This window comes from Brachyhypopomus gauderio, chromosome 4, assembly GCF_052324685.1.
Source record: "Brachyhypopomus gauderio isolate BG-103 chromosome 4, BGAUD_0.2, whole genome shotgun sequence".
NCBI lineage: Eukaryota > Metazoa > Chordata > Actinopteri > Gymnotiformes > Hypopomidae > Brachyhypopomus > Brachyhypopomus gauderio.
Genome location: NC_135214.1, coordinates 3,829,357 through 3,973,535, shown reverse-complemented (window position 1 = coordinate 3,973,535; position 144,179 = coordinate 3,829,357). Strand labels below are relative to the sequence as shown.

Here is a 144,179-nt window from a genome sequence, read left to right as displayed (position 1 = left end):
ATATGTGCATTATCTGAGTTCCCCCTCCATGTACAGTGGGGAAAACAAGTATTTAGTCAGTCACCAATTGTGCAAGTTCTCCCACTTAAAAAGATGAGAGAGGCCTGTAATTGACATCATAGGTAGACCTCAACTATGAGAGACAAAATGTGAAAAAAAATTGAGAAAATCATTTTGTCTGACTTTTAAAGAATTTATTTGCAAATAATGGTGGAAAATAAGTATTTGGTCACCTACAAACAAGCAAGATTTCTGGCTGTCACAGACCTGTAACTTCTTTTTTAAGAGGCTCCTCTTTCCCCCACTCATTACCTGTATTAATGGCTCCTGTTTGAAGTCGTTAACAGTATAAAAGACACCTGCCCACAACCTCAAACAGTCACACTCCAAACTTCACTATGGTGAAGACGAAAGAGCTGTCTGAGGACACTAGAAACCGAATTGTAGACCTGCACCAGGCTGGGAAGACTGAATCTGCAATAGGCAAGCAGCTTGGTGTGAAGAAATCTACTGTGGGAGCAATAATCAGAAAATGGAAGACCTACAAGACCACTACTAATCTCCCTCGATCTGGGGCTCCACGCAAGATCTCAGCCCGTGGGGTCAAAATGATCACAAGAACGGTGAGGAAAAATCCCAGAACCACAAGGGGGGATCTAGTGAATGACCTGCAGAAAGCTGGGACCAACGTTACAAAGGCTACCATCAGCAACACACTACGACGCCAGGGACTCGGATCTTGCAGTGCCAGACATGTCCCCCTGCTTAAGCCAGTCCATATCCAGGCACGTCTGAAGTTTGCTAGAGAGCATTTGGATGTTCCAGAAGAGTATTGGGAGAATGTCATATGGTCAGATGAAACCAAAGTAGAACTATTTGGTAAAAACACAACTCCTCGTGTTTGGAGGACAGTGAATGCTGAGTTGCATCCAAAGAACACCATACCAACTGTGAAGCACGGGGGTGGCAACATCATGCTTTGGGGCTGTTTCTCTGCAAAGGGACCAGGACGACTGGTCTGTGTACATGAAAGAATGAATGGGGCCATGTATTGTGAGATTTTGGGTGCAAACCTCCTTCCATCAGCAAGGGCAATGAAGATGAAACGTGGCTGGGTCTTTCAGCATGACAATGATCCCAAGCACACTGCCAGGGCAACAAAGAAGTGGCTTCATAAGAAACCACCCATCGAAAACCTTTGGAGGGAGTTAAAAGTCCGTGTTGCCCGCCGACAGCCCCAAAACATCACTGCTCTAGAGGAGATCTGCATGGAGGAATGGGCCAACATACCAGCAACAGTGTGTGCCAACCTTGTGAAGACTTACAGAAAACATTTGACCTCTGTCATTGCCAACAGAGGATATACAACAAAGTATTGAGATGAACTTTTGTTATTGACCAAATTCTTATTTTTCACCATTATTTGCAAATAAATTCTTTAAAAGTCAGACAAAATGATTTTCTCAAATTTTTTTCACATTTTGTCTCTCATAGAGGTCTACCTATGATGTCAATTACCGGCCTCTCTCATCTTTTTAAGTGGGAGAACTTGCACAATTGGTGACTGACTAAATACTTATTTTCCCCACTGTATGTGTAATGTTGACGTCTTCATGATCTCCCCGTGTTTCATGTGCAAGCTAAGCTATTTGCAGGCTTCGAGTTTGATCTGATTGTACCTGTGTGTGCCAATTTTCTTGCAAAGTTTCCAGGTACTTAAATACCCTGATCAGTAGGGGTGTGTTTAAAAAAATCGATCTTTCGATTCAAATCGATCTTCATTTGAATGATTCGATATCGATTTATGAAACCTGAGATCGATCTTTAGAATTAGCCAATTTTCCCTGCATATGCGTACCGTTTTAACGTCTCGCGTTTTATCTCGCGAGATCATCCTTTTTTTTCTCGAGCACCGCCACTTGGCTGAGTTAAGCATGGCTGCAGCAAGAGTAAAAAAATGTACCTCTGATCCACATCTATGATTCAATGAGTTACTAGTTTGCTCTGGCGCCAACCACTGGCGAGCGATCGATCGCGATATAATACTTAATTTGTGTCCATGTACACCTGCAGATGTATGGTTACATTTTGGATTCAGAAACCATGATGGTAGGGAAGAGTTGGATAAAAGCACAGCCGTGTGTAAACTGTGCAACATGGAGGTGAAATATTGTGGGAATACCACAAATCTGAGAAATCATTTAACGCGACACCATCCTGATATTCAAAAAACTCCAGAACCCAAACAAACTCCACTAGAGAAGGCATTTGCGATTAAACTATCTACAAGTTCTCCCCGTGCCAAAAAAATAACTGAAGAGCTTGAATGCCACCTTTTAAAGGTGTATGAACCCTGAAACATGACTTTGTTTATTGTGCTGAAGCGTGGCGCGCGCTTAGTTACAAAATATGAGAGGTGCACGAGCTCGTGAAGCGACAGTGCACGAGCGGAGCCACCGCAATTACGTCGTTTTCGGCGCACGGACCCTCACGCTGGTTGCGCGCGTCAAGTATAAAGCTGTGAAGTTTTCTCAACAGTTGGCAATATTGTTACTGCAAAAAGGAGCTGTCTCACTCCTCAACATGTTGATCAGCTCCTTTTCTTGCAGAAAAATTTGACAATCTGTCAAAAAGCAGTTATGAATAAATCTTAGTTTTTGGACCTTAATGTTTACAATATTCAGAACTATGTTCATAAATGTTTTTGTTACATGTAAAAAAAAACAAACTTAATTTGCACTTTAAAAGGCTGTTCAAAACCGCTTTCAATGCCTTTTCTGGTAAAGGAGCTATGTGGAAGAGTGTGCATTAATTGATATTTAAAAAAGAATGTAACTGTTGTTCACAGTATAAACACTAATATCTTAATACATTTTAATAAATGTATTTTTGAGTGTTCCTTGTATCATTACAACATTTCACATTCAAACTACACTTTTTATTGTAACTGAAATGTCCCTACAAGGATTGATATTGAATCAGATCGAATCGAATCGAAAATCGAATTGAATCGGGACCTTGTGAATCGAAATCGAATCGAAATGGGAAACCAGTGGTGACTGGGGGGCTAGTGGGGGTGACTGGGTGGTGAGTGCTGCAGGAGGGGAGGGGGAGGAGGCAGCAGGAGCAGGACAGTCAAACCTGTTGTAGAAGTAGTTGAACTGGTTTGCTCTGTCCACACCTCCATCCACTGAGTTGCTGCTTTTGTTTTTGCACCCTGTGATAGCTCTCATCGCACCCCAGACCTCCCTCATGTTGTTGTCCTGCAGCCTTCTCTCCACTTCACTCCTATAGGACTCTTTGGCCTCTTTCAGACGTCCTTTGAGATCCCTCTGTACGCGCTTCAGCTCCACCGAGTTTCCATCTTTGAACGCCCTCTTCTTCTGATTGAGGAGGTCCTTGACGTCACTGGTGATCCAGGGTTTATTATTTGGGAAGCAGCGTACAGTCCTTGTGGGAACAGCTACATCCATACAGAAGTTCACATAGTCCGTAACGCAGTGTGTCACTCCCTCAATGTCCTCACCGTGTGGATGCAGCAGCACGCTCCAATCAGTGGTCTCGAAGCAGTCCATGAGGGCTTCTTCTGCTTCAGGAGACCAAACTCTGAATGAGCGAGAGGTAGAAGGCTGCCTCAGTACCAGTGGTTTGTACTGAGGCTGTAGGAAAACCAGATTGTGATCTGATTTCCCCAGTGGTGGTAGTGGGGTGGCCCTGTATGCGTCCCTCACATTAGCATACAGCAGGTCAATAGTCCTGTTTTTCCTGGTGGGACAGTCCACAAACTGGAAAAAGGCAGGCAGGGTAGTGTCCAGTGTGACATGGTTAAAGTCACCAGAGATCAGACAGAAGGCGTCAGGGTGCTGTGTCTGTAGCGCTGCGACGGTGGAGTGGATGACGTCACACGCTGCCTGCACGTCCGCCCGGGGTGGAATGTAAACACACGCAAAGATGGCGTGTGAGAGCTCCCGCGGCATGTAATATGGTCTGAGGCTCACCGCTAACAGTTCTATGTCCCGACAGCAGATAACCTCCTTCACGTTTACATGACCGGGGTTGCACCACCTGGTGTTGATAAAAAGCGCAAGCCCCCCACCTTTGCGTTTCCCGCTGAGTTTCGGGTCCCTGTCCGCTCGCACCGTAGAGAATCCAGGTAGCTCCACGTTAGCGTCCGGGGTGTCGGGGGTGAGCCAGGTCTCAGTGAAACACAGCACACTGCATTCCCTGTAGAGATTCTGGGTCTTCACCAGACTAGCCAGCTCATCGGTTTTGTTGGTCAGCGAGTTGAAATTCCCCATAACCACCGACGGGACCGAGGGTTTGAATCTCCGCTGCTTCTCCGTCTTCTTAGCCTTTAGCTTAGCCTTTAGCTTAGCACCGGCTCTGCAGCCCCGATACTTCCGCCTCAGCTCCCCCGGGATTGTTAGGACAATGCCCCCGCGTCCCATGGGACGGAGGCTCAGCAGTTGTTCCCGGGAATAGAATCGAAACTCTACGCTGCACTCCATACCACTCTGAAAATGTATTATAATATCCTTAGGATATAAATAAGATGCACTATGGTCATGCGTAAAAGCCTAAGTCAATAAATAAAGTTTAAAGAAAAACTCGAGAAAAAAAAAAAAAAAAAAAAGAAAAACAACAAAGCACACAAAGACGGAGTTACTAGAAAAGGCAGCCACTCGCGGCGGCGCCGGAAGCAAACAGGATCCTTGCAAGCACACTGAGATCCGAGTCTTGTAGTCTTCCCCATTCTCAGACACACCACATTAATTTTTAGTTATTAAGCCAGTACCCTTTGTTCTGACCACGTTGGAATAAACCAGCTGAGCTCATTAACATACAGTCGCGCTGCTCTACTGTTTAAAGTAGGCACCATTTTAGTTGCTTTGTTCTCCATAGGAGAACTGAAACTACAACCCCGCCTCCTCACACGCACACAAGCACGTCCACACATTACTCTCCTCCCCTTTTACACACACACACACACACACACACTAGATGCTGAGTCGTCACTGTAAATATACTGATCCTTGTTGATGCTGTTTGTTTTAGAATAGTTGGTTTTAAATAAATGTATCATTTATTTATCATCAATTGTCTGTGTTGATGTCATTCAAAAGTGGTTGTTGCCAAAACCTCCAAAGAATTCATAGTTAAATCCTTCAGATACCAAACCATTAATTACCTTTAGTTGATAACTAAACTTGTGGTTCTGGTATAATTAGAATATGAGACTGATTCTAAATTAATGAGACTGATTAATAATTAAGGTAAAGCAAATCATATCTACTTTAGGATTAGTAGGTGAAACCCCTACAGTTGTTTCACCTGGCCTACCTCCTGTTCCCGTGCGAGGCCCAGTGGCAGTTAGCTCTAGATTTTTTTTCTCAGCGCAGTGGAGCCAGCCGAGCTGAGGAGACACGTCCGCCTGTTCATCCCGACCTCCCTCGACGCTGCCGTGGACGACGCCGTCAGGGCGGAGCAAATCTTCACCGGTGATGGCTGTGACAGGATGCCCCGACAGACTCACTCACACAACCGCCAAGCAAGCAACCGACTGGTCTGCTGGAATTGCGGGGTTCGTGGCCACAAAGCCGGCCAGTGCGACGGCTCGGGAAAAGCTCTACAGCAGGGGTCGGCAACCTATGGCACGCGGGCCACCGTTGGCACGCCGAGGCATAATCAGTGGCACGCGACACGCTGGACCAGCATCAGCAAAAAATTAATAATACAAAATAGAGCACGATCCTCCAATCGAAATCGCTCCTCAACGCTCTGCTCGGCGGAGGCGCTTATACTTGGCGATCGATCGCGATATAATACTTAATTTGTGTCCATTTACACCTCCCCTCCGCTAACAATTTACACTCGCCACATATATATATGATGTAAATGATGCAATACGTGCAATAAAGGAAAAAAAAAAACATTAAAGTGCCGTTCCAGAATAACAAGTGAGAAGTATTTTAAACATTTATTTAAAAATGTCTAAAGTCATAGCTCTTCTAATGTTTTTATTCAGCTACTTTTGTGCAAGAATTGCATATACTTCTGTTTAAATAGCTTCTCCGTGCAGTTTCCGCCTTCTTTTGGCAAATCTGTTAAGATTGGCTGCAGTAAAAAATGATTGACAGCTAACTCTGGCTGATAATTGGCTTAATAAAAATTGATTGACAACGAAAGTGTAGTATCTGATTGGCTGCATTCGAAAATGATTGACACATGCTCCGCCCTTTACCCACGCCCACCGGGGCTCCGGGCTGCAGCATTACATATATGGGCTACGGGCGTGAACACTGACGTGAAAGTCGAGTGCTAGGCAGCGCAGATGTTCAGAACTGCGGCGTTCAAGATGGCAGCACATACCGATAGAGGTATACCTCTAAGTGCGGTAAGATATTAACGTAGCTTATAACTTATGAACTGACCTAGGGATACATGTGGGCATTTACACTGACCTCGCGTGAAGGAAACCACGCATGTCGTTTTAGTTGATGGGTTTTACGACACTGTTGGAAATGCTTTCATCTTTCCAAAAGGATTACTTAAAAACTCACGTAGCCTACGCTGTCACGAATGTAGGCGCTTTATCCGTAGTTATTACCGAGGTTCATTAGTTACTTGGCTAGATAATTAGGACAAATGCCAGATAGGATAACTCTGGAAGACTTTGTTTTTTATATATAATAAATATAATATGAATCTCTTGTTGACTTGATGCGAAACAACTCTCAGTTTCGTTTCATCATTAACGCTGCTGTCCTGTCACTTTCATCAGCATAGCTAATTAACGTCTTAAACATTTGCTGCGTAGTTCTTAAAGGAATTTGGATTTTTTTGCGTTGTTTGTTCTGTTGACTTACTGGGTGCGAAACTTGGTGTCGTTTAACGTTGAAAATTGCTGTCGTGTGGTCACTTGGTTAATTTGACTGTCTTAAAGTGTCTTTAAAGATAGCTAAATGAACATTTGGAGTGTCTGTCTTGTTTGCCTTTCAGATTCATGTCATCAGTATGTAAGTGCCTAACACAAGGAGTAAGCCATCCAAATGTGTAAGGGTTGGCTGTAGTGATGGACAAATGACACCGAAGCTTCGGAGCGCGTGTAACTTTTTCTGAAGCGGAGTGATTCGAAATACCTGTGTGCCGTGACCGATGACATTCGAAGCTTCGAAGGTCATCGCTGTTTCGCTTTTCGCTTCATTTGTTGAAAATGTTGCGAAGCTTTTCGTTGGCTCATTGTCTTTCAGTGTGTGGCATTGGCTCACGGCGTTTCAATGCGTTCTGAGCAAATGACAGCTTGACAGGTTTGAGAGATTTGAGTGATTTGGTGCCATACCAGCTAATTAAGATGTATCACACATCACCCTTAACATCTGCAGGAGAGCATCTGCATATTTTATTGTAATGACACTATAATCATTATTTGGTATAAATGAACAAAACACTTGAATGACCACTCAGACTTTTCTGAACGTTTATTGCTGTCATAGGATTGAAACGGTGCCATTGCTTCAGTGATGCTCTTTAGAGCAGGGGTTTCAAAGTGCCGGTGTTACACCGAATTCTGCGACCGTCGAATTTTGTGACCGCAGAGGGCGCTATTTCGCAGTTTCAGTTAGTTTCAGTTCACAGGCACGAGCGCTTTACGAATGCTGCGTAAGCTACGCCGACGCGCTTTCTTTTCTCGTTTTGCTGCTGTCCACGAGCCAAAATATGAGAGATGCGTGTATTTACATTTTATGTCGTCTGTTAACAAGAATGTTTCATTACAACATTTTTACACGTGACGACAGGAGTAAAGTCAGCCAATACATACGCCTGACAATAGCAAACTTTTCATAAGTAAGTTATGTAAGCTGCTGTCATTTGGACCTCATTCCGAATGGTAATTATACACTTCTGAATAAAATGTTTAAATATAGTCTACTAAAACGTTTTTGCTATCACTGTTTTCTGTTATTGTGGAGTCACAGTGGGTGATGTGTTTCCATGGTAGATGTGACAGATGTACCTTGGCATGGGGTCACCAGTTCTTAATATGTGACCCCACTGAATTTCCACCTATAATCATTTTGAAAACAGCCATGTCTTTCCTGGTGACCTACCATCCCTTCACCTTATTAGACAGAAAAAAAATTATGAATGGAATGGACAAGTGCACTTTGGAATAGGGGTCACCGATTCTGACGGCTGCTGTCTAAATATGTGACTGCTGTCCATCTCCATACAAACTAGTTAAAACCCAACCAAATGTTTTCAGGTGACTTACCATCCCTACACCTGTTAGCCAAAGAAAAACATTCATGAATGGAGTGGACAGACTGACCGTGGCATAGGAGTCACCCATTCTGACAGCTGCCAACTGGATCTGTGACTTTAATGTATCGATCTTTAAAAGATCGTTTTAAAAACGTTTTAGTAGACTATATGTAAACATTTTATTCAGAAGTGTATAATTACCATTCGGAATGAGGTCCAAATGACAGCAGCTTACATAACGTACTTATGAAAAGTTTGCTATTGTCAGGCGTATGTATTGGCTGACTTTACTCCTGTCGTCACGTGTAAAAATGTTGTAATGAAACATTCTTGTTAACAGACGACATAAAATGTAAATACACGCATCTCTCATATTTTGGCTCGTGGACAGCAGCAAAACGAGAAAAGAAAGCGCGTCGGCGTAGCTTACGCAGCATTCGTAAAGCGCTCGTGCCTGTGAACTGAAACTAACTGAAACTGCGAAATAGCGCCCTCTGCGGTCACAAAATTCGACGGTCGCAGAATTCGGTGTAACACCGGTGTTACACCAGATTCTGTGACCGTCGAGTTTTGTGACCACAGGGGGCGCTATTTCACAGTTTCTGTTCACAGGCACGAGTGCTTTACGAACGCTACGTAAACTACGCTGATGCGCTTTCTTTTCTCGTTTTGTTGGTGTCCGCGAGCCAAAAGACGACAGATATTTTTGTATTTACATTTTATCGTCTCTTAATTACATAAATGTACTTAAACAAGAACGTTTTGATCATTTTACACGAAAATAGCAAGCTTCATCGTAAGCAAGCGCTGTAAGATTCTGTAATTTCGAATGGTAATTCTGCCCCTTTGGATAAAATGTTTAAATATAGAGTAATAAAAAGTTAGAGTTAATTTTTATTGGTTTTCTGTTATTGTTGAGTCACGGTGGGGTTTCCATGGTAAATGATGAAACTGTGCTAGGTCTTTAAACCATAGTTATTCACAAGAGTCATAGTTTAACACAGCTGCCATCAGAATGTGTGACCCCACTGAATGTCCAGATACTATTGATAATAAAACAACCACATATTTCCAGGAGTCTTACCATCCTCTCACCATTGCAGCCAACTTTAAATTTCATGAATGGGATGGGGAGGTGAGCCTTTTAACTGGGGTCACATATTCTGACGGCCGCCATCAGAATATGTGACCCCACTGAATGTCCAGATACTATTGATAATAAAACAAACACACATTTCCATGAGTCTTACCATCCTCTCACTATTGCAGCCAACAATAAAAATTATGACTGGGATGGAGAAGTGAGCCTTTTAACTGGGGTCACGTATTCTGATAGCCGCCATCAGAATATGTGACCCCACTGTAACTGACCTGATAATTCAGTATTTTCATATTGCAAGTTGGTTCATAAGCTTTTATTATTTTGTTGCAGCGCTATGCTTTTATTTTGAAAGAAAGAAACGAAGAAGAGAAAAATAAACGCGCTATCAGTGTGTGAGTTCCGAGGCGTAGTTAGCAAGTGCACTCCACGGTCAAGGTTGAAAGAACAGTGTAAAACGAGATTACTAAATAATTATTCATAACTTTAACGGATCTTTAGCACCTGGTTGATGAGGGAACAAGCTCTTACGACGTGTTTATGACTAAGGCATAATAATAAAATGTTATGTTGTGAACCATCCGTTCGAGAGACCACTTTTTCAACCGGGATGCTACAGTAAGAGCTTGCCCCAGGCTGAGAAGAGCTTAACCCGCACTCAGCGCTGAGGTCTTCTTAGATCAGATGGTTAATTGTGTCGTACTTAAGCATGGACGCTTCTGGAAAGGAAACCGAACACACGGAAGACCCGGAGGTCAACGAGGAGGAGGAGCCTCTACATTCCGTTCGTCTAAGGAAACCTACAGAAAAAATGCAGGTATATCAGGAGGAGGAGGCCTGTAAAAAGGAACGACGACTCCGCAAAGTCTACGATCAATGGAAAAAGCAAATTCGTACTTCACGAGAGCTATTAAAGAGAGACATAACAAACAGCGAAATTGCCTCGCTCATCGACGCATTAGAGAAAGATCGAGACAATGTCATAAAGTTGTATGCTGAGATTAGAGAAAGCATTACCCCGTCTAGTCCAAACGTACAAAAGTTAAATATGGGATCCCGCAAGGCTCCATTCTAGGACCACTATTATTTACATTATATATGCTACCATTGGGCACAGTTATAAACAAACATGGTGTCAATTTTCACTGCTATGCAGATGACACTCAACTTTACATATCAGCCAAACCTGATGACAAACTCAGTTTAAGAAAAATTGAGGCCTGTGTAAAAGATATTAAATGCTGGATGTCTCTAAACTTCCTCCAACTTAATGAGGACAAAACAGAAGTTCTCCTTCTGGGCCCTAAGGCCTCAAAACAGAAAATTCCAGATCTAATGCTTAATCTCGCAGGCTACCCCATTACACCTGGCACAGTAGCCAAAAACCTAGGTGTCATACTCGACTCTGACCTATCATTTGATAAATACATAGATAATACTACTAGGATAGCTTTTCTACATCTCCGTAACATTGCTAAATTAAGAAATGCATTATCACAGGATGATGCGGAAAAATTGGTGCACGCCTTTGTTAGCTCTAGATTAGACTACTGCAATGCACTACTGTCAGGATGTTCAAATAGGAATCTAAATAAACTTCAAATAGTTCAAAATGCCACAGCCAGGGTTCTGACCAGAACTAGAAAATTTCAGCATATCAGTCCAGTCCTATCAGCCCTGCATTGGCTCCCAGTTAAATTCCGTATTGATTTTAAAATTCTTTTATTAACTTATAAAGCATTGCACGGGCTTGCTCCTGAGTACCTTCAGGAACTTATTTCCTATTACGAACCCCCACGCCCACTAAGATCACAGGGTGCTGGTCTTTTATTAGTTCCAAAAATTAATAAGGTAACAGCAGGGGGAAGAGCCTTTTCTTGTAAGGCCCCCCAGCTTTGGAATAATCTTCCTAAATGCGTCCGGGACTCCGACACAGTCACAATCTTTAAGTCTAGGTTGAAAACCCACTTATTTCGTTTAGCGTTTGATAATTAATATCCCCCCTTAGATAAAAGTACAGATCCAGGGGTTCATAGACGAAGGGTTTTATGGTAGACTGGGGCGCTGGTGCTGTCGTCCTGTCACTGCTCGTGGTCACTCAAGTTTGTTGACAGTGCAGTGGACGGATGCCATTGTCTCAGAATGCCCCCAAGCCTATGTTACCTTCTGGTTCTGCCTTTTTAGCTAGGCTGTAATAATTTAACTAAATGCCGGAGTTGCTGCCACACTCCGGAAATGTTTATAATTTTACCTGTCCTGTATATGTCCTCATACAGAGCTAATTTTCCCTGTTTCATTTCTCCACATGGCTGCCCGCCTGCTTGAGGAATAATGAGATGAGGAGACCAGCGATCCATCCTGAGCCAGCCACCTCCTGCCTAAACGGATGCATACATCATGATGGACATTATTACATATTTTTCCTTTTCTTTCTCTTCTTTCTGTCTAAATTGTTGTTGTTGTTGTCATGGTGACCGGTGTCGGCCAGAGGAGGATGGGTTCCCCCCCTGAGTCTTTGTTCCTCTCAAGGTTTCTTCCTCATGCAAAAAAACTAGGGAGTTTTTCCTTGCCACTGTCGCCTTTGGCTTGCTCACTGGGGGCTAGGACTCGGCACTTGTAAAGCTGCTTTGTGACAACAACTGTTGTAAAAAGCGCTATATAAATAAAATTTGATTGATTGATTGATTGATCTAGTGATACAAGGCGACTTACAGATGCATGTGAAGCGGTCACAAAAGACTTTATTAAGGTTGCACTTGAAAGACTCTCAGGCATCGATGACTATGACGGAGACAAAGTTAAGACACGCCTACGTGAGCTTCTCGAACCGGACTATGCTCGGTCCATCTATAGCTCATCGGTCACACATAAAAGTAAACATTCATTTGTTAGTAAATCAAGCTCTGCAAGGTCAGTAGTTGCTGAGAAGAGAGCGGAGGCTGCGGCTGAATTAGCCGCCAACCCAGATAGCTGACTACAAGATGTGGGCCATATCTGGAACAGATCTGCACCAGACTCATTTCAGACAATAAAACTATTCTGGAAGCACAAAATGAATGCAAACACTGGAATTAGTGCAAAAGAATTTAATTTATTTAACACTCAAAACAACCTCCTCCTCCTCCTTCAATTTCACTGTCCAGTACAAAAACATTGGATTGATTCACATAACAGTATTTGACAGCATTCAAAACTTCTCTCCTGCTTGTTCTGTTCATTATATACAAAAAAGGAGATTGTTTAGTAAAGCAAGTGTTATAGAAGCTTATCACCATTTCTAATCAAATTGGAAACATGATACTCAAAAATGCACTACTGAGCTCAAAATGTATACTTAAATCTACTTATTTAAATTAGCTGTTGCCTTTTATCCTTTTAAAAATGAAAAATGCTAACCATGCAAGATTAACCTATTCACACTCATGCTGAAGTTACACACTTCCTTTATTACAGCTGACACAAACATTTAATGTGAGAAATGAAATAATAGAATGCAAGTCAATAACCATTCTAAATAAAATTCTAAGTGTTTTAAAATATTACTGGTGTGATGGCTTAGATAAACGTTTTTATGGCAAAGTTGCATTTTCAAACAAATGCTCACATTAAAAAGCAGAAAGCATACCAATTACTACATTAGATGTGCGTTATGAAGCCCCATCTTTCCGTTTATGCCCCTCCAGCCAGAGTTGATCATTGTACATCTTGTGACTCTCCAGACAGACAGTGTCTTTCACATCCAAACCTTCCTGAAGTCCTAATGTAGTGATCTATAAATAAAAACAGAGTTAGATAAATAATAAGAAGAAAATCAAGCACAAGTAAATGACATGTTAACAACTGCTGGCAAAAATAAAGGAATCATTACACAAGGCTTTTCAACATTTTGGCTTTGTGAAGACATGACATTAAGCATCAGGATAGAAAACAATAACAAAAAACCTTAAAAATTTAAAATATAAACCAAAAATTATGAGAATTACTACATAGAGAATAATTTGTGTTTGCTTACCTTGTTATTTCTTCAAGAAACTGCAGAGTTGAGGTCCATCAATGGAAGTAGTCCCTCATCGAGGATTTGACCAGGGAAAGGAGAACAGGGAACATAATGTTGATGATAGCTCAACACACATTTGCAGACTAGTATTTTCTTTTAACATTTAAGCAACTGGTCATAAATTAAAAGAAAACAATGGTAACACCTATTTAAAATCAAATATCAAATTAAAAGAGATGACACTGTGTTTGGTAATAGCAGAATAAGCTTGCTGGCATAATAATACAGCTTAGCTAGATCAAGATTTATATTCATTATATGAATTAGCTACATTAGCTAGCTAAACCCCTTTGTGTCCTTTTGTTCTCACCCCCAGCAGCTCTTCCCTCTTGTAAATAAAACTTGTCTTTAAAGTGGCCACGATAACAGACTCCATGTCCATAGGACACGCTAAGTTATCACTAAACCAGCGATAAAAACAAACAAAGAGAGAAAAAGTAAAGAAAAGGGGCTAAAAACAGTACACAAAGGCTACTGGAGTAGGCTACCGCACGGCGCAGGAAGAGAAAGTTAGCTAGTTAGCTAGCCGTTAGCAAGCTAGTCTACGCTAGAGAACATAAAAATAATGACGCATAGAAAATGCATACAGACAAATTTAGCGAACGTAGCACTATTTTAAAGTACAGTTAACCAGTTGTAAAACTTAGCAAGCCTCCTTGTCAATGTTCTTTTGGGCATGGAGAGAAACTTAAGTCTTACCTTGTGCATGCACAAAATGTGTGTGTCGCCATTTTCCGTGTGGGCGGAAGTGCAGGTAGAGTGTTGGGTGATTGTCCTCTAGACATTCAGTGCGAACTTCAGCTAATCGACTCTCACCGCAGCATGTGCTGCCTTAATGTTTTGTCACGAGTACAGCAAATAAAACTAAAAGGTAAAGTCTGTGAACAAACTAAATTTAATTTAATTAAGTTGGCTTGACAAAGCATATGTGGTACCTTTAATTACCATAGTCTTTTTAAATCAAATATATTTGTATAGCACTTTTCAAAACACAAGTTGTCACAAAGCGCTTTACAGGATTTACAAGTTTTTTTTTTTGAGTTTTTTTATAATGTATTACGGCCCAGATCAGTACTGAGGCATGTGGGCCAAATAACAGTTTGCAACATATGGGCCACTTTTGGCTCACATGCAGTTTGCCAGTGCCAGTGAGCCGGTCATGCCACATTGTTGCCAGAAGTGGCCCACATCTGTTTTGGAACTTGTGGGCCTTATGATTTTTTTTGTATGTGGGCCACTTTTGGCTCACATGTAGGTAACACTGCCATATCTGTGCCAGAAGTGGGCCACATCTGTTTTGCAACTTGTGGGCCAGATGTGTGTTTTCAATATGTGGGCCACCTCTGGCTCACATGCGGTTTGCGAGTCCCGACAGTGAGCCACCAGTGCCATATCTCAGCCGGGAGTGGCCCACATCCGTCTGCTATCTGGGAAGGAAGCAGAGTACGAAGTGCTATTAGAAGAAGAAAAACAAATGGAAAAGATCCAACTTCTGACACGTGAGTTACACAGATTAAAGGCTGAAAAGGAGTTAAAGGCCGCAAGAGCTAGGCTCATAACTTATTATCAGGAGATAAAAAGTGAGAGCAGCTTTCATGTTGACTGTGGCAGAGCCGTCCAGAGGGCTTCCCCAGTTTCCGCTCCCATTCAAGTCTCCGACAGTAACATAGCGTCTAAGTCGCTTCCACAATCAGACATTCTTTACTTAGCTCAAGCGTTACAGGACAGCGTTGCCATGAATAGACTGCCAATACCAGAGCCCTCCATGTTCACCGGTGACCCAATACAGTTCATTGAGCGGAAAGCTTCATTTACAGTACTTGTTGATAAAAGGAATATTTCAGACAAGCGCAGACAAGCTCCACTACTTGAAGAAATATGTAGGAGGTTCAGCTCGACGAATGCTTGATGGCATCTTCTACAGAAATGACAGTGCCGCATATGATGATGCTTGGGACCGCCTCAACCAAAGGTATGGTCACCCATTTGTTGTACAGAAAGCCTTCAGAGAGAAACTTTCAAAATGGCCAAAAATACAAACAAATGACTCTACAGAATTCAGAGCATTTGCTGATCTAATTCAAACATGTCATGAAGCTATGCCCCACATATAAGGCTTAAACATTCTCAACGATTGTGAAGAAAATCAAAAACTCGTTAAAAAATTACCAACTTGGGCAGCAGCGAGGTGGAATCGTCAAGCTACTCAGAGCATGAAAGAAAAGGGAAAGTTTCCAGATCTACAAGACTTTGCTGAGTTTCTGTCCTCTGAAGCAGAGATCTTGTGCAATCCAATCACATCATTTCAGGCTCTCCAATCTACCGACTCCACCAAAACCACTAGTAAAAGTCACCAAAAGGAAAAAAGGCTCACATCCAGTGTTCTCCAAACGCAGGTAGTAACAGAGACAGAAACCATTAAACCAAGGTCACGCGTTACACTGCCATGCTCGCTCTGTCAAGACAGCGGACACAAACTTCACAGTTGTCCCCAGTTCAAAGACAAACCTCTTGTAGAAAGAAGGAAATACATAAAAGACAGCAGGCTTTGTTACGGCTGCCTCAAACCCGTCAGATAGACGCAGAACAGGCTGCAACTACCCTGTCTCTCAACGCAGAAACCAGTGAACAATGTGCAAACACGTCCATGATCGTACCTGTATGGGTTTCTTCAGAAAAACAACCAGGTAAAGAAAGGCTTGTTTATGCACTCTTAGACACCCAAAGTGACACAGTATTTGTCGACCAAGATGTGTCTAACAATCTTAAGGCTAAGTCTACTCCAATAAAGTTAAGACTCACTACAATGCTGGGTAAGGATACTGTTATGTCAAGTGAACGTGTATCAGGTCTTAAGGTGAGAGGCTACAACTTCTCAGAAACGATTGAACTCCCTCCTGCTTACACTAAAGACTGTATACCTGTTAATCGCGCCCACATTCCTTCCTGTGAAACGGCAAGGCGATGGAATCACCTTAGAGCAATAGTGAATGAGATTCCTCCACAGCTAGAGTGTGAAGTTGGGCTTTTAATTGGGTACAATTGCTCCAAGGCATTAGCTCCACAACAAGTAATTTTAGGAGGAGAGAACGAACCCTATGCAGTCCGCACAGCGCTGGGCTGGAGCATTGTAGGTCCCACATCATCCCACAATGACGCCTTTAGCATGTCTGCTGTGTGTCACAGAGTCACGACCAAGGAGCTCCCTTTAATGACTCCAGCTGACGCGATCAAGGTTCTCGAGCATGACTTTAAGAATGACAACAAGGATAACATATCAGTCTCCCAAGATGACATTCTCTTTCTGAATACACTTAAAGAAGGCATTTACAAAAACAATGAAGGACATTATGAAATGCCACTTCCATTTAAAGAGAGACCCTCCTTACCAGATAATAAGCAAATGGCAACTGTACGACTTCAAAGCCTCAAAAACAAACTGTTGAAAACCCAAAAGTACAAGGAGCAATATGTCAAGTTCATGAGTGAAGTCATAGAGAAGGGTGAGGCTGAGGAAGTGCACAGTGAAGGAAAGGAAGGAGAAAGATGGTACATTCCCCACTACGGGATATATCATCCTCAAAAGCCAGACAAACTCAGAGTGGTTTTCGACGCCTCAGCAAAATACAAAGGCAACAGTCTCAATGATCATTTGCTGTCAGGGCCCGATTTGTTGAACAATCTGAATGGCGTTCTACTCAGATTCAGAAGGCATCAAGTTGCTTTGTTATGTGACATTGAAAAAATGTTCCACCAATTTTATGTGTATGAAGCTGATAGAGACTATTTAAGATTCTTATGGTGGAAGGATGGCAACCTGAATACTGAGCCTCAGGAGTTTCGAATGAAGGTTCACCTGTTCGGCACAACATCCTCACCAGCGTGTGCAAATTATGGATTAAAGCATCTGGCGAAAGAAAATGAGCTACAGTTTCCCCTTGCATCCCAGTTCATAATGAAAGATTTCTATGTGGACGATGGTGTAACAAGCACTGCAAGCATCGAGGAAGCTATTCAGCTCGCTCAGGAGGCCCAGGCTCTCTGTGCATTAGGTGGCCTCAGACTGCACAAGTTTGTAAGTAATAACAAAACAGTGTTAGAAAGCATTCCACAATCAGAACGCGCCTCTCCACAGCAATCATGCGACCTAGCACTTAATGACTCAAAGTTTGAAAGAGCACTAGGCATTCGCTGGCACATAGACTCAGACACACTTAGGTTTGGCTTTCTCCCCAATGACCAACCTGCTACAAGAAGGGGCATCCAATCAATGGTTGCATCTCTCTATGACCCATTAGGATTCATCTCCCCCTTTTACTCACAGGTAAACGAGTGCTTCAAGAGACATGCAAACATGGCACAAGTTGGGATGATCCTCTTCCCAGTGAACTACGGCCAGCATGGGAAAAATGGAAAGAAGATTTTAAAAACTTGGAGAAAATCACAATACCACGCTGTTATGTACCTAAAGACTTTGGCAAAATAGTGAAAACAGAATTGCATAATTTTTCTGATGCAAGCTTGTACGGTTATGGTCAATGTTCTTATTTAAGACATATAAGCAAAGATGAGCAAGTGCATTGTACTTTAGTTACAGCTAAAGCCAGAGTTGCTCCTATCAAGGTAGTAACAATACCTAGACTCGAACTGACAGCTGCTGCTGTCTCCATCACTGTAAGCCTCATGTTAAAGGATGAATTAGGATTGACGGAGATAGACGAGTACTTTTGGACAGACTCTAAGGTGGTTTTAGGCTACATTAATAACGAAGCACGTCGTTTTCACACATTTATTTCCAATAGAGTTCAGAAGATAAGGCTCAACAGCTCCCCCCAGCAGTGGAGATATGTTTCCTCTGAGCAAAATCCAGCGGATATGGCCTCCAGAGGTTTAAGTGCAAGTGAACTTATGACATCAAACTGGTTCCAAGGGCCACAGTTTTTATGGAACAAAGAAATTCCCACAGCTACAGAGATTGACATGGATGTGCCACTTGGAGATCCAGAGGTTAAAAAGGTACATGCACTAAACTCACTTAAAACGGAGCAGAAAGGTTTGTCAGACAAGTTGACAAAATTTTCCTCATGGTACAAGGCCACTCAAGCCATAGCTCGACTGATCCGCCGTGTTAAGGGAGATAAAACAACATAGCATATCACAAGAAAGACAAAATGCACAATGTGTTGTTATAAAGGACGTACAAGCAAATGAATATGCAGAGGAGATAAGACTGCTTAAACAGGGAAAGGCACTTCCTATCAAAAGTAAACTGCTTCAAATGGACACGTTTCTTGATAGTGATGGACTCCTTAAGGTGGGAGGAAGGCTCCGAAATGCTTCATTCTCCTCCACACTGAAGCATCCAGTATTAGTTCCCAAGGACCATCACATTACTCAACTAATTGTCGCTCACCGTCACAGCAAGGTACAACACCAAGGGAGAGGACTGACAATTAATGAGATTAGGTCAAACGGAATTTGGATTCCATGCATCAACAAAGCCGTGGCAAAATTTATACACCAATGTGTAAAATGTCGCAGGCTCAGAAGAGACACAGAGAAACAAAAAATGTCGGATCTCCCAAAACAGCGCCTAGATCCATCTCCACCGTTAACCTTTTGTGGAATGGACTGTTTTGGTCCTTTTACAACCAAACAAGGTCGCAAAGTACATAAACGTTATGGACTTCTGTTTACTTGCCTTTGTTGCAGGGCAATTCATATAGAAATGTTGGATGACATGACTACGGATGCCTTTATCAACGCTCTCCGCTGTTTTATAGCCATAAGAGGAGCAGTCAGTGAAATAAAGTGCGATCAAGGAAGCAACTTCGTCGGAGCTAAAAACGAACTGCAGGAAGCTTTGAAACAAGTGGACACTAACCGCATTACCAGGTTTCTGGCTGAGAAACAGTGTGACTTCCAAATGCACACTCCTCATTCAAGCCATACAGGAGGTGTATGGGAAAGACAAATCAGGACGGTTCGAAACATTCTGCGTTCTACAGCTTCACTTTCATCAGACAGAATGGATGATGCATCATTAAGAACATTCTTTTATGAAGCGATGGCAATTGTGAACAGCAGGCCTCTCACAGTAGACAACCTCAGTGACCCGAACAGCCTCGAGCCATTGACACCGAACCACCTACTTACTATGAAGTCAAAGGCAGCCTTGCCCCCTCCAGGGAACTTCATTAAGGAGGACATTTATGCATGAAAAAGATGGCGGCAAGTGCAGTACCTAGCAGAACAATTTTGGTCCCGTTGGAAAAGGGAATATCTGTCTAACATTGCAACAAGGCAGAAATGGCACACTCCAAGAAGAAATTTGAAGGTAGGAGATGTCGTCATGGAAAAGATGGATGATTTACCTCGCAATGAATGGAGATTAGCTCGTGTAGTGGACACAGTGACCGACAAAGATGGACTTGTAAGGAAAGTAAAGATTCGCTTTGCAGAAAAGAAGTTGGAGAAAGGACAATGTTCTAGTAAACCTTCAATAGTGGAACACCCAGTGCAGAAACTGGTTTTGTTATTAGAGACTGTTTAATTGCATTCCACAGTTAAAGTTCATTCTTTATTACAAACTGTGTTTATTGAGTTAAGGCTACAGGTCATTTCTTCGTTAGGAAATCATTATTACTCTATTTGTTTGCCAGTTAAGCTATAATGATTTGGTGGGAGTGTAACTGACCTGATAATTCAGTATTTTCATATTGCAAGTTGGTTCATAAGCTTTTATTATTTTGTTGCAGCGCTATGCTTTTATTTTGAAAGAAAGAAACGAAGAGGAGAAAAATAAACGCTCTATCAGTGTGTGAGTTCCGAGGCGTAGTTAGCAGGTACACTCCACGGTCAAGGTTGAAAAAACAGTGTAAAACGAGATTACTAAATAATTATTCATAACTTTAACGGATCTTTAGCACCTGGTTGATGAGGGAACAAGCTCTTACGATGTGTTTATGACTAAGGCATAATAATAAAATGTTATGTTGTGAACCATCCGTTCGAGAGACCACTTTTTCAACCGGGACGCTACACCCACTGAATGTCCAGATACTATTGATAATAAAACAAACACACATTTCCATGAGTCTTACCATCCTCTCACTATTGCAGCCAACTTTAAATTTCATGAATGGGATGGAGAGGTGAGCCTTTTAACTGGGGTCACATATTCTGACGGCCGCCATCAGAATATGTGACCCCACTGAATGTCCAGATACTATTGATAATAAAACAAACACATACTTCCAGGAGTCTTACCATCCTCTCACTATTGCAGCCAACTTTAAATTTCATGAATGGGACATTTACTCTCAACTGGGGTCACCAGTTCTGATGGTTGCCATTAGAATACGTGACCCCACTGGTACTATTCTTTAAATAAACCCACATCTTTCCTGGTGACCTACTATCCCTTCACAGCACGCCTTTCGCTCTTGGCCACGCCTCTTTCCCGGCCCCCACACAGAGGGTAAAACCGGAGCAAAGAAAAGAGAGAAGCGCAAAAAAAAATTATGAACGTAAAATGCGAGACTCAAAGAAAAGCAGTGACGTGCAAACAAAAGAAAGAAACGCAAAAGGGAGAAAGTATTGCAAAAAAAAGCAGCAACATAAAATGTGAAATGCAAAGAAAAGAAAGAAATGCAAAAGAGGGAAAGTATTGCAGAAACAAATTAGGAACGTAAAATGCAAAATGCTAATCTTATATTTGCGATATTATTTTTTCGTCACCATTAAAGACCCTAATTTGACTCCATACAGCCACAAAGTCGCCAGGTTTGCTTCATGAAAAATTCATTTTTAGGAACGTAAAGTGTTACCTGAGCGGAGCTCGGAGCGGTCGTTTTATGCATGGTCCTAGCGCTAGATTCGTTGCTATTTAGATATTTCTTTTTAACTATTAAAACTGCAGAGGACCAAAACTGACTTTTGAAAATTACGTCTGTGAGGTTAAATGTACTAAATATTGGCTTACATTTCAAATATCATGTTTAGCTGAATAAACATGTTATCAACCCCTTTTAATGTACAGTATGTAGGCTTACAAATTCATGTTTAATTGAATAAACCGTTGAACACGAGTAGCCTACATTTTATTGAGCATGTTTTTTTTCTTCAAGTATCAAAGTAGAACAGCTTCCTCAAGCAGTCATTGATGCATTTTGGAAACAGGAGATGAGCCCCTGGTCTAATTCACCCTCTGTATTAAGAAACCCTATCTCAAAAACTGACTTTTAATCATTACTTGGGTAGCACGCATATGAGCCATTTTAATATAGATTAATCTAGATTAATTTCAAGATTTTACTGAGATTAATCTAGATTAAAAAAATTAATCTATGCCCACCCCTAGTTTTAATATATTAAAATAGTTGTTTTTCCCTTTCCCCACTGCTGTTTGTCATGATCCTTTAATCTGGCCCCTCATCGAAAACACAGCCTGGTTAGTGGCCCCCAGGTAATTTGAGTTTGAGACCCCTGCTTTAGATGTTGCTATGGCTTCAGTTGTCCACCAGCTGTCACCGTCACTGAAGCCTTGAAGCTTTGAAGCTTTTTCGGCACAGTTGTTAGGAAAGCCTCGGTGCTTCATGAGGCTTCACTTGCCCATCACTAGTTGGCTAGCAAGCTGCTGGCTCATTTTACTTTGCTAGTAGTATCTAGCAGTGTTACAGGAGTTGGGAGTTTTTAACTATACAAGTAGCAGAAGCCCGTGGGTCTGAATACACTACATGCATTGTGAAAAATACATTTCTCATATCTCATACATTTTACATATCCGTCTTCTTTGCTCTATTGCATTGGGCATCTTGTCCGTTTGGTCTGTGGCCTTTTTATGTTGGAGAAATCAAGGAGAGTGCATCAGCCACTACTATCACCAGACACGTCTGGTGGTGGTGGTACAGTTTGGACAGATGTGTGTAGTCAATACAGAACTGCCCTACACTTTGACCAACCCATACTACTCGAATGGCATCATTATCCAGTCATTGTGCCACTGCATGAACAACACAGGCCAAATTTCAGACAATTTATTTATAATAAGTCGACTTGTGAACAGTCTGAGATGATGTTGTCAAGTTGTAATTGATGCTCAAGGGCAAATGACAAGTTATTGAGATAATGACATTTTTTGTTGGTGTTAACCCACCACCTGTTGGGTTATGTTTCAGTAAATTGTTTGAGATGAGGAAATCTAAGTGTCTAATAAAGTCTATAAATAATAAAGTATATAAAGTCTAATCCTTTATGGTAGCCAGGTTTTTATTATTTGGGCATGGTAATCAAAATGTAAAATTTAAATTTCAGTGTGGGTTTGAGTAATTTGCATACTCTGTGCATGAATGTATTCGGTCTGCCTTTTTAAAAGAAGGACATTCCTTTAAAGGCTGTGACATTGTTACAGATTTTATATAGTGATAATTATTGCAATTGAGCAATATAGGAAAATATATTGCAATAACATTTTTGGTCATATTGCCCAGCTCTGTGTTAAAGTATTTTTCCTAATGCTACTGATCTTCTCCCCTTGAAGCTTAATCCAATCTACCTGCATTCAAACTCCACCAGCCATACTTGGCCCTTCAGTGCTATTGCTGGGCTGATTGGTGAGTCACTGCTAATTCTACTTGTTCTGCTGATTACATGGCTTTATTTATATGATACTGCATTGCTACACTAATACTGACCTACATAGTGAACATTATGAAATATTAATTAGCTTTTTTAGATATTGCTACTTTGCCAATATTCTAAAGCTTATATAAGCTATACAGCATCACATCTAGCTAAGGTCTTGCAGTTGAAATCAGTCGAAATGTGAAATACCGTATTTTCCAGACTATAAGCCGCTACTTTTTTCCCCACGATTTGAACGATGCGGCTTTTCTGTAGATTTTTCACCTGTCGGGACTGAGCAGAAAGTGAATCAGGTGGTAGGTCAAAGTTGTAAAGAAGAAAGTGCTCAATTTCATTTAGCACATGGAAGCAGTAGGTACGACAGAGAAATTTTTTCAAACCAACATGTGTTGTACCAAATTCTGAGTCCCCTCGTTTGCACACGCATAAAGACGCTACAGATGATATTCGGGAGTTACAATGATTATAACTTAGTTCATTGAGCACTCTAGTTTTGTTCTAACTAGATTTTTAGATATAATACTGCTGTAATACTGCGAAGTCGTGGTCAGAGGTGAACTTCTGCATAGCCAGTGTGTATTTTATTTAATATAATTAACACCCTTGAGCCAGTGTGGCTTTGGACATAGATAATGCCGTGTCGTTTGCTGTGATGGATAATTAAAGTCTAGCTCTTATTTATTCATAGAAACGTAAACCGACAATATAATCTATAGCGTTTTTATGCGCGGATAAACGAGGGGAGTCGGAATTTGACACAACACCGGCTGAAAGCTAAAATGCTACACATGAAATGCTACAGGCTACCGTTCAAAAACTGATAAGTTCAGTTAAATGTACAGTGAGTCCCCACTTAACGACGGGGTTAGAGACTGAAAAGTCCATCTTAAAGCATTTTTCGTCATTACGCGTGTCCGTAGATTTAGATACACTTTGATACAGTATAGAAATGTCATAAATACAGTATAGAAAAAACGAACAATGTTCTCGTGCGTACGTACAGCGTGAGAAAGAGCGATCGCGATGCCGTGATGGGCTGCGGTGGAGGCTGCGCTACCTCAGCTTATCGTACACAACACTCCACTGTGCTGCCACTGCTCCTCTGTGCATCGTGCGAAATTTTAAAAAGTCGGTCGTAACTCCGGTCCGTCGTTAACCAGACCCGTCATTAGGCGGGGACTCACTGTATTCAGTTCAGTAGATATATGTGGCTTATAGCCCGGTGCGGCTATGGATGTGGCATTTCCAGTATTGTCCCTGACATCCTAAGACTCTAGTTTAACGGTATTCTTATGCTCAGGCCTTGTAGGCCATCGTAAGGATTTCTTCAGTGGAGACAGCTGAGCACTATTTTAAGTCACTCTGGATAAGAACATTTTAAATTGCTGTAAAAATAAATGTAATGTAAAAGTTTGTGTTTTCTATGCTTGGTACCTGCAGCAATGCTAAAGGTCACATTTAATATGGTTTACTCAATGTGCATGTGTCACATGTTCAAACGGCTCTGTTCAGCCAGTGCTAGCCCCAAGTAGTGAAGTTACCATGGCAACATAAGCTTGGCCCATCCTAATTTAAATGGCACTTTAGCCTTGGAACAGGTATGTATATGTGAATACGAGTCCAGAGAAGGGAGGACACAGTCTTTATGTAGTAAATGGGAACAATGACCTTTCACCTCTGCTGAACTCTTGGTCAACAATGATCAATTATGTAGGCTTTGATCAGCTTGCCTCAACAGAATAGTGTGCTGTGAGTGATTTATTCTCCCCCCAGAACAGGGTAGTAGTTGTGCCTTGGCATGGATTGTAACTGGTTACTGCAGCACCAGATGCAGTACTATGCATGTGTGCTGCACTATGTGCACTAAATCTAAGATGACTACAAAGCTGTTGGCACTTCATATTCAGCTCCCTGCCACTATTTTTGAAGATTTTACCACCATATACCATTTAGGTATATGACTAAATGTTTACCAGTTTCAGGAAGAAGAAGTTTCATTAAGCATGTAAACTGCATCTTCAGAATATGCAGGATATATTTTGGGCCAAGGTCGTCATTTCACATATGTGTTTTATAGCTGCTTTTGATCTCAAACACTCCAGGAATATCATCAAGCATGAAGCTTTGCTGTGTCACATTGGATAATATGAGAAGTGCTTTGCTGTTTCTGTCCTCAGACAATGCTTATGATCCAGATGTCAATGCCAAGCAGTTCTGGATTGATAAAACAGTGATCAAAGGCCATGACTGCCTCACCTTCATGGATAATGGAGCAGGCATGGATTATGACAAGATGTACAAAATGCTCAGGTAGGGGACTTGTCAGTGATCTAGTTAGTCTGACGCTCCATTTTATTCATGTTTTGCTAACCAGACTTTATGTATGGCAGCATTATAAAATGAACGCTGATATAAAATTTGCGATAATTTGTGTGTCTTAGTGCCTTTTAACAAGCCATTTATTCAGACATTTTAAAAACCTTGTGTTCTCCTTTCAGTTCCTCACTAATTTCTGCCTGCTTTCAACATCTCTCCTACATTGGTCCTCTGTAATGCCTTCTTGTCTAATGATCCTAAGACTCTTATCAACCGAGGCTCTTTCACTGTCTTTCACTCAGTTTTGGCTTCAGCAATAAGCCGACGGTGAACGGCCACGTCCCTGTGGGCATGTATGGTAACGGTTTTAAGTCTGGCTCCATGCGTCTGGGGAAGGATGCCATCGTGTTCTCGAAGAAAGCAGACACTATGTGTGTAGGACTACTGTCGCAGACGTACCTGAAGCAGATAAATGCGCAGCACATTGCAGTGCCTATAGCCATGTTCAGATGCACTGGGCAGACCAATATCCTTATCGAAATGGAGTGAGATCCATGGAGTGTGTGGGTGAGCAGAACTAAAGAGAACAGGAAATCAGTAGAACAGGGATCTGAGGCAGTGTAGTCCAAATGTATTCCAATAGCCCTTTTCCACCAATGAGAAACCTGATTTGGAACACTGTTCACATTTCCACCAAAACAAATCCCGAAGCCCTAAAATTTTGTTCCCAACTGGAACTGAATAATAATAGGTTCTTCAGCGAGAATCCACAATGACATGCAGAGGCGTATCAAGCTATAGAGAGTTACTGCACAGTGTTGTGCTTGATGACGTGCTGGGTAGTGCTGAATTCAGTTACAGCAATGCTGCATATCTGTCCACACTGGCCAGTGATGTTAGGTTAATTACATTAAACTTGGCCTACTTCTTCGAACTTTAGCAAAGAAAATTGATTTGATCAGGTGGTCTCTCAATGCAATTGGCATTATTTTTTCCACGTGGAGTCATGGTGTGGGAGAACCCACATGTCTGGACGGACCGTCCTCATCTGGATATGTGTTTGGCTCAGGGGGGATGTGGCGTAGTTTGTGTCTTGCGCCTCTCTCCCTAGAAGATGTTGGGGACGTGTTCTTCTTATTTGGAACTTTGATCACTGGGGTTCTGCTGATTGGATCTGCTGATAGGCACCATGCCCTGGTGTATCAGGAAATTAAAAGAGTGTGGTCAGTTATCGAACGCCCACGAAAATTGCCCAATTTGATTGACGTGGTGGGTAGAGCTGTTGGAACTGTTGGAACACAGACTGTGACTTTTAAAAAGCTGGATTTGATCATGGATGGAATCAATGCTCTACGCATGAAGTTGGATCTGTTGGGAGACCGCTGCCTTAAAAAGGAGTTAGTGTGCTCAAATTCCCAAGGACGAGCTCCTTGCTAAATTCTTCATTCTTCTTATCTGCATTGGCGCCCAAACAAATTTCTCCCAGAAGGTCGTCGTCTTGGTTACCTGCTCCTACCCCCACACAGAGACTGTCAGAGATGGCTCTCGCCTTCCACCGCAAACTTTGACAAAAAAACTCTGTGCCAGGCCTCTACCCCCCCCCCCCCCCCCCGGGGACTTTTTGCATGCACACAGACTGTTGTCCTGTTCGCGAGAATAATCTGTGGTCATATTTTTTTTGTCTCCTCCTAATGTTTATCTCTCTATGTTTCTCCCTAATCTGTACGGCAGCTCCCGAAGTGTGGCCACTCTAGGTTCTTGGTGCTTTACACTGGGGTCCTGGGGAAACTGAATTTCCCATTTGTGGGATCAACAAAGGTTATCAATACGTCACCGCCATGTAAAATAAGTTCCTGTACTCGCAGAAGATAGTTCTTGTCAATTCAGCTCAGCATGGAGCGTGTATTTACTTCATCCCTGTCGTCACTGCCGAGACTGAATTTTGAAGATGTTTCCAGGATTGTTGGAGAACATTCAACAATGAAGGGTTCCAAGTTGAGTAGAGGCTACAAATTGTTTGTTGAAGAATTCATTCACTCATACCAGGGTAAGGTGACACCAGCTAGCATTAGCTAGGTAACTAACTATTATTTAATGTATAGCTAGTTCCATTAGTCATCCTACAGAGTGGTAAAACAGTCTATATTATTATGATATATTATAATTAGAGGTGTGCCAAAAAATCGATTCATATATCAAAAATCGATTCTCATTTACTACGATTCAGAATCGATTTTAAATGTCCCAAAATCGATTCTAAGTCGCGTTACGTAATTACAAAATTACGCGAGACTTTACCAGCAGGTTCTGGGACACACTCGTGTGCGGAAAGGTTTCAAAACAGATGGAGGAAAGAGATATTCAACCTGTTCCGTCTTCATTTAAGGCAAAAATATGGGTTCATTTTGGTATTTACGAATGCCAGGGAAGACCGAACTTGACACAATGTAGCTCTTGTGCAAGGCGTGTGTAACGCGGTGAGCACGGGAACGTACACACAGCGTGAAATAATATAGAGAAGGGAGGACACGAGTGCCAGCTCGCAAAAAGCAATACATTTGACACTCGTCACATGTATTAGTGAGAGGGAAACGCGCACAGCGACCCAGAACTAACAAACAAAACAACACGGGAGACTCGACGCGCAAGAGAATAGAAACCAAAACCGTGAGGGCATGGAGCAAATAGAAACAAAAAACAACGCGCAAAATACAACGCGGGAAAAATAACAGTTAACCGTAGTGAGACGGGAGAAAGAAACAAAACAACAGTAACTAAAAAACAGCGTGGATAAATGCAACGCGAAAACGAAACCAAGGACGCAAGAAGAAGTAATTGGCAAAAAACGCGGCAGCAAAATAAAACCCTTCCCAAAAATAAAGGCAAAACGGATAGGAAGAAATGCAGGATTGGGAAAACTTGAGATGAGTCAGGAAGCGACGCAGGAGATAGATACTCGAATAAGTAAAGAGAAAGCATAACAGAGAGGTGGCGAGACACCATTAAACGATAAGCAATCACAGAGAAAGCGGAGACTGGCTGAGAACGTACGGTTACGCCAGTATAGTCTGGGACTGACTCTGGTGTCCCTAGCCACGGCTGGGGGAACAGCATCCGAGCCAGCCCTGACAGCTTGTAAAATGAAGCTCAAGAATTTTGGTAACAACAAAAAGCATTTTATTTTACCAAAGCACATTATTTTTGTTAATTAAATGTGAAAGACACTTTATTTTCTGTATTTGTCATTCTGTCTTGCAAAGCAGACTGTAGTAGATCATGCAGATTTTATAGACTTAAGCAGAAATTTTTATAAATCAAATCGTTTTTTGAATCGAAAATCGTTTTGAATCGAAAATCGATTTTGAATTGAATTGTGGCCCCCAAAATCGTAATCGAATCGAATCGTGAGATAGTAAACAATTCCCACCCCTAATTATAATCTTACGAATGATATTGACAGCTTTAATTAACAATATCTAGCTAGCTTAGCAAGCCGAGTAACATCAGCTATTGATTGTTTGGTTTACATCAGTATCAGTCAAGTTCATGACACACACCAAGTTATTCCTCGCTATGGGAATGTGAGAAGTATTATTGTTTATTCAGTGTCCAATATAGTCAACAGCAAAGTGATAGTCAGAGCTAAAGGAGGTGCTGCGTAGTCATGGTCCTTAGCGCAAATGCTCAAATCTTCCACTACCTCCGACTCTGGTGGACGAACATCTACTCCCAGCCGAGAGCTTGCTCTTTCAAATGCCTTTAAGCGGAAACATGGTAACTGTTCCACTGAAACCGGCTGGGAACAGCACCAACTTTTAGTCGCGAGCTTCCTACTATGTAGTCTGCAGCAGTGAAATGCTGGCTACACACAAAGGTACTTCCCCTCCGTATCACAAAGTTTTCCCCTTCATCTCTCCTAATTGCACAAACCCAATTTCTTTTCTGCTCATCGTCATCCAGAAAACCATGGAAACTGAGATAAGGCTGTTTCAAGTTGCTTCAAGTTGAAACACCCTGGTACACTGCAAAAGCTCTTGTTCTTGGACTCTGCCATTGTTTAATGTTTAACGGAAGTAACTTTACCCTGCAACGAGAGCTTCCGGAAGAAAAAATGCGGAAGTGTGAAAAGGGCTTATAGGTCCCACAGATGAACTAAGCGTCAGAGGTGAGATATACGGCCAGACCCTGCTCACGCGCATAGGTGGAGCCACCGCGATTGCGTCATTTTTGCCGCGTGGACCCTTGCGCCAGTCATGACGCATCAAGTGAACCTAGATTACGAAGCTCAAGTGTTGATTGAAGGCAGCAACAGAGGCGGGACGTGACCGGAGCATGCACGTTTTCTCATGAGACAGCGCCAGCTAACGTGTTTATAATTGTAACATGTAACTATGTAGCACGTCAAAAAGGTAGTTGTTAAAAATTCGGCCTTCAGGAATCAGATTCAGGTGTCAGGAGACTGGACGGCTTCAGTGTTGACAAGTTTATTGACACACAGAGCATGTAACAAAGTGGATTACGACCAGTTCTTCTGTGGTCTGTTTGGGAGGACCTTATATACATTGTGGAATGTGGGAGGAGGAAGATGAGGAGTTTAAGGGGGGTAAGTGAGGGATGAAGGTGAGGAAGAAGAGGAATTTAATGAGGGGTCACTGTGGGATGAAGGTGAGGGCACTTGCGCAATCAACATTGGGTTGGGTAGTTGATAGTCGTCACTCGAGGGTTAAGACTTCAAAGGATATACAAACAAAGGACATAGGTGTTGGGCATGCAAAGGTGGGCAACCATCAACACTTCTCAGGGATTTGATGGTTGCCGCATCAGCTTGTTGATTGTATATAGACAGACAGCAGACAAAGAATAATCTCCATAGAGACAAAGGGGTGAGATCTGAAAGAAGCATATTTTCTCTCAGAGTAAAAGTATTAAACTAATGGAAAATATGTAGTGAAGTAAAAGTGGAAGTAAGAGAAAAATAATAATACTCCAGTAAAGTACAGATACAGCATTTTAGTACTTAAGTACAGTAGTGAAGTAGTTCTACTTCTTTACTATACATCTCTGTGATCCATACATGCCTTTTGGATATAAACAAATATCTGAAACAAATGGCCAAAATGCTTGCAGGTAATCTGTGCGCTCTGCCGTCTGGGTGCTACTTTTTAATTCTGTTGTGCACTGTGCCACTTCCTCTGTTAATGACACATCCCTAGTTCCAACAAATATTGGTCCAAAAACAGCCATTTCTTTGATGGCATCAAGGTTCTCAGAACCAGAGACTAGAATGAAACCCAATCCTTGTTGGTTGAGAAGGGCTTTAAGATTTTAGTTCCCTTATTATGTTTATCACCTCTGAATGACCTTTTGGCCCTTGACCTGGCTCACTCTCCTGCCCTGTGTCGGAGCATGCTGCAAGTCTGGAAGATATCCTTCACTACTCGCTGTTTAACACGAAAGAGGAGCTGCTGTGTGAACTCAACGCCATCAAAGGTCCGTTATCAACAAACTCCGCCGGGACCCGGATCATCATCTGGAACCTCCGCAAGTGAGTATTTTCCCAGAGAAGAGATGTAAAAGAAAGATAGATATGAGAAAGTATATCAGTGAATAAGTGAAAGAAAGAGTTATTAAACTGGTTATTAAAATTCTGTCCAAAAATATGATAACTCTCGCAGGTTGTAATAGAATGTTGACATTGTACGAAACTTTACTCCACTACAGGAGTTCATCAGGACAAGTGGATTTTGACTACTCGACCGATCGCTATGACATCAGAATCCTGCCAGACGGGAAGCAGTACAAAAAGCAAGAGCACGTAATGCAGTCGGGTCAGGAGAGCGACTTCTCACTGCGGGTGAGCTTCCAGCCATTATGCTGACTGGTATAGTTGTTAGTAGGAGAGGTTCACCTACCTAACCCAGTGCAATGTGTATGTGTGTTCATGAAAATTCCTGGATTAGGCATACTGCAGTGTTCTCTACCTGAAACCCAAAATGCAGATTATCATTCGAGGGCAGAAGGTAAGAACTGAGCTCATCTCCAAAAGTCTAGCATGCAGCTTCAAGGACAAATACAAACCACAAATCCCAAACATTGTATCCTTCTACCAAGTAATGGAGAGAGTGAATGAATAGCACATTGAGGACGTCCAGTGGATAACTGCTAATGAACGTGTGAGATCTAATTATCAAAATATTTTTATATGCTTTGACTGTTTTCGGTCCTTAAGTTGTTGTTGTTAGGAACCCATTACAATCACATTTGGTTTCAACACCAAGAGCAAAGAGCAATATGGTATTATGATGTACCACAAAAACCGCCTCATCAAAGCCTACGAGAGAGTCACCTGCCAGCTGAAGGTAAGTTTCTCACCGACGTGGCACTATATGTGCACTCAACCAAAGTATATCAACCATATTTATTTAGTGTGCAGGATACAGCACATGTCTATTGAGGAGGCTTTTAAGACGAGTGTTACTCTGCTATAAAATCTTTCACTGAAGAGGCATGTCGCAGAGGTACAGAAGGTACAGGTCTATACACTGGAGAAGATTCTACTCACTTGTAGTGAATCGGGCAGGTAGCAGAGGGATAATTGACAATAAACCAGCAACCGAGGTTATACCGCTTATTCTGTGAATATAATAAGAAGGTAACAGCCACACAGTCCCACAGCAGAGATGTCCGAGCTAATTCAGGTAAGCAGGAGAATGATGCCACCTGTTTGGTTGATCTCGGTCTTCAGATCAGTAAGTCATCTCTCAAATGCAGAATAAGTAAATGTAAACAATGTCAATAATGAAACCTGAAATTGTAGTTTTTGTGTTCTGTAACCAGGCAAACAAAATTGGAGTGGGAGTCATTGGTGTGTTAGAGTGCAACTTTCTCACACCAACTCACAACAAACAGGACTTCGACTACACAGACGAATACAGGTCTGTTTTACAGAGATTAATGGGCATGTGATCTTCACTTAAAGCTTTCTAATGAACAGCACAATTAAGAATGTTATTTTCTGTCTGTGCAGGAAAACCATGTGCAGTCTAAATAACAAGCTTGAAGAATATTGGAAAGAGGTCAATCATAGATTCGGGAAAAATGCAGACATTGCTTTAACTATAGAGGATATTCCGTGAGTTAAACGCATTTTATTCACCTTATCTTGTATGCTTTTTCATTAGGGCTTAGATGCTGGCTCCAAAGTAAATAATTTAAAAAGGCACACAAATTTTCTGATTGGAGTTAAACGTTCACTTTGTGCATTTAAAGCTAAGAGTGTCTAACAAAACAACAAAAAGCAAAAAGTGTGTTGTTGTTGCTGGCTCCTTGAGATGTGTGTGCATGTCTGTGCATTGTAGGAAGTATCCGGACCAAAACTGGGTGCGGTGTGCTGATTGTCAGAAGTGGCGGAAACTTCCAGATGGCATAGATACTAATGAACTCCCTTCCGATTGGTCCTGCCGCAGGAACGTTGATCCACAGTTCAGGTGTGTTTTTGTGTGTGTTTGGTGTGTGTTTGTGTATATTCCTGTGCTTACATGATTACCTGCCCTGTTTAGGAGCTGTGAAGTTCCAGAGGAGCCTGAAGATTCTGACGATGAACAAGTATATCAGAAAACCCACAAACAGCAGTGAGTCAAGAAACGTGCTGTAGGAACCAATCAATAATATATTATATAACGTATGGTGCGTGTGTGCTAGCATGTGCTCATGAGTTTTTACTTTTTTTTTTTGGTCCAGTGAGCGAGAGGAGAAGATGAAACAGACACAGCGTGTAAGGTCCTCTGTGTGTGAAGTTTCATGTGGTTAATGAGGAAACCCACTTGGCAAACCCAGTGAAATGTCCATGGTGTTCTCTATAGATGGGAGTTTGATTCTCAGCTGAGCCATGTGACCTTTAGTCTCCAATCAGTGTATTTGTCCTCTCAGTGGAGTGAAGCATTAGTTTACTGTTTTTATTTTCTGTCAATATAGGGCCTGCTGTCACTGTTGATTTGAGAAATGAGTTTGTCTCTGTTTTAGATGGAGCAGGAGCAGAAAAACGCGGAGCAGCAGAGGATGAAGAGGTTGACCAGGCAGAACAAAGATCTGAAGAGGAAACTGAAACAGGAAAAGCTGGAAAGCTGCATAGTGAAGCTGGTGCGACAAGCTGATGAGCAAAGCAATTGTGAGGACTCAAAAAACACCATTTGTTATGCTGTCAAATCACATGATCGAGAAACGGGGATGAAATTCCAGGACCTGATTCGGGATCGTCCGGATGGGGAGCGTGACGACCTGGTGGAGATCAACGAGGCAACCCAGATGAAAGAGCTTGAGAGGAGCCCCCAGGACCAGCTGGAGAAGACGTTGAGGAGTGCAGAGGAACAGGACTACAAGGTGCTGTACCTGCAGACGCAGGGAGAGATGGAGCAGCTAAGACGTGAGCTGGATGATCTGAAGAAGGAGAAGGCCCAGGCGTGGGTGGAGAAGAAGGCGGAGAGCCAGGACAGTAGCACAGGAGCAGGAGAATGGAGTGAGCTAGGTACATCTTCATTTGTAGAAGTGGATGATGAACTGGCATGTCGGGTGGAGGAAATGGACCAAAGAACCGAACAGGAGGAAGAGCTACAGAACAGGGTGAGGGTCTATGTCAATGTGATGAAAAGTGAATGAATCATTTTGAGTCAGTGTGTGTTTGTATAAATATGTAAATATTTACCACAGCTTGAAAGTGCTTGAATTTGACCTTGGAAGACTTCTATGAACCTTGAATAAAGTATGAGCTTAAATTAGACCTTATTGTCATGTCACTGTGGTCTTACATAGCCCTTCTTTCCTTTTGTTCCCATCTATGATACCATCACACACAGCTGAAACATCTAGAGGAGGAGAAAAGTGTTTTGTTGACTCGCTGTAAAAACCTACAGAAGGATTTAGAAGTGAAAAGAGAATGTGATAATGTGAAATTAAGCATAGATGATAAAGGGTCCCAGACAGACTGTCCTCATCCCAACCGAGATGAGGGTGGAATTGCTACAGGAGGACCATCTGTCCCAGGAAGTGTCCCTCAGGATGGGACACGGAGAGGACCAGAGAGTGAAAGTGGACAAGGAGACAGCGCCACACAGGTGTACCGGTAAATATGGAGCTCACCACCAATAGATATAGTCCGAGATGGCAAATGAAATTGTAATTTCCTGACCTGAACTCATGTAGGTACAGTATCGAATGTAAAGTGACCTTTTGTTTTTGCTTTTTTACTCTCTCTAGCCTCATGTTACAGGAACTCAGGCACAATGTTGGACGTCTCCTGGTGAACTATGTGCCTGCACTGGACCTTGAGCAAGTGAACTTTGATTGTGATGTCATTGACGAGCTTCTCATGCAGGTTTTAGAAATTGCCTCTTCTCCTCTGGCAACAGAGCACAACTCCTAAATCTTGGGTGCTTTAGACGATTATTGTCAATGTATCACATGTTGGCACAGGTTCAAGTTCTTATGTTATAGTTCAGTCTTTACACGGCCATAAAGATTGATCTCATAAGTTTTTATTGTTATATTGTTTACTGGTTGCACATGGGTTATTTAGGCATGATATGCCATTCATAGTAATAAGCATTTAATTTGAACAAAGTAAGGCTAAAGTAAGATAGGAAAAAAATACTTTAATGAAGAACCAACATTGTCTGGTATTGAGTTCACTCATATGCCATATTTAACTGTCTTAATTTTTATTTCCTTTTTTTAAAGAATGTTTTTTTTTATTACCACTGTATGTTTCATATGTTACGGAGGGATGAGGCAGGCACAACGAGCGGGTAATGTCAACATATAACGTTTTATTTAGTGAACAGTTAACAGAGTGCGGCGCGGATTGCGCAAGCACTCGCACAGGCACACTCACACGACACAAGCTTTAGACAAAGACGAGCACGAGACATTGTGCGAACGCACATTAAATAGGTGATTAACTCATTCCCCAGTGATCACGAGACAAGGCACAGGTGATACTACGAACACGCTCACTAAAAAACCCCACACCCACGGAACTACAAACATGGACATAACTGCACGCAGACGACATAATGACACGCCCACAGGGAAGGGTCCAGAGCTGTGACCGTGACATCATACATGATCCTTAAATACCAAGATGTTTTAAGTGTTGTTATTCTTTTTCATTCCTTGGGAATCTTGATAGAAAATGTCAAGCAATATCAGCAATGGTTTTTCCCAGTTTCCAAATGTTATTTATCTTTTGTTCTTAATAGCCAATCAAGCCTTGTGGATCCCATACCATTGTAAAGCTGCTTTGTGACAACGTGTGTTGTGAAAAGCGCTATATAAATAAATTTGACTTGACTTGACTTGACTTGACTTGACCTTGTAATTGATCGTAAAACCTAAATATGGGATGAGGAAACTATTCATTATGTTCAAGATTACATATTAAATTCCAAATAGAGTGAAACTTAATAGAAGCTAAAGAGTATTGGGATGCTTGCATTAACTCAGGTATTTTACATATTGAAAGTGTGTAATTATGTGTGCAGGGTGCAGGGTTATATTGACATTTGCAAAGTGTTGTTCTATGTTGATGTGTTAACTGTAGCTCTTATCCTTGCCAAGTATGACTATTGTCTTTTGTAATGCACTTTAAGGTACACTTCAAACTCTACCTAAAACAGATTAATTAAGAGAGAGTTTTTATTTGAATATATTTTAGTATTGTAGCAAATGTAGGGATTAAAAAGCAGTAGTTGCATCAAAATAACAAATTTATGTCTAGATTTTGGCTTTACAGTGAAATATAGAGGTGTTTAGCAAATGATCTACTGTGACGTTCGGTGCGGCATGAAGGAGGAGACACAGATCCTTCTGTGGCGACGGACGTCACTTTTATTTAAGTCACAGATAGCGCATAAAGCGCACGTAGAACATGAAACGTAAACGCCAACGTGTAGACTTTAGACAACGACGAGCACAGGACACTGCGCGAGCGCACATTAAATAGACAAACCACATAAGCCCCGCGTGATTACGAGATGAGCCACAGGTGAGACGGATTATCACAAGACACAACCACACCCACGGAGATCCACAGACGCAGACGAGTAGACGTAGACGACGTAGACACATGCCCAAAAGGGAGGGGCCGGGTCCTCAACGTGACATCTACATGTTAAATATATTTTTCCAAGATTTTCTAAAACAACTGAATATACTTATAATAAAGGTTATAAATTCAATTGCTGTCCATATTTGAGGTTCCACATGTATTGTTGTATTGTACTTGTGTTTTGTTTAGGAATTCCTGTTTATTAAAGTTTTTAGTGAGGGGGAAATGTCTTGTTTTGGTTCTATTGCTTTCTTATAGGTTTATAAAATGTCTTTGCATCGATTGCTACTTTGATCTCACATCCATGTCAACTTTATGCAGTATAGCAGATTTTATAGCCGGTCTTGAAAATATAATTTACTGCATGTTATTATTATGTCTGTTGACAAATTACATATTTGCATATGGTGCCCCCTGCTACTTTGTATATTTCATAATGAAGAACTGACACACAACATGAGTTTAAATATGACTGTAAAAGAAAAACTCTATATGATATGAAAATAATATATTGTTCCAGTACCTGTACAACAGTTATATTAATAATATAACCGCAAATGGCAATTCTGGGTTCATGCAGGCATAGGCCCTATAGGACTAAGCAGACCACGAGGCCCAATAGATTGTTTTGAGCGAATGCATTGATATGAATGCTTGAACTGTTTTCAGATGAGAAACTAAAGGCCCAAAAGATCAAAATGTATTAGGTGACAAAATATATTGGCAACATTATTCAGATCATAGATATAAATCACATCCTGAAATTAGCTGTGTATGGAGTTTTCATGTAAGCAATACTTTCAGTCAGTTCCAGTATTTAGCCAGTAGATTGAGCCCAAGTACTTTCATACTGATATTACAGTGATGAAATAAGACATTTTGGGGACTTAAAATGTTCATTTCTGGTCAGCCAGTGTACTTTTTTTTATATCACAATTTTGTTGATAATGAGATGAGATAATTAGATAATGATAATGAGATGTAAACCAAGGACTAGTAGGTTTTGCATATTATGCAAATTAGCAAAACATCTAAGCTGGTGGAGTTTAGGGGTACAAGAGGCTTTTTTGTTTGGCTTGAGCCAATGAATACACCAGAAGTGCAATTTGTTTCTAGGACCTATGGTGTGGTAGATATGGACCAAAACACAAAATGCTGCGCTAAAGCGCCACCATCAGGCCAATGTGGGTGTATGTACTTGAGTGTGGTACTGCAAAAGTTTGGTATTTCTGGGCCTTACAACCTTTCAGGAAACATTAGCATTACATATAATACAACCTACTCGCCAACAATAGTGTTAAATAATGTTTCAAATGTTAACAAACCATATAAATACTATTTGCATATAATTCAAGTAACATGCAGAGTGACTGTTATTTGGCTATCATAATAATAATAATTATTATTTATTTATATAGCACCTTTCACAAACCCAAGGTCGCTTTACATGAACATGGAAGTATATAAGAGGGGAGAGTTGGGGAGTATCAGCGAGAGTGGAAATAATAAGAGAACAGAAAGGTCTTTAAAAAATGTAAATGTGCCATATTTTGTCAATTGTGATTTTTACACCCCAATCAAAATGTGTCCTCCGCTTTTAACCCATATGTGCAGTCAGAACACACACACACACTAGTGATTACTAGGGGTCTGTGGATCACACGTGCCCAGAGCGGTGGGCAGCCCTAGCCCAGCACCCAGGGAGCAGTTGGGGTTAGGTGCCTTGCTCAAGGGCACCTCACTCATGGCCTTAGGTCTGGGAATCGAACCCACGACCTTCCGGTCACAAGACCAGTTCCCTAACCACCAGGCCATGACTGCCCCTCCTTTAGCTGAGCTTTGAAAAAAGGAAGAGAGGTAGAAGAGCAAACAGAGGAAGGTAGAGAGTTCCAGAGAGTGGGGTCAGCAACACTGAAAGATCTGCCACACATAGTGGAAAGTCTGTATGTTGGGATGGTTAATAGACTGAGTTAGAGGACCTGAGCTGACGCGATGGAACATGGGGGGTGCAACAGGTTGGAGAGGTAAACAGGTGCAAGGCCATGCAGGGCTTTAAAAGTCATTAAAAGGATTTTGTAGCGGATGCGTTCTGAAACCGGGAGCCAGTGTAGTTTATGGAGGATTGGAGGGATATGTTCACATTTTTTTGCTGACATAAGGACTCTGGCTGCAGAATTTTGAATGTACTGAAGAGGGCGAAGTGTTTTCACTGGTAGACCATAGAGCAGTGAGTTCCAATAATTCAATCTAGAAGTGATGAAAGCATGGACCAGGGTTTCAGCAGCTGTAGGTGAGAGTATGGGCCAAAGCCGAGCAATGTTTCATAGATGGAGAAAGGCAGACTTATAGACAGAATTGATGTGTGGTACAAACATGAGACAGGAGTCAAACAGAACACCTAAATTATGTACAGTAGGTGACTGGCTAACTGTCATCAACAAGTAGACTGCATCCAGAAAAGGCAGAGATGGCTGACTTGGTGCCGATAACCATGAATTCAGAGAGACCAATACTGGAAAGACGTGAGAGGAGTATTTTATGGTTAACAGTGTCGAAAGCGGCAGTTAGATCAAGGAGCAGAAGGACAGATGTATGGCCAGAGTCAGAGGAAAGGAGCAGATTATTTAGTATGCTGAGGAGAGCTCTCTCAGTGCTGTGAAGGGAGCGGAAACCTGGTAATCATGAGGTTATCAAGAGTGTAGCTGGGTGTAACATTATCTCTCTTTCTGTAGCTCGTTCACTATTTTGTGCTCACTTACTCCCTCTTTTCTCTGTTTCTTCCACCCAGTCTTCCCTTCCTGTGCAGACGGATGCTGAGCATGCTGGTATAGAACTGAGGCATGATGGATCCTGAGGAGGCCAAGCTTCAGAATGGCTACCGTTACCGTAGTTACGCTGCTGTCATCAAGAAGGCGCTACGTAACTTTGAGTCTTCCAGCAAGTGGGCTGACCTAATTTCTTCTCTTGGAAAGCTCAATAAGCTATTTGAGGGTTGGAGGTCAAAGGTCCTGAGTCAGCGTGAAGCAGTGGAAACCATGGACTTGCAACCTCTCAGTAACCTGGCGTGTAACCAGGGATATTGCTCATAATTTTTGTGAGGTCCATTATAGAAATGTGTCACACTCAAATAGTGATTACAAGACACCACTAAATATGTGTTTTCACTTCTTCACTAGTTCTTTGTTTCTTTCCTATCTGACTGTTTGATCCTTCACTTTTCTAACACAGTCCAGAGTAGGGATAACATGTAGCCATGAATAGATCATCTTCTCTAACAATGATCAGATATGCTGTGTCATTCAGATATTCTGCCGTGGCCCTAATGCACTGCTGACCCCTATCCAGATGGATTCACAGAGTCGTGTTTCTTTTGATGAATTCTGATCAGCTTCTCTATCAGCATGACAAATGGCATTTGTCTGACCAGGCAGCTGTATTTGCACTCCAGGATGGGTCCAGTTTGGAGGCTCTTGCACACACGTTGACAATTCATCTCAGTATCACAGCATGGACAATTGTTATAATAGACACTAATGCATATCTGTCATCAACATTTCCATCCATCCACCCATCCATCCATCCATCCATCCATTCATCCATCCCTTTGTACATCTCTTTCAGGACTAAGCGAGGAGGTCAGGGGAAGAATGGTGTGTTGTCTTTTCCCCAGACAGAGCTGGACATGTATCTATCAGCCAGCAAGTTCCTGGACGCTGCAGTGTCCTTCCCTCCGGATCACATGCCCCTCTTCCAGATGTGAGGGACTGCACATCCATAACCTACATTTACTGTATGTTTTGGTGTCATGCTATAGCTAATATAGATTGCATGGGGTTGTGCACGCGTGTTTGCATGCGTGCATGCATGCATTTTGTGTGTGTGTGTGTATGCATGTTTGAACATGTTCTATAGGTATCGCTGGGCATTTGTGCCTGAAGTGGATGTGGAAAAGTATGATGGACCAGGCACCACTGTCTTAGAGGGAGAGCAGGAATGTAAGCTGCATGTGGTCAGAATCCTGGAAGGACTTCACTAACGCTATGGGGTAAACAGGTTTATGTCATTATAAAGTTTTTTGCACATACATAAACATTGTAAGGTGCACATGAGTGACCGATGGTAAATATCTTAAACAATAAATGTCTGCTGTTTATTTTTGCATATACATACAGAATGCTAAAATGCGCTTTAGGAAATGTGCATGTGGTCAAGCCTGTGCATCGATCCTGTGTTTTCCAGCAGCTGAACGGGACGGTAGGTGAATCTGACTCGGAGGGCAGGCAGTTCCCGCTGCTCACACTCCACTCGCTCTCCTCCATCACCCAACTAGCACCCTTCTTCCAGACGCTCTGCTGCTCCTTCGGAGGCTCCACGACCTGCCCTGGTGCGCCTGCTGACTACCCGCCGGCTGGTGCCAAAGCAGTGCTGTAGCGAGTGGAGCTCATAACGGAGCAAGAGTTCCTGGACGGTATGGACCCGTAGAGGCGGGAGGGGGGGAAAGGTCTCGGGAGTGCCTGACTCTAACTACTGACCGGGGGCTTGGGCTCCTCTCCGGGGGCTCAGGTCTGGAGCAGGTGCTCTGCTTTACTGCGCTGTTCTTTAACTGTTGTTCTAGCTCGTTTGTGACTCCATCCTAGTTATTCAGTGAGGGGAGAACAGAGAAAGCTGAGAACATTGTAGCGGGATCTTTATTTCATGTATCACATGCCTCAGTGTGGTGCCTGTAATTTAAGAACTGAGAAATGTTTGTTTTTGTAAACATAAAATTCAAGGAATAACGAACTCAGATGTTAAATAGAGCAGAATATTGCTTTTATCTGGATATTATTTATCAAAACGAATATTCAGTTTTAAATTTACAATTAAAAAAAAAAGTTCATCTAAGGTTTTCTCTAAATTCATATCAGAGCTCCAGTATCAATGACAAGGTGTTGTGGTTAGAACTGATACACTGCAGTCACTGTCATGCTTTGGTTATTTGTTTTTGCTCCAACCATAGGTCATGTGTTTCTCTCCATATTACTGAATGTGAAATCATAGTGAAATGGTAATATTGTGTTTTTCATAATATCTGATAACTGATATTGATCAACAAACTTCATAATTTAAAATATGTAAACTACATGTTGTAAATGTGTTAACAAATGAAATGTTAAATTGTAGGTGCTGCTCAGAGACAAACCATAATGAGTATATATGAATTCACCTTTCATCTGTTTATTTTATTTGAAAGCATTATAGGCCTATTGGAAATTTGCACAACTGCATAAAAACAATTTTGCTTATTTATTATCCTCAGCTCTGGACACACTGTTCCTAGTTCTCTCTCACTGTGCTTATTTTGGCGGTATTAGCTGATTTTTTTGTCCCATGGTACTCAGGCACTGGTCACGTGTAGGAACTGTATAGATATGGAGGACCTCATCTTGTTCTCCGTGTAGTATGAAGCTTCCTCTACACCATCACCTTTTTTTTACGTTTCTGTTCTTCATTCTAAAGGCTGAGCTCCCAGCCCTAGTTACTGTGATTTAAGAATAATGATTCCTCTGATCGTGGGTGAATATTGACTGATCTACTTTGCTGTACAGAACAACTACATTTAACATGTACTGTAAAGGGAAAATAAGCCAACCTTTGATTTTTAATGCATGTAAGTGAGAGTTGCTATTGATCAGTGTTTGTTGCATAATGTTGGCCTACCTAAGTGTGATGTGTTTACATTGTCATTTAATTTAATGAAATTGGTTTGCTGTAACCCAGAATAAAATACATTCAGTGTCTAATATCTTGTGGCATCCTTAGCGTTTTGGGGAAGCACCTCAACCTGGTGCCTAAAAGTGCCTAAACTATAAAAGGATTATGGAATAACTGAACCATTATCAGGATTGTGGAACATCAGAAACCCCACCCTTCCTCCCCTCCCTGTTTTTAACCCCCCTGTGCTCCTCCCCTTTTATTCTTTGGTGGAGGGCTGACTCCTCCCACTTAGAGAGGCTGCCAAGATCCCTAGCACAACTTTCATCTGGTCTGCCCCTCCTTCAGTTAAGCAATTATCTCTATTCCAGCAACTACTGTAAGCATGGTCTGCACCAGAAACCGTATATATAAGTGGACTGGACGACACGAGTGAAAAGTGAAGCCTCCGTGAGTCAGCTGCCCTCTAGTGGCTGGCTGCAGTACAACTTTTAACCCCGCCCATTCCCATGTAAGTGAACGGGCCGGACGAGAAACTTTGAATTATTATTACACGTAAAATAAGTTTTTTGAGCAATTATATTTTGTCAATTATATAAGACCCCATTGCGTGAGTATCTCTCCCAGTGTTTTTCTCTATGATAAACAGATTTTATAGAAGTTATTAAGTGTTATTTAAAGGGGTGTGGCGATAAGATGATTGACAGTTAATAGCTGCGTTGGTTGACCTCTAATACCAGACGCTCAAACGTGAACACGCTCAACAGCAAAACTCGACAGCAAAACGACAGCAGTATTAAAACCTTTTACCTTTGTTTATTTTGTAAAACGTCAAAAGTGTCTATACTGGTGGGCATATCCTGTCCTGCCTACCGCTTCTAATGCGCATGCTCTGGCTCCAATTTTCATCTACTGCGCAAGCGTATCCAAGATATGGCGGTGTCCGTGCGGCCATCTTGGTGGCTTCAAAAGTTAACAATGGGAGTCAACAGTGACGTACCGTCCATTATATATACAGTCTCTGGTCTGCACTCACACGACAGCAGCTCCAGGTCCACTGTTTAATATGTGGTAGATGTTATGTAACAGTAGATTGTGTCTTACAAGTAATTCGTTTCTTATTGTCAAAACGTCCCCTTTCCTACTGCATGGTATTCTGTGCATGGTATTAGTGACTCATAAAATAAATATCTTTGTTTCATTTTCTCTTGCCTGAGCTTGCAAACATATGTTACATATTGACTTTTTATCATTTCTGATCTAGGGCATAATCATCGGTGGGGGTGCCATGAATGGTACTTAATTTTGGTGCAATACTCTGAAAATACAAACACACTGATGACTAAAAAGTATAACTTAAAACAAAAGATTCAAATAAGAATCAACAGCGATCAACAGATTGCGATATAACAACAGGGTTTGCTGCGCTGTGCGAGTGGCCAGGCACCCATTAAAGAGCCTAGTGAAGAGATGCACATGCTTTCGCTTGCCTGTATAAAGAGGGGAGTGCACAACAGGTATGCTACATCATCTGTCTGTTATAGATGTGGGAGGGCTCAGTCACACAATTGGAAAGACTGTCCTGCCAAAGAGGCTGCATGCAGGAAATGTCACAAACGAGGACACTTTGCAGCCATCTGCAAGTCTAAGCAGCTTGTACACAAGGTGCCAGATGAAGAGGAACTCTGCCAGGACAGCCTGTTTCTAGGTGAGGTGAAATCAGACAGCACTGGCTGGTACTCAGACGTCAAACTGAATGACACAGTAGTATCCTTTAAACTACATACAGGGGCAGCGGTGACCGCCATTCCTACCAGACTGAATAAAGAGACGGCCCCCTACTGCACACCCCCCAAAAACTGTTTGGCCCAAATTGTGCCAGGCTGGCAGTGGTAGGGAAGATTCAGTGCAGCCTTGAAAGCAAGAACAGAGATTAGACTCAACCAGTGTTTGTCATTCATAATTTAGCCAGGCCACTGCTGGGCTTACCAGCACTTACAGCACTACACCTTGTTGAGCAAATGGAGGAAATTGGCACACCGGAAGTGAATGGGGAACCAGAGAAAACATTCAAGAAGAAATTCCCAAAGGTGTTCATGGGATTAGGGAGACTGGAAGGTGACTACCGTATCCGCCTGAAAGAAGATACAGTCCCCTATGCCCTTACAACCCCTCGCCGTGTGCCAATACCCCTAAGTGAAAAAGTCAAAAAGGAACTGAAAAGGATGGAGCAAATGGGGGTCATCCCCTGGATAAAGAAACCCACTGAGTGGTGTGCGGGGATTGTAGTAGTCCCAAAACCCAATGGCAAAATCAGACTTTGTGTTGACCTCACCAAGCTTAAAGAAAGTGTGTGCAGAGAAAGACATATCTTGCCTTTAGTGGACCAGTCATTTACATCATTATGTCTTTACATAATTATGCTTCGTCTATTGTGCTTTATCGTCTCTTTCCTCAGGTGTTTGTTACAGGTATTGCTTACTGTCTTTTTCTCAGGTATTGTGCATAATTGGGTTATAGGAATTGCTTACTGTCTTTTTCCTCAGGTGATGTGTATATTCAGGTATAATTGTTAGTTATTATATGACTTTCGTCTAGTGGTTTTTCCAGCTTAGAGTACCTTGTGTTCAGGACTATCTATACTACCTTGGAGATTCCAAGCAACTACATAGCACTTTTGTAAGTCGCTCTGGATAAGAGCGTCTGCTAAATGCCATAAATGTAAATGTAAATGTCATTAGCACAGCTGAATGGCGCACGATTTTTCCCAAAATTGGATGCACGTAGTGGCTTTAGCACAAGAAAGTAGGGAACTAACAACATTTATTACTCCCTTTGGCCGTTTCTGTTTCAATGTACTCCCTTTTGGGATAAATTCTGGGCCAGAACATTTTCAAAGATGCATGTCCCAGCTCTTGGTGGGTCTTAAAGGGGTTATATGCCATGCAGATGATGTCCTCGTATCTGGAGAAAATACAGTGGAGCATGATGAGCGGCTCACAACTGTCCTGACACGACTTCAAGAGGTAGGACTAACACTAAATGAGAAATGCACCTTTGCACAGTCGAAAGTTGTGTTTGTAGGACATAAAGACAGCGCAGCAGGCATTGGACCTGACCCTGACAAAATCAGAGCCATTACAGACATGCCTGTCCCACAGAACACAGCAGACATTAGGCGGTTTTTGGGGATGGTGACATATGTTGCAAAACTTTTTCCTCACTTTGCAGATTCGACCAAATCGCTCAGAGATCTGCTGGTAAAAGACAATGATTGGACCTGGAGTCATATACAAGAGACAGCCTTTTACAAGCTCAAGAATGAGCTGACATCACCAACAGTCTTGGCTCAATACAGACCACAAGCCAAGACAAAGGTGTCTGCAGATGCATCGTCCTTTGGCCTTGGGGCAGTCTTAATGCAGAGAGAGGAAAACATGCAGTGGCGTCCAGTTGCCTACATTTCTCTGAGCCTTTCTGAAACAGAGCAACGATATGCCCAGGTGGAAAAGGAGGCACTGGCCGTCACCTGGGCCTGTGAGAGGCTAAGTTCATACCTCATTGGATTACAGTTCACAATAGAAACGGACCATAAACCCCTCCTCACACTGTTGGGGACAAAAGCACTGGATGACTTACCTCCCAGGATTCAGTGATTCCGCCTGCGATTCTGCCTGTGAACATTGTGCATGTACCCAGAAAAGCCCTCATCACAGCAGACACACTGTCCAGGGCTCCGATAAGGCGTCCAATGACACACACAGATGGAAGGGGAAATACAGATTTTCGTTAACACAGTGATAACTTACCTGCATCTCAATCCAATCTCCAGCTGATAGCTGAACATCAGCGGCAGGACACCATCTGCAGTCAGCTGATCCAGTGCAAAAGAGGCTGACTACGACAAGAGGAGCTTCCCCAGCAACTGAAGACTTATTGGGTTCACCAAGGGGAGTTACACATGAATGGTGATCTTTTGATGAAAGGACAACATATTGTCATTCCAGAGACACTGCAAAATGAAATGCTTGCCCGACTACATGAGGGACATATGGGGATATCCAAATGCAAGCTGAGAGCTCAGCAGTCTGTGTGGTGGTTAGGCCTGAGTGCTCAAATCACAAAAGTCGTGGCCCAGTGTGGGATATGTGCTAAGCACCAACAGCTACACCCAGAGCCGATGATACCCTCAGAGCTGCCTAAGCGGCCTTGGCAGAAAATTGGCACACATATGTTTTACTGGCAAAATATATCTTTTCAAGATATATTGAAATAATGAAAACACCTATAACTACGTCAGCAGAGGTAATTAATGGCCTGAAATCTATTATTGCTAGACATGGGTTGCCTGAAATATTGATAACAGATAATGGACCTCAGTTTTCTTCTAGCTCTTTCTCCTCTTTTGCCACAGACTACCACACGTCACCAGCAGCCCATACTTCGCCCAGAACAACGGGGAGGCAGAGAGGGCTGTTAAAACAGTGAAAAGCCTCCTGAAGAAAAACACCAACCCCTACAAAGCCCTGTTGGCATACCGGGTCACACCGCTGCATCAAGGCCCTTCACCGGCTGAACTCCTAATGGGCAGAAGCGTGCACTCACTCTTGCCAGTCTCACCTGGTCAACATAAACCACAATGGCCAAACCAAAAGAAATTTGCAGACAAGGACCAGGAGTTAAAACAGGCACAGACACTGGCCTACAATAAAAGGCATAGAGCTGAGGTCAGGCCAGAGCTAAAAGCAGGTCAGCGGGTCTGGATTACAAACACCCACGAGCCTCCTATGGTGCTGAGAGAAGCAGACACTCCCCATTCCTTTGTCGTGTAGACCGATTTGGAAAAGGTGAGGAGAAACAAGGTACATATCAGACCCTTACCAGACATACAAACCCCTACACAGACTGTGGGGGAGACAGAACAGACAGCAGGACCAGAAGAGAGAGAGGGAGAAGGCAGTCATGGCCTGGTGGTTAGGGAACTGGTCTTGTGACCGGAGGGTCGTGGGTTCGATTGCCAGACCTGAGGCCATGACTGAGGTACCCCTGAGCAAGGCCCTTAACCCTCAATTGCTCACCTGTATAAAAATGAGATAAAAAAATGTAAGTCGCTCTGGATAAGGGCATCTGTCAAATGCCATAAATGTAAATGTAAATGTAGGGAGAGCAGGTGGAAAGGGCCCATCCAAGGAGGGAGGTGAAGGCACCAGCATGGCTTAAAGACTATGTACAATAGTAAGACAGAATAATTGAAAGGGTGTGAAATGTTATTTTGGGTTTTTTCTCAGTAGTCCTGTTTTAAGTGTCAGACTATAGGTTTTCAGTAGTTCATGTTTTTGTTTCAGATTTTATCACTACTTTGGGGAAGGGGAGATGTGGTGAGTTGTGTTCCTCTGGGCTTTCCGTACTGAAGGTGGGATTATGTACATGTATAGTCACAGGTGAAAGGAGAGTTGAGTAAACTAGGCCTGCTGGCTAAAGATGAGCTGTAGTCCGAGTCCTTCCTGACTGATCTACAAATGACTACAGTCGGCGAACACAGTAGCACTTAAATTGCCGGAGTTTGGGGAGCAGCATGCCGCCGTTTGGTTTGCTGAAGGACGACACAAGGTATTATTATGTCGTCGCTGCAACGGCACCGCCTCCAGAGTGGTAAGTTTTGTTCAAGACCCCCTGGAGGCCGATAAGTATGAAGCCCTTAAGTCGCTCCTCCAACAAATTTTCGAGCTGTCGGAGTCAGAGCGTGCCCGCAGGCTTCTTTCACTTTTGATTCCAAATCTTCAGAGCTGATGGATCACATGCTGTCCCTACTGGGCAACCACCCGCCGTGTTTTCTGTTCAGAGAACTTTTCCTTCAGCAGTTGCCCAGTGACGTTCGCGCAACCTTGGTGGGCTCTACCTTCAGGGATTATCGTGCGTTAGCTAGGGAGGCCGATAAGATTTTCTTAGCCAAGCAGTGTTTTGCAGCCACATGTGTCTGTACACCCCCACTCCCCTCTGGCGCTGCCGTCTGCGCATCCATGCATCCACCCTCCCCAGCTCTCTGTTTTTACCATGCGCATTACGGGGCCAAGGCCAGAAGCTGCCGCTCACCATGCAGTTTCAGGAAGCCGGTAAAAGTGAGAGCCGATGCCTGCTAGCAGTTACAGGCGTCGGCCGTTCCAGTAGCCTGCTTTTCCTGACGGACACAGTCTCGTAAATCCGGAGATTTTCAGCTCTCTCCCATGCTCCCCTGTTTTGCATCTCGTCTTCCCTTTCTACTTTGGTCAGGTGGGTTCTCTGTCTCAGACGATTTTTCACGTCTCCTCACGGAGTTTCCAGATCTGACGGAACTCACGCTCTCTTCGGACAGCAGCTGGAATGGGGTTGAGTATCACATCACAACCTCAGGCCCGCCTGTTCACGCTCGCGCTAGACGTTTGGACCCCGCCAAGCTCGCAATAGCGAGAGCTGAGTTTGAAACACTGGAGCGCCTAGGTATTGTGCGTAGGTCTGACAGCCCCTGGGCCTCGCCACTGCACATTGTCGAGAACCTGGGCGGCGGCTGGCGCCCTTGCAGTGACTATCGCCGGCTCAACAATGTCACCACTCCTGATCGCTATCCTGTTCCTCACGTGCAAGATTTTTCTACCTGTCTGGCCGGAAAGGTCAAATTTTCAAAAGTGGACTTAGTCCGTGGCTACCACCAGGTCCCCGTGCATCCCGCAGACGTTCCGAAGACAGCGGTGATCACTCCATTCAGCATGTTCGAGTTCCTCTGCATGCCTTTTGGCCTCAAAAATGCTGCCCTGACATCCCAGCACCTCATGCACAGTGTCCTGCATGATTTGCCTTTCCTTTTTGTCTACCTGGATGACATTTTGGTGGCCAGCGCCTCAAGGTCAGAGCACCTGTGGCACCTCAGGCTCCTGTTCGAGTGTCTCAGCCAGCACGGCCTGATCATCAACCCGTCGAAGTGCCAGTTCGGACTTTGCATTATTGATTTTCTCGGTCACCGCATCACCAGGGCAGGTGTTGTTCCACTCCCTACCAAAGTGGAAGCTATCCAGCGTTTCTTACAATTAAGGCCCTGCAGGAGTTCCTGGGCATGGCGAACTTCAATCACAGTTTCATCCCACAAGCAGCCAGCCTCGTGCACCCTCTCTACACGGCCCTCAAAGGCAAAGCCGCCAAGCACTCGGTGGATTGGACTAGTGAAAGGCTCCTGGTTTTTGACTAAATGCGTGTTGACCCCTCACCTGATGCACCCATCACCATCACCACAGATACGTCGGATTATGCCGTGGGAGCGGTACATGAGCAATGGGTCGATGGGGTTTGGCAGCCCTTGGCATTCTTTAGTCACCAGCTCCGCCCCGCCGAGTGCAAGTACAGCACGTTTGACCAGAAGCTACTCGCCCTGTACCTGGCTGTGCGGCATTTTCATTTTCTTCTGGAAAGCTGCCCGTTTATTGCATTCGTGGACCCGGCTCACTTGGACTCGGATGGTGCTGTGGTGACGCCATGGCCGGCGAGCCGTGGGAGGCCCCCGGTCGTTGGTCCTACCTGCCCTGCTGATCAACCGGCCTGTTCAACTGCCCCGCCTGCGGGCGGTGTGAGCCGGTCTGGGCGGTTGATTCGTCGCCCTCGCCTCGCCCTTCCCTAACGGACAGGCACTTGGCCACTCAAGGAGTCTTAGCCCTTTAAGTGACACTGGGTGGACGGCGCCTGCGCATGCCAGGGGTGCAGAGGGCTAGTGGGGAAGAGGTGAGAGAGCTCGGTTACCGAATATAGTATTCAATATAGTCTACCTTATCAGAACATGCTTCAACCATCAACACTGCAGGTAGGATAATTTTATAGACTGCAACCTTATCAGAAAGTGCTTCTAGCACCAACACTGTAGGTAAGATAGTTTTATAGACTTTATTACCTTTTCAAAAAGTAGTCATCGACCAAAATGGGTTTTTTGATGGCCGATGTCGATGCCAATATTTGGATGGCAGTAGTGGCCAATGGCTGATATGTAAAGCCGATATTTTCATTTTTTTATTTGAAAACTAATAAAATACTATAATAAAAATAATTTAAAAACAATACACAAAACTAAAGAACAGTCTGCTCGTTCTCTGGTGCTGCTGGCTCAGTGAAATTGTTATGGTGGGTCGGCCTGGACGCCACCAGAGGGCGCGCACACACACGCCGTCTCTCTCACGCACGCCCACAAACACACAGAACACACCCTTGCACGCCCAGTCACTCCCCCATCGCAGTCGCCTGAGTACTGACACCTGCACCTAATCTATTAGGGCTTGTATTTATTCCCACAGGTCGCACTGTCCAGTGCTGCGCATTCAGCCTGCACTCTCACCTCTCGCCATGGGAATCCTAGTCCTGTCTGCTGCTCGACTCCCCTGTTTTGCATCTCGTCTTCCCTTTCTACTTTGTGTTGTAGTTTGACTACTGTTTCTGCCTAGTGGCCGGAGTTTTTCTGTTTGTTTGCATGATGGACAATAAAACCAGTCATGCTAAGCCCGTGCCTCCAGCTGTTTCTGCCTCGACGCCCCCGGCGTCACAGAAATGCTGCCACACAATGTTAGATTTATGTCCAGCCATCTGAAATTATTAAAACAGAAATATATAGAGTCAATAAAAAAAACAAAAAAAAAACATGATTCCATACACATTACAATTGATACATGGTTAACTTAGCCATAAATAATTTTCTACCCCCCCCCCTCTGTCTCTTGAACTTTTATCCTCATCGTATGACGATAACCCTGGTAAGGACTTGATAGACTGGACTGGACAGGGAAGGGTAGGGGTAAAATCCAGGAAGAACCTGGAATCGAAACAGAACAGAAAACACCACAAAAAAACATACAAACAAACCCTCACATTAAAATAGGGTGAATTTTAAAAACCCATGATTCCATACACATTACAATTGATACATGGTTAACTTATCCATGAATAAATAATCTTGATAAAGAGTGGATATTATGCCCCTCCAATATTTAAGACAATCAAGCTGGTAAGTAGCTTGGTAGGGGTAAAGAGAGATAATATGCAGAAACAAAAAGCCCATGACGTTCACATAAACTTGAAGTTCAACATTTTAACGCAAAATTTTGTTAATGTAAATCAATGTTAGCTTTAGCAGAGAGCCAGTTGTAGCTGAGATGTTGTTGTGCCGTGCCTGTTGTCCCATCCCAGTGATACCGGAAGTACAGGGCAGCGGCACAGCGGCACATTAGAAGCATTATCTCCTTATTTGTGCTGCTGTTTCACTGAATGACGGCAAATAAAAGGGAGCCTTCACATCTACAAGAAAGGTGGAAGGTGGAAGGAGTATTTTGAGGAACTGATGAATCAAGAGAATGAAAGGGAAAGAAGGTTAGAAGAGGTAGAAGTTGTGAATCAGGAAGTGCCCCAGGTGAGCAAGGAGGAAGTAAGGTCTGTAATTCGGAGAATGAAGTGTGGTAAGGCAGTTGGACCAGATGATGTTCCAGTGGAGGCATGGAAATGTTTGGGAGAGACATCAGTGGAGTTTTTGACTGGGTTATTTAACAGAATCTTGGAAGGTCAGAAGATGCCTGAGGAGTGGAGACAAAGCATAATGGTGCCGATTTTCAAGAATAAGGGCGACGTTCAGAGCTGTAGTAATTACAGGGGAATAAAGTTGATCAGTCACAGCCTGAAAATCTGGGAAAGAGTAGTGGAAGCTAGGCTTAGAGGAAAGGTAGAGATCTGTGAGCAGCAGTATGGTTTCATGCCAGCTAAGTGCACCACAGATGCTATGTTTGCTTTGAGAGTGTTAATGGAGAAGTATAGGGAAGGACAGAAGGAGTTACATTGTGTGTTTGTTGACTTAGAGAAAACTTATGACAGAGTACCGAGAGAGGAGCTGTGGTATTGTATGAGGAAGTCAGGAGTAGCAGAAAAGTATGTGAGTGTGGTGCAGGATATGTATGAGAACAGTGTGACAGCAGTGAGATGTGCGGTAGGAATGACAGACGGGTTTAAAGTGGGGGTAGGACTACATCAGGGATCAGCCCTGAGTCCCTTCCTGTTCGCAATTGTCATGGACAGACTGACGGACGAGGTTAGGCAGGAATCCCCTTGGACTATGATGTTTGCTGATGACATTGTGATCTGTAGCGAGAGTAGGAAGCAGGTGGAGGCAAGCTTGGAAAGATGGAGATATGCTTTGGAGAGCGGGGGAATGAAAGTGAGCAGGAGTAAAATAGAGTACATGTGTGTGAAGGAGAGGGCAGACGGTGGACAGGTCCAGTTACAAGGAGTTGATCTGGCAAAGGTTCACGAGTTTACCTACTTAGGGTCGAGGGTACAGAGTAAGGGTGGAAGTAAAGAACAGAGTGCAGGCAGGGTGGGGTGGATGGCATAAATTGTCTGGGGTGATCTGTGATAGAAGGGTATCGGCTAGAATGAAAGGAAAGATCTACAGGACAGTAGTGAGACCTGCTGTGTTGTATGGACTGGAGACAGTGGCACTGAAAAAGAGACAGGTGAGGGAGATGGAGGTGTCTGAGATGAAAATGTTGAGATTCTCATTTGGAGTGACGAGGAAGGATAGGATCAGAAATGAGTTTATTAGAGGATCAGCACATGTAGCATGTTTTGGAGATAAAGTTAGAGAAGCGAGATTTAGATGGTTTGTACAGAGGAGGGAGGAGATGTATATTGGTAGGAGGGTCTTGAGGATGGAACTTCCAGGCAAGAGGAGGAGAGGTAGACCTATGAGGAGGTTTATGGATGCAGTGGTAGAGGATATGAAAGTGGCTGGTGTGTCAGTGGAGGACACTCAGGACAGGGCCAGATAGAGGAATTTGATCCGCTGTGGTGACCCCTAAACGGGAATTGCTGAAAGAGATGAAGAAGAAGAAGAAGAAGAAGAAGGCACAGTATCATAACTAATGTGTATTTTTAGATCTTGGAATGCAACGGATGTCAGAAAGTGGGGAAACCACTGACTGTTGCGCAACCACTTGAATGCATTAAGGTAAAGTGCATTGAATACATTATGTTGATTTTAGTTTTTAAAATGATCCTACCTACAGTATGAATTCTGGAACAATAGTTAAACGATCATACAATAAATCTACTAGACTGGCCAGCACGCTTCCCAGACCTAAATCCTGAATAAAACCTCTGGGGAATCTTGGTACACAGGATTAACACTGAAGGTGTCACGGTCACAGCTCCGGACCCTTCCCTGTGGGCGTGTCGTTATGTCGTCTGCGTGCAGTTATGTCCATGTATGTAGTTCCGTGGGTGTGGGTTGTCTGTGAGCGTGTTTGTAGTCGCACCTGTGCCTTGTCTCGAGATCACGAGGGTATGTGTTACTCACCTATTTGATGTGCGTTCGCGCAGTGTCTTGTGCTCGTCTTTGTCTAAGGTTTCATGCCAGTGTGAGTGTTGTTCTGTGCTTGCACTTCCGCATTGAAGCTGCGTGTTTTGTGTTAGTAAAAGTCTGTGTTTGCACCGATTCCGTTGTCTTCGTGTCTGCTCCTCCGCACGTCACAGAAAGACGAGCCAACAAAGATGCCAGGATACACGTCGGCACGCAATAAGGGGAAGAAGAAGACCAAGCGCCATCACGCCTCTTCCCCTGCACTTCGTCGCGACGTGCAGGTCCCAGTCGAGGGGATGCAGCAGGACCCCGTGTGCGCCAACCTGCTGCGCCAAGCCCAGGCGGCTGAGACCGAGGCGGAGGCAGAGTGCTTCCGGCTGGCCGCACGGAGGGTGTGGAGCGAGCTGCACTGCGCTTCGGCCCTGGCATACTCCGAGGAGGAGAACAGCGCACCGATCCTGGTATTCCCTGAGGAGGAGTCCAGTGATCCCATAGTGGTGGGTGTAGACGCCTTTGCCCTCACTCCCCCCGAATACGAGTTTGGGAGCGGAGAGGAGGAGAGTCTCCCTCCCTCCGTGTGTTCGGACGAGGAGAGCGAGGGCGAAGCCAGCTGCCCTCCCCCCACGTCTGCAGCTCCCCAGACGTCGGAAGAGGAGACGGTTGGTCCCCCGTCATCAGTGCGCTCCGCGCCACCGGTGTACTATGGGGAGGCCGAGAAGGAAACCAGCCCCACTCCGTCGGTCCACTCCGATGCCAACGGGCACCCCGAAACGGCGGAGGAAGAGGTCAGTCCTCCCCCATCCATGTACTCGGCAGTCCCACCAGGATTTCGCGGGCCTTTTTTGTGATTGTTGCGGGCTAAAATGTTTGATGTTGCGGGTGTTTTTCAAAAAAATTGCGATGGAAGTTGCGGTGTTTTTGCTTTTTTGTGAGTACATTACAATAGGGAGTAAATGTTGTATGTTTTCCTCTATTTAGTAGTCCATTTTAATTATCTATTTACCTATTTATTCAGGGTTGCCAACTTTTCAAGATCGCTTGGAGTGAGATTTGAACCTGGAGGGGGTGGCAAACATTAATTGTTGACCGAGGGGGGGGAGGCGGGGTTAGCGAACGTAAGTTGTTACCGGGCGACCTGTAAAATGGACACAAATTAAGTATTATATCGAGATCGATCGCCAGTGGTTGGCGCCAGAGCGAACTAGTAACTCATACATATGGATCAGAGATAAATAAACTTTATCTCTGACTTTAAACTTTATCTCAGTTTAAAGTTTAAACTTATAAACTTTATCTCAGACCCTCGCCGCTTGTGTGCGCTGCAGTGACTTCGCGGGCTACCGTTGCATTGTGGGGAATGTAGTGTTTGTGCGTGCAAAACACCATCGGGCGGCTGTGGCCTGCGGGCCGGTTCTAATAGTAATTAAATATCATCCAGGGGGCCATAGATAATCAATTCACGGGTCGGATCTGGACAGTTTATCCCCGCTTTCATGTAGTGTACCGGGATACTGCTTTTCTCGATCTTTTTGCCGTTATTTTCGTCGCTCATGCTGCTTTCAGTCTGCTCCTCTTGAACGTATATACGGAAGTAAGGCGGGAGTTTGTCGACGTCACATCAAGACGACGTCAGTGATCGGTCAAATTTGCGTGAAAGTTGCGGTGATTGGCTGAAGTTGCAACACCGCCCTGAATTCGCGGGGTTTGCTTGAAGTTGCGTTGAAGTTGCAAATCGCAACATCGCAACTTTCTGGAGGGTCTGACTCGGAGTCCACGGTGTATTACGGGGAGGGGGAGAACGTCAGTCCACCTCCGTCTGTTTGCTCCGAGTCAACGGTATTTTACGGGGAGGGGGAGAACGTCAGTCCACCCCCATCCGTTTGCTCAACCCCCTCCGGGTCTAACAGCGAGAGCGATACAGAAGACCATGCCTCAGTTAGCTCGGAGGACACTGTGCATACGGAGAAGGGGTGTCCGCAAGATGAGGGGGTTCCTCGTGCCCCGTCGGAGAGGAACAGCATGAGCTGGTCACGCTACCCGGCCTCTGAAGAGCCAATGTCGCTAGGTCGGAGCGACTCCGAGGGAGAAGAGATGGAGACGGCAGAGGGCGAGGTGGCGCTGTCCCCGGGAGCGCGAGTGGGCGGTGGCACAGTCCGTGGCCCGATGTGGGGGTCCGGATTGCCCGCGGAGGTGCTGCATAGAGCCGCCAGTAAGTGGCGAAGGGCATGCACTCCAGTCGCTCCCAAGAAAGCGCCCGAGGCGTCCCAAAAGGAGAGACCAGACGCTCATCCTGTGGGAGCGTCGGGCAGCGCCACGGGGGCTCAGAAGTCGGTCCCGAAGACCGGAGGGGTTCTGCCGCCTATCCCGCCTGCGACCCCAGGAGGGGTCGCGCCACTGCTAGCGCTCTGGCAGGCAGCTTGGATGATAACGTGGCTGCCTGTTCCTGTTTGTGTGTCTGTACCACTGTGTTTCCCTAATTTCCTGTTCCCTCTTGTTCCTTTCGTGTTTAATGTTCCAGTGTGTGTGTTTGTCAACGTGCCCGTGTTAAATGTATTTTCCCCTGTCTTCCCAGGGAGGGTGTTCTAGAGCTGCCCGCGGCGGTTCCCACCATCGGGGGAGATGGCTCTCGGAGGCTCGTGATCCCGGTGGTTCCGGACCTGCTCGTCGGTGTAGGTTCGGGGCTTTCCAGCTGCGCGGGACGCTCCGGGAGTAGCGAGCCCCTGGTGGCGGACTCTGTCACGGTCACAGCTCCGGACCCTTCCCTGTGTGCGTGTCGTTATGTCGTCTGCGTGCAGTTATGTCCATGTATGTAGTTCCGTGGGTGTGGGTTGTCTGTGAGCATGTTCGTAGTCGCACCTGTGCCTTGTCTCGAGATCACGAGGGTATGTGTTACTCACCTATTTAATGTGCGTTCGCGCAGTGTCTTGTGCTCGTCTTTGTCTAAGGTTTCATGCCAGTGTGAGTGTTGTTGTTCTGTGCTTGCACTTCCGTATTGAAGCTGCGTGTTTTTTGTTAGTAAAAGTCTGTGTTTGCACCGATTCCGTTGTCTTCGTGTCTGCTCCTCCGCACGTCATAGAAGGGAAGCAGTATACCACTGTTGAAGAGTTCAAAACAGCAATTTCAGAGACTTGGAAAAACATTATTTTGCAAAACCTCATTAATAGTATGTCAAACAGAATGTTCCAGGTTATTAATAGGAGTGAAAAAATGACAGATTACTAGCATATTATAATCATTTCTGAAATAAGTATAACAATGTGAAAATGAAAAAAAATTAAGCAGTGGTCTTAAATTAAATAGACAGCAGAAATCAATAAAGGTTCCTCCCAAAAACCCAAAACATTCGATCGTTATAGCACGAATTGACAGATAATATCCATAAATTGCTTCTACGGGCGTGAACACTGACGTGAAAGTCGAGTGATGGGCAGCACAAATGTTCAGAACTGTGGCGTTCAAGATGGCAGCACATACCGATAAAGGAATACCTCTAAGTGCGGTAAGATATTAACGTAGCTTATAACTTATTAAATGACCTAGGGATACATGTGGGCATTTACACTGACCTCGCTTGAAGGAAACCACGCATGTCGTTTTAGTTGATGGGTTTTATGACACTGTTGGAAATGCTTTCATCTTTCCAAAAGGATTACTTAAAAACTCACGTAGCATACGCTGTCACGAATGTAGGCGCTTTATCCGTAGTTATTACTGAGGTGCATTAGTTACTTGGCTAGGTAATTAGGACAAATGCCAGATAGGATAACTCTGGAAGACTTTGTTTTTTACATATAATAAATATAATATGAATCTTGTTGACTTAATGCGAAACAACTCTCAGTTTCGTTTCATCATTAACGCTGCTGTCCTGTCACTTTCGTCAGCATAGCTAATTAACGTCTTATACATTTGCTGCGTAGTTCTTAAAGGAATTTGGATATTTTTTGCGTTGTTTGTTCTGTTGACTTACTGGGTGCGAAACTCGGTGTCGTTTAACGTCAAAAATTGCTGTCGTGTGGTCACTTGATTAATTTGACTCACGCCGGTGTCAAACATCCAGCCTAACTTTTAGCCATCTATCTATCTAGCTACCGATTATTTCGACGTGTATCTATGTAGATGTATATTCAAAGTGTCTTTAAAGATAGCTAAATGAACATTTGGAGTGTCTGTCATGTTTGCCTTTCAGATTCGTGTCATCAGTGTGTAAGTGCCTAACACAAGGAGTAAGCCATCCAAATGTGTAAAGTAGGGTTGGCTGTAGTGACGGGCAAATGACACCGAAGCTTCGGAGCGCGTGTGACTTTTTCTGAAGCGGAGTGATTCGAAACACCTGTGTGCCGTGACCGATGACGTTCGAAGCTTCGAAGGTCATCGCTGTTTCGCTTTGCGCTTCATTGATTCCAAATATTGCGACGCTTTTCGTTGGCTCATTGTCTTTCAGTGTGTGGCATTGGCTCACGGCGTTTCAATGCGTTCTGAGACAATGACAGCTTGACAGGTTTGAGATACCAGCTATATAAGATGCATCATTACACATCACCCTTAACCAACATTTAAACTTTAACCTCTTTAATATAATTTGCATTTATTCGATGGGTTAATCTGGAATGTGTTAGTATGGGGGGAGAGCATCTTAATATTTTATTGTAATGACAACATAATCATTATTTGGTATAAATGAATGACCACTTAGACTTTTCTGAACTTTTACTGCTGTCATAGGTTTGAAACAGTGCCATTGCTTCAGTGATGCTCTTTAGAGGTTGCTATGGCTTCAGTTGTCCACCAGCTGTCACCGTCACTGAAGTCTTGTAGCTTTGAAACTTTTTCGGCACAGTTGTTAGGAAAGCCTCGGTGCTTTATGAGGCTTCACTTGCCCATCACTAGTTGGCTAGCAAGCTGCTGGCTCATTTTACTTTGCTAGTAGGCTAGTATCTAGCTGTGTTACAGGAGTTGGGAGTTTTTAACAATACAAGTAGCAGAAGACTGTGGGTCTGAAAACAATACATGCATTGTGGGGAAAAAATGCATTTCTCACAGAACATTTACATATCTGTCTGTCTTTGCTCTATTGCATTGGACATCTTGTCTGTTCGGTCTGTGGCCTTTTTATGTTGGAGACATCAAGGAGAGTGCATCAGCCACTACTATCACCAGACACGTCTGGTGGTGGTGGTACAGTTTGGACAGATGTGTGTAGTCAATACAGAACTGCCCTACACTTTGACCAACCCATACTACTCGAATGGCATCATTATCCAGTCATTGTGCCACTGCATGAACAACACAGGCCTAATTTCAGACAATTTATTTATAATAAGTCGACTTGTGAACAGTCTGAGACGATGTTGTCAAGCTGTAATTGACGCTCAAGGACAAACGACAAGTTATTGAGATATTGACATTTTTTGTTGGTGTAAACCCACCACCTGTTGGGTTAAGGCCCATTCACACCCTACGGTAATTACGGATACGGACCCTTTCGTCCGGTTCCGGAGGTCGTTTCATCCGTCAGTGGGTCCGTTGCCAGAGCGCTTACGAATCCGTAGTAACGGAGCAATATAAACCGCAAATCAGGGGGCAGTAGAGAGTCAGAAGCATCGGACGTACACCAATTCGGGAAAATCAATGAAGAAGAGTACTGGACTTTAAAAAATGACGCTCGAGTTAGAAGAGAAACTTTGCGAGTTGGTTAGAGGCTACATTCTGCTACGGTGCCAGGTCATCGCGATAAACAGCGATGCAAAAACAGCTGGCAGGAGATTGCTGGTGCGCTGGTGCCGGAAATTTGACTATACTGCCCTCTAGAGGATGTATTAAAAAAAATCATAACAACGTTGGAAACGGAAAGAGGTATACTGCTTTATACCTCCGGACACGGACGAATTTCGTCCGTCCGTACCAAACGTAGCCTCCGTAGGGGGCCACTATACCTCTTTCCGTTTCCAACGTTGTTATGATTTTTTTTAATACATCCTCTAGAGGGCAGTATAGTCAAATTTCCGGCACCAGCGCACCAGCAATCTCCTCCCAGCTGTTTTTGCATCGCTGTTTATCGCGATGACCTGGCACCGTAGCAGAATGTAGCCTCTAACCAACTCGCAAAGTTTCTCTTCTAACTCGAGCGTCATTTTTTAAAGTCCAGTACTCTTCTTCATTGATTTTCCCGAATTGGTGTACGTTCGATGCTTCTGACTCTCTACTGCCCCCTGATTTGCGGTTTATATTGCTCCGTTACTACGGATTCGTAAGCGCTCTGGCAACGGACCCACTGACGGATGAAACGACCTCCGGAACCGGACGAAAGGGTCCGTATCCGTAATTACCGTAGGGTGTGAATGGGCCTTATAGTGGCCCCCTACGGAGGCTACGTTTGGTACGGACGGACGAAATTCGTCCGTGTCCGGAGGTATAAAGCAGGCTTTATGTTTCAGTAAATTGTTTGAGATTAAAAAATCTAGGGTTAGGGTTAGTGTATCATGACCCAGGGCACGGATAACAAAAATCCTTTATGGTAGCCAGGTTTTTATTATTTGGGCATGGTAATCAAAATGTAAAATTTAAATTTCAGTGTGGGTTTGAGCAATTTGCATACTCTGTGCATGAATGTATTCGGTCTGCCTTTTTTAAAGAAGGACATTCCTTTAAAAGCTGTGACATTGTTACAGATTTTATATAGTGAAAATTATTGAGATCGAGCAATAACAGAAAAATGTATTGCAATAACATTTTTGGTCATATTGCCCAGCTCTGTTTCAAAGTATTTTTCCTAATGCTACTGATCTTCTCCCATTGAAGCTTAATCCAAACTACCTGCATTCAAACTCCACCAGCCATACTTGGCCCTTCAGTGCTATTGCTGAGCTGATTGGTGAGTCACTGCTAATTCTACTTGTTCTGCTGATTGCTTGCCTTTATTGATATGATACTCCATTGCTACACTAATACTGACCTACATAGTGAGTATTACGAAATATTAAATAGCTTTTTTAGATGTTGCTACTTTGCCAATATTCTAAGGCTTATATAAGCTATAATCACAGCATCACATCTAGCTAAAGGTCTTGCAGTTGAATTCAGTCGAAATGTGAAGTAGGTCTGTCACGTCCAGCTCCGCCCTCCTTCCCAGTTACGTGTTGTCTGCCCTAGCCCCGCCTCAACAGAATAGGGGTATACTTGGGTACTTTTTGGCCTGTCATGTACGAGCATTGAAAACCAAGAGCCGCGCCAGTGCTACAGATTGTATGTGCTGTGGGTGATTTATTCTCCCCCGGAACAGTGTAGTAGGTTGTGCCTTGGCATGGATTGTAACTGTTTACTGCAGCACCAGATGCAGTACTATGCATGTCTGCTGTACTATGTGCACTAAATCTAAGATGGCTACAAAGCTGTTAGCACTTCATATTCAGCTCCTCTCCACTGTTTTTGAAGATTTTACCACCATACACCATTTAAGGTATATGACTAAATGTTTACCAGTTTCAGGAAAGTTAAATTAAGCATGTAAACTGCTTCTTCAGAATATGCAGGATATATTTTGGGACATGGTCTTCATTTCACATATGCGTTTTATAACTGATTTTGATCTCAAACACTCGAGGAAACTCATCAAACAGGAAGCTTTGCTGTGTCACAGTGGATAATATGAAAAGTGATTTGCTGTTTCTGTCCTCAGACAACGCTTATGATGTCAATGCCAAGAAGTTCTGGATTGATAAAACTGTGATCAAAGGCCATGACTGCCTCACCTTCATGGATAACGGAGCAGGCATGGATTATGACAAGATGCACAAAATGCTCAGGTAGGGGACGTATCAAGGGAGGCAGCACCAGCTTCATTCTGGATGGGGCTTGTCAGCGATCTAGTTATTCTGACGCTCCATTTTATTCATGTTTTGCTAACCAGACTTTATGTAAGGCAGTGTTATAAAATGAACGATGATATATAATTAGCGATAATTTGTGTGTCTTAGTGCCTTTTAACAAGCCATTTATTCACACATTTAAAAAACCTTGTGTTCTGCTTTCAGTTCCTCTAATTTCTGCCTGCTTTCAACATCTCTCCTACATTGGTCCTCTGTAATGCCTTCTTGACGTCTAATGATCCTGAGACTCTTATCAACTGAGGCTCTTTCACTCTTTCTTTTTCACTCAGTTTTGGCTTCAGCGATAAGCCGACGGTGAACGGCCACGTCCCTGTGGGCATGTATGGTAACGGTTTTAAGTCTGGCTCCATGCGTCTGGGGAAGGATGCCATCGTGTTCACAAAGAAAGCAGACACTATGTGTGTAGGACTACTGTCACAGACGTACCTGGAGAAGATAAATGCACAGCACATTGCAGTGCCTATAGCCATGTTCAGATGCACTGGGCAGACCAATATCCTTATCTAAATGGAGTGGGAACCAATGAGGAACCTGATTTAAAACACTGTTCACATTTCCACCAAAACAAATCCCAGAGCCTAGGGCGCTGAATTCAGCTACAGTGATGCTGCATATTTGTCCACATGGGGGGGGAGCCCATCCTCCTCTGGCCGACACCGGTCACCATGACAACAACAATATAGACAGAATGTAGACAGAATGTAAAAGATGCAATAATGTCCATTTAGACTGAAAAAGATGTAATAATGCCCATCATGGTGTAGGCATCCGGTTAGGCAGGAGGTGGCCGGCCAGGATGGATCGCTTGTCTCTCCTCATCTCATTATTCCTCAAGCAGGCGGGCAGCCATGTGGAGAAATGAAACAGGGAAAATTAGCTCTGTATGAGGACATATACAGGACAGGTAAAATTATAAACATTTCTGGAGTGTGGCAGCAACTCCGGCACTAAGTTAAATTATTACAGCCTAGCTAAAAAAAAAGGCAGAACCAGAAGGTAACATAGGCTTGGGGGCATTCTGAGACAATGGCATCCGTCCACTGCACTGTCAACAAACTTGAGTGACCACGAGCAGTGACAGGATGACAGCACCAGCACCCCAGTCTACCATAAAACCCTTCGTCTATGAACCCCTGGATCTGTACCTTTATCTAAGGGGGATATTAATTATCAAACGCTAGACTAAATAAGTGGGTTTTCAACCTAGATTTAAAGATTGTGACTGTGTCAGAGTCCCGGACACATTTAGGAAGATTATTCCAAAGCTGGGGGGCCTTATAAGAAAAGGCTCTTAAACAAATATAAACAAATATCTGAAACAAATGGCCAAAATGCTTGCAGGTAATCTGTGCGCTCTGCCGTCTGGGTGCTACTTTTTAACTCTGTTGTGCACTGTGCCACTTCCTCTGTTGATAACACATTCCTAGTTCCAACAAATATTGGTCCAAAAACAGCCATTTCTTTGATGGCATCAAGGTTCTCAGAACCAGAAACTGGAACGAAACCCAATCCTTGTTGGTTGAGAAGGACTATAAGATTTTAGTTCCCTTATTATGTTTATCACCTCTGAATGACCTTTTGGCCCTTGACCTGGCTCACTCTCCTGCCCTGTGTCGGAGCATGCTGCAAGTCTGGAAGATATCCTTCACTACTCGCTGTTTAACACGAAAGAGGAGCTGCTGTGTGAACTCGACGCCATCAAAGGTCCGTGCTCAACAAACTCCGCCGGGACCCGGATCATCATCTGGAACCTCCGCAAGTGAGTACTTTCCCAGAGAAGAGATGGAAAAGAAAGATAGATATGAGAAAGTGTATTGGTGAATAAGTGAAGGAAAGAGTTATTAAGATGGTTATTAAAGTTCTGTCCAGAAATACGAGAACTCTCGCAGGTTGTAAGAGAATGTTGACATTAGGGGTGGGAATCGTTTACTATCTCACGATTCGATTCCGATTAGATTAGATTCATTCATTAGAAAAATTTCTGCTTCAATCTATAAAACCGCATGATTTACGACAGTCTGCTTTGCAAGACAGAATGACAAACACAGAAAATAAAGTGTCTTTCACATTTAATTAACAAAAATTAAGTGCTTTGGGAAAATAAAATGCTTTTTGTTGTATTACCAAAATTCTTGAGCTTAATTCTACAAGCTGTCAGGGCTGGCTCGGATGATGTTCCCCCAGCTGTTGCTAGGGGCACCAGAGTCAGTCCCAGACTAAACCAGCGTAACTGTACGTTCTCAGCCAGTCTCTGCTTTCGCTGTGGTTGCTCCTCGTTTGAAGGTGTCTCGCCACCTGTCACGTCCAGCCCCTCCCTCCTCTCTGGTCCCGCCTAGCTCCCGCTCCCATTCGTCCCTCCGTCTGTGTCACGCCCTCGTCGTTAGTCTCGAACACCTGAGTCTCGTCAACCTCCCCTGTTTCAGTGTATTTAATCCCCGTAGTGTTTTACCCCCCTGTCGGTCCTTGTGAGTCTGCGGTGTTCCTGTCTCCCCTGTGCTTTCTCCCCGCGTCAGTTTGTAGCCTGCGTCTTCTCCTTCCCATTCGGGTTTGCTTTCCATTTTTGTTCTTGTTCCCTTTTGTCTTCTTGTAGTCTTCCCCTCGTCAGTTAAGATATGATTCCTCCCTGTTCTCTGTGTGGTATCTCCTTCCTTGTTTCCCCTCACCTGTGTGGTTTTGTTGTTAGGTTATAATAGATGTGCTCTTTGCTCCCGGTTGTTTAAATTGTGTTCATGTTTCCGTGTTCGCTACAGTGTAACCGTTTAGTCTCAGTTGTGTTATAGTCTTGTGCTTAGGCGTCTGTTGGTATTTGTTTCATGTACATGTCTACTCGATTGTCCTGGTATTCCTCTGTATCGTTACCCATCTGCCCTTTGTCGCCTACTTACCTAGATGTCGTTGTCTTCCTTCGTTTTATCCGTTACCTTTGTTTAGAATAAACCACCCTTTTCTTGCGTTTGCGTCACACCCGCCCCTTGAATCGTTACATAAGGACCGACCCTAAAGTATGACGCAGCAGGAAAGGCCAGTTCTCACTAACCACGATATGCCCCAAGTTAGGAATCGTTTTTGGGATAGCTTGAACGACCTTCAATCAAGGTTTGTGAAAGATGCAAGTGGTAACCCTAGGAACTTACCCTCTCTTGCTTACTGCCCGGATATTTATAACGGAGAACAAGCACCAGCGGAGACATTCGTTATGCAGAGTACGGAGTATATCAGACTCCTAACATGCCCAAGACCTCCTGACAGCTTCCTGGTTTTATTCCTGCGTTCCTTGCTAGAAGGAAAGGCACTAGAGTGGGCGAACATAATATTAGCCACTCGTTTAGTTGAGGCATGGACTGTGGAGGGGTTCTGCAACCTTATGCTGAGTAGGTTCGCTGGAGTCGTCTCTCTGGCTGACAACATCACCCCAGCATTCCTGCCTGCTCCTGACGACGATCCCCCCGATGACTGCATCCTGGAAGCCACTCCCCAAAGGCCCCCCAAGAATTTTTTGGGGGGACGCAGTGGCCACTCACCCCAGGAGTGGCCAGCTCGGGCCCGGGATGACGTCAGTGTAGCGGCCACGCCCCCAGATGACGTCAGTCTGGCGGACACGCCCCCAGATGACGTCGGCCCGGCGGACACGCCCCCAGATGACGTCGGCCCGGCGGACACGCCCCCCGATGACGTCAGCCCGGCGGACACGCCCCCCGATGACGTCAGCCCGGCGACCTCGCCCTCCGATGACGTCTGCACGGCGACCTCGCCCTCCGATGACGTCTGCATGGCAACCTCGCCCTCCGATGACGTCTGCACGGCGACCTCGCCCTCCGATGACGTCTGCACGGCGACGCCGCCTGTTCCCGCTGCCCGCCAGCGGGCCCCGCCTGTTCCCGCTGCCCGCCAGCGGGCCCCGCCTGTTCCCGCTGCCCGCCAGCGGCCCCCGCCAGTCCCTGCGGCCCCTCCGCTGGCCTCCCCGGTCTCCGCTGTCCCTCAGCCGGACCTGCCAGTACCCATGGACCACTCCCCGGTTCCCCTGGACACTCCTCCGGCTCTGCCGGTTCCCCAGGACACTCCTCAGCCCACGCCAGCCCCCACAGTGACTGCCTTGCCCGCCTGTGGGCCTGGGGCTGGCTCCATGCTGAACTGTCTAGACATTGACACTCTTGTTAGTCCTGTTTTGCACTCACCTGTGTTCCCCTTTTTGCCCTGTTCCCTCCTTGGTTTCCTGTTGGTCCTCTGCCCTTTGTCGCCTACTTACCTAGATGTCGTTGTCTTCCTTCATTTTATCCGTTACCTTTGTTTAGAATAAACCACCCTTTTCTTGCGTTTGCGTCACACCCGCCCCTTGAATCGTTACACCACCTCTCTCTGTTATGCTTTCTCTTTACTTATTCAAGTATCTTTCTCCTGCGTCGCTTCCTGACCCATCTCAAGTTTTCCCAATCCTGTATTTCTTCCTATCCGTTTTGCCTTTATTTTTGGGAAGGGTTTTATTTTGCTGCGGCGTTTTTTGCCTGCTGCCAGTTACTTCCCCTGGCATACTTAGTTTTTGTGTTGCATTTATCCGCGCTGTTTTTAAGTTACTGTTGTTATTTAGTTTCTTTCTCCTGTCTCTATACGTTTAAGTGTTATTTTCCACACGTTGTATTTTCCACGTAGTTTTTAGGGTTCACACACATAGTGTGGGAACCCTATTGTAATTGCTCGAGTTTTTCTTCTTATTATTATTTTTCAGGCTGTAAAACGCATACTGCAGCCTAGACCGTAAGGCCCAGAAACATCAAACTTGGCAGAGGTGCAATGAGGGAAACCCAGATGTAACCCAGGTTACTGGGGCTGACACCCCTTGGACATACTGCTCCAAGTGGTTGTTTGGAGGTTGTGGAATCCTGGTTGGTTGGTTGACATGTGATATGAAAATATTAATAAATAATATTATAATTAGTAAGGAATTAAAAATGGGTATTTAATTTAATAATATTAGTTAAAATTATAAATTTATAATTAATAAATTAGTAGAAATAAATATTTTAAAATAATTATTATTATATTTAAGCTCAAACGGCAGCAATAGGACCGCTCCTGCGGCAAAAACTGACCAGTAGAAACCCTGAAGTAGCTGGTGGTAATAGAACCGCTAAACCCGACACTACTTAGCCAATGAAAACTCTTAACAGCCACTGCGCAAAAAACCAACCAATCAGCATTTGGGTTAGCTAGTCCAGCACGTCCTGTGTGAACGACGATCGCAAATCTGAGCCGTTCGGATCGCGAATCAGGCAGAACGAGAAATTGAATGAGTACTTTGTGACTGGATTATCGACGCGGTGAGCTGAGTTTCGGCGCCCAATTGCTGAACTCCGGATCGGATTTGGTGAGTTAAGTTATGCTCTCCTAAAGGCTGACGCGTTGGGTTGGTTTTGTGTGCATTGGTAATACGTTTTATGGATACATATATGCCTAGCTAACTGTGTAACTACTGGGCTGATGAGTTAAGAACGGGTTAAACAAATCCTTTTCGTGTGTACCTCTTAGCTGTTAAGCTAAAGCTGTATCACTGTAATGTTGTGACTACGGGGCTGTGATGTGTATATATACTATATATATTTGGAGATGTTAAATGTGTAACCGGAGCTATATGAAAATGAAGTTACTGTAATTAGTTGACAAATGTGAAACGAGTTGTGATTGAACACTAAAGGCCCTGTTTTGTATGAATAGGCCAGTTTTGATTGGGACGAATTCTACTGAATTCTGCTCGGACCTGCCGCCTGGTTGCCAGTCGTGTGGGATACGAGCTGGCGAGCCAAAAGCCCAAGGAACCTGAGCATTGAGTTTGATATTTACTGTTTCACTTTGATATTCACTGTTTTATATTGTTGTTATTTGTTTATTTTAATTGATTGTTTTATTATTTTGGTTATGTGAATTGCTAGAAATCATTTATGGTGTTGAGAGAGAAATAACATTGATTTATTATATTGTAGAGCAATAGACAAAACAAATACTTACCTCTTAATCTGTGAAATCAAACGAATACCTACCTTCAATACATACCTTAATACTCCTATACATACTTTCAATACATACCTTAATACCTTAATAATTATACTTACCTTAGTGATTCAATTATACTTACCTTAACTCTATTAATCTCTAATTATACCTACCTCAGCTAGTGAGATAAACATTGATATAAAACCTAAAATTAAATGAGACCTCTGATTAATAATCTAAATAGAACTTAAGATATCAACTTTGTTACCCCTGAGGACTGAGTACTAAATATTTAGTAAAAAATTTAAGTCATTATGATAATATTTAGTGGTCCCCCAAGGGCGTCATTATCTACCCGAAAATCATATTTTCGACACGATTTTCCATATTTGAGCAGTTTTATTGAGTGCATATAATGTTTTTACATGTCTTATACATCATAGCGAGTTATTTAACAGTTCTGCATCAATTGTTCAAACATGCAATGCAAAAAAAAACAGCCAGTTTGAAGCATTTTTGGTACATTTTGAGCAAATATGTGCAATTTGAGTATTGCATGTTTGAACAATGCTTCTGTGTCTATTAACCAGGCACACACACATACAGGTGCAAGCAGGCCTTCCTATAGCATTCACAATGACACTTCCCTAGCCATACCCACCCATATCTCAGTGACTAACACATGCTCATACAAACTAATATTTGGCTTCTTTTTTGTCTCTCTCTCACACAAGCACACAGACACACACACATTTATACCTACATGTATGTATAGTTTCTATGTATGCTTATGCATGTATATGTATTAGTATGTTGTCATAGTTTGAGTACATACACTACCACACACACATACACACTTCTACCTAAATGTATGTATAGTTTGTATGCATATCTATAGTATATGTATAGTATGTGTCAGTCATGCCAGTAATGTCAGTCGTATTGCCAGTCATGTCTGTCCAGTCATAACAGTCATGTCAGTCCAGTCATGTCAGTCATTTCAGTCCAGTCATATCAGTCATGTCAGTCCAGTCATGTCAGACATAAGTCATGTCAGTCATATCAGTCATGTCATGCCAGTCATGTCACTCATTCCAGTCATGCCAGTTATGTCAGTCATATCAGTCATGTTACTTTTGTTTGTCATGCCAGTGATGTCATTTCAGTCATGCCAGTCATATCAGTTATGTCAGTCATGCCAGTCATGTCAGTCATGTAATGCCAGGCTTTGCAGACTACATTCATACTTTGAATACACGGGCAGTCATGTTAGGCATGCTAGGTGTGTAAAGAGTGAATTAACAAAGCATAGTCTCTGGCTCCCTCAATCTCTCTCTGTCGGTAATATACAGGCCCAATCATGTATAGACACAGGCAGGCCTTCCTATATTGTTCACATAGATCAGGGGTGGGCAATTAATTTTTACAAGGGGCCACATGAGAAACCTGAATTGTGTCAGAGGGCCACACAAACGAAAATGACGTCATTACGGTGGCCACACCCACCTCGCACTAACTTGGTGGAGGCGTTTATACTTGCCACGTCACATTCTGTGTAGTGTTGTCCGAAACGATGTGTGTTAGTATAAAGAAACACCCCTCAAAAACAATGGAAGGAACATTTACCTGACCAATTTTAATGTTGCTTTTTGTTTCAGATTTGAAAAGTGCTGGAATTTAGGCTAAATACTTGAAAATGTTTGAAATTGTAACTACTTCGTTTCACAACAAATAGCCATCTGAATGAAGTTTTCTTGTATTACATTAACAAATACGAGCCTCTTGTAATTCCAGGACGAAACATGAGAGAACGTGAAGACTTTAAACAACCATTAAATAATGTGATAAAAAAGCGAATTATTTTGAATCATTTCGAGTACATGTATAAATATTTAACTTAATTAAGTTTAACGTGCTGGGAAATAATTTAATTCCACCTTGTAAAGGTGTATGAACCCTGCAAACATGACTTTGTCCATCGCGCTGAGGCGCGGCGTGCGCGTGAAGTTACAAAATTCGAGAGGTGCACGACCTCGCGAATCGACAGCGCGCGAGGCCCTCGCGCACGGGCAGAGCCACCGCGATTACGTCATTTTCGCCGCGCGGACCCCCGCGCTGCTCGCGCCGCGTCAGGTATAAACCAGGCTTAAACCTAGCTTTCTACGGCACTTTCAAGGTCCATTTCAATATTTCCCAGCTGACTCAGGTTCTCTCTAAGCTCGGTTTCTGGAACGGAAAATCCTGAGTTTTCGTTAACTCTGAGTTTTCTTACCCGGTTTCGTCACTAAATCCGCTTTCTGGAATACCCCCTGTTCAGTCAGCTATTTGTTGTGAATCGAAATACAGTTACAATTTCAAGCATTTTCAAGTACTTTAGCCAACATTCCAGCACTTTTCAAACCTGGAACACAATGCACAATTATAATTCGTCACGTAAATGTTCCGCCGTTCGCGGAGGTTTGTGCGAGGGGTGCGGAGTCGCGCGCTACGTTAACTCGCGAAAGTATAAATTTTGCCTTAACTTGTCGCTGATCACCTACACTGTTTCTCGCACAGCTCACACATAAGCACGTACATCCACACGGAATTAACACAAACGTAGCGCTTTCAAAATAAAAGCGTCACAGTTGTATTGCACGCACGACATAGATATTTGTTAAATTTATGATTGGCCTCTCGCGGGCCGGACAGGGATGCACAACGGGCCGGATGTGGCCCGCGGGCCGTTGTTTGCCCGGGTCTGGCATAGATGCAGCCCTAGCCAGATGTGCTATTTCTGTGTCTCCCTTTCTGACACACGCCGATGCCATCACACACATCTGTAGAGCACACACTGGCCAAACCCAAACAGCTTCTTTTCACTTTTAGGTCTAAAGGACCTTTTGGGCTTCCTTTTGCCTATTGAGGCCAAAATATGCCTATTTGTGTGTGAACCCGCCAATCGCCGCTTGCGGCTATATTTTTGTTTATATTTACTACTTACCCTCATAGTTTTGGTTTCTATTATTTTGCGCGTTGAGTCTTCCGCATTGTTTTGTTTGTTCGTTCTTGGTCGCTGTGCGCGTTTCCCTCTCGCTAATACATTTGACAAGTGTCAAACGTCTTGCTCTTGCGAGCCGGCACTTGGGTCCACCCTTCTCTATATTATTTCACACGGTGTGTACGTTCCTGTGCTCACTGCGTTACTCAAGCCTTGCACACGAGCTAAGTTGTGTCAAGTTCGGTCTTCCCTGGCATTCGGTAAAAACCAAAATGAACCCATATTTTTGCCTTAAATGAAGACGGGACAGGTTGAATATCTTTTTCCTCCATCTGTTTTGAAACTTTTCCGCGCATGAGTGTGTCTCAGAACCTGCTGCGTAAAGTCTTGCGTAATTTTGTAATTACGTAATGCGAGACTTCACCATGACTTAGAATCGGTTTTGGGACATTTAAAATCGATTCTGAATCGTAGTAAATGAGAATCGATTTTTGATATGTGAAACGATTTTTTTGGCATACCTCTAGGTTGTAAGAGAATATTGACATTGTACGAAACTTTACACCACTACAGGAGTACATCAGGACAGGCGGATTTTGACTACTTGACCGATCGCTATGACATCAGAATCCCGCCCGATGTATATGAGAGTACCGGGAAGCAGTACAAAAAGCAAGAGCACGTAATGCAGTCGGGTCCAGAGAGCGACTACTCACTGCGGGTAAGCTTCCAGGTATTATGTTGACTGGTATAGATGTTAGTTGGAGAGGTTCACCTACCTAACCCAGTGCAATGTGTATGTGTGTTCATGAAAATTCTTGGATTAGGCGTACTGCAGTGTTCTCTACCTGAAACCCAAAATGCAGATTATCATTCGAGGGCAGAAAGTAAGAACTGAGCTCATCTCCAAAAGTCTAGCAAACACCGTCAAGGACAAATACAGACCAAAAATCCCAAACATTGTATCCTTCTACCAAGTAATGGAGAGAGTGAATGAATAGCATGTTGAGGACGTCCAGTGGATAACTGCTGATGAACGTGTGAGATCTAATTATCAAAATATTTTTATATGCTTTGACTGTCTTCGGTCCTTAAGTTGTTGTCAGAAACCCATTACAATCACCTTTGGTTTCAACACCAAGAGCAAAGAGCAATATGGTATTATGATGTACCACAAAAACCGCCTCATCAAAGCCTACGAGAGAGTCACCTGCCAGCTGAAGGTAAGTTTCTCACCGACGTAGCACTATATGTGCACTCAACCAAAGCATATCAACCATATTTATTTAGTGTGCAGGATACAGCACATGTCTATTGAGGAGTCTTTTAAGACGAGTGTTACTCTGCTATAACATCTTTCACTGAAGAGGCATGTCGCAGAGGTACAGAAGGTACAGGTCTATACACTGGAGAAGATTCTACTCACTTGTAGTGAATCGGGCAGGTAGCAGAGGGATAATTGACAATAAATCAGCAACCGAGGTTATACCGCTTATTCTGTGAATATAATAAGAAGGTAACAGCCATGCAGTCCCACAGCAGAGATGTCCAAGCTAATTCAGGTAAGCAGGAGAATGATGCCACCTGTTTGGTTGATCTCGGTCTTCAGATCAGTAAGTCATCTCTCAAATGCAGAATAAGTAAATGTAAACAATATTAATAATGAAACCTGAAATTGTAGTTTTTGTGTTCTGTAACCAGGCAAACAAAATTGGAGTGGGAGTCATTGGTGTGTTGGAGTGCAACTTTCTCAAGCCAACTCACAACAAACAGGACTTCGACTACACAGACGAATACAGGTCTGTTTTACAGAGATTAATGGGCATGTGATCTTCACTCAAAGCTTACTAATGAACTGCACACTTAAGAATGTTATTTTCTGTCTGTGCAGGAAAACCATGTGCAGTCTAAATAACAAGCTTGAAGAATATTGGAAAGAGGTCCATCATAGATTCGGGAAAAATGCAGACATTGCTTTAACTATAGAGGATATTCCGTGAGTTAAACGCATTTTATTCACCTTATCTTGTATGCTTTTTCATTAGGGCTTAGATGCTGGCTCCAAAGTAAATAATTTAAAAAGTCAAGGCACACAAATTTTCTGATTGGAGTTAAACGTTCACTTTGTGCATTTAAAGCTACGAGTGTCTAACAAAACAACAAAAAGCAAAAAGTGTGTTGTTGTTGCTGGCTCCTTGAGATGTGTGTGCATGTCTGTGCATTGTAGGAAGAATCCGGACCAAAACTGGGTGCAGTGTGATGATTGTCAGAAGTGGCGGAAACTTCCAGATGGCATAGATACTAATGAACTCCCTTCCGCATGGTCCTGCCGCAGGAACCCTGATCCACAGTTCAGGTGTGTTTTTGTGTGTGTTTGGTGTGTGTTTGTGTATATTCCTGTGCTTACGTGATTACCTGCCCTGTTTAGGAGCTGTTTAGTTCCAGAGGAGCCTGAAGATTCTGACGATGAACAAGTATATCAGAAAACCCACAAACAGCAGTGAGTCAAGAAACATGCCATAGGAATCCATCAACAATATATTATATAACATGTGATGCGTGTGTGATAGCATGTGCTTATGTGTTTTTGCTTTTTTTTTTTTTTTTTTTTTGGTCCAGTGAGCGAGAGGAGAAGATGAAACAGGCACAGCGTGTAAGGTCCTCTGTGTGTGAAGTTTCATGTGGTTAATGAGGAAACCCACTTGGCAAACCCAGTGAAATGTCCATGGTGTTCTCTATGGATGGGAGTTTGATTCTCAGCTGAGCCATGTGACCTTTAGTCTCCAATCAGTGTATTTGTCCTCTCAGTGGAGTGAAGCATTAGTTTACTGTTTTTATTTTCTGTCAATATAGGGCCTGCTGTCACTGTTGATTTGAGAAATGAGTTTGTCTCTGTTTTAGGAGCAGGAGCAGAAAAACGCAGAGCAGCAGAGGATGAAGGGGTTGACTGCATTGAAAAGGCAGAACAAAGATCTGAAGAGGAAACTGAAACAGCAGGTCTGTCTGGGCGTGAGTCTCCTTTCTTTCCTTGCCCTAAACTTAACCTCTTACCTCTAACCCTATCCCAGACTGCTTCTCAAACTCTCCATTTTCCGTAGTACTCAGTTATGAAAATTATGCAGTCCTGCTTTATTTGTGGTTAATGTGAAAAATGCATCGTAGTAAACCATTAAAATGGTGTACAACTGTAGGAGAAAGCTGGGCTATCTGTAATTAAACAAAATGACCTATGTAATAGAGCATGTCAGTAAGTATTTTTGTTGAGGAATTCCTGTTTAATAAACACCTGAAATGCGTTTCTCATATACGTCGTCGATCTGTTTGTCTCTTTTTCTTCTCAATAGACCACTTCACCCAGGTCTCCCGCCCAGTCCACACCCAGACCTGCAGGTCAGACCCACTTTGTCAATGTGTGCCTGTGTTTCTGTACGTTACAAGCAGTACTATTGTTGATCGACATCTAATGGGTTTTCTTCTTTCTTTTTTTTTTTTTCTCCTGACATGCCAGTCATCTCCAATGTGATCTCTCTTTCCACTACTCCTTCAAGGTACATTTCTGTCTTTCTCCAACACCACCTTTCTGAAATGCACCTGCTCTGTGATTGTCACATATCTGTGAGCGTCAGTGTCTTCCGTGTCTGAGCCGATGCTTGATTCCCCCTCTCCTCAGGAGCAAGAGATCCCTGAACCAGAGTGCAAAGAATGGCGTAGAGAAGAGACTCAGGTTTTTGAGTGATTTCTCCTCCAACACCAGGGGCAACCCTTCGACATCCACAGTCTCGCCAGGCGCTTGTGTCTCTCTGTCCGTGATTGATCCTGACAATTGTGGTGGTAAAGAAGGCTGGAGAGGGATACCTCACAATGAGGATGACATTGTTATTATTGAAGGCAACAGCACACCAAGGCCCAGCCTGTCCACCACTGTGAAGACAGTAAGGTACGATTACGACACTGACGGAGATTACTCAGGGGCCATGGAGACAAATCCGTACCATGACCCAGGCTTTACGGATCTGTCCAGACAAATCTGTATGACAACCCAGACAGAGCATACGCAGGCCATAAAACAGGAAGTGGATTTGGGAGAGAAGGAGGGGGAGGAGAGAAGCAAGGAAAGAGAGAGGGGTGCACATCAACCAGAAACGCTTCAAGGTCTCCGCCTTCTGGAGAGGAGCTCGCATCAAGAACGCGAGATGAGCGTAACAAGTTTGGGGAATAAAAATGGAGAAGTGAAAGAGAGGCACAGTACCAGAGAGGCCGCCGTCCAGACCCTGGAAAGCTGCATAGTGATGCAGGGAGAGATGGAGCAGCTCCGACGTGAGCTGGACGAGCTGAAGAAGGAGAAGGCCCAGGCGTGGGTGGAGAAGAAGGCGGAGAGCCAGGACAGTAGCACAGGAGAAGGAGCACGGAGTGAGCTAGGTACAGCGTCATTTGTAGAAGTGGATGATGAACTGGCATGTCGGGTGGACGGTCTGCTGAGGGAATTGGACCAAAGAATCAAACAGGAGGAAGAGCTACAGAACAGGGTGAGGGTCTATGTCAATGTGATGAAAAGTTAATAAATAATTTTGAGTACGTGTGTGTGTATAAATATGTAAATATTTACTACAGCTGTAAGGTGTTGGAAAATAATAAAAATGAAGCTTGAAAGTGCTTGAATTTGACCTTGGAAGAGGTCTATGAACCTTGAAAAAAGAATGAGCTTAAATTAGACCTTATTGTCATGTCACTGTGGTCTTACATAGCCCTTCTTTCCTTTTGTTCCCTTGTATGATACCATCACACACAGCTGAAACATCTAGAGGAGCAGAACAGCGTTTTGTTGACTCACTGTGAAAACCTACAGAAGGATTTAGAAGTGAAAAGAGAATGTGAAAATGTGAAATTAAGTGTAGATGATAAAGGGTCCCAGACAGACTGTCCTCATCCCAACCGAGATGAGGGTGGAATTGCTACAGGAGGACCATCTGTCCCAGGAAGTATCCCTCAGGATGGGACACGGAGAGGACCAGAGAGTGAAAGTGGACAAGGAGACAGCGCCACACAGGTGTACCGGTAAATATGGAGCTCACCACCAATAGATATAGTCAGAGATGGCAAACGAAATTGTAATTTCCTGACCTGAACTCATGTAGGTACAGTATGGAATGTAAAGTGACCTTTTGTTTTTGCTTTTTTACTCTCTTTAGCCTCATGTTACAGGAACTCAGGCACAATGTTGGACGTCTCCTGGTGAACTATGTGCCTGCACTGGACCTTGAGCAAGTGAACTTTGATTGTGATGTCATTGATGAGATTCTCATGCAGGTTTTAGAAATGGCCTCTTCTCCTCTGGCAACAGAGCACAACTCCTAAATCTTCGGTGCTTTAGACGATTATTGTCAATGTATCACATGTTGGCACAGGTTCAAGTTCTTATGTTATAGTTCAGTCTTTACACGGCCATAAAGATTGACCTCATAAGTTTTTATTGTAGAATTGTTTACTGGTTGCACATGGGTTAAGGTGCTTTAGGCATGATATGCCATTCATAGAAATAAGCATTTAATTTGAACAAAATAAGGCTAAAGTAAGATAGGAAAAAATACTTTAATGAAGAACCAACATTGTCTGGTATTGAGTTCACTCATATGCCATATTTAACTGTCTTAATTTTTATTTCCTTTTTTTACAGAATGTTTTTTTTTATTACCACTGTATGTTTCATACATGATCCTTAAATACCAAGATGTTTTAAGTGTCGTTATTCTTTTTCATTCTTTGGAGAATCTTGATAGAAAATGTCAAGCAATGTCAGCAATGGCTTTTCCCAGTTTCCAAATGTTATTTATCTTTTGTTCTTAATAGCCAATCAAGCCTTGTAATTGATCGAACCTAAATATGGGATGAGGTAACTATTCATTATGTTCAAGATTACATATTAAATTCCAAATTGAGTGAAACTTAATAGAAGCTAAAGAGTATTGGGATGCTTGCATTAACTCAGGTATTTTACATATTGAAAGTGTATAATTATGTGTGCAGGGTGCAGGGTTATATTGACATTTGCAAAGTGTTGTTCTATGTTGACGTGTTAACTGTAGCTCGTATCCTTGCCAAGTATGACTATTGTCTTTTGTAATGCACTTTAAGGTACGCTTCAAACTCTACCTAAAACAGATTAATTAAGAAAGAGTTTTTAATTGAATATATTTTAAAAAGCAGTAGTTGTATCAAAATGACTTAAATGTATGTCTAGATTTTGGCTTTACAGTGAAATATAGAGGTGTTTAGCAAATGATCTACTGTGACGTTCGGTGCGGCGTGAAGGAGGAGACACAGATCCTTCTGTGGCGACAGACGTCACTTTTATTTAAGTCACAGATAGCGCATAAAGCGCACGTAGAACATGAAACGTAAACGGCAACGTGTAGACTTTAGACAACGACGAGCACAGGACACTGCGTGAGCGCACATTAAATAGACAAACCACATAAGCCCCGCGTGATTACGAGACGAGTCACAGGTGAGACGGATTATCACAAGACACAACCACACCCACGGAGATCCACAGACGCAGACGAGTAGATGTAGACACACGCCCAAAAGGGAGGGGCCGGGGTCCTCAATGTGACATCTACATGTTAAATATATTTTCCCAAGATTTTCTAAAACAACTGAATATACTTATAATAAAGGTTATAAATTCAATTGCTGTCCATATTTGAGGTTCCACATGTATTGTTGTATTGTACTTGTGTTTTGTTTAGGAATTCCTGTTTATTAAAGTTTTTAGTGAGGGGGAAATGTCTTGTTTTGGTTCTATTGCTTTCTTATAGGTTTATAAAATGTCTTTGCATCAATTGCTACTTTGATCTCACATGCATGTCAACTTTATGCAGTATAGCGGATTTTATAGCTGGTCTTGAAAATATAATTTACTGCATGTTATTATTATGTCTGTTGACCAATTACATACAGTGGGGAAAATAAGTATTTAGTCAGTCACCAATTGTGCAAGTTCTCCCACTTAAAAAGATGAGAGAGGCCTGTAATTGACATCATAGGTAGACCTCAACTATGAGAGACAAAATGTGAAAAAAAAATTGAGAAAATCATTTTGTCTGACTTTTAAAGAATTTATTTGCAAAATGGTGGAAAATAAGTATTTGGTCACCTACAAACAAGCAAGATCAAAGAGTAGTAAGATCAAGATCAAACAAGTAAGAGGCTCCTCTTTCCCCCACTCATTACCTGTATTAATGGCATCTGTTTGAAGTCGTTAACAGTATAAAAGACACCTGCCCACAACCTCAAACAGTCACACTCCAAACTCCACTATGGTGAAGACGAAAGAGCTGTCGGAGGACACCAGAAACTGAATTGTAGACCTGCACCAGGCTGGGAAGACTGAATCTGCAATAGGCAAGCAGCTACTGTGGGAGCAATAATCAGAAAATGGAAGACCTACAAGACCACTACTAATCTCCCTCGATCTGGGGCTCCACGCAAGATCTCAGCCCATTGGGTCAAAATGATCACAAGAACAGTGAGGAAAAATCCCAGAACCACAAGGGGGGATCTAGTGAATGACCTGCAGAAAGCTGGGACCAACGTTACAAAGGCTACCATCAGCAACACACTACGACGCCAGGGACTCAGATCTTGCAATGCCAGACGTGTCCCCCTGCTTAAGCCAGTCCATATCCAGGCACGTCTGAAGTTTGCTAGAGAGCATTTGGATGTTCCAGAAGAGTATTGGGAGAATGTCATATGGTCAGATGAAACCAAAGTAGAACTATTTGGTAAAAACACAACTCGTCGTGTTTGGAGGACAGTGAATGCTGAGTTGCATCCAAAGAACACCATACCAACTGTGAAGCATGGGGGTGGCAACATCATGCTTTGGGGCTGTTTGTCTGCAAAGGGACCAGGACGACTGGTCTGTGTACATGAAAGAATGAATGGGGCCATGTATTGTGAGATTTTGGGTGCAAACCTCCTTCCATCAGCAAGGGCAATGAAGATGAAACGTGGCTGGGTCTTTCAGAATGATAATGATCCCAAGCACACTGCCAGGGCAACAAAGGAGTGGCTTCGTCAGAAACATTTCAAAGTCCTGGAGTGGCCTAGCCAGTCTCCCGATCTCAACCCCATCGAAAACCTTTGGAGGGAGTTAAAAGTCCTTGTTGCCCGCCGACAGCCCCAAAACATCACTGCTCTAGAGGAGATCTGCATGGAGGAATGGGCCAACATACCAGCAACAGTGTGTGCCAACCTTGTGAAGACTTACAGAAAACGTTTGACCTCTGTCATTGCCAACAGAGGATATACAACAAAGTATTGAGATGAACTTTTGTTATTGACCAAATACTTATTTTCCACCATTATTTGCAAATAAATTCTTTAAAAGTCAGACAAAATTATTTTCTCAATTTTTTATTTTCACATTTTGTCTCTCATAGTTGAGGTCTACCTATGATGTCAATTACCGGCCTCTCATCTTTTTAAGTGGGAGAACCTGCACAATTGGTGACTGACTAAATACTTATTTTCCCCACTGTATTTGCATATGGTGCCCCCTGCTACTTTGTATATTTCATAATGAAGAACTGACACACAACAGGAGTTTAAATATGACTGTAAAAGAAAAACTCTATATGATATGAAAATAATATATTCAATCTAGATCAATTGTTCCAGTATCTGTACAACAGTTATATTAATGATATAACCGCAAGTGGCAATTCTGGATTCATGCAGGCATAGGCCCTATCGGACTAAGCAGACCATGAGGCCCAATACATTGTTTTGAGCGAATGCATTGATATGAATGCATAAACTGTTTTCAGATGAGAAACTAAAGGCCCAAAACATCAAAATGTATTAGGTGACAAAATATTGGGGGTGGGCATAGATAAATTTTTTTAATCTAGATTAATCTCACTGAAATCTTGAAATTAATCTAGATTAATCTAGATTAATCTATATTAAAATGGCTCATATGCATGCTACCCAAGTAATGATTAAAAGTCAGTTTTTGAGATAGGGTTTCTTAATACAGAGGGTGAATTAGACCAGGGGCTCATCTCCTGTTTCCAAAATGCATCAATGACTGCTTGAGGAAGCTGTTCTACTTTGATACTTGAAGAAAAAAAACATGCTCAATAAAATGTAGGCTACTCGTGTTCAACGATTTATTCAATTAAACATGAACTTGTAATTAAAAGGGGTTGATAACATGTTTATTCAGCTAAACATGATATTTGAAATGTAAGCCAATATTTAGTACATTTAACCTCACAGACGTAATATTCAAAAGTCAGTTTTGGTCCTCTGCAGTTTTAACGGTTAAAAAGAAACATTTAAATAGCGACGAATCTAGCGCTAGGACCATGCAGAAAACGACTGCTCCGAGCTCCGCTCCGGTAACACTTTACGTTCCTAAAAATGAATTTTCCATGAAGCAAACCTGGCGACTTCGTGGCTGGATCCATGTAAACACACGTACGATTTGTAATTCACAGGTTTGAAAACTCGTTCTCGCCCCTACTGTGCAATTTGGTTAGGAATACAGCCGAGCTAAACTATCAAGTTGAAAGTCATCATAGTTTGCTTACCCATTTTGACCCAGTTCCCAATCCAACTTTAAGAATAGATTAACGGCGATAATTTTTATATCGCCCGATAAGAGTATCAAATTAACGACCGCCGTTAACGCCGTTAACGGGCCACCACTACAAAATATATTGGCAACATTATTCAGATCATAGATATAAATCACATCCTGAAATTAGCTGTGTATGGAGTTTTCATGTAAGCAATACTTTCAGTCAGTTCCAGTATTTAGCCAGTAGATTGAGCCCAAGTACTTTGAATGAAATAAGACATTTTGGGGACTTAAAATGTTAATTTCTGGTCAGCCAGTGTACTTTTTGTTATATCACAATTTTGTTGATAATAAGATGAGATAATGAGATAATGATAATGAGACGTTTGACACTACGATTGTGGTGAAAAACCAAGGACTAGTAGGTTTTGCATATTATGCAAATTAGCAAAACATCTAAGCTGGTGGAGTTTAGGGGTCCAAGAGGCTTTTTTGTTTGGCTTGAGCCAATGAATACACCAGAAGTGCAATTTGTTTCTAGGACCTATGGTGTGGTAGATATGAACCAAAACACAAAATGCTGCGCTATAGCGCCACCATCAGGCCAATGTGGGTGTATGTACTTGAGTGTGGTACTGCAAAAGTTTGGTATTTCTGGGCCTTACAACCTTTCAGGAAACATTAGCATTACATATAATACAACCTATTCGCCAACAATAGTGTTAAATAATGTTTCAAATGTTAACAAACCATATAAATACTATTTGCAAACCATATAAATACTATTTGCATATAAATACAATTTGCATACGCTGCTGTCATCAAGAAGGCGCTACGTAACAGTCTTCCAGCGAGTGGGCTGACCTAATTTCTTCTCTTGGAAAGCTCAATAAGCTATTTGAGGGTTGGAGGTCAAAGGTCCTGAGTCAGCATGAAGCAGTGGACACCATGGACCTGCAATCTCTCAGTAACCAGGCGTGTAACCAGGGATATTGCTCATAATTTTTGTGAGGTCCATTATAGAAATGTGTCACACTCAAATAGTGATTACAAGACTACCGGAAGGTGGAAGGTGACTACCGTATCTGCCTGAAAGAAGATACGGTCCCCTATGCCCTTACAATGCCCCTAAGTGAAAAAGTCAAAAAGGAACTGAAAAAGATGGAGCAAATGGGGGTCATCTCCAGGATAGAGAAACCCACTGAGTGGTGTGTGGAGACTGTAGTAGTCCCAAAACCCAATGGCAAAATCAGACTTTGTGTTGACCTCACCAAGCTCAATGAAAGCGTGTGCAGAGAAAGACATATCTTGCCTTCAGTGGACCAGTCATTTACGTCATTATGTCTTTACATAATTATGCTTCGTCTATTGTGCTTTATCGTCTCTTTCCTCAGGTGTTTGTTACAGGTATTGTGCATAATTGGGTTATTGGAATTGCTTACTGTCTTTTTCCTCAGGTGATGTGTATATTCAGGTATAATTGCTAGGTATCATATGACTTTCGTCTAGTGGTTTTTCCAGCTTAGAGTACCTTGTGTTCAGGACTATCTATACTACCTTGGAGATTCCAAGCAACTACATAGCACTTTGGATAAGAGCGTCTGCTAAATGCCATAAATGTAAATGTCATTAGCACAGCTGAATGGCGCACGATTTTTCACAAAATTGGATGCACGTAGTGGCTTTTGGCAAATACCATTAGCACAATGTAGGGAACTAACAAAATGTATTACTCCCTTTGGCCGTTTCTGTTTCAATGTACTCCCTTTTGGAATAAATTCTGGGCCAGAACATTTTCAAAGACGCATGTCCCAGCTCTTGGCGGGTCTTAAAGGGGTTATATGCCTTCAAGAGGCAGGACTAACACTAAATGAGAAATGCACCTTTGCACAGTCGAAAGTTGTGTTTGTAGGACATAAAATCAGCGCAGCAGGCATTGAACCTGACCCTGACAAAATCAACCATTACAGACATGCCTGTCCCACAGAACACAGCAGACATTAGGCGGTTTTTGGGGATGGTGACATATGTTGCAAAATTCATTCCTCACTTTGCAGATTCGACCAAAACACTCAGAGATCTGCTGGTAAAAGACAATGAATGGACCTGGAGTCATATACAGCAGACAGCCTTTGACAAGCTGCTTCCTGCCGACGCTGCTTCCTGCCGACGCTGTTGCGGAGCGAATTTTGATTGTTTCTCTAAAGTGTGATAATCTGTTTACGTACTAATCTTTACTTTTTGCCTCCCTAGACAACTATTACAGGTAGTGCTTCCACTATCAAGACAGTTGACTACTCTCTTCGACTGGAAACATCTTCGACATTTCGACATCTTAACCGAAGCTAAGTATTTCATCATGTCTGAGTCCCTTGTTGCTTGTGTTGAGTGTGGCATGTATAGTTACTCTTCTTCCGTCAGTAGTGATAATAATAATTACATTTGTGTGAAGTGTAGGTTAGTTATTAGTATGACAGAGAAGATTTCGCTTTTAGAGGAGCGCATCCGGGCTTTAGAAAGTCCTAGAGAGTTTGTAGCAGCTAGCACAGCTAGCGTAGCGGCTAGCGCAGCTAGCGTAGCGGCTAGCGCAGCTAGCGTAGCAGGCCCGGGTTGCACAGCTGTAGCTAGCGAGCCCTCAGCTCCGGCATTAGAGCCCTCACAGCGGGGCGAATGGGTGACGTCTCGGCGGCATAACCGTAGGGCTGAGCACCGTCCTTCTCAGGTTCCCGTGTCAAACAGGTTTGCCCCACTCAGTAATACACCGACTGAGCGACCTGTTAAAAGAGCTCTGGTGATAGGAGATTCACAGCTCAGACACGTGAACGTAGCGACTAGTTTAGAGACACCAGCGGCCATAGTCAAGTGTATCCCGGGGGCTAGAGCGCCTGACATCAGGGCTAATTTAAAGGTGCTGGCTAAACGTAAATATTCTAAGATAGTTATACACGTCGGCACCAATGATGTGGGATTGAGACAGTCTGAGATCACCAAGGATAATGTTAAAGAGGTGTGCGAGTTAGCGGGGACGATGTCAGATGCCGTAATATGCTCTGGTCCCATTCCAGTTCGGCGTGGTGCTGAAACCTACAGCAGGTTATGGGCGTTACACCGCTGGATGTCTAAATGGTGCTCAGATAACAAAGTGGGTTATATAGATAATTGGACACGTTTTGATGGCAGGCCTGGCCTTTTGAAGCGAGACGGCATTCACCCCTCTTGGGAGGGTGCTGCTCTCATTTCTCGTAGCATATCTGCTAGGCTTAATAGTGGTAGTGTAGGTGTAGTTAATGGGGATTGACAAACCAGAGCCGAGGCCAGGCAGCAGACAAACAGGCTAAACCGACTGTCTGCGAGCTGCAAAGAGACGTCACCTAGGTCACACCAGATTGAAACTGTGTCTGTTCCTCAAGTACCAAAAAATAATTCTCGTAAAGTTAGTAGACAAAATTTAATCAATGTTAAATTCAACTATGCTCCCTCAGAGAGCAGTTTAAATCTGAAACTAGGACTACTAAATATTAGATCCCTGTCATCTAAAGCATTGCTTGTTAATGAAATGATTACCGATCATGATCTATGCATGCTTTGCTTGACGGAAACCTGGACCCGACCAGACGACTATATGGCCCTAAATGAAGCTTCTCCCTCTGGCTATAGATATGTCCATAACCCCCGTCCAAATGGTCGAGGAGGTGGGGTCGCCACAATATATGACTCTGATATAGGCATTTCTCAAAAATTTGGCTTCAAGTTTAATTCTTTTGAACACCTCATCCTCACTGTATCAAATGTTTCAAATTTAACAAGCAACAAAGTGTCACAGTCGTTTATGTTAATTACTATTTACCGCCCCCCTGGTTCATACTCTGAGTTCTTGCAGGAGTTTTCAGACTTCCTGTCTCATGTAGTGCTATCAGCCGATAAGGTGATTATAGTGGGTGATTTTAATATCCATTTTGAAAATCGGTGTGACTCTTTTAGCATTCATTTTCAAGCAATTCTTGATTCAATGGGTATCACTCAGAATGTGGTGGGTCCTACGCATAACTGTAGTCATACTTTAGACTTGGTCTTGTCATTTGGTATTGACATATCCAGTTTAGCAATTCTTCCTCAGAGTGAGGCTGTTTCTGACCACAGCCTCATAACATACGAGTTGTGTTTAACTGACTGTGTTCATCGGCCACCCCGCTATCAAATTAAACGAGCTATAACACCCAGCACCATAGCCGCGCTCACTGATATTTTACCGGGTCTGACAAACACTGATCCACTTGTAGCTCCGGAAGGACTAGAGCGTTTCACAGAGCACGTCGAGACTTCCCTTCGTACAGCTTTAGACAAAGTTGCACCACTACGATATAAGAGAGCCACGGAGAGAAGAATAGCGCCATGGTACAATGAGCACACGCGTAGCCTCAAACGAGCCGCGCGGATCCTGGAACGTAAATGGCGAAATATGAAGTTAGAAGTGTATAGACTATCATGGAAAAGCAGCCTTATTGAATATAAGCATGCCCTCCATATGGCAAAGTCCTTATACTTATCGGCCTTAATAGAAAAACATAAAAACAATTCAGGACTCCTTTTTAAAACTGTTTCCAGCCTTACGAGGAGTCATGAACAAAACAATTCTCTTATTCCACTAGAGTGTAGCAGTAACAATTTTATGAAATTCTTTAATGATAAGATTGATAAAATTAGGGAAAACATTAGTAGTGCTATCTCAGAGCCTGTTAACATGCCAATGCACCTTGACAGCTGTCTGGTCAGCACTGATGCCCTGTTAGAGTCCTTCTCCCCAATTGGTCGTGAGGAGCTTATTTCACTGGTGAAATCTGCTAAACCCTCCACATGCATACTAGATGCTGTACCAACCCATCTACTTAAAGAATTACTGCACAGCAATGTAGAACCGTTGCTTACTATAATAAATTATTCTCTGAGCCTGGGCTACGTTCCCAGTTCATTTAACAGAGGTGGGACCAAGTCAGTGTTTTGCAAGTCTCAAGTAAGTCCAAGTCTTTATACCTCAAGTCCCGAGTCAAGTCTCAAGCAAAGACACTCAAGTCAAGTCAAGTCTCGAGTCAAGACAGGCAATAGTCAAGTCAAGTCCCAAGTCTGAAACTTGGAATTTCAAGTCCTTTCGAGTCTTTTTTTTTTTTTTTTTACCAATGTTGCAGGTATATTTTAAATGTAAATAACAAACATGCGTTCTTTTTTAAATCTGTATTCTCCTCAAATCTTGATAAAACATGTGCAACTGAAAACACGAAGTATAAAAAAAATTTAAAATTACACCTCTTTATTGCACAGTTCAATTTGTTAAACTTAGCTGCAAAAATATTCATACTTTAAACTACAATTTTCCAGAAATAAATATTCTGTGAAAAAGTCATAAGTAGAACTCCATGTTCAAATAAAAAGTGCTGATATTTTCACAGTACAATACAAAGAACCATAACAGCATTTTCCCTCTCTTCTCTTATCTGGTTTCTTGGAGAACATGTGTGAGTGACACAAGACAAACAAATATAAGAACTGAACAATTAACAGGAATCTGCAACTTTAGACATTTCAGTAAACTATTCTGCATTGCATTTGCTGGCCAAAAGTCTGTATGTCATTTGTGCACGATGAATGATGTCCCCATAGCTGAAAACTCGCTCCACTTTTGTCAATATATTTTTTTCTCGACGTAGATGTCTTCAAATACACAATCCATGCTGAGATAGAACTGGATATTATGATGGTGACAGAGAGAGGCTCTCTTCCCCGAGTTCAGATACAGAACCCAGGGTTGCCAACTCTCACGCATTGAGCGTGAGACACACGCATTTGACCGTCTTCACACGCTCTCACGCCACACATCCGATTTCTCACGCCGGAAAAAAATCTAGTTTATTTACCTCTGATCCACATCTATGATTCAATGAGTTACTAGTTCGCACTGGCACCAACCACTGGCGATCGATCGATCGCGATATAATACTTAATTTGTGTCCATTTTACACCCCGCCCGGTAAAAATTTACGTTCGCCAACCCCCCATTTGATTGGTTGTGCTGCAGCTCATGCACACGCACACGTACAGAGTGTGGAAAAGCAGAGGACTGGTCTGCGTCAGAAGGACGGAAATGAAATTAATGGGGCGCACTTTATAAATATTAATATGCGTTTTAAAATTTAGATTTGGGGTAAAAAAAAAATCAAGTCTTTGCAAGTAAACAGGTTCAAGTCCAATTCAAGTCCCAAGTTATTGGTATAAAAGTCCAAGTCAAGTCTAAGTCTCTGAATATTTTTTCAAGTCAAGTCAAAAGTCTTAATATTAATGACTCGAGTCTGACTCGAGTCCAAGTCATGTGACTCGAGTCCCCACCTCTGTCATTTAAACTTGCAGTCATCAAGCCGCTAATTAAAAAACCTGGTCTTAACCCCCAAGAACTGTCCAACTATAGGCCAATTTCTAATCTGTCATTCATATCCAAAATTTTAGAGAAAGTAGTTTCTTCACAACTCTCTTCCTTCTTACAGACAGAACATGTCTTAGAGTTATTTCAGTCTGGATTTAGAGCTCATCGCAGCACTGAAACAGCACTAACTAAAGTACTGAATGATCTCTTAATATCCTCTGATAAAGGACACATTTCGTTTCTCATACTGCTAGACCTCAGTGCTGCTTTTGACACCATTGATCATAATATTCTACTTAATAGACTGGAGACACTCATTGGCATAAGAGGTCAAGCACTCTCCTGGTTCAGGTCCTACCTGACAGTTCGTTACCAATTTGTGCTAGTAAATAACGAATGCTCTGAGCATTCTAAAGTAAAGTATGGTGTCCCACAAGGATCTGTACTGGGCCCCATATTATTCTCATTATATATGCTACCACTGGGCAGTATCATTCGTAGGCATGGCATTAGCTTCCATTGCTACGCAGATGATACTCAGTTGTATATATCTTCTAATCCAGATGATACCACCACAACTCTCAAGATTGAGAACTGCGTCCAGGATATTAAAAACTGGATGGCGTCTAATTTTCTTAAACTAAATTCTGACAAGACTGAGGTACTGATTCTTGGGCCTAAAGCTGTTAGAAGCAATTGGGCTGATATTCCCCTTACCCTAGATGGTTTTTCAGTAACACCAAAATCTACTGCAAAAAGTTTAGGTGTCACTATTGATTCTGATCTTTCATTTGACACACATGTATGCAATGTCACTAAGGCTGCCTTTTTCCATTTACGTAATATTGCCAAGCTGAGACACTTACTTTCATTAGCTGATGCAGAGAAGCTAGTTCATGCTTTTGTCTCGTCGAGATTGGACTACTGTAATAGTCTTCTAATTGGATGCTCTAAACAGTCCATAAAGAAGCTACAACTTGTACAAAATGCTGCAGCTAGAGTCCTAACCAAGGCTAGGAAATTCGATCATATTAGTCCCACTCTCGCCGCACTACACTGGCTGCCGATTAAATATCGCATTGAATTTAAAGTTCTCCTGTTAACCTATAAGGCGTTAAATTGTCTTGCCCCACAATATCTGAGTGAACTCATTGATTACTACAACCCATCTCGCCCTTTGCGCTCCCAAAATGCTGGATTTCTCGTAGTTCCAAAAATTAGTAAAACTACAGCCGGAGGCAGAGCTTTCTCTTTTAAAGCCCCTCAATTATGGAATAGCCTTCCAGCTCCAATCCGAGACTCTGACACAGTTCCAATCTTTAAATCTAGACTTAAGACTTACCTGTTTAGTCAAGCCTTCAGCTAAAATTCCCCTTGTAAGGTGTAGGGGCTTGGGGGCCCCCAGACGTTGAGATTTCTGGTGATCTGAGATGTTGATGCTGTCATCCAGCTGTGTCTTGGCATCACTCTATTTGTGACTATGACTTGACTGGAAAGCAATGTCTCAGTGAGCCCTCATGCCTGTGGTCACCTCTGAACCCCTCCCTTTAGTTATGCTGCTATAGATTAGTCTGCCGGAGCCACATGCTGATCACTGGCACGTGAGCTACGTACATTTAAATCAACGGTGGTTTAAATTCATGTCCACTCAGTCTGTATTATCTATCTTCTTGCATGGCTCTACCCAAGACGATTGGATACAGGCACCTGCAGGCACCTGGGGGATGGTCTGGCTGCCGGTGGATGTGCTGATACTGGGGTTCACCTGGGGAGTAACACTGCAGTCGGAGCCTACAATACCAGCATCACTGCTCCAACACGGAATGAAAGCCTGGCATTCATCAACAGACATTTACAGTGACAATATCAAAACCCAGAACTTTCAATTCTACCTTTTACCTAGTCTGATTGTGTGAATTATGTGTGACTTGTGTATTTGTGTGTTAACGGGCCGCCCAATGGAGGATGGGTTCCCTTTTGAGTCTTGGTTCTCCCGAGGTTTCTTCCTATTCCCCACCATCATAGGGAGTTTTTCCTCGCCACTGTCGCCTTTGGCTTGCTCATTAGGGTTCTGGACCCATAGTATTGTTAACCTTGTAAACCCTGTAAAGCTGCTTTGCGACAACTTGAGTTGTTAAAAGCGCTATACAAATAAACTTTGATTGATTGATTGATTGAAGCTCAAGAATGAGCTGACATCACCAACGGTCTTGGCTCAATACAGACCACAAGCCAGGACAAAGGTGTCTGCGGATGCATCGTCCTTTGGCCTTGGGGCAGTCTTAATGCAGAGAGAGGAAAACATGCAGTGGCGTCCAGTTGCCTACATTTCTCGGAGCCTTTCTGAAACAGAGCAACAATATGTCCACCCTTAGCAAAAACAAGTTTGTTCAAGTGTACTATGAGTATACTTATTTTTTTACTAAAACTGAGGAAGTATACTTGAAGGTGACTTTTTATAAACTATATTTTAGATACTTAAGAATAGTATAGTGAAGAGTATAAACAGAAGTCTAAGACTAAGTACATTAATACTTGTACTTTAGAATACTTTTTACATCTTTCTGCCACAAAGTACTAATACTTACTATATCTTGCTCCAAGTGCATAATAAAGGTCAAGTCATTGACTCATGCTTAACTTTTAATTTATATATTAATAGTGTAATGCTGGAGTTTAAAATGTTATGTTTATGTTAACATTTTTACAAGCATATGCACAAGTTTTGCTTTACCTGTCACGCTACAGCCCCTGACCCCTCCCCTTTGGGCGTATAATACAATACACTCACCATTCTCCATGGCCTCCAGCACGACATTGCCGTGTCCAGCATGTTTTCTCTTCCGTTACTGGTGTAGGAGTGCTCAGATGTGTTCCTGTGGGGGATGCAGGATCTGGTGTTCTTCCATAAAACCATGGGGGGCAACAAATGGTGGTTCACCTCAAGAGGTTCCCAGAGCAATGGGATAAAACTGACCATTTGTATTTTAGTTATGTCAGTATGTTTGTGTGGCATGTTTAGTCTTATTTTGCAGCTTGTTGTGTACTGGGTAAAGGTTATGCTAACAGGATAAGAGTTCCATCACTCCCTGATAAGGTTTGTAGACTTCACCCCAAAGGGGACAGTCCTGTATGGAATGCACACTGTATGCAAATGTACTCTGATGTCTTTACCAGCAACCTGATTCCCATTGGTTAACCTGGTTTTTGTGACTGCTGTCCCTTTGAGATGCTGGGGGGATATAAAAAGAGAAGTTTGTGGGTGCAGGGTCTCTTCTTTCATCTGGGGTCTCTTCTTTCATCTGGGCTCTTCTCTCTGGGCCTTGGCTTCTTCTTCTCTCTTGGCCTCCTTTGGGGTCCTTCTCCGTGAGGCAGCCTGCACCGGTTGGTATCTCTGTTTCCATTAGGTATTATTGTTACTTTAATCTAGTATGGTTGTTATTGTTTTATATTTTGTTGGTTATTGAATAAATCTGGTTAATTGTGTAGCCACGGTCTTCCTTGATTATAGCTATACTGGGCCAGATGAGCTCATTATTAGTATCAGTTAAAAGGTAAATCAATGCTAATGCCAATTCCCTCTAAAGTATCCCATCTGCTACGCATGTTTATGATAAACCTCTGACAAAGCAGGCTATTGTTTATAGCAAGGTACTTTATAAAGTTGGTTAGGTATATTCTATAACCTGTACTGATCTATTTGAGAAGTGAGTTCTTTTAGATTCTTACCAACTATAATTTGGAGTCAGATATTTAAGTTTTATGCACGTCAATCCTTCTTCTGCACCTATTTCCGTCCTTGGTTGTAGGCAAGCAGGTAGGTTAGTTATATCTCATAACTATAACCCCTACAGAATTTGGTGACCCCGACGTGATATGGTACTAGTACAGAAATTCGTGTACTAGTGTGATCCAGTACTAGTACAAAGTAACCAGTTTACAGTTTTGCAAGCAGATAACGACCATCCGCCCGGATTGCTGTCTGTGATTCACACCTATGTTGCTGCATCTTTGGGTTTGGTCTCTTCTGAGGTAAGACAAATATACCCTTCTTTTTAGCAGCAGGGAAAACATAGGTGCACCATACAGACACATTTGTAGAACGGGTCGGAATACCCACCGAGTAGCAGGCGTGCCGACACGTGCAAAAAGACAAGGATTTTAGCTTGTATACACAATGGCTCAGGGATATTCTAGTGTAGAAGAGCAGGCCTTCATGGAGGATTGGGCTTTGGAGGTAAAAGAAACTCTGGTTAGCATGCGCATCAAAGGATTGTCGCTAAATGCTAGCAATGAGTTCATTTTAAATTGGCTCTCATCTGAGGGTTGTAAGCTTAGCACTAGGAGTAAACTCCAACATATTTTACTGAAAAAGCCTAAGCAACACAAACTATTAGCCGCCACAGGCTATTTAGTCCTCCGCAACAGCCTAAACTCTTTAGAGCAACACAAGAAAGCACTGGACAGTATGCGCAACTTGGAAAGCCTCCGATCTGAGGAGATCAGGAGAATGCGTTTACAAATAGACAGCTTTGCGTATGATAAGCTAACTTGGGCACGCCAGAGTGAGGCATTCACTTGGCAAATAGCTAGTCTCCAAAGTAAGTTGAGAGCAGGTATGAACTATGCCTCAACTTTGGAGAAATGCTGTGATAATGCTGGAATTTCTGTGGCTGCTGTGCGACAGATCTTTAACCCTCAATCTCAAATCATGCCTTTGTTGGATGATACTGAGGGTGATGAAGATGTTATGTTAATGGCCTTTGCTAACAGTGGATTAGACCAGGCCCGCCAGCAGGGGGTTGTGTTACCATCCCCACCAGCACCAGTCCTTGCACCTGGGTTAGTGCCACGGCCTCATACAGATAGTGTTTATCAGCAGTCTCCAGCTGAGATACCACAGCTAGCTGAAGCAGCTGGGTTTGGCCAGGCTGTGGGGTCAGAGCCCACACCCCCACTTGCAGATTTGGTTAAGAAAGACCATGTGGCCATAAGCCCAAGAAAATGGAGACAAGACAAAAGCAGTCAGGTGCTCGCAGCAGCAATTCCAGGGTTACCTGAGCACAGGGAGCGTAGTCCTATTTGCACCAGGTCTAAAACTGCTAGTGCATCTAAAGTAGCCGTCATTAAAACAATGACAGATCCCAACGGTGAACGCTTTAATGTTAGCCGACTGCTAACTTTTCATGAATGTGCAGCACATTCCAGCGTTGTTGGGATGCTTCCCTGTAAAGGTCCATTTGAGCCATACTGGAGTGCATTAATGCGTCAAGTTAGCGCTTTTAGCTTAGAACCAAAGGACATTTGGCAAATAGCTCTCACAACTATCCCTCCAGAGCTAATATCTAAAGCTCCAGAACAACTTCTGGATGGGAGAATCATGACTCTCTTACTGGGAGAAACACACACGGATGTGTTAGCCAGACTGAAAGATACCCTTCTAGATATTAGGGGTACGGTTCCGGCAGCTTGGGATAAGATCATTGATGCAAAACAAGGGAAAGAACCGTTTGAACAGTTTGCAGAGCGCCTTTGGGTAGTTTTTAGGGAGTATTCAGGAATTGAAGAGCCAACTAAGGATAATGAAATCCTGCTGCAACTCCTTAAAAATAATGCAGGTCCACATGTGCAGCAGGCACTAAGTCATGGAGCAAATCCTCCAGATAACACATTTGACTCCATAGTCAGGTGGGTTATGGGGATGGAGAGTCGCTTGAAAACAAACAAGAGACCTCTTGCAACAGTTCAGTGGGTAGCTGAGGGTGAAGTTGCTAGCAAACCAAGTACTTCTGAGAAACGTTGCAAATTTTGTAACAAGGCAGGACACCTAATTGAGGACTGTTTCAAGTTAAACAAACAGAAGTTTAAAAGGGCACATAAGCCAAAGGAACGTCAAGAGGCTAGTCCTACTGGTGAATATCAGACATTAAGAGAGCAGCTTGCGCTGATCAGTCAGAAGTTAGATGCAGTACAAGCGAAGCTCATAACATCTGACCTCAAAAACCGGTCAGATAGAAACAGTGGTCCTCAATAAGGGTGCGTGGCCTCCATTCCTGTCGGCAGTAATATCCATCATGGTAATCGTATCAAAAATTAGAGTTAACCTTGGAGGCTGGTTATGATTTTTCGCTTGTTGATACGGGAGCTGCCTATTCATGTTCATGTACAGATCCTACACTTCCACTGACTGATGAGCCCACAGTGTTAATTGTCTTATGAGCCGTTCCTTCAAGGGCCACAGGTATCAGCCCTTATGAGCTTATGACTGGACGAGTCATGAAGCTCCCCATTGATCCAGAGGTGTCACCTGCTGATTTGGGTCCATTAATGCATACCACTCAGCAAACTGTCTTGCTGCAATTGCAAGATAGACTCAAGGTTCTGAATGCTCATGCAGCTCTGAAGCAGCAGCAGTCAGACAGAGCAAATGATGCTCTGTTTAATCCGACAACAGAAACCAAGTTCTCAGAAGGAGACTTGGTTCTTATCAGAGTTTTTGTGAAAGACAATGCATTTGCTCCACGCTGGCACGGCCCTTATGAAGTCAAAGGAGTTTGCAACAGCTGTATAGCTGTCAAAGCAAGGCAGAAACTAAAGTGGTACCATATGACCCAATGTAAGCTATTCAAACATAGTGAGTAAATGTAGAGCATGTTGTTCTGTTTTCATTCTCACATTCACAGACTCACTACTGCAGTTCCATGGATCCCTGATGCTAGGACGGTGACCAAAGAAACCTGCATTAAGCTAGGACAGCGAGTCAAATTGAGCCACATGCTCGGATGTGGGAGATGGGTATGGAAGTATTTCAAGGGGCCATTCACACCAAATTCACTGACAATTTTACCTAAGCAAATAGTTACATGGCCTCCTGGTGTAGCACCAGAACCAAATTGTATAACTCAAATTTGCTGTAATTTAGGTTCCACCCATCCTCCTACAATTAGTTTTTCTATTCCTATTATCCATGTTCCAAGCCAAGCCAATTCTACAACATGGATAAAACTAAAATCAATTGAGGGTCAAGAAGCAGGTGTTTTAAGCACATTATACAAGCGAGGAAATAATGGAGTAGATCCTCGGAAGTGCTATAACACAAAAGAACTTGAACCTGCCATGTATGAGTGCACACATATAGAACCACTCAATTCTACACACAACATATATACATCCCATCTTTTTAATCTCTCTTCTCCACAGGATTATTCTATTACTCCCAAACCTTTTGTTTGGACAAAACGTCGGGAAGGCATGTATTGTGTTGGTAGGTGTGAAGCTGACCTAAATTTGTGGACAGGTGCAGAAAATTGCACATGGACACGTAAATATTGTTTCAATTTAACGACATGCGGCTACCACAAACCAACACAGTGTCCAAATACATACCCTGTCCCTCTAGCTGGTCTTATTAGAGGAAACATTAATAAGACTCTATTGCATGATGTAAACCTTGTTATGGTTCATGTTAGTTACAATATTTCAAATATCCTCTCAGCTTATCTGACACATTGTAAAGCCTACACTAAAACATACACATGGCTCAAAACTCAAATTGAAGATTTGGTGTATGACTACAAAAGCAGATTAGCTGTCCAAATTCCATACTCACAGTCACGCATGAAGCGAGATCTATTCTCGGACATCACTGGATTATTTGGTAGTAGTAATTCACTAATAAACACATACCAAATTTCCAAACAATCACAGTATACATCTTGGCTTACCAATCAGTTTGCAACTGGTTTTCAACATCTGACTAATGGTGAAGATAACATTATTAAAGCAGTAAAGTCAGAAGCTCAAGCTTTGTTACACCTTAGTCATATGATTTTTAACCAAACACACACCTTAGAGCTTGATTTTGCATGCAGATCTTATGCTCAAGATCTGTTTACAGCAGCAAGGCAGGAGGTATTGGATCTCCGATTCCAGAAATCACCACGTCATGCCTTAGCTGATTTGATTGAAATGCTTGATCTTGATCGTTGGTTTAAATCAATTTCTATGAAAACCATTTATTATGCTGAACTTCTTACAACTATTATGATGTACAATGGAAACGAGTGCCCCGGTTGTATTGGTTTTTATGCAACTTATCCTTTTATTCACCCTGAGCAAATTTTTCCAGATTCCACCACTATACGTTCATTGGGTACGGTTATCAGGGATCAGGTTGTCAAATGGGATCAGGTGACTGGTTATATGACTGTAAAGGGTTATGCAAATGTACTCTGATGTCTTTACCAGCAACCTGATTCCCATTGGTTAACCTGGTTTTTGTGACTGCTGTCCCTTTGAGATGCTGGGGGGATATAAAAAGAGAAGTTTGTGGGTGCAGGGGTCGCTTCTTTCATCTGGGCTTCCTTGCTTCCTTTGGGGTCCTTCTCCGTGAGGCAGCCTGCACCGGTTGGTATCTCTGTTTCCATTAGGTATTATTGTTACTTTAATCTAGTATGGTTGTTATTGTTTTATATTTTGTTGGTTATTGAATAAATCTGGTTAATTGTGTAGCCACGGTCTTCCTTGATTATAGCTATACTGGGCCAGATGAGCTCATTATTAGTATCAGTTAAAAGGTAAATCAATGCTAATGCCAATTCCCTCTAAAGTATCCCATCTGCTACGCATGTTTATGATAAACCTCTGACAAAGCAGGCTATTGTTTATAGCAAGGTACTTTATAAAGTTGGTTAGGTATATTCTATAACCTGTACTGATCTATTCAAGAAGTGAGTTCTTTTAGATTCTTACCAACTATAATTTGGAGTCAGATATTTAAGTTTTATGCACGTCAATCCTTCTTCTGCACCTATTTCCGTCCTTGGTTGTAGGCAAGCAGGTAGGTTAGTTATAACTCATAACTATAACCCCTACACTGGCATCCATTTGCTGGAACCATTTCCAGTCTTTGCGGTTTGCTGCGTCCGTTATGGTCCTTCACCGCCTGGTAATCGCTTTTAAGCTTTTTTAGCTTGGACCGGCACTGCTGAACGGACCGCTGGTAGCCATGAGTAGCTAATGGAAACACTCACAAACTGTCGCGAATCGAACCGTACCGCGCCAAGCAGGCCCTAGTGGAAATGCGCCATATGTCTAGTTGTCTGTGGATCTTTGTGGGTGTAGTTGTGTCTGAGTGTGTTAATTGGTCTCACCTGTGGCTCGTCTAGTGATCACTCTGGGCTTATGTGGTTTGTCTATTTAATGTGAGTTCGTCCAGTGTCCCGTGCTCGTCTTTGTCAGAGTCGATCATGTTTACATGTATAAGTGTTTCACGAGCGCTGTATTCGCTTTTCATGTGTTAAATAAAGTGCCGTTTGTACCGCAAGATAGGACTCCATGCCTCGTCCTTATCTTGCACCCCAGCGTCACATTACCACTTTTTACAAACAAGGACTTGATCTTGGAGAGACCATTATGTTTATATTTTTTTACATGCAAATGTGCACTTTTTCCTTTCATTTACTCCAGTAAGGAAGGACTTTATTTCATATGTATTTGTTTTTGAAATGTGTGAAATGTTTGAAAATATATCGAACTTGTTTTCAACATTCTGTCTTGTGATTTTGTAAATGCATCACACTCTTGTGTATATACAGTAAACTTTAAGAATACTTTAAGGAGTATATTTCAAGTACATAAATAGTAAGCTGCAAGTAATATGCCAAGCAAACTTAAAGTAAACTAGTAAAATAACAGTATACTTAAATAAAAATAGACTTGAAGTATAACTAGTACAATGGTAGTATATTGATAAGTGTACTGGTGGTATACTTTAAGCATACAAGAAGGATATACCAAGTACATTGATAGCATATAGACAGTAGCGAACCGTGACCATTAAACCTGGGCCCGCTACCATCCCCCCACCCCGAAAAAATGTGTTTCCTTTCCTAATTAACTGCAATAAATAAATAAAAAACTGAGACGACAGTACAGCTTTAGAAACGCAATAAACAATAATATCTGTACTAGATAACTTCTTAAGCAAAATAAGGTTCCAACAAAATAAGGTTCACAGCTCCATGTTCATCGGAAGCGGAATATGCAAACAACGCGCTCGAGGGAATAAATCAAAACTAACGACAGCTAGCATCGCCACAGCGGGCGGAAATTATCATATAGTTAAGCCCGTCCACTAAGAGGGAAGATATGATTGGTCAATTTTACCGTCATTTGAAACTGGTATTGCGCTGAATTATAACTGCCAGGCCCTCTGTAAACGAACAGCGGGCATCACAGTCCTGATAGGGGGAGACACAGGCTCACAGGCTTCCACTTAACCCCTCACCTTCCAACACAGATTGAATAGACATGGTTGAATAATTTATTTGCTTATATTTTTGTAATTGTTTAGATGTCGATTGTCAAACTGTAAGTAGATTTTTAAAAATTGGATAAATTATATATATTTGTTTTAAGAATATCCTAGGCCCTCAGAGAGGGCCTAGAGGGCCCTGACGGTTCCCCACTGCATATAGATGAGTATACTAGTTTTATACTATAAAGCCCCCATACTCAAATAGCGGCCCGCGGGCCACATGCCGCCCGCGGGCCATCTATTTCTGACCTGCGAGCTGTTTTGAAAAGTGTTTTTTTTTTATGAATTTTTTTTTTCAATCGCACTATCAGCTCTTATTTTGAAATCGAGCACCGCAATCTCTAGACGATGCTGGGGATTGCCTCTATGGCAACAACAAACAGATAGATGCCCAAATGCGTTCGCCACCTCCCCGTCAACAATTTACGTTCGCCAATCCCAAACCCCAGCCCCCCCCCCCCCCCACCTCCGTCAACAATTCGCCACCCCCCCCCGGTCAATTTGAGTACCCCTGCTATAAAGTGTACTTTTGAAAACTTAAAATGAACTCTAAAGTATAGTATACTTTTATGAACTAGAAATGTTCCAATTTAGTCCAAAAAAGTATTAAATTTGTATACTTTCTAGTACACTTAAAGTATATGGTCTGTAGTATACTTGCTATACTTATACTTATCCTGAAGTATACTTAATAAAATGAACTTAAGGTATACTACTTTTTGCTAAGGGCAGGTGAAAAAGGAGGCACTGGCCGTCACCTGGGCATGTGAGAGGCTAAGTTCATACCTCATTGGATTACAGTTCACAATAGAAATGGACCTCACACTGTAACGGACAAAAACACTGGATGACTTACCTCCCAGGATTCAGTGATTCCATCTGCGATTGCTTAGGTTTACATACAACATTGTGCATGTACCCGGAAAAGCCCTCATCACAGCAGACACACTGTCCAGGGCTCCGATAAGGCGTCCAATGACAGCAGAAGAAACACAGCTGGAAGGGGAAGTACAGATTTTCGTTAGCACAGTGATAACTTGCCTGCATCTCAGTCCAAACTCCAGCTGATAGCTGAACATCAGTGGCAGGATGCCATCTGCAGTCAGCTGATCCTTCAGTGCAAAAGAGGCTGACCACGACAAGAGGAGCTTCCCCAGCAACTGAAGACTTATTGGATTTACCAAGGGGAGTTACACATGAATGGTGATCTTTTGATGAAAGGACAACATATTGTCATTCCAGAGACACTGCAAAATGAAATGCTTGCCCGACTACACGAGCAACATATGGGGATATCCAAATGCAAGCAGAGAGCTCCGCAGTGTCAAAATCACAAAAGTCGTGGCCCAGTGTGAGATATGTGCTAAGCACCAACAGCTACACCCAGAGCCGATGATACCATCAGAGCTGCCTAAGCGGCCTTGGCAGAAAATTGGCGCAGATATGTTTTTCTGGCAAAATGACTCTTATTTACTGGTAGTACACTATTCAAGATATATTGAAATAATGAAGACACCTATAACTACGTCAGCGGGAGTAATTAATGGCCTGAAATCTATTTTTGCTAGAAATGAGGTGCCTGAAATATTGATAACAGATAATGGACCTCAGTTTTCTTCTAGCTCTTTCTCCTCTTTTGCCACTGACTACGACACGTCACCAGCAGCCCATACTTCGTCCAGAGCAACGGGGAGGCAGAGAGGGCTGTTAAAACAGTAAAAAGCCTCTTGAAGATGAACACAGACCCTTACAAAGCCCTGTTGGCATACCGGGTCACACCGCTGTATCAAGGCCAGAAGCTGCCGACCACCATGCAGTTTCAGGAAGCCGGGAAAAGTGAGGGCCGATGCCTGCTAGCGGCTACAGGCGTCGGCCGTTCCAGTAGCCTGCTTTTCCTCACGGACTGCTTTTCCTGTGTCGTTTCCTCTGTGACACAGGTGCTCAGTTGAGCGTTCTGTCCGCCTCTGAGATGGACATGGTCAGGCCACACTGGCCCCGCTCTTGAGGCCGCCAACGGTAGCTCTATTCCCACATACGGGCAACAGTCGGTGCCACTGTGCTTCGGTGGGCAGCGGTTCACATGGCCTTTTGTGCTGGTGAAGGTTTCAAGAGCTGAGTTTGAAACACTAGAGTGCCTAGGTATTGTGCGTAAGTCTGACAGCCCCTTGCACATTGTCGAGAACCTGGGCGGTGGCTGGCGCCCTTACGGTGACTATCGCCGGCTCAACAATGCCACCACTCCTGATCGCTATCCTGTTCTTCACATGCAAGATTTTTTTAATCTGTCTGGCCGGAAAGGTAATGTTTTCAAAAGTGGACTTAGTCCGTGGCTATCACCAGGTCCCCGTGTATCCCGCAGATGTTTCAAAGATGGTGGTGATCACTCCATTCGGCCTGTTCGAGTTCCCCTGCATGCCTTTTGGCCTCAAAAATGCTGCCCAGACATTCCAGCGCCTCATGGACAGTGTCCTGCGTGATTTTCCTTTCCTTTTTGTCTACCTAGATGACATTTTGGTGGCCAACGCCTCAAGGTCAGAGCACCTGCGGCACCTCAGGCTCCTGTTTGAGCATCTCAGCCAGCACGGCCTGATCATCAACACATCGAAGTGCCAGGTTGGACTTCGCCTTTTTGATTTTTCCGACCACTGCATCACCAGGGCCGGTGTTGTTCTACTCCCTACCAAAGCGTTTCACCTGCCCTCTTACAATTAAGGCCCTACAGGAGTTCCTGGGCATGGTGAACTTCTATCACCATTTCATCCCACGAGCAGTCAGCCTCATGCACCCTCTCTACACGGCCCTCAAAGGCAAAGCCGCCAAGCACTCGGTGGATTGGACTAGTGAGCGGCTCCTGGCTTTAAACGCAGCTAAATGCATGTAGGCGGATGCCACTTTATTGGCACACCCCTCACCTGATGCACCCATCGCCATCACCACAGACGCGTCATATTACGCCGTGGGCGCGGTACATGAGCAATGGGTCGATGGGGTTTGGCAGCCCTTGGCATTCTTTAGTCACCAGCTCCGCCACGCCGAGTGCAAGTACAGCACGTTTGACCGCGAGCTACTCACCCTGTACCTGGCTGTGCGGCATTTCCGTTTTCTTCTGGAAGGCTGCCCGTTTACTGCATTCATGGACCACAAGCCATTGGCATTCGCGATGGCTAAGGTTTCTGAACCGTGGTCTGATTTGGTGGGGCCGCTGCCACCGTCCCATGGTTTTTCTCACCTCCTCACCATCGTTGACAGGACCACGAGGTGGCCGGAGGCCATACCGCTGTCCTCCACAACAGCCTCGGGAGTGGCCCGGGCATTTGTTGGCGTGTGGGTCGTACGGTTTGGCATCCCGTTGGATATGTCCTTGGACCGCGGGCCTCAGTTCACTTCTGCCCTCTGGAATGGTGTGGAGTACACCTGCACCGCACGACGACCTACCACCCCCAAGCCAACGGGCTTTGTGAGCGTTTCCATCACTCTATGAAAGCCGCGCTCCGGGCCAGCCTCCGGGACGGCGACTGGGTTGATAGGCTCCCCTGGGTCATGCTGGGCCTCAAGTCGTCCCCCAAAGAAAATCTCCAGGCTTCCTCGGCCAAACTCGTCTATGGCCAGCCCTTGCGAGTCCCCGGAGATTTTCTCCCATGTCCTACTGCCCCGTGGTCCGCCAGCCACCAGCGGCAGGCCCTTCGTGAGTTCTCGGGTGCTTTTGTCCCCATGCCCACCAATGAGCATGGCCTATAGCAGTCCTGTTTTCCACCTTCTTTGCGTGCTGCTAGGTTTGTGTTCAGGTGAGAGAGCTTGGTTACCGAACCCGTTTCAATGTAGTCTACCTTATCAGAACGTGCTTCAACCATCAACACTGCAAGTAGGATAATTTTATAGACTGTAACCTTATCAGAAAGTGCTTCTAGCATCAACACTGTAGGTAAGATAGTTTTATAGATTTTATTACCTTTTCAAAAACTGCTTTTGGGTAGTGATCGACCGATATGGGTTTTTTGATGGCCGATGTCGATATTTGGATGGTAGTAGTGGCCAATGACCGATATGTAAAGCCGATATTTTCATTTTTTATTTGAAAACTAATAAAATACTATAATAAAAATAATAAAAAACTATACACAAAACTAAAGAACTAAAGATCAGTCTGCTCGTTCTCTGGTGCTGGCTCAGTGAAATTGTCACGGTACGGCGGGCCCCCTACTGGTCGCCCCCGTATACAGCGGCAGTTGTCCTGTTGTTGTGGGCGTTGTGTTTGTCCCTCGGGTGGGCGGAGCCCGCGATCCGTCTCACCTGAGGGTCGTTTGTTTGTCTATATATGTCTTGTCTTTGTACCAGTTGACCGCTGGTCATTATATCCTTCATTTGGATCTACGTCACAGGTTTTTGGTTTGCGCACTTTCTATATTAAACCATCCTTTTTCCCTGAGACTTGGTGTGATCACTTCCATTTTATTACCCTCACCCTGCCTGTCACAGAAATGCTGCCACACAATGTTAGATTTATGTCCAGTCATCTGAAATTATTAAAACAGAAATATATAGGGTGAATAAAAAAACAAAAAAACCCCATGATTCCATACACATTACAATTGATACATGGTTATCTTAGCCATAAATAAATGATCTGATAATGAGTGGATATTATGCCCCTCCAATATTTAAGACAATCAAGCTGGTAAGTAGCTAGGTAGGGGTAAAGAGAGATAATATGCAGAAACAAAAAGCCCATGATGTTCACATAAACTTGAAGTTCAACATGTTAACGCAAAATTTTGTTAATGTAAATCAATGTTAGCTTTAGCAGAAAGCCAGTTGTAGCTGAGATGTTGTTGTGCCGTGCCTGTTGTCCCATCCCAGTGATACCGGAAGTACAGGACAGCGGCTGCTGCTGTGGCACAACGGCACATAAGAAGCATTATCTCCTTATTTGTGCTGCTGTTTCACTGAACGACGGCAAATAAAAAGGGAGCGTTCACATCTACAAAAAAGGTGGAAGGTGGAAGGAGTATTTTGAGGAACTTATGAATCAAGAGAATGAAAGGGAAAGAAGGTTAGAAGAGGTAGAGGTTGTGAATCAGGAAGTGCCTCAGGTAAGCAAGGAGGAAGTAAAGGCTGCAATTCGGAGAATGAAGTGTGGTAAGGCAGTTGGACCGGATGATATTCCAGTGAAGGCATGGAAATGTTTGGGAGAGACAGCAGTGGAGTTTTTGACTGGGTTATTTAACAGAATCTTGGAAGGTCAGAAGATGCCTGAGGAGTGGAGACGAAGCATAATGGTGCCGATTTTCAAGAATAAGGGTAGTAATTACAGGGGAATAAAGTTGATCAGTCACAGCCTGAAAATCTGGGAAAGAGTAGTGGAAGCTAGGCTTAGAGGAGAGGTAGAGATCTGTGAGCAGCAGTATGGTTTCATGCCAGCTAAGTGCACCACAGATGCTATGTTTGTTTTGAGAGTGTTAATGGAGAAGTATAGGGAAGGACAGAAGGAGTTACATTGTGTGTTTGTTGACTTAGAGAAAACTTATGATAGAGTACCGAGACAGGAGCTGTGGTATTGTAGGAGGAAGTCAGGAGTAGCAGAAAAGTACAGTGGGGAAAATACGTATTTAGTCAGTCACCAATTGTGCAAGTTCTCCCACTTAGAAAGATGAGAGAGGCCGGTAATTGACCTCATAGGTAGACCTCAACTATGAGAGACAAAATGTGAAAAAAAAATTGAGAAAATCATTTTGTCTGACTTTTAAAGAATTTATTTGCAAATAATGGTGGAAAATAAGTATTTGGTCAATAACAAAAGTTCATCTCAATACTTTGTTGTATATCCTCTGTTGGCAATGACAGAGGTCAAATGTTTTCTGTAAGTCTTCACAAGGTTGGCACACACTGTTGCTGGTATGTTGGCCCATTCCTCCATGCAGATCTCCTCTAGAGCAGTGATGTTTTGGGGCTGTCGGCGGGCAACACGGACTTTTAACTCCCTCCAAAGGTTTTCGATGGGGTTGAGATCGGGAGACTGGCTAGGCCACTCCAGGACTTTGAAATGTTTCTTACGAAGCCACTCCTTTGTTGCCCTGGCAGTGTGCTTGGGATCATTGTCATGCTGAAAGACCCAGCCACGTTTCATCTTCATTGCCCTTGCTGATGGAAGGAGGTTTGCACCCAAAATCTCACAATACATGGCCCCATTCATTCTTTCATGTACACAGACCAGTCGTCCTGGTCCTTTTGCAGAGAAACAGCCCCAAAGCATGATGTTGCCACCCCCATGCTTCACAGTTGGTATGGTGTTCTTTGGATGCAACTCAGCATTCACTGTCCTCCAAACACGACGAGTTGTGTTTTTACCAAATAGTTCTACTTTGGTTTCATGTGACCATATGACATTCTCCCAATACTCTTCTGGAACATCCTCTAGCAAACTTCAAACGTGCCTGGATATGGACTGGCTTAAGCAGGGGGACACGTCTGGCACTGCAAGATCTGAGTCCCTGGCGTCGTAGTGTGTTGCTGATGGTAGCCTTTGTAACGTTGGTCCCAGCTTTCTGCAGGTCATTCACTAGATCCCCCCTTGTGCTTCTGGGATTTTTCTTCACCGTTCTTGTGATCATTTTGACTCCACGGGCTGAGATCTTGCGTGGAGCCCCAGATCGAGGGAGATTAGTAGTGGTCTTGTAGGTCTTCCATTTTCTGATTATTGCTCCCAAAGTAGATTTCTTCACACCAAGCTGCTTGCCTATTGCAGATTCAGTCTTCCCAGCCTAGTGCAGGTCTACAATTCGGTTTCTGGTGTCCTCCGACAGCTCTTTTGTCTTCACCATAGTGGAGTTTGGAGTGTGACTGTTTGAGGTTGTGGGCAGGTGTCTTTTATACTGTTAACGACTTCAAACAGGTGCCATTAATACAGGTCATGAGTGGGGGAAAGAGGAGCCTCTTAAAAAAGAAGTTACAGGTCTGTGACAGCCAGAAATCTTGCTTGTTTGTAGTTAACCAAATACTTATTTTCCACCATTATTTGCAAATAAATTCTTTAAAAGTCAGACAAAATGATTTTCTCAATTTTTTTTCACATTTTGTCTCTCATAGTTGAGGTCCACCTATGATGTCAATTACAGTCCTCTCTCATCTTTTTAAGTGGGAGAACTTGCACAATTGGTGACTGACTAAATACTTGTTTTCCCCACTGTATGTGAGGGTGGTGCAGGATATGTATGAGAACAGTGTGACAGCAGTGAGATGTGCGGTAGGAATGACAGACGGGTTTAAAGTGGGGGTAGGACTACATCAGGGATCAGCCCTGAGTCCCTTCCTGTTCGCAATTGTGATGGACAGACTGACGGATGAGGATAGGCAGGAGTCCCCTTGGACTATGATGTTTGCTGATGACATTGTGATCTGTAGTGAGAGTAGGGAGCAGGTGGAGGTGAGCTTGGAAAGATGGAGATATGCTTTGGAGAGCGGGGGAATGAAAGTGAGCAGGAGTAAAACAGAGTACATGTGTGTGAATGAGAGGGCAGACAGTGGACAGGTCCAGTTACAAGGAGTTGATCTGGCGAAGGTTGACAAGTTTACCTACTTAGGGTCGAGGGTACAGAGTAATGGAGGAAGTGAAAGAGAGGTAAAAAAGAGAGTGCAGGCAGGGTGGGGTGGATGGCATAAATTGTCTGGGTTATCTGTGATAGAAGGGTGTCGGTTAGAATGAAAGGAAAGATCTACAGAACAGTAGTAAGACCTGCTGTGTTGTATGGACTGGAGACAGTGGCACTGACAAAGAGACAGGTGAGGGAGATGGAGGTGTCTGAGGTGAAGATGTTGAAATTCTCATTTGGAGTGACGAGGAAGGATAGGATCAGAAATGAGTTTATTAGAGGATCAGCACATGTAGCATGTTTTGGAGATAAAGTTAGTGAAGCGAGATTTAGATGGTTTGGACATGTACAGAGGTGGGAGGAGAGGTCTTGAGGATGGAACTTCCAGGCAAGAGGAGGAGAGGTAGACCTAAAAAGAGGTTTATAGATGCAGTGGTAAAGGATATGAGAGTGGCTGGTGTGTCAGTGGAGGACACTCAGGACAGGGCCAGATAGAGGAATTTGATCCGCTGTGGCGACCCCTAAACGGGAATTGCTGAAAGAAGAAGAAGAAGAAGAAGGCACAGTATCATAACTAATGTGTATTTTTAGATCTTGGAATGCAGCGGATGTCGGAAATTGGGGAAACCACTGACTGTTGCGCAACCACTTGAATGCATTAAAGTAAGTGCATTGAATACATTATGCTGATAAGCTGAAATAACGTTTTTTCGTTTTTAAAACGATCCTACCTACAGTATTAATTCTGGAACAATGGATAAACGATCATACAATAAATCTACTAGACTGGCCAGCACGCTTCCCAGACCTAAATCCTGAGGAAAACCTCTGGAGAATCTTGGTACACAGGATTAACACTGAAGGGAAGCAGTACACCACTGTTGAAGAGTTCAAAACAGCAATTTTGGAGGCTTGGAAAAACATTGAAAACAATATTTTGCAAAACCTGATTAACAGTATGTCAAACAGAATGTTCCAGGTTATTAATAGGAGTGAAAAGGTGACAGATTACTAGCATATTATAATCATTGCTGAAATAAGTATAACAATGTGAAAATGAAAAAAAATTAAGCAGTGGTCTTAAATTAAATAGACAGCAGAAATCAATAAAGGTTCCTCCCAAAAACCCAAAAAATTCGATCGTTATAGCACGAATTGACAGATAATATCCATAAATTGCTTCTACGGGCGTGAACACACTGACGTGAAAGTCGAGTGCTGGGCAGCACAGATGTTCAGATCTATGGCGTTCAAGATGGCAGCACATACCGATAAAGGAATACCTCTAAGTGCGGTAAGATATTAACGTAGCTTATAACTTATGAACTGACCTAGGGATACATGTGGGCATTTACACTGACCTCGCGTTGTTGATGGGATGTTTTAGTTGATGGGTTTTCCAAATGGATTACTTACATACGCTGTCACGAATGTAGGCGCTTTATCCGTAGTTATTACTGAGGTGCATTAGTTACTTGGCTAGGTAATTAGGACAAATGCCAGATAGGATAACTCTGGAAGACTTTGTTTTTATATATAATAAATATAATATGAATCTCTTGTTGACTTGATGCGAAACGACTATCAGTTTCGTTTAATCGTTAACGCTGCTGTCCTGTCACTTTCGTCAGCATAGCTAATTAACGTCTTATACATTTTTTTTGCTTGTTATTCTGTTGACTTACTGGGTGCCAAACTCGGTGTCGTTTAAAAATTGCTGTCGTGTGGTCGCTTGGTTAATTTGACTTATGCCGGTGTCAAACATCCAGCCTAACTTTTAGCCATCTATCTATCTAGCTACCGATTATTTCGACGTGTATCTATGTTGATGTATATTCATTAGAAAGTGTCTTTAAAGATAGCTAAATGAACATTTGGAGTGTCTGTCTTGTTTGCCTTTCAAATTCGTGTCATCAGTATGTAAGTGCCTAACACAAGGAGTAAGCCATCCAAATGTGTAAAGTAGGGTTGGCTGTAGTGATGGACAAATGACACCGAAGCTTCGGAGCGCGTGTAACTTTTTCTGAAGCGGAGTGATTCGAAACACCTGTGTGCCGTGACCGATGACATTCGAAGCTTCGAAGGTCATCTCTGTTTCGCTTTGCTCTTCATTTGAAAATGTTGCGTAGCTTTTCGTTGGCTCATTGTCTTTTAGTGTGTGGCATTGGCTCACGGCGTTTCAATGCGTTCTTATGGAGTGATTTTTGTTTCAATAGTTCCACAAAAGCAAAAGTATATCCAAGAGCAGAAAGTATATGTTATGAATGCAAAACAGAAAAAATATATCAAAAGTATATTTTTTAAATATAATTGGTTATTTGAAACTTATTTTCGTTTGCATTTTGACAAGTTTTTGGTTCCATTGTTTTTGTTTTTTTGGATTTTCCCAGTAAGGTCTTTTGCTTCTGGAATCTCTCTTTGCTTCTGCTTCGTTTTTTGCTTATGACTTTTGGAACACATTTCACGTGTGGGAGGGTCTTAGATGAAGGCGTTCCTCTGCAATCTCCATTGGTCACTGATTCCGGACTGACACAGAGCTCTGAGACCGCCTCTGGGACCAAGCCACGCCCACCCCACCAGCTTCCCAGCGTTTTCAAACATGGCGGAACGCGGGGGTTCTGATTCACAGTAGCATGTAAACTGAGTTTTACCATAAAAGTTTATACAAAGGTTATAATTAATTGCTAAATGGTCTGTAGATATTGCAAATGTACATAATAACTACATTAAGCATGCTCACCAGCGCAAGCTTTTTAAAATTTTAGTGAACTGGATGGAGAGAACATTGATGTGTGGAAGAAATATGAATCTTTGCAATATCTGGTATGGGGACAGGTGTAGGATATATAGTAAATTTACAAATATAGTAAAATCCATAATAGTAAAAAATACCAAAATTAAAGCAATACTGAAAAGTGGCCACCCTATATACAACCAGCTTTATTCACTCACAGTTTTTCAGTGTCCTGCAGATGCCAAACACAAACACACATCAGATGCATCTTGTGCTGTCCATATTTTATTAAGAAGTGAACAATAATAATTGAACCATTGAACATAGAGATACTAAACATAATACATGTCAGACATTCAGACACTGTCAGATTCAGAGATTAAAAAAAAAGATTTTAACTTGGAGAGGTGGGAGTAAGAGGAGTAGTCCATTGAAACGCAGAGTGTGGATTAGTTTACTTCACTTTAGACCCGCGGGGACGCTAGTGAACGATCCAGGAGGAGCGAGTAACTAGTCGCTACTATTGTGAATGTAGCAAAACGGTGACAGAAGCTACAGCAGCGATTAAATTAAAAATAATTTAAAGGCTAGCTTTAAACACGCTCTTCCCTGTCGTCTTCTCTCATGATAATATCGCGCTGAAAAATATTGACCTGTCTTGTCAATGTATGGGGCCAGATCCGTAAATGCGAGAAGCCGCTTTCACCATTCCAGATGGCTCAGTCAAAACCATTACATCTTAATGAACCAATAAATAACAATAGCGGCGAAAATGAGTGTAAAAATACCAGGGTTCACCATTTAGAACTACAAAAAAAATCTTGTTTCTTATTTTACCGTTAACTATCTACCTATTTTTCATAAGAGTTTGTTTTACCGCAAAATATGAAAACTTCAAAACGGCGAATTTCGCCGCAAGGTGACAGATTTTCATGCCTGCATCCAGTTCACTAAAATTTTTTAAATGCTCGCGCTGGTGAAGTGTGCTAAATATTAACCGCCATGCTTAATGTAGTTATTATACAGTGTACATTTGCAATATCTACAGACCATTTAGCAATTAACTAAAACCTTTGTATAAACTTTAATGGTAAAACTCAGTTTACATGCTACTGTGAATCAGAACCCCCGCGTTCCGCCATGTTTGAAAACGCTGGGAAGCTGGTGGGGTGGGCGTGGCTTGGTCCCAGAGGCGGTCTCAGAGCTCTGTGTCAGTCCGGAATCAGTGACCAATGGAGATTGCAGAGGAACGCCTTCATCTAAGACCCTCCCACACGTGAAATGTGTTCCAAATAGGGATGCAAATGATTAATCGACTTTCGATTAATTGTCGATTAAGACGTTACTCGATCAAAATGTATTAATCACGATTAATCGTTAGAGAGCGCTCCTGTAGTAACTTGAACAGAGTGTAAGAACGAGAGGTGAACACGTGTCGCGAAAGACCAGAGTGGAAAACAAAATGAAGCGGGCGAAAAGACGTGCGGTGTGGGACCATTTTGAAGCGGGTTCGGGAAACGAGGCAGAAACTGCGTAATCCAGAAAATCCCGAGGAGGGAAACTTTATTTTCCACGCAACTCAAACAATAGCACTGTTCTCTTCCCCTCCCCTGGCTCGCGCAGGCGCCGCTCTCCCAGTGTCATTTAAAGGGCCAAGTGCCTGTCTGTTAGGGAACTCGCTGCGAGGAGTAGTAGTCGCTACAATTTCAACATTGTTAATTTAGACTAAGAAGTCAAATGTTCTCTGTGTAATGCGGTATTGAAGTACAACAGTTCCACTAGCTCACTCAATTATCATTTGAACACCATGCATGCAGCTGTCCTGCATATCACCAGTGCACCTGGTTAACCTAAAATCACAGCTACACTGGGAAGGCGAGCGTTTTCGAAGCTCGCTATGAAAAATGAAGAGTGAGGTAAAACAAAGCTAGCTACCACTACTGCTGTAGCCCTTACAACAGATTGTTGGACGACTCTATGTTGGAAAAAAGAAAATTAAAGGCTAATAACTTGATGTGTCAATTTAGTGTTTTTCAGGAAGACTGTGGGAAAGCAGGAGTAAGGAGGCCTCAGTGGCCTTGAGGAGAACAGAAGGGGCCTATTCAGTGCAGGATGTGTAGCAAGCAGTTTTTAGATAACCAGGCACACAGGCTGGGAGAAGAGGAGCAGGTGATTTTCCATGGAGAGCAGCCAGGATTGGGGAGTTATCGAAACTTAACAATTCGAAACTTATGGACAGAGAGTATGAAAGAAAGGACATCGCCCAGCACGACAGGCTTTTCGCTTGGACACTGCTGAGATCCACTTGGGTTAGGTAGATTCCTAGGCAAACTAGCACCAGTGCACTGAAGAGTTTGTACCACGAATACTTCTATTATATTGCATTCATTAATATTCTATATAAATCATTTTAAAAGAACTTTTGTTGTCAAGACTTTGCTTGGACCACTCAGTCAAAAACCAGTCGGTTCATCGGGGCGGTGTTGGGGCCCGTCTGGGTCGGAGAAGAAAATTCCCAACAAATTGGTAGCAGAGGATGGTTTTTGGCTGGAGTCGAATTCTGCAATTAGGACAAGAGAGGAGGTCAATCCGTCCGTGAGGTGACTGAACTAAACCGCGCGGTCTGAAAAAAGGTAAGGAGCCATTCTCTCCTATTGGCTGATGTTACTACGTCATAGGCTAAATTAAAGTTCAGTCACTAAATGGTCGAGGCGAAATACTCTCTGTAAATTTAGTATTGAAATTGTATACGTGTTACAAACTCGATATATAGACAGGAGGATTGCCCTACGACTCATAAAGTCGGGAGGAGGACGCCCTGTAAACTGCAGTAAACGGTTGAAGAGTAGGCAGCCCACGTTCTAAAAAGAACCTTGGTTCTAAAAGAGAACGGTGGAGGACGCGCTCAGAGAAAGTAGGCAGCCCACGTTCTAAAAAGAACCTTGGTTCTAAAAGAGAACGGTGGAGGACGTGCCCAGAGAAAGAGCAGGTAGCCCACGTTCTTAAAAGGAACTTTGGTTCTAAAAAAAGAACGGTGGAGGACGCGCTCAGGTGACGAGTAGGTAGCCCACGTTAAAAAAAAAGGGGAACTATTGTTCTAAAAAAAAAAAAAAAAAGAGAACGGTGGAGGACGCGCTCGGTCACGGTTAAATGAAGCCGGTTTTGGGGGGCCCCCGTGTGTTTTGTTGAAATTGCGTGCGTGATTGGTGAAATTACAGCTGTATCTGTGTATGCGTGTTTGCAAAATTGCAGTGTTGGGTTGGTTTTCATGTACCGTGTGGTTTTATGTTGAATAAAGACCTGTATAAATTGTTTGAGCATACGTGCTATAATAAAACTTGAGAGCCTTTCATTGGGGGACTTACAAACCCACGCCCATAAATCCATGAGCCTCTTATGAGAGGACATTTGAACCCCTGAGTAAATTGCATGAGCCCCCAAGAAAGACGTTCATCATTGTGTACACAAGCACAAGAGAAACATTTCATAAGAGGTTAAAGTGTAAAACAAAAATTATCATATATCTTCATGCATGAAATTATAATTTGGTTTATGACGCTCCGTAAACGTACGATTTAAGTGCTGGAAGTGAAACTCGCGCGAGCTGTGTTGAGCTGGAGTTGTTTGGAGTGTGGAGATATTAACTTGTGTCTGTCTGCCCTTGGGGTGCGCGCTGGCGAGTTAAAGCGCTTGCGAACACGACGATAAAGTGATAAAGTTTACTGAATTAATTTGGGGGTATTAAAGTGCTAGTGAGTACAACGAAAAAGTTTTAAAATTTACTGAATCGAAGCAAAAGTAATTTGGAAGTAGTTTAAAAATCAGAGTTATATCATGGATAACATTAAGGGTTTGGAGGATTATTTGGTTGATACTATGGAGAAACGTGCTGTGCCGAGAATGAGGTCTGACACAGTGATGTATGTGAAAAAATGTTTTGAAAAGATGCGATCCGAAGGGTTGTGGCCAGACCCGGACGACCGTGGTGTGTATCAGGTTGATTGGGAGCACATCGAGAAGCATTGGGTCACACAGGTTAATAAAGAGAAAAAAAGATTAGAGGCTAGCGGAGCCCTAACTAAGCAAAAGCGCAAAAACCAGCTGGAAGAAGCTGAAACTTATTTGTCGTATGTGAGAACATTTCGAAAAATTTGTCAAAATATTAATGATAAAGAACGAGTTGAAACCAAAAAGACAGAACCCCCTGTGCCCCCTCCCTATGCAGAAAAAGCGTGTGAACCCGGTGCTCCTCAACGTCCGCGTGCAGCGCTGATGGCGCCAGTGTCCGTGAGTGAAATGAGTGACGTTGGTGTGGACGGGGCTTCTGCACGTCCAAAATCAGTGAGAGAGCGTGAATGTGAAGAGGGGAGACAAGTGGTAATGGAAGTTATTAGTGACATGGCTATGGATAAAATGGAGAGTAGACTAAAGAGGCTTGAAGACTGTGTGCGCGAGACAGCTAGAGAAGGGCGGAAACACCGATAAGTTGATGAAAGATGCATTACTAAAATTGTTAAGGGAAAGGGACAATTCAAAGCCTAAAAAGCAATTAGTGTCAAAGGAAGACACTCCAGTACAGGCAGTGGCCGTAGAGCCGCCCGCGCAACCAGTGATGCAACCCATACAACCCATGATGCAACCTTATGTTATGCCACAACAGGTCAACAGCTGGGCGGTGCCACAACAGCCCGGTTACTACGCCCAGGCAGGCCCATACCGAGGCAGAGGCAGAGCCAAAGGTAGGTTCAGGGGAGGCAGAGTAGGGAACTTCCAAACCACACAAAGCAACGGCTGTTTTAGTTGTGGCCAGATGGACCACTGGGCAAGAGATTGTCCGATGACGCAGCAGCAGCAGCCAATGCAGTACCAGCAGCCAATGCAGTATCAGCAGCAACAACCAGTACAGTATCAACAGCCAATACAGTACCAGCAACCCCAAAACGTAAATTACCAGCAGAAACCCGCACTCACACAAGGACAACAGGTTGTGCCTCCTGGCATGCAATACATGCCAGCGCCACCTGGTGGCCAATGAAGCTGCCCGATGTCCAGTTCCCCCACATGCAGTGAACCAGTTGTATGTCTATTGGTGGAGGGGGAGCCAGTGGAGTTCTTAGTCGACACGGGAGCCACCACGTCAGTCTTAACAGACAGGAAGTGGAAAGGCTACTTGTCGAAGATGTCACTATCCACTACTGGATTTCTGGGAAAAACTACACTGCAGCCACTGACTGTGCCCTTGAAGGTGTCAGTGGGCTCAGGCCCACAGGTCGAGCACACATTTTTGTTTTCAGAACAGTGCCCAATTAATTTGTTAGGTAGAGATTTGTTGTGTCAATTTTCAGCTATTATTGAATGCACACCGAGTGAAGGTAAATTAGCTGTCTCTGTCACCAACCACGATGAGCGCCTCAGAATACTTAATCAACAAGCAGCGGACGGCCCAGCTCACATTTACTGGGCCACATTACAACATCCTGAGGAACAAGCAACTGCTAAAAATTTGCTTTACACGTTTAATTTATGGAAACCATGGTTCCTGTCACTTCAGAGTATGACCCCACCAATAGACAGCACACACTGCACTTTTAATTACATCAGAGGGGAGGATGGGGTTTACGGACAGCTGTGGAATAACATTGAAGGTCAATTACAAAATATAAATTGTGAATCAATGATTTTTGGACCTGAAGGTGTGGCTGCACTAGTTGTGTTAACAGGAGAACAGATGACGTACTGGAGAAACCCGGACCAGCAGGATTCACTACCACATGTCTCGCTGTTGGTCTCGGCTGGACACGAACCTCGTGAGCTGGGCCCCATGCTGGCCACTGCCATGAAGGAACAGTTTCGCCCAACCTGTCTGCCAGGGGTAGAGGGTACGTCGGATGGTAAGTACTGGAGAGTCGCATGTGACACCAGTGACTTGGCGTACTTCTGTAACCAGCCCCTGACAGCCACACACGGCAGAGCACTGTTGGATCACCCCCAGGCCAAAGAACAACTAGAGACGGTCCCAGCCAACTTGTGGACCACGACAAAGGTAGATGTAGGATGTGCATCACACCACATGGCTCCTATTAGGTTAAAGCCAGGAGAAGCAGTCGTTCATCAGCCACAGTACCGAATCAAGCCAGAAGCCATGGCAGGTATTACAGACACCATTGCAGATTTAATCAAAGTTGGAGTTCTGAAACCCACGACGTCACCGTGGAACACGCCCATACTACCTGTTAAAAAACCTGGAAAAGATGAGTATCGTATGGTGCATGATTTGAGGCGCATTAATGATGTCACTGTAACTGAGAACATACCAGTACCTGACCCCTATCGATCTTTGCAGAACCTAACGACTGAACACTGCAGCTTTTCATGCATAGATTTAGCTAATGCTTTCTTTTCTATACCAATTGATGAGAATGTGAAAGACATTTTTGCGTTTACCTTTAAAGGTCAACAGTACACATACAACAGGCTACCTCAAGGCTACAAAGACTCACCAGGCATCTTCAATCAATGTCTGTTGAAAGATCTGTCTAGATTAACTGACAATGATTTGATTGACTCTAACACCGTACTAATACAGTTCGTGGACGATTTGTTAATAGCTAGTACTTCACCCGATAAGTGCCTTAGAGACACCATAACCATTCTAACCTTGTTAGCTGAATTAGGTTACAAAGTGAACAAGTCAAAACTCCAGGTGGCCAGGCCGATGGTCACCTTTCTGGGGAGAAACATCTCACACAAAGGTCACACCCTGACTCCAAATCAGAGACAGTCAATACTGTCATTTCCAAAGCCCACTACAGTGTCCCAAATGATGTCATTTTTAGGCCTGACAGGCTACTGCCGCAACTACATACCTAACTACAGTGATTTAGCTCACAGCCTCAGAAAACTCGCAGTGTCAAAAGGTCTGAGTAACGGGAAGGTGGAGCTTGACTGGACGGTTGAGGCAGAGAGGGATTTTATAACTCTGAAACAAGCACTTGCTAGCGCTACTGAATTAGCAGCACCAGACTACACACAACCTTTTCATTTAAACGTTTCTGTAAGAGACAACCATGTTCATGCTTGTCTCTTTCAGAAGGGGGAGAGTGAAGGAAGGAACATTTTATTTTTTCACAGTTCCAAATTAGATCAACCAGTGATAGGAACAGGACCATGCACAACATACATGGCAGGACTCACCACAGCGATAGAGAAGACAGCACACTTGGTAATGTGTCACCCACTAATAGTCAGCACCAATCACGGAGTAATGGCGTTCATAAACTCACAAGCCTTTTCTTTGTCAAGAGCACGACAGAACAAGATAAAAGCCATACTCACACAGCCACACATCACGTACAACACTGCGTCAAAACTTGTGAATCTGACTGATAACATTGAAGTAGCCGAAGATGCGACACCACATGACTGCGCTGACGCCACAGAAAGATACATTCAGCTCAGACCAGAACTGCACAAGGTCAGAATTACTAAACCAGGAGCATGGGAACTCTGTTCAGATGGGAGTTGTTGGAGACAAGGTAACGAACTGAAGGCCTCTTACGCTGTGGTACAAGCGTGTGGGGAAGAGTGGGAGGAAGTGGAATCAGGAGTGGTTCCACAACCAGCTTCAGCTCAGCTGGCAGAAATGGTCGCACTCACTAGAGCACTGGAACACGCGTCAGGTCAGATTGTGAACATTTACACAGATTCAGCATACGTGCACGGGGTCATCCACCATGAACTAGTCAGGTGGATGGATAATGGGTATACTAACGCCACGGGACAGCCAATCAAACATTTGAGAGCAGTACATGAGTTGAGTAAAGCTATCATGTTACCCAAAGAAGTGGCTGTGATAAAGGTAAGAGGACATCGGGGTAATGACAGTTTTGTTTCTAGAGGTAATGAAGCTGCTGACAGAGCAGCCAAAGCTGCTGGAGGGTACAACCCACAGAGCTTGTTGTTGCTGGAAACTCATAACATGCCTGAGTTGACGGAGAGCCACCTGGCACAGATCCAAGAACAAGCCACGGTCTATGAGAAGCAATTGTGGATAGACCGGGGAGCCACTGTCACTAAAGGACTCTGGAGGAGTCCAGAAGGGAGGGTAGTTTTGCCCTTAGAGAAGATGAAATTGATACTATGCGAAGCACATGGGCCTACTCACTCCGGAGTGTCGGCCATGGTGACCAAATTAGAATGTTTATGGTGGCATCCATACCTCAGAGACCACGTGAAGCAATACGTGAGCGAATGCGATATCTGTCAGTCATACAATGTGAAGAAACCATACCGGGTGAGAATTGGAGGATACCCAGTGCCCGCGGGGCCATTTGAGGAGATTGTGATCGATTACACAGACATGGGGCCAGACAACAGGGTAAGGGGGTACAGGTACCTGTTGGTCATGGTAGACAGATTCACCAAGTGGGTAGAAGCTATACCCACCAAAAAGGAAGATTCAAAATCAGTCATAAAATGGTTGCAAAATGAGTTGATTCCCAGGTACGGCCTACCAAAAGTGATTAGGAGTGACAATGGGTCCCACTTTGATAACAAACACTTGGCAGAAGTAGAACAAAAGCTGGGCCTAACCCACAAGTTTGGCACTGTCTACCACCCACAGTCACAGGGGTTGGTGGAAAGAGCCAACCAGACCATTAAGACTAAACTGGCCAAGGTGTGCGCAGCAGGAGACATGGACTGGGTTCAGGCGCTGCCACTAGTGTTGATGTCCATGAGAGCGACCCCCACGGGAGAATACAATCTCTCACCACACCAGCTCATGACAGGACGACCCATGCCAGGGTGCCCTCGACCAAGGATTGAGGGACCAGCTTTGGAAATCCAGGAACAGGAGATGTCAGAGTACATGAGAGAATTAACCAAGTTGCTTTGTGAAATCAATAAGTCTGTTCAACAGGAAAAAGGAGAAGAAGACCTGGAATCACCCAAGGTGAAGGTGAAGCCAGGGGATTGGGTAAGGATCAAGGTGCACAAGAGGAAGTGGAACGAGCCACGGTGGACAGGCCCGTGGGAGGTCGAAGGTGCCAACGAGCACTCAGTGAAAGTGAGGAAAGACAAAGGTAAGACTTGGTACCACATTTCACACTGTGTTGCAGCAAAAGAACCAACAAGAACCACAGGAGAGATCAAGACACACCTGGAGGAGACAGGAGAAGCCCCAGGGAAGGAGTTAGTGGTGAGTACCGACCCCAGTGTAGCTTTTTACAGAGAATACATCACAGCCGAGGACTGGTGGGAGGAAGGTGAAGGAGACCTGTTGGAGACTGACTGTGAGGCTATAGCACACTGTGTGAGCGCGGACCTGAACCTGGGAGCTGGAGTGGCTCTGCAGATCAGACAAGCGTTTGGCACTACAGGTATAGCCAAGGTGCCCATAGGCAAGTGTGCCACACAAACCACACAGACACACATTATATTTCATTTAGTGACCAAAAGATACTACAGGGAGAAGCCAGAATTAGGAGATCTGATTTCAAGCATACAACACCTGGCCACATTGTTAATATCATTGAACATTAACACTCTAGCCATACCGAAGCTGGGTTGTGAACTAGACGGATTAGACTGGAGGACTGTGAAACCAATCATTAAAACTTTACTTAAACCAACCGGTACCAAGGTGGTGGTGCACCATCTTCCATCCTAGGATGGAACTGTGGGAAATAAGAGACATGTTGTCGGGACGTGTCGGACGTCCAGATGAGGCTCAGTACCAACAATATGTTAGAGTAGGGAGATTAACTTTGAGAACATGGACTTGGCTATGGGGGGGAACATTTCTAGCCGCGGTGATAATAGGAGCGGTGGTGATATTTAGTGTAGGAAATCAGAAACAACCCAATAACGTGAACGTAACTTTGTGTCGGTGGGACGACAATCACACTGTCTGCAAAGAGGTGAGGCCCGATGAGATCCACAGCCCTAACCCGCTAGTAAACGCGACCAAACCAGAGAAAATAGACTTTAAAGTAAGAAAACCAAGAGAAGCTGGAACCAGGCCAGTAGGACAGTCCAAGGACCGGTGTGTACGGACATACGGAGGTGTGGAGTTGAGTTATAGAGATGGTACAGCCTCGAGCTGGACTTTTGACTTATGTGAGGTAGTGGACTGCGGGGGAGCCAATGCCTCATACAGAGGATGTGATTTGTACATATGTTGGACCAATCAAGTTAATGCGGGCTGTCATGGAAGGGGGAGTTTCTATAGTGCAGACTGGTGTCCTGGTTGGGGGTCAGTGATAAAGTACTCGGGGAGATGGAAACCGACATTAGGAGATAAGAAAGGTAACCCGTCCACGACCTCTTTGAGCAAATGGTGGGTCGATGTGTCGTTTCAGCGAGACTATCACGTGTCCCAAAATCCAGTAACTTTTTCTGTCAAATGGAATGGGCAGATATGGGGTAATAACAGACCGTTGTACTTCACCCTGGGGGTGGAACAATCAGGACGTGACATATGGGGAATAATTAAACTCAGCTATTTAGCCAAACCCAAGCCACTCAGCCCAGCAAAACCTGAGGCAAAAATAAAAGAGGTGGAGGATTCAGCAGATAAGTTCACTCTAACCACAGATTTCACTAAATTATCGTCCCAGCAGTTAATAGAATTAGCAACCGGTTACAGCGGCTCGAATTTGTGGTTGTCATGGCTAGAACAAAACAGTAGAGAAAATGGGTTAGAAGGTTGTGTGGCCTGTGCAGCGGCCCGACCCGCGTTAATGACCTCACCAGCCCCACTGAATCCTGAAACAGATCCAGTAGGATATCAGTGTATGTTGAATTTAACTAAGGTGAAAAGTATTACGACCCCAAATTGTTCCAGCCTGGACAGTATTTTTCCGTATGTAAAAAATTTGGAAGGAGGTAACGCTCCTTTCGTGCCAGTAAAACTTACAGGGCAATACCAATGTTTTAACTTGACCGAGAAAGACGCAATCATGAGTGTGGGAGAAATTGAACCAGATTGGTGTAACGCCACAACGAAGGTCCCGGGGATAGGGAGAGTAGCCCGGGCAGGGATCTGGTGGTACTGCGGAGGACACACTCTGTTGGCATTAATACCAGGAAGAGCTAAAGCAATCTGTGCTATGGTTAGACTAATCACACCAATAACAATGATAGGGCTGAGGGAAATCACACCGCAGCCTGCTACCGCCCAAGGGAGAAAGAAGCGTGATGCCTTTAATTTGTCCATAGGGTCACCAACATACATTGACTCCATAGGAGTGCCTCGGGGGGTTCCCAATGAATACAAGCTAGTTGATCAAATAGCTACGGGCTTTGAGAACATTCCAATTATATCAGCCTTGTTTCCAGTAACACCGAACAAGAATATAGATAGGATCAACTTTGTCCATTACAATGTGCTGAGATTAACCAACCTAACGAGAGACGCAATAGGGGGGCTGAGCGAACAACTGAGAGCTACCTCACTGATGGCCGTACAAAACAGAATGGCTCTAGATATGCTCCTGGCGGAAAAAGGGGGTGTATGTTTCATGTTTGGCGACAACTGTTGTACCTTCATTCCCAATAACACCGCACCGGACGGGTCGGTGACCAGAGCTCTGGACGGACTGAAGGCTTTATCTAAGGAGATGCAGGAGGCCTCAGGTATCAGTAACCCCATGGAGGAGTGGTTCACGAAGGTGTTTGGGAAATGGAAGGCACTGATTATGTCCTTGTTTATGTCAGTAGCAGTGTTCATTGCAATTGTTGTTATTTGTGGATGTTGTTGTATACCATGTATCAGATCTCTCACCCAAAGGTTGATCACAGCCGCGATTGAGAAGGGGGATGCAAAGAACCCACCACCATACACCATGCCACTGATGATGGAGGATGATGATGACATATCATCTGAAGAAGACGATTCTGTGTGAAAAACTTGTTGTTTTTGATTAATTATGCTTGCTTTGTAGGTATTGGCAGCGTCAGCGACTGATGAAGAATGAAGACGCACCACACATTAGAGCACAACCAACAGCACATGAAAGCTGATTCACTAGCTTAAAAGTAATATGCATGACACATGGGCACATTAATAGAACGGGTCGAGGTGATCTCCCACCAGGCGGGACCTGGGTCTCGGGGACAACGTCAAGTCACGAGACCGTGGGAGATGAAGGGGGGCATCTCCAAATAGTCTGAAAGGTCTCGGCCCACGACTGGGGAGTGATCCAGAACCCACCAATCACATAAAAGAACACATAGACGTTGTACTAACTGACATAGTCACACTATGAATGTATACACATTTAGGGATTTTTATGATTGTCTTTCTTTTAATAAGTGCACTGGGCTAGATAGATTTTAGTATTAGACTAGAGTTAGACCAATGTTTTCGTCTAAAAGGGGGAATGTTGGAAAAAAGAAAATTAAAGGCTAATAACTTGATGTGTCAATTTAGTGTTTTTCAGGAAGACTGTGGGAAAGCAGGAGTAAGGAGGCCTCAGTGGCCTTGAGGAGAACAGAAGGGGCCTATTCAGTGCAGGATGTGTAGCAAGCAGTTTTTAGATAACCAGGCACACAGGCTGGGAGAAGAGGAGCAGGTGATTTTCCATGGAGAGCAGCCAGGATTGGGGAGTTATCGAAACTTAACAATTCGAAACTTATGGACAGAGAGTATGAAAGAAAGGACATCGCCCAGCACGACAGGCTTTTCGCTTGGACACTGCTGAGATCCACTTGGGTTAGGTAGATTCCTAGGCAAACTAGCACCAGTGCACTGAAGAGTTTGTACCACGAATACTTCTATTATATTGCATTCATTAATATTCTATATAAATCATTTTAAAAGAACTTTTGTTGTCAAGACTTTGCTTGGACCACTCAGTCAAAAACCAGTCGGTTCATCGGGGCGGTGTTGGGGCCCGTCTGGGTCGGAGAAGAAAATTCCCAACATCTAACAACAGAAAGTTACATTACCGTGACGTGCCACTACACTGACGAGAACTGGCAGCTAAAATCTGCAGTGCTGATTACGACGAACATGTCGGACAGACACACCGCTGACAATTTAGCTGACAAGCTCAATGATGTTGTGGAGACTTGGGCACTCTCCGGTCGCATTACAGCATGTGTTCACTACAGCGCTAGAAACATTGTCCAAGCATAGGCTCAATAATATTCTGTTTGGCTCTCTATTGAATTTCTTCTTTAAATTTTTTTTTTTTACATTTTTTAAAATGTCTAATGTTTCAAATGCAAGAACGGAGCCAGTCCTTAATTTATTCCTTTTTTAAATGAAAGAATGTATTTTGTTATACCATAAAAAAATCCTAATGCATAATTACTTGAGCAATATATCATATAATACAATATAATTATCATAATATAATATATACTTTTTGACCAAAGTGTTTTAACTACACTGCTCAAAAAAAATAAAGGGAACACTTAAACAACACAATGTAACTCCCAGTCATCCACACTTCGTGTTCAGATAGGAAACAACACTGATTGTGAATCAATTTCAACTGCTCTTGTGCAAATGGAACAGACAACGGGTAGAAATGAGAGATTTTCAACTGATTTCAAAGACTTTTATTAATTGAGATCTAGGATGTGTTATTTTAGTGTTCCCTTAATTTTTTTGAGCAGTATATTTAGCTAATATTTTTAAAAGCCCTATTGAAACACTGAAATTCAGGTGGAAAACGCCGCTTATCGATTAATTGAAAGTCGATCGATAAGATCAATCAACTAACGATTAATGAATTAATCGATAATTTGCATCTGTGACGGGCAGGGTGAGCGAAAATAAATGGAAGCGATCACGCCAAGTCTCAGGGAAATAGGATGGTTTAATATGTAAAGTGCGCAAACCAAAACCCGTGAACTGATCCGAATTAAGGATATAATAACCAGCAGTCAACTGGTACAAAGACAAGACATATATAGACGAACAAACGATCCTCAGGTGAGACGGATCGCGGGCTCCGCCCACCTGAGGGACGAACACAACGCCACACCCACAGGACAAGCTGCTGCTGTAGACGGGGGCGACCAGTAGGGGCCCGCCGTACCGTGACAGATCCCTCCTCCAAGCCGCACTCCCCTCCACCGGCTGTGCGGCCTACAGCAGCAGCACACAAAACAAAGGGGCAGGCAGGCAGGGACAAGGGACACACCCCCTGTAGTCCCGGAGCTGAAACACAAAACACAAACAGGTTAGCTCGCCTACCTGGGCGGGACCCTGGACCGACTGGGCCGTCAACAAGACAAAACCACGCCCCGGTCGGTCACAGGGCCCTCACGCCCTAACCGGCCTTAAGCCGCATAGCCCCACAGGTGCGAGGACGGCGGGCCACGGCTCCGTGTCCGTCCGGGGTGTATGTGTGCAGGTTACCTCCCTGGGGCGTGGCTAAGTCACCTCCTGGACCTACCTCCTCCCGGAGCTGGCCCCTGCCTTCTGCTAGGGGCCACCCCAGCCTCCTGGGGAGTCAGCCCCAGCCGGGGCCTGACTTTACGAGGTGGACTCCTCCACCAAACCCAGGAGCGCCAGAGGCCGAGGCCCAGAGCACCCTTCTCGCGGGCTGGGGAACAGCCCCCAAGGGCCTCCTGGTCACCCCGAGCAGGAGGGAGGATCTCCATCTTCAGCAGGAGCTCTTCGGACCAGAGCCCTATCGTCCCCAAACATCCGGGGGCCCCAGCCCTCTAGGGAGGGGCTCTTTCCGACCGGGCTCCGGTCACCCTACAACATAAGGGGGCTCCTGCCAGCTGGAGACCCCCACAAGGTCCAGGACTGCCACGATCCACCGCCAGGGAGAAGCACCTGCACATAAAACACAAAAAGCACACACACACCCACACACACCAACACAAAACACATACGCGCACTTACCCTGACCATCTCGGCACCCCGCTTCCGGGGGGAGGGGTCTCCATCTCAGCAGGAGGGGACACCAAACAACTCACCTGATGCATCAGGAGAGGGGCCCCTACCGGCTCCGGAGAACACCCTCGACTCCCTGGTCAGGGCCTCCCTTAGGAGCTACGCCCTCCGTGCCACTCCCCGTGGCACGGGACCATCACTGGTCCACCCCCACACACACACTCAAGGGGGAGGAGCATGTGTGGAATTACACACAACAGTTCACAAGCACGCTAGGACAAAAACACACAAAGACTAGACAAAAGCACGGTGGAAAACGGCAAACGGACAGGACACACACATGCGCGCTCTACACAAACAGTGGTGACGCGCCGCTCAAGTTCGCAGTCGCTCCCCACATAAAACACTAGACACACGGGGGAGCGAGGCGACCGTGACGAGCGGCGACAGCGTCACACACAACACATCCAACAATTAACACACGCGAGCGCCGCACAACGTTCCATGCATCCGTTCACTGACACACACACACATGCACACACAAGTGACCACACAACACGAAGAGCCCGACCGGGGACGGTTGCCCTGGTCACCGCCGTGCTGCACACACACACACAACGTTTCAGCACGGCGGGGCTCTTCAACAACAAACAAAACACCACGCAGACAAACACTTACCACGAGACATGACCACGAACGAAGGAAAAAGCAAAGGAGACTGGCGGCTTCCGAAGGTGGCTGGTTATTCTGTGACGGGCAGGGTGAGCGAAAATAAATGGAAGCGATCACGCCAAGTCTCAGGGAAATAGGATGGTTTAATATGTAAAGTGCGCAAACCAAAACCCGTGAACTGATCCGAATTAAGGATATAATAACCAGCAGTCAACTGGTACAAAGACAAGACATATATAGACGAACAAACGATCCTCAGGTGAGACGGATCGCGGGCTCCGCCCACCTGAGGGACGAACACAACGCCACACCCACAGGACAAGCTGCTGCTGTAGACGGGGGCGACCAGTAGGGGCCCGCCGTACCGTGACAGCATCCCTAGTTCCAAAAGTCATAAGCAAAAAACGAAGCAGAAGCAAAGAGAGATTCCAGAAGCAAAAGACCTTACTGGGAAAATCCAAAAAAACAAAAAACAATGGAACCAAAAACTTGTCAAAATGCAAACGAAAATAAGTTTCAAATAACCAATTATATTAAAAAAATATACTTTTGATATATTTTTTTCTGTTTTGCATTCATAACATATACTTTCTGCTCTTGGATTTACTTTTGCTTTTGTGGAACTATTGAAACAAAAATCACACCATACGTTCTGAGCCAACAGTTCGACAGCTTGACAGGTTTGAGAGATTTGAGTGGTTTGGTGCCATACCAGCTATTTAAGATGTATCATTACACATCACCCTTAACCAACATTTAAGCTTTAATATAATTTGCATTTATTCGATGGGTTAATCTGGAATGTGTTAGTATGGGGGAGAGCATCTGCATATTTTATTGTAATGACAATATAATCATTATTTGGTATAAATGAACAAAACACTTGAATTACCACTCAGACTTTTCTGAACGTTTATTGCTGTCATAGGATTGAAACGGTGCCATTGCTTCAGTGATGCTCTTTAGAGCAGGGGTCTCAAAGTGCCGGCCCGCGGGCCACATCCGGGCTGCGACGGAGTTTTATACGGCCCCTCACGGGTTAACAAAAGAAGCTTAAATCTGGCCCCCAATTCAATAAATTTTTTTGTGTTTAATTTTTATATTTTATTTTAGCTTGTTTTTGTTTTGTTTCTTTTGGCTTATGCAGCATTGCGTGGTGCAAGTAAAAAAAAAAAACCCAGTCCACTCGTAGGCTGCACGTTTCTACGCATGTGTTCACCATTCCCGGCAAAAACATTGTTAGCCAAAATGTTTCTTTCGAAACTCAAAAAATAAAAGAAAGGTTGACCTGGAGCACTGACAAGAGAGTTTCAAGAGAGGTGGACGATCGATTATTTATTTGTGGAGTTCAACGACCGCCACTTGTCACACGTGCTTAAAGAGTACAACCTTAGGCATTGTTATAGATTAAGATTAAGAAATCTAAGTGTTTTCATGACCCAGGGCACGGATAACAAAAATCCTTTATGGTAGCCAGGTTTTTATTATTTGGGCATGGTAATCAAAATGTAAAATTTTAATATCAGTGTGGGTTTGAGTAATTTGCATACTCTGTGCATGTATTCGGTCTGCCTTTTTAAAGAAGGGCATTCCTTTAAAAGCTGTGACATTGTTACAGATTTTATATAGTGATAATTATAATTATTATTAATTATTATTTATATAGAAAAATGTATTGCAATAACATTTTTGGTCATATTGCCCAGCTCTGTATCAAATTATTTTTCCTAATGCTACTGATCTTCTCCCCTTGAAGCTTAATCCAAACTACCTGCATTCAAACTCCACCAGCCATACTTGGCCCTTCAGTGCTATTGCTGAGCTGATTGGTGAGTCACTGCTAATTCTACTTGTTCTGCTAATTACTTGGCTTTATTGATATGATACTCCATTGCTACACTAATACTGACCTACATAGTTAGCATTATGAAATATTAAATAGCTTTTTTAGATGTTGCTACCTTGCCAATATCACTGCTTCCGAGTGATACAAGACCCAAACCCATGCAGAACATCAGAACAGCGGCGGGTAAAATGGCCCCAAGTTAGCAAGGTGAATGAGTGGCTCTGATTCGACGAAGATGCCAATTCTATCATGGAAGCTACAGCCAAGTGTGACACTGATCGACGCCTCCAGTCGATGACAACTATCATCATCAGCCCAGCAGCTGAGAGATTTGGACTGGAGGAAAAGAAGGCAGCAAAGAACCTCCCATATATAAAGAACAACAGGGCTAATAAGATCCGTCAGCTTAGGCAAGAATTGAAGAGACTGAGGAGGAGGTTCAAGGAGGTAGCAGAGGAGGAAAGAAGACCTCTAGCAGAGCTGCGCAACACCCTTCGCAAGAAGCTCATGACTTTGAGGAGAGCAGAATGGCACAGGAATAGGAGGAAAGAAAGGGCCAGGAAATGGGCAGCCTTTATAGCTAATCCATTTGGATTTACATAGCAGATGCTTCGGACAAAAGCTTAGTGGACAGCTTACGTGTTCAAAGGCTGAGATCAATTTTCCACCTTAGAGACACCCTCTGTGACAGATCCAGGGAACAGGATCTGGGCCATTGCAAACACCTGATCAGTCCACCGGAACCAATTTGGGACTTTGATGGGAAGGAGCCAAGCTGGAAGGAGATCCAGAATGTGATCAAGAATGCCAGAGCAAGCTCAGTCCCAGGACCTAGTGGCGTAGCATACAGAGTGTACAAGAACTGCCCAAAGCTACTACATAGGCTCTGGAACATCCTGAAGGTCATATGAAGAAGAGGAAAGGTTGCTCAGCAGTGGAGGTTTGCTGAAGGGGTGTGGATTTCTAAGGAGGAGGAGTCAAAGAGTATCGACCAGTTTAGAGCCATCTTGCTGCTCAGTGTTGAGGGAAAGATTTTCTTCAGTATTGTGGCTAGATGACTAACCAACTACCTCCTGAAGAACTCCTGCATCGACAGAGCAGTCCAGAAAGGAGGGATCCCAAAGGTGCCTGGGTGTCTGGAGCACATTGGCATGGTCACACAGCTGATCAGGGAAGTTCGGGAGAACAAGGGGGACCTGGTATACCTGGGCGCGAATGTGCTTTAAGCCAGCTAAGTCCAGATCCTTGGTACTGAAGAAAGGGAAAGTTACAAACAAGTTCCGCTTGGCGCCTCTGTGATACCATCAATAACCACTGAAGAGCCTGGGGAAGGTGTTTGACTGCAGCCTGAAAGACACGGCAGCCATCCATTCAACCAAACTTGAGCTGGAAGCATGGCTAACTGCAGTGGACAAATCGGGCCTTCCTGGCCTTCCTTCCTCTCACAGATTATTTGGCCGCTTCTGATTTACGAAGTTCCAATCTCCATCTTTGAAGGCTTTGAGAGGAGAGTGAGCAGATTTCTAAGGAAGTGGCTGGATCTTCCTCAAAACCTGAGCAACATTGCCCTTTATGGCCAGAACAACAAGCTAAAGCTCCCCATCAGCAGTTTGAACGAGGAGTTCAAAGTGTGCCGTGTCAGGGAGGTGCTGCAATACAGGGAGTCAGAGGACCCAAAGGTCTCACAGGCTGGGATAGAAGTGAGGACAGGGCGGAAATGGAGGGCAGTAGAGGCTGAAGATTTGGCTGATACGGCACAAGGCGATGGTCGGAATAGTGGCTCAGGGAAGATCTGGCCTGGCAAGCATCACAGCATTTCAATATGCTAAGGCGGAGGGCAAGGAAAGGAGATTACTAGTGCAACAGGAGGTGTGGGCATCAGTAGAGCAGGAGCGGGCAAGCAAGATGGTTGGAATGAGACAGCAGGGAGCCTGGACAAGGTGGGAGCAGGCAATTGACCGCAAAGTCTCTTGGGTGGAGCTGTGGACAGCAGAACCCCACCGCATATGATTCTTGATCCAGGCTGTCTGTTGTCTGTGACATTTTACCAAGCCCATCCAACCTGTTTAGCTGGGGATTAGAGGAGTCACCAGCCTTCAAGCTTTGCCTGAAGAGAGGAACCCTGGAACACATCCTCAGCTGCTGTCCAAAAGCCCTGGGCAAGGGGCGCTACCGCTGGCGCCACGATCAAGTCCTGAAAGCCATTGCAAACACCATCAGCTGTGGAATTGTCCAGTGCAGGCACCGCTGCCAAGTGAAGACCATCATCGCTTTTGTCTGGGCTGGAGAAAAACAAGTATAAGCTGCCAGGGCACCCGCAGCTGGCTTGTTATCAACAGCTCAAGACTGGAACTTGAAAGATGACTTGGGGAAGCAACTGAAGTTCCCAGAAATAGTCGCAACTACAACACTGCGACTTGACATGCTGCTTCTCTCAAGGTCCTCAAAGAATATCGTTCTCCTAGAACTCACCGTACCCTGGGAGGACCGTGGTGAGAAGACCAACGAGAGGAAAAGGGCAAAGTATGCTGAGCTAGTGGAAGAGTGGGATGCAGAGGGTTTGTGGGCCAGTCGCTTTGCAAGACATATAACATCTTGGGCATCACAGGGGCCAACAAACGAAGGGCCATCAAGGAGGCCACCGAGGCAGCAGAGGTTGCTTCAAGATGGCTATGGATAAGGAGAGGAGACCCGTGGGTGGGGTAGCGCTACCTGGACACAAGCTGGGGCCTGATCAACCCCGGCTGGGTCGCCTGGGTGAGAGTGTATGATGTTGAAAGACCCGAAACACTCTGTGACCCCAGGTAACATCACTGATGATGTGTCCAGGTTACATCAGTAGATGTATGTTACAAAGCTTATATCAGCTATAATCACAGCATCTCATCTAGCTAAAGGTCTTGCAGTTGAAATCAGTTGAAATGTGAAGTAGGTCTTTCAAATCCTAAAAGTTTAGTAGTTTTGTGCTTGTGGTGTCTGCCACTAATATTAGGCTATGGCTGTGGCATTTCCAGTATTGTCCCTGACATCCTAAGACTCTAGTTTAACGGTATTCTTATGCTCAGGGCATGTAGGCCATCGTAAGGATTTCATCGGTGGAGACAGCTGAGCACTATTTTAAGTCACTCACAATTTAAAATAGCTATAAAAATAAATGTAATGTAAAAGTTCGTGTTTTCTATGCTTGGGACCTGCAGCAATGCAAAAGGTCACATTTAATATGGTTTACTCATTGTGCATGTGTCACATGGCTCTGTTCAAACGGCTCTGTTCAGCCAGTGCTAGCCCCAAGTAGTGAAGTTACCATGGCAACATAAGCTTGGCCCATCCTAATTTAGATGGCACTTTAGCCTTGGAACAGATATGTATATGTGAATACGAGTCCAGAGAAGGGAGGACACAGTCTTTATGTAGTAAATGGGAACAATGACCTTTCACCTCTGCTGAACTCTTGGTCAATGATGTAGACTTTGATCAGCTTTGATCAGCTTGCCTCAACAGAATAGGGGTATACTTGTGTAATTTTTGGAATGTCATGTACGAGCATTGAAAACCAACAGTCACACCAGTGCCAGTGCTGCAGATCGTGTGCTGTGAGTGATTTATTCTCCCCCCAGAACAGGGTAGTAGTTGGCATGGATTGTAACTGGTGCATGTAACTATGCATATGTGCTGCACTAAATCTAGGATGGCTACAAAGCTGTTGGCACTTCATATTCAGCTCCCTGCTGCTGTTTTTGAAGGTTTTACCACCATATACCATTTAAGTATATGACTAAATGTTTCAGGAAGAAAAAGTTGAATTAACTTCAGAATATGCAGGATATATTTTGGGACAAGGTGATCATTTCACATATGCATTTTATAGCTGATTTTGATCTCAAACACTCCAGGAAACTCATCAAGCATGAAGCTTTGCTGTGTCACATTGGATAATATGAAAAGTGCTTTGCTGTTTCTGTCCTCAGACAACGCTTATGACCCAGACGTCAATGCCAAGCAGTTCTGGATTGATAAAACCATGATCAAAGGCCATGACTGCCTCACCTTCATGGATAACGGAGCAGGCATGGATTATGACAAGATGCACAAAATGCTCAGGTAGGTGAAGTATCGATGGAGGCGGCACCAGCTTCATTCTGGAAGGGGCTTGTCAGCGATCTAGTTAGTCTGATGCTCCATTTTATTCATTTTTGCTAACCAGACTTTATGTAAGGCAGCGTTATAAAATGAACGCTGATATAAAATTAGCGATAATTTGTGTGTCTTAGTGCCTTGGTAACAAGCCATTTATTCACGCATTTAAAAAACCTTGTGTTCTCCTTTCAGTTCCTCTAATTTCTGCCTGCTTTTAACATCTCTCCTACATTTCCTACAATGCCTTCTTGACGTCTAATGATCCTAAGACTCTTATCAACCGAGGTTCTTTCACTGTCTTTCACTCAGTTTTGGCTTCACCGATAAGCGGACGGTGAAAGGCCACGTCCCTGTGGGCATGTATGGTAACGGTTTTAAGTCTGGCTCCATGCGTCTGGGGAAGGATGCCATTGTGTTCTCGAAGAAAGCAGACACTATGTGTGTAGGACTACTGTCGCAGACGTACCTGGAACAGATAAAGGCGCAGCACATTGCAGTGCCTATAGCCATGTTCAGATGCACTGGGCAGACCAATATCCTTATCTAAACAGAGTGGGATCTATGGAGTGTGTGGGTGAGCAGAACCAAAGAGAACAAGAAATCAGTAGAACGGGGATCTGAGGCAGTGTTGCCCAAATTTATTCTAATTGCCCTTTTCCACCAATGAGGAACCTGATTTGAAACACTGTTCACATTTCCACCAAAACAAATCCCAGAGCCTAGGGCGCTGAATTCAGCTACAGTGATGCTGCATATTCGTCCACATTGGCCAATGATGTTAAGTTAATTACATAAAATTTGGCCTACATGAATTGTAAATACATTTCCATGACTAATATTGTTATATTCATTATTTTCATTATCTGTTGTAATTTTATGTACTGTTGTTATTATTAATATTATCTGTCTTATATCAATCAATAGTTGGTCCATACTTGCCTTTTGGATATAAACAAATATCTGAAACGAATGGCCAAAATGCTTGCAGGTAATCTGTGCGCTGTCACGGTACGGCGGCCCCCTACTGGTCGCCCCCGTCTACAGCAGCAGCTTGTCCTGTGGGTGTGGCGTTGTGTTCGTCCCTCAGGTGGGCGGAGCCCGCGATCCGTCTCACCTGAGGGTCGTTTGTTCGTCTATATATGTCTTGTCTTTGTACCAGTTGACTGCTGGTTATTATATCCTTAATTCGGATCAGTTCACGGGTTTTGGTTTGCGCACTTTACATATTAAACCATCCTATTTCCCTGAGACTTGGCGAGATCGCTTCCATTTATTTTCGCTCACCCTACCCGTCACATGCGCTCTGCCTTCTGGGTGCTACTTTTTAATTCTGTTGTGCACTGTGCCACTTCCTCTGTTGATGACACATCCCTAGTTCCAACAAATATTGGTCCAAAAACAGCCATTTCTTTAATGGCATCAAGGTTCTCAGAACCAGAAACTGGAACGAAACCCAATCCTTGTTGGTTGAGAAGGGCTTTACGACTTTAGTTCCCTTATTATGTTTATCACCTCTGAATGACCTTTTGGCCCTTGACCTGGCTCACTCTCCTGCCCTGTGTCGGAGCATGCTGCAAGTCTGGAAGATATCCTTCACTACTCGCTGTTTAACACGACGGAGGAGCTGCTGTGTGAACTCGACGCCATCAAAGGTCCGTGCTCAACAAACTCCGCCGGAACCCGGATCATCATCTGGAACCTCCGCAAGTGAGTACTTCCCCAGAGAAGAGATGGAAAAGAAAGATAGATATGAGAAAGTGCATCTGTGAATAAGTGAAGGAAAGAGTTATTAAAATGGTTATTAAAGTTCTGTCCAGAAATACGAGAACTCTTGCAGGTTGTAAGAGAATGTTGACATTGTACGAAACTTTACACCACTACAGGAGTTCATCAGGACAGGAGGAATTTGACTACTCGACCAATCGCTATGACATCAGAATCCCGGCTGACATATATGAAAGTACCAGGAAGCAGTACAAAAAGCAAGAGCACGTAATGCAGTCGGGTCCAGAGAGCGACTTCTCACTGCGGGTGAGCTTCCAGCCATTATGCTTACTTGTATAGTTGTTAGTTGGAGAAGTTCACCTACCTAAGCCAGTGCAATGTGTATGTGTGTTCATGAAAATTCCTGGATTAGGCATACTGCAGTGTTCTCTACCTGAAACCCAAAATGCAGATTATCATTCGAGGGCAGAAGGTAAGAACTGAGCTCATCTCCAAAAGTCTAGCATGCAGCTTCAAGGACAAATACAAACCACAAATCCCAAACATTGTATCCTTCTACCAAGTAATGGAGAGAGTGAATGAATAGCACATTGAGGACGTCCAGTGGATAACTGCTGATGAACGTGTGAGATCTAATTATCAAAATATTTTTATATGCTTTGACTGTTTTCGGTCCTTAAGTTGTTGTTGTCAGAAACCCATTACAATCACCTTTGGTTTCAACACCAAGAGCAAAGACCAATATGGTATTATGATGTACCACAAAAACCGCCTCATCAAAGCCTACGAGAGAGTCACCTGCCAGCTGAAGGTAAGTTTCTCGCCGAAGTGGCACTATATGTGCACTCAACCAAAGCATATCAACCATATTTATTTAGTGTGCAGGATACAGCACATGTCTATTGAGGCTTTTAGGACAAGTGTTACTCTGCTATAAAATCTTTCACTGAAGAGGCATGTCGCAGAGGTACAGAAGCCTACAGAAGAGGTACAGGTCTATTCACTGGAGAAGATTCCACTCACTTGTAGTGAATCGGGCAGATAGCAGAAGGATAATTGACAATAAACCAGCAACCGAGTGTCAAATGCAGAATAAGTAAATGTAAACAATGTCAATAATGAAACCTGAAATTGTAGTTTTTGTGTTCTGTAACCAGGCAAACAAAATTGGAGTGAGAGTCATTGGTGTGTTAGAGTGCAACTTTCTCACGCCAACTCACAACAAACAGGACTTCGACTACACAGACGAATACAGGTCTGTTTTACAGAGATTAATGGGCATGTGATCTTCACTTAAAGCTTTCTAATGAACAGCACACTTAAGAATGTTATTTTCTGTCTGTGCAGGAAAACCATGTGCAGTCTAAATACCAAGCTTGAAGAATATTGGAAAGAGGTCAATCATAGATTCCGGAAAAATACAGACATTCCTTTAACTATTCCGTGAGTTAAACACATTTTATTAACCTTATCTTGTATGCTTTTTCATTAGGGCTTAGATGCTGGCTCCAAAGTAAATAATTTGAAAAGTCAAGGCACACAAATTTTCTGATCTGAGTTAAACATTCACTTTGTGCAATTAAAGCTTATAGTGCCTAACAAAACAGGAAAAAGCAAAAGTGGGAGGATGTGTGCCAGCATTTAATTGCCATTTCTGTGAGTGTGTGTCTCTGTGTTGTTGTTGTTGTTGCTGTTGTTGTTGCTGTTGCTGTTACTGCTGGCTCCTTGAGATGTGTGTGCATGCCTATGCATTGCAGGAAGGAGCCGGACCAAAACTGGGTGCAGTGTGATGATTGTCAGAAGTGGCGGAAACTTCCAGATGGCATAGATACAAAAAAACTCCCTTCCAAATGGTTCTGCCGCATGAACCCCGATCCACTGTTCAGGTGTGTTTGGTGTGTGTTTGGTGTGTGTGTGTGTGTGTGTGTTTGTGTATATTCCTGTGCTTACGTGATTACCTGCCCTGTTTAGGAGCTGTGAAGTTCCAGAGGAGCCTGAAGATTCTGACGATGAACAAGTATATCAGAAAACCCACAAACAGCAGTGAGTCAAGAAACGTGCTGTAGGAATCCATCAACAATATATTATATAACATGTGATGCGTGTGTGATAGCATGTGCTTATGTGTTTTTGCTTTTTTTTTTTGCTCCAGTGAGCGAGAGGAGAAGATGAAACAGGCACAGCGTGTAAGGTCCTCTGTGTGTGAAGTTTCATGTGGTTAATGAGGAAACCCACTTGGCAAACCCAGTGAAATGTCCATGGTGTTCTCTATAGATGGGAGTTTGATTCTCAGCTGAGCCATGTGACCTTTAGTCTCCAATCAGTGTATTTGTCCTCTCAGTGGAGTGAAGCATTACTTTACTGTTTTTATTTTCTGTCAATATAGGGCCTGTTGTCACTGTTGATTTGAGAAATGAGTTTGTCTCTGTTTTAGGAGCAGGAGCAGAAAAACGCAGAGCAGCAGAGGATGAAGAAGTTGACTGCATTGACCAGGCAGAACAAAGATCTGAAGAGGAAACTGAAACAGGAAAAGCTGGAAACCTGCAGAGTGAAGCTCGTGCGACAAACGGGGATGAAATTCAAGGACCTGACTCGGGATCGTCAGAAGACGTTGAGGAGTGCAGAGGAACAGGACTACAAGGTGCTGTATATGGAGTGATTTTTGTTTCAATAGTTCCACAAAAGCAAAAGTAAATCCAAGAGCAGAAAGTATATGTTATGAATGCAAAACAGAAAAAAATATATCAAAAGTATATATTTTTTATATAATTGGTTATTTGAAACTTATTTTCGTTTGCATTTTGACAAGTTTTTGGTTCCATTGTTTTTGTTTTTTTGGATTTTCCCAGTAAGGTCTTTTGCTTCTGGAATCTCTCTTTGCTTCTGGTTCGTTTTTTGCTTCTGACTTTTGGAACACATTTCACGTGTGGGAGGGTCTTAGATGAAGGCGTTCCTCTGCAATCTCCATTGGTCACTGATTCCGGACTGACACAGAGCTCTGGGACCAAGCCACGCCCACCCCACCAGCTTCCCAGCGTTTTCAAACATGGCGGAACGCGGTGGTTCTGTTTCACAGTAGCATGTAAACTAAGTTTTACCATAAAAGTTTATACAAAGATTATAATTAATTGATAAATGGTCTGTAGATATTGCAAATGTACACTGTATAATAACTACATTAAGCATGGCAGTTAATATTTAGCACACTTCACCAGCGCGAGCTTTTTAAAATTTTAGTGAACTGGATGCAGGCATGAAAATCTGTCACCTTGCGGCGAAATTCGCCGTTTTGAAGTTTTCATATTTTGTGGTAAAACAAACTCTTATGAAAAATAGGTAGATAGTAAAATAAGAAACAAGATTTTTTTGTAGTTCTAAATGATGAACCCTGGTATTTTTTACACTCATTTTTGCCGCTGATGTTATTTATTGGTTCATTAAGATGTAATTGTTTTGACTAAGCCATCTGGAATGGCGAAAGCGGCTCGCGTTTACGGATCTGGCTCCATATATTGACAAGACAGGTCAATATTTTTCAGCGCGACATTACCGTGAGAGAAGTCAACAGGGAAGAGTGTGTTTAAAGCTAGCCTTTAAATTATTTTTAATTTAATCGCTGCTGTAGCTTCTGTCACCGTTTTGCTACATTCACAATAGTAGCGACTTACTCGCTCCTCCTGGATCATTCGCTAGCGTCCCCGCGGGTCTAAAGTGAGAAGGAAACTAATCCGCACTCTGCGTTTCAATGGACTACTCTTCCTACTCCCACCCCTCCAAGTTAAAATCTTTTTGTTTTTATCTCTGAGTCGGACAGTGTCTGAATGTCATGTCTGACATGTATTGTGTTTAGTATCTCTATGTTCAATGAATATTGTTCACTTCTTAATAAAATATGGACAGCACAAGATGCATGTGATGTGTGTTTGTGTGTGGTACCTGCAGAACACTGAAAAACAGTGTGAGTGAACAAAGCTGGTTAATCCGTGTATCATTCGTTCATTTGATATTCAACTGAAAATCAAAATCGGAAAATCAAAAAAACAGTTCATTATTTTGTTTTTCGTTTTGAATATAAAAACAAAAAAACAAATCAGGCTTGTATTTTTCAGTTTTTTATTTGATGATCCAAACAAAACTAGCTAAATTAAAAATCGGATTCGGAGCCGAACTTGATTTTGATTTTTTAACTCGACCCATTTGTGTGCCCCGGAAGTTGTTCTTCGTGGTCTTCGTTTGACTGCGGTAAAGTTGGTTTCACGTTTGCATATTCGGAATTCTTTCTTCAATAATAAGTGCCCAAATGTGCAAAATAAATATCTACAACTTTGTTTACGCCAGGAATATACATATTTAAGTTGTATACAACATTTTATTTAAAATGTACTATTGTGACCGCTACGACGTCTAAGGCACCGTCTACAAATTACGTTAACACGGACGCAAGTGGCGGTAGTAAAGGCCCCAGAGCACTGCGCACTCTGTTTTTTTTTCTTTTCAATAATTTCAATATCTTTTCAATGGTCCATCATAAGACCACCAAACAAGTTGTATTACACAAAGTATATAGTTGTTATTTAGGATGCACTTTGTGTAATACAACTTGTAATACAACGGGCAGTCATGGCCTGATTGTAGGGAACTGGTCTTGTGACCGGAGGGTCGTGGGTTTGATTCCCAGGCTTGAGGCCATGACTGAGGTGCCCTTGAGCAAGGCACCCAACCCCAACTGCTCCCCGGGTGCCGGGCTGCCCACTGCTCTGGGCACGTGTGCACCACAGCCCCCTAGTAATCACTAGTGTGTGTGTGTTCTAACTGCACAGATGGGTAAAAAGTGGAGGACAAATTTCGATCGCGGTGAAAAAAAATCACAATTGACAAAATATGGCACATTTATATGGGTATTTCTACCTTGCACCAATTTGTGGAGGTCAGTTTTTGTCTAATTATGTCAATAGCTTTTAAATGGTGCATCATAAGATCATAAAACAAGCTATTATATATTAAGCGCAATCCTAAGCAACAACCTATAAGTCAGATATGGGTATTTCTACCTCTTACCTAATAGTGGTGGTGAGTTTTTATCTTTTAATTTCAATAGCTTTTAAACGGTCCATCAGAACAGCACCAAACAAGTTGTATTACATTAAGCCCATGATGACCAGCAACCTACAACTCAGATATGAGTATTTCTACCTCTTACCTAATAGTGGTGGTGAGTTTTTATCTAATTATTTCAATAGCTTTTCATAATATTCTTATTTTATGAACAGCACCTGTAATAAGAGTTGTAGGTTGTTGTTTAGGATGCACTTAATATATATAACTACTTGTTTTTCTTTCCCATGACTGTCTAGCATACAGAACTAGACTGAGAGACCAGTTTTAGTTCATTAGCTATTTAATATTGTCTTCAATATTGAACCTTTTCACAATATTCAAATTTTCTTAAATATATCAGTCGGCGTGCAACGAATGAGTATAATATACAAGTTTCATCTTTTGAATGGAATTACTGAAATAAATAATATACCAATATCTGTGTAACGTGGTGGGTTGGACACAATCGCGATAAAGGGCTGGCACATACTTTAACGGAGCTAGTCTCCTCTAGTAGGGTGACCAGAGTTGGGTTTCTGAAAAGGAGGACACCTTTTGTACTGGGTGGGGGTCATCGGTGTATCGGTGAATGATTTAGGTGGATGGTGTGTGTGTCGAACGTTTTTTCTCTTTAACTCCTCCGTAAACGTACACTTTCGTTTCATCGCCGTAGAACCGGCGGACACACGTGCTTTCACTTGTAAACACTTTTGCACTGTACATGTATTCTGTTTGAGGCAGTCGAACAAATTCCCCCCGGACATTTTTTAGGTCTCAAAAGTAGGACATGTCCGGGAAAAAGAGGACGTCTGGTCACCCTAGCTCTAAGTGAACCGCGCCCACACGGAGAGTGCGCAACTTACAAGGCATACAGAACACACTTCACAGAAACACTCACGAAGGAATATAAAGGACCACAGCGATTATGAAAGGAAAACACGTTTATATAAATAATACAAGGCACAGAAAACACAGCAGAGACTAAAGTAAACGAACACTACAAAACACAATGACAAATATTAACACCGGATCATCACTGGATATCCATTTGCTGCAACGTGCACGAAATCTCTGCAGGCGTCTTGCCACCTTCAAATAAATATTTAATTAATCTAGAATGTGGTTCCAATATGGTCACGTTGTCTATACCAATATAGACTATGTTCCAATGTTTAGGCTCAGAGTAGAACAAGTAACACTGCAGCGCACTCCCGCACAAACGAAGACCACGAAGAATAAACATATCAGTAACTTCCGGGGCACACAAATGGGTCAAGTTAAAAAATCAAAATCAAGTTCGGCTCCGAACCCGTTTTTTTATTTTGCTATTTTTGTTTGGATCATCAAATAAAAAACTGAAAAATACAAGCCTGGTTTGTTTTTTTGTTTTTATATTCAAAACGAAAAACAAAATAATGAATGGTTTTTTGATTTTCCGATTTTGATTTTAAGTTGAATATCAAATGAACGAATGATACACGGATTCTGGTTGTATATAGGGTGGCCACTTTTCAGTATTGCTTTAATTTTGGTATTTGGCTTTAATTTTGGTATTTTTTACTATTATGGATTTTACTATATTTGGCATCACCTCTCGTACACCAGCTGCCCCCCACCCCCCGTCCGTCGCCATACCAGATATTGCAAATACTCATATTTCTTCCACACATCAATGTTCTCTCCATCCAGTTCACTAAAATTTTAAAAAGCTCGTGCTGGTGAGCATGCTTAATGTAGTTATTATACAGTGTACATTTGCAATATCTACAGACCATTTACCAATTACTTATAACCTTTGTATAAACTTTTATGGTAAAACTTAGTTTACATGCTACTGTGAAACAGAACCACCGCGTTCCGCCATGTTTGAAAACGCTGGGAGGCTGGTGGGGTGGGCGTGGCTTGGTCCCAGAGGCGGTCTCAGAGCTCTGTGTCAGTCCGGAATCAGTGACCAATGGAGATTGCAGAGGAACGCCTTCATTTAAGACCCTCCCACACGTGAAATGTGTTCCAAAAGTCAGAAGCAAAAAACGAACCAGAAGCAAAGAGAGATTCCAGAAGCAAAAGACCTTACTGGGAAAATCCAAAAAAACAAAAACAATGGAACCAAAAACTTGTCAAAATGCAAACGAAAATAAGTTTCAAATAACCAATTATATAAAAAATATATACTTTTGATATATATTTTTCTGTTTTGCATTCATAACATATACTTTCTGCTCTTGGATTTACTTTTGCTTTTGTGGAACTATTGAAACAAAAATCACACCATAGCTGTACCTGCAGACGCAGGGAGAGATGGAGCAGCTCCGACGTGAGCTGGATGAGCTGAAGAAGGAGAAGGCCCAGGCGTGGGTGGAGAAGAAGGCGGAGAGCCAGGACAGTAGCACAGGAGAAGGAGCACGGAGTGAGCTAGGTACATCTTCATTTGTAGAAGTGGATGATGAACTGGCATGTCGGGTGGACTTTCTGCTGAGGGATTTGGACCAAAGAACCAAACAGGAGGAAGAGCTACAGAACAGGGTGAGGGTCTATGTTAATGTGATGAAAAGTGAATGAATCATTTTGAGTCAGTGTGTGTTTGTATAAATATGTAAATATTTACCACAGCTTGAAAGTGCTTGAATTTGACCTTGGAAGACTTCTATGAACCTTGAAAAAAGAATGAGCTTAAATTAAACCTTATTGTCATGTCGCTGTGGTCTTACATAGCCCTTCTTTCCTTTTGTTCCCTTGTATGATACCATCACACAGCTGAAACATCTAGAGGAGCAGAACAGCGTTTTGTTGACTCGCTGTAAAAACCTACAGAAGGATTTAGAAGTGAAAAGAGAATGTGAAAATGTGAAATTAAATGTAGATGATAAAGGGTCCCAGACAGACTGTCCTCATCCCAACCGAGATGAGGGTGGAATTGCTACAGGAGGACCATCTGTCCCAGGAAGTGTCCCTCAGGATGGGACACGGAGAGGACCAGAGAGTGAAAGTGGACAAGGAGACAGCGCCACACAGGCGTGCCGGTAAATTTCGAGCTCACCACCAATAGATATAGTCCGAGATGGCAAACAAAATTGTAATTTCCTGACCTGAACTCATGTAGGTACAATATCGAATGTAAAGTGACCTTTTGTTTTCGCTTTTTTACTCTCTCTAGCCTCATGTTACAGGAACTCAGGCACAATGTTGGACGTCTCCTGGTCAACTATGTGCCTGCACTGGACCTTGAGCAAGTGAACTTTGATTGTGATGTCATTGACGAGCTTCTCATGCAGGTTTTAGAAATTGCATCTTCTCCTCTGGCAACAGAGCACAACTCCTAAATCTTCGGTGCTTTAGTCGATTATTGTCAATGTATCACATGTTGGCACAGGTTCAAGTACTTATGTTATAGTTCAGTCTTTACACGGCCATAAAGATTGACCTCATAAGTTTTTATTGTTTTATTGTTTACTGTTTGCACATGGGTTAAGGTGCTTTAGGCATGATATGCCATTCATAGAAATAAGAATTTAATTTGAACAAAGTAAGGCTAAAGTAAGATAGGAAAAATATTCTTACATGAAGAACCGACATTGTCTGGTATTGAGTTCACTCATATGCCATATTTAATTGTCTTAATTTTGATTTCCTTTTTTTACAGAATGTTTTTTTAATTACCATTGAATGTTTCATACATGATCCTTAAATACCAAGGTGTTTTAAGTGTCGTTATTCTTTTTCAGTGGCGTTCCTTGGGGAATCTTGACAGAAAATGTCAAGCAATGTCAACAGTGGTTTTTCCCAGTCTCCAGATGTTATTTATCTTTTGTTCTTAATAGCCAATCAAGCCTTGTAATTGATCGAACCTAAATATGGGATGAGGAAACTTAATATGTAATCTTGAACAAAATGAAGTTCCAAATTGAGTGAAACTTAATAGAAGCTAAAGATTATTGGGATGCTTGCATTAACTCAGGTATTCTACATATTAAAAGTGAATAATTATGTATGCAGGGTGCAGGGTTATTTGCAAAGTGTTGTTCTATGTTGACGTGTTAACTGTAGCTCGTATCCTTGCCAAGTATGACTATTGTCTTTTGTAATGCACTTTAAGGTACGCTTCAAACTCTAAATAAAAACAGAGTAATTAAGAAAGAGTTTCCATTTGAATATATTTAATATTGTAGCAAATGTAGGGATTAAAAAGCAGTAGTTGCATAAAAATAACTTAAATGTATGTCTATTTTGGCTTTACAATGAAATATAGAAGTGTTTAGCAAATTATCTACATGTTAAATATATTTTTCCAAGATTTTCTAAAATAACTGAACACTTGTAATAAAGGTTATATATTCAATTGCTGTACATATTTGAGGTTCCACATGTATTGTTGTATTGTAATTGTGTTTTGTTTAGGAATTCCTGTTTATTAAAGTTCAGTGAGGGAAAATGTCTTGTTTTGGTTCCATTGCTTTCTTATAGGTTTATAAAATGTCTTTGCATCGATTGCTACTTTGATCTCACATCCATTGTAAAAGACTGGCTGAGCAAGTAGGACGCAGATGCAGATTTTAAGAAGTTTTAATTAAATAACTAACATGAAAATGACAGAACTCAACACAAAGAACAAAGGTGACATAAAAGGCTAACAATAAAGACAGGAGGAGCAGAAATTACACAAGGCATGAACAAAAACCAGTACTTACAACATACAATAACCCCCAACACTAGAGACCAAACACAGGACTAAAACAAGTCTAACTAAACTAAACAAGGAACCCAACAAGACACACCTGAAAGCAATAACGAGGGGCGGAGAACAAGGCAGGGGTGTGAAGACAGACAACTAGGAATTTCAAAATAAAATACACTCAAACACAGCGAACAAAACAAAAGACATGACTGACAAGGGGAGGCGGGAACCACGTGACATCCATGTCAACTTTATGCAGTATAGCGGACACGGATATTGTGATTTTCTAGCGGATCTTGAAAATATAATTTACTGCATGTTATTATTATGTCTGTTGACCAATGACATATTTGCATATGGTGCCCCCTGCTACTTTATATATTTCAAAATGAAGAACTGACACACAACATGAGTTTAAATATAACTGTAAAAGAAAAACTCTATATGGTTATAGATTATACTCTATTCAATGGTAATATTGTGTTTTTCATAATATCTGATAACTGATGTTGATCAACAAGCTTCATAATTTAAAATATGTAAACTACATGTTGTATTTAAATGTGTTAACAAATTAAATGTTAAATTGTGGGTGCTGCTCAGAGACAAACCATAATGATTATATATGAATTCACCTTTCATCTGTTTATTTTATTTGAAAGCATTATAGGCCTATTGGAAATTTGCACAAATGCATAAAAACACTTTTGCTTATTTATTATCCTCAGCTCCAGACACATGGTTCCTAGTTCTCTCTCACTGTGCTTATTTTGGCGGTATTAGCTGATTGTTTTTGTCCCATGGTACTCAGGCACTGGTCACGTGTAGGAACTGTATAGATATGGAGGACCTCATCTTGTTCTCCGTGTAGTATGAAGCTTCCTCTACACCATCACCTTTTTTTTTACGTTTCTGTTCTTCATTCTAAAGGCTGAGCTCCCAGCCCTAGTTACTGTGATTTAAGAATAATGATTCCTCTGATCGTGGGTGAATATTGACTGATCTACTTTGCTGTACAGAACAACTACATTTAACATGTACTGTAAAGGAAAAATAAGCCAACCATTGATTTTAATGCATGTAAGAGAGAGTTGCTTTTGATCAGTGTTTGTTGCATAATGTTGGCCTACCTAAGTGTGATGTCTTTACATTGTCATTTAATTTAATGAAATTGGTTTGCTGTAACCCAGAATAAAATACATTACGTGTCTAATATCTTGTGGCATCCTTAGCATTTTGGGGAAGCACCTCAACATGGTGACTAAAATTGCCTAAACTATAAAAGGATTATGGAATAACTGAACCATTATTAGGATTGTGGAACATCAGAAACCCCACCCTTCCTCCCCTCCCTGTTTATAACCCCCCTGTGCTCCTCCCCTTTTATTCTTTGGTGGAGGGCTGACTCCTCCCACTTAGAGAGGCTGCCAAGATCCCTAGCACAACTTTAATCTGGTCTGCCCCTCCTTCAGTTAAGCAATTATCTCCATTCCAGCAACTACTGTAGGCATGGTCTGCACCCACACGACACTAGAAGCTCCAGGTCCACTGTTTAATATGTGGTAGATGTTTTGTAACAGTAGATTGTGCCTCTTACAAGATGCTTGTATATCTAAGCTATTTACCAACAGTCATTCATTTCTTATTGTCAAAACATCCTCTTTCCTACTGCATGGTATTCTGTGCATGGTATGACTCATAAAGGAAATATATTTGTTTCATTTTTTCTTGTCTGAGCTTGCTAACATATGTTACATATTGACTTTTTATAATTTCTGATCTTGGGCATAATCATCGGTGGGGGTGCCATGAATGGTACTTAATTTTGGTGCAATACTCCATACTAAATGAAAACTTAAACAAAAGATTCAAATAAGAACCTCAGTGTAGTTTAATTTTTCTAACATGATGCCATTGCCTTGGTTAGAAAGGAGAGATATGGTTTGTGACTGGAGATGGTTGTCTAATGTAAAAAACTAAAATCTCTATGCATCAAGGATTTTTCTAGAAATATTGATACTGGACCTTTAATGACAGAAGTCATTTTCCTCTCTCTGGATGGAAATGGTCTGGTCTGTTTAAAGTGCCATAAAGTAAAAACCACAAACAACAGATTACACAATATGTCACCAAATTGTCCACAAAGAACATCTTTGCAGCTGCATCACATGATAACTGTAAGGGAATTTGTAATTTACTGTCTGTGACCCTCAGTCAGAACACTCTGACATTCAGTTCACTCCCTTCTCTGTGTGTCTGCTCCTCAGCTAGAACCTCGCTCTCTCTTTCTCTCTCTCCCCCTGTACTTTTCCACTACTCCTAGATCCAGTCTACTGTGCCTCCTCTCCAATCATACACATGATTTTTATTATTCTTACCCAATTGTGTTAAGACACATCTTCTTCATTCTGTATTTAACTACACGTATCATCAAACTTTGGAACTTTCCTGACACCCGTGAGTTGAGAATCTCCTGTCCAGCTACAGAACTCTGAGGGCTGTACAAATTTATAACCCAAATGATGAACCTTGAAGGCTATGATCTACGTCTAGAGACAATTTCAATAATCTTAACAATGACGAACAGGAACCCAACAAGAGTATAACGGTGGCGAACCCGAGGGTAGAGAAGGATCCTTTAGCAGGTTAGTAATATGTGGGTATTTATTAAAGAGACTCAAAAAACAGAGGTCCCAAAACGGAACAACCCCGTAGGGTTAACAGGCAGCAGCACAAAAGGGCAAGGCAAAAACGGAGAGTCAAAAATCAGGCAGAGAGTCAAAAACCAGAACAGTCTAAGAGCGGCAGGCAGAGGTACCAAAAGGTCTAGTCAACGGGAGAATATCAAAAAGGGCAGAGCAAGGATCAGTAACCAGGATATCAGACAGAGTATACAGTAACACAGCTTTGTATGCAACACAGGGAGGCCATACTTTGCACTGGTGTGTTGTGAGAAGAGTCCTTATATAGGGTGTGGTGAGTAGCTGATTAGAGTCAGGTGTGCACTGCAGGTCAATATTCCGGTGATGGCGCCCTCTGGCGGTCACGGCCGTGAGTGACATTCCTGACAAAGAGGACCGAACAGTCCCATACACTGCAGAACGATCTGGATCTTCTGTAAGCTCTAAATGAAACACTAACATGGCCGGAGTGGGCCACTTTTTCAGCCCGGGAGTTTCATGGGCAAATCCGGCCCAAAATTATATTTCGATCGCAATCGGCCCAAACTAGAGATTGACATGAGCCGGCCCATCGGGAATCCTCCCGAATCTCCCGATTAGCCACTCCAGCTCTGAACACTAATGTTGTCGTATTGATGTTAACTGTGCAACATGAACAAGAAAAACATTCCTATTGGTCTTATGTGACCTTCATGAGTGCAAACACTTTATGACAGCTCCATTTTCATTAAGAGTTAAAAGACCGTGAAATATGCCCTTATTGAAATGTGTGTGTGTGTGTGTGTGTGTGTGTGTGTGTGTGTGTGTGTGTGTGTGTGTGTGTGTGTGTGTGTGTGTGCTCATTTATTTTATATTTTAAGATACTGGAAATGCCAGGTTTTTTTGTTTCCATGTTTGTGTGTATGTGTGTGTATGTCTGTATGTGTGTGTACGTCTGTATGTGTGCAAGTGTGTTACTTTATTTTTCTTCATTTGTTTAACATTTTATTGTCAGATGATTTATATATAGGTTTATATATTGTACAGTATTGTGTATAGTACCCAGAGATATAAACAGTGCTGTTGCACCGATATTGCATGTGATAGAGATAACAGATATTTTTATTATCAGATATAATAAAATTATTAACAGATCATTTTTATTATTGTGTCTCCTTTCTTACACAAAAATATTTTTCATATATATTGCCTTTCATGCTCTTACAACTTTGTACACATGTAGATGTAATTTGATGTAAGATAGTCAAAATCATTATATGCAAAACGTGTGGAAATTAGCCTATAGAGTGAAGCTCTATTCTAAGACTACCACTATAAGCATACCACTACATAAACGTAACTAAGAGAAAAACAATCTTAACTTCCTTCAAATCCTACCATGGTCAGAAAATGGTTGAACTTATCGTTTAAAAATTATATTCATGAGCGCAAGAAGTAACCAGTGTTGTGTTCAAAAAAGAACGCGTTCA

General features: G+C 43.1%; 4 protein-coding genes across 6 annotated transcripts; all 4 read left to right on the top strand.

Annotated features, from left to right (window-relative positions):
- Nucleotides 1-6,307: 6,307 nt before the first annotated feature.
- LOC143511900 (MORC family CW-type zinc finger protein 3-like) lies at nucleotides 6,308-35,728 on the top strand. 3 transcript variants are annotated; one of them, XM_077001626.1, is made up of 17 exons: nucleotides 6,308-6,394; nucleotides 22,960-23,032; nucleotides 25,241-25,373; nucleotides 25,682-25,905; nucleotides 30,765-30,924; nucleotides 31,101-31,233; nucleotides 31,340-31,474; nucleotides 31,622-31,738; nucleotides 32,217-32,314; nucleotides 32,407-32,511; nucleotides 32,738-32,866; nucleotides 32,939-33,010; nucleotides 33,120-33,153; nucleotides 33,402-33,518; nucleotides 33,618-33,998; nucleotides 34,232-34,497; nucleotides 34,632-35,728. In XM_077001626.1, exons 1-17 carry the CDS (start codon nucleotides 6,332-6,334, stop codon nucleotides 34,795-34,797), a joined length of 2,406 nt encoding a protein of 801 aa, XP_076857741.1. In that variant the 5' UTR covers nucleotides 6,308-6,331; the 3' UTR covers nucleotides 34,798-35,728. The 3 variants fall into 3 exon arrangements, with proteins under 3 accessions (XP_076857741.1, XP_076857739.1, XP_076857742.1); XM_077001624.1 differs by having other exon boundaries at nucleotides 33,402-33,998; XM_077001627.1 differs by having other exon boundaries at nucleotides 6,315-6,377; nucleotides 33,402-33,998.
- A 21,255-nt stretch (nucleotides 35,729-56,983) lies between these two features.
- On the top strand, nucleotides 56,984-77,113 carry LOC143511899 (uncharacterized). The gene is made up of 19 exons (XM_077001623.1): nucleotides 56,984-57,026; nucleotides 60,329-60,401; nucleotides 61,206-61,332; nucleotides 61,686-61,909; nucleotides 63,016-63,175; nucleotides 70,955-71,102; nucleotides 71,209-71,343; nucleotides 71,488-71,604; nucleotides 72,083-72,180; nucleotides 72,273-72,377; nucleotides 72,609-72,737; nucleotides 72,810-72,881; nucleotides 73,001-73,034; nucleotides 73,283-73,378; nucleotides 73,726-73,771; nucleotides 73,890-73,929; nucleotides 74,052-74,907; nucleotides 75,171-75,436; nucleotides 75,571-77,113. Exons 1-19 carry the CDS (start codon nucleotides 56,988-56,990, stop codon nucleotides 75,734-75,736), a joined length of 2,931 nt encoding a protein of 976 aa, XP_076857738.1. The 5' UTR covers nucleotides 56,984-56,987; the 3' UTR covers nucleotides 75,737-77,113.
- A 15,942-nt stretch (nucleotides 77,114-93,055) lies between these two features.
- LOC143511537 (uncharacterized) lies at nucleotides 93,056-94,617 on the top strand. Its single transcript, XM_077001141.1, has one exon. It carries the CDS (start codon nucleotides 93,157-93,159, stop codon nucleotides 94,615-94,617), a length of 1,461 nt encoding a protein of 486 aa, XP_076857256.1. The 5' UTR covers nucleotides 93,056-93,156.
- Nucleotides 94,618-105,525: 10,908 nt separating this feature from the next.
- Nucleotides 105,526-139,698, top strand: LOC143511898 (MORC family CW-type zinc finger protein 3-like). The gene is made up of 17 exons (XM_077001622.1): nucleotides 105,526-105,580; nucleotides 124,309-124,381; nucleotides 128,367-128,499; nucleotides 128,845-129,068; nucleotides 130,083-130,242; nucleotides 130,419-130,566; nucleotides 130,673-130,807; nucleotides 130,955-131,071; nucleotides 131,418-131,515; nucleotides 131,608-131,703; nucleotides 132,018-132,146; nucleotides 132,232-132,303; nucleotides 132,413-132,446; nucleotides 132,695-132,901; nucleotides 137,644-137,880; nucleotides 138,112-138,377; nucleotides 138,512-139,698. The coding sequence occupies exons 1-17, from the start codon at nucleotides 105,530-105,532 to the stop codon at nucleotides 138,675-138,677; spliced, it is 2,346 nt and encodes a 781-aa protein (XP_076857737.1). The 5' UTR covers nucleotides 105,526-105,529; the 3' UTR covers nucleotides 138,678-139,698.
- Nucleotides 139,699-144,179: the final 4,481 nt, after the last annotated feature.

Bases quoted from the DNA above. Each gene is read 5' to 3' on its own strand.
- LOC143511900 (XM_077001624.1), top strand. From the start codon at position 6,332: ATGTTCAGAACTGCGGCGTTCAAGATGGCAGCACATACCGATAGAGGT. The intron at 31,234-31,339 runs GTGAGCTTCCAG...TTCCTGGATTAG, and splicing joins AGAGCGACTTCTCACTGCGG to GCATACTGCAGTGTTCTCTA. The intron at 32,315-32,406 runs GTCTGTTTTACA...CTGTCTGTGCAG, and splicing joins GACTACACAGACGAATACAG to GAAAACCATGTGCAGTCTAA.
- LOC143511899 (XM_077001623.1), top strand. From the start codon at position 56,988: ATGGCAGCACATACCGATAAAGGAATACCTCTAAGTGCG. The intron at 57,027-60,328 runs GTAAGATATTAA...CTCCCATTGAAG, and splicing joins AAGGAATACCTCTAAGTGCG to CTTAATCCAAACTACCTGCA. The intron at 73,379-73,725 runs GTCTGTCTGGGC...TCTTCTCAATAG, and splicing joins AGAGGAAACTGAAACAGCAG to ACCACTTCACCCAGGTCTCC.
- LOC143511898 (XM_077001622.1), top strand. From the start codon at position 105,530: ATGGCGTTCAAGATGGCAGCACATACCGATAAAGGAATACCTCTAAGT. The intron at 132,304-132,412 runs GTGAGTCAAGAA...TTTTTGCTCCAG, and splicing joins CAGAAAACCCACAAACAGCA to TGAGCGAGAGGAGAAGATGA. The intron at 138,378-138,511 runs GTAAATTTCGAG...TACTCTCTCTAG, and splicing joins AGCGCCACACAGGCGTGCCG to CCTCATGTTACAGGAACTCA.
- LOC143511537 (XM_077001141.1), top strand. From the start codon at position 93,157: ATGCTCGGATGTGGGAGATGGGTATGGAAGTATTTCAAGGGGCCATTC.